The 127,044-nt window shown below is 39.5% G+C and overlaps 4 protein-coding genes across 4 annotated transcripts; 1 reads left to right on the top strand and 3 right to left on the bottom strand.

Annotated features, from left to right (window-relative positions):
- Window positions 1-903: 903 nt before the first annotated feature.
- On the bottom strand, window positions 904-8,438 carry LOC108680581 (late secretory pathway protein AVL9 homolog). Its single transcript, XM_018169458.1, has 7 exons — window positions 8,364-8,438; window positions 6,351-6,554; window positions 5,528-5,620; window positions 4,977-5,097; window positions 2,067-2,167; window positions 1,338-1,538; window positions 904-1,077 (listed from the first exon to the last, which is right to left on the bottom strand). The coding sequence occupies exons 1-7, from the start codon at window positions 8,436-8,438 to the stop codon at window positions 904-906; spliced, it is 969 nt and encodes a 322-aa protein (XP_018024947.1).
- A 1,291-nt stretch (window positions 8,439-9,729) lies between these two features.
- LOC108680575 lies at window positions 9,730-24,538 on the bottom strand. Its single transcript, XM_018169446.1, has 7 exons — window positions 24,454-24,538; window positions 22,470-22,677; window positions 21,828-21,943; window positions 20,976-21,187; window positions 20,086-20,218; window positions 19,346-19,540; window positions 9,730-18,794 (listed from the first exon to the last, which is right to left on the bottom strand). The coding sequence occupies exons 1-7, from the start codon at window positions 24,536-24,538 to the stop codon at window positions 13,894-13,896; spliced, it is 5,850 nt and encodes a 1,949-aa protein (XP_018024935.1). The 3' UTR covers window positions 9,730-13,893.
- An 11,548-nt stretch (window positions 24,539-36,086) lies between these two features.
- On the bottom strand, window positions 36,087-71,056 carry LOC108680565 (nuclear receptor corepressor 1). Its single transcript, XM_047883293.1, has 12 exons — window positions 70,607-71,056; window positions 56,129-56,152; window positions 43,768-44,002; window positions 42,782-42,837; window positions 42,089-42,311; window positions 41,186-41,470; window positions 40,629-40,697; window positions 39,800-39,979; window positions 39,005-39,190; window positions 37,894-38,729; window positions 37,030-37,110; window positions 36,087-36,279 (listed from the first exon to the last, which is right to left on the bottom strand). The coding sequence occupies exons 1-12, from the start codon at window positions 70,726-70,728 to the stop codon at window positions 36,087-36,089; spliced, it is 2,490 nt and encodes an 829-aa protein (XP_047739249.1). The 5' UTR covers window positions 70,729-71,056.
- Window positions 71,057-109,846: 38,790 nt separating this feature from the next.
- On the top strand, window positions 109,847-112,426 carry LOC125178766. Its single transcript, XM_047883292.1, has 2 exons — window positions 109,847-110,577; window positions 111,264-112,426. The coding sequence occupies exons 1-2, from the start codon at window positions 110,002-110,004 to the stop codon at window positions 111,774-111,776; spliced, it is 1,089 nt and encodes a 362-aa protein (XP_047739248.1). The 5' UTR covers window positions 109,847-110,001; the 3' UTR covers window positions 111,777-112,426.
- The last annotated feature ends 14,618 nt before the right edge of the window (window positions 112,427-127,044 follow it).

The following is a 127,044-nucleotide window of genomic DNA, read 5'->3' as shown; positions in this document are numbered from 1 at the left end:
GGTGTATCATTGATACGCGCATGATACGCTCCTGTACATTGATACGCGCATGATACGCTGATGTATCATTGATACACGCATGATACGCTCCTGTACATTGATATGCGCATGATACGCTGATGTATCATTGATACGCGCATGATACGCTGGTGTATCATTGATACGCGCATGATACGCTCCTGTACATTGATACGCGCATGATACGCTGATGTATCATTGATACGCGCATGATACGCTCCTGTACATTGATACGCGCATGATACGCTGGTGTATCATTGATACGCGCATGATACGCTTGGGCACAATAGGTGAATACATCCCTAACAAAATTTAGAGTCGCCCCAGCTTCTGGTAATCCACATCAGAAGCTGACGCGTCTGTAAATTTTCACTCTTACAATAGACACACACATCTCACTCTTACAATAGATACTGACGTTATAAAAAAACTTGGTATGGTATGGTTACAGAATTTTGGTTATTGAATATTATTTATTGTGTTGTGAGTGAAATTTATTATTTTATCATGAATTTCACCATGCTTAACTTAGTGTGGGTCATGATATTCTACACGTATTGTGTAATGAACATCATTATCAACTCTACGAAATATTTTTACGCAGCAAGATAGCAGGCCGAAGAACATGAGTGTTCTACCATCATAAAACATGGCCTTTAAAGTGTGTCACGATATTTCTGGTTACTACACACTTATGAAATATTCATGGGATACGAGCCCATGACTTATTATGGTCCAGATATTCATGGGCGTGGTATTGGTGCAGTATGAGCGCGGCATGATCAGTATGGCGTAGTTTGGGCGCGGCATGGACGCAGTATAGGCGCAGTATGGGCGTAGTATAGGCGCGGTATGGGCGCGATATGGGTGTGGTATTTGAGTGGTTTAGGCGTGGTATAGGCGCATTATAGGCGTGATATGGGCGTAGTATGGGTGCGGTATGGGCATATAACAGGACCCACCATCAGCAATGTCAGGCTGCAGGGGGCTGAGGAACGAGGCGCGGGAGGTGACGGAGGTGAGGCTGGAGTTGCTGCTCCTCAGCTCGCTGATGCTGTCCTGTGTGCAGATATCGTCTCAATACAGTAAATAAATTAAATAATCACCGCGAAAATGATTTAAATAATATAGCATAATCGCTTCAATAGTTTCCATAGCTAGAGGTGATAACAAATATTTATTTAAAGTTCGTAATTTCCAATCCTCGTAAGTTTCAGGCTGCAACGAGTGTTAAAGGGAGTCACCACAAACATGTTATGGGCGTTAGTGGATAACCTGGAGAATGTTGGGGGATAACCTGGAGGTGTTGGGAGGCTCACCTGAAGGGTGTTGGTGGGGGTATCAGCGCCGGTAGTGACACGGGTGGACGCCATGGCGCTGCTGGAGTCGAGCGACTGGTTGTCTAGGGACGGCAGCTGGTCCACGTCCCTGAGGGATGACAGGCGCCCTTTACCCTGACCGGAGGGCGCGCTGGTGTCCTCCTCGCTCGTGTAAATCTTCAGTGTGGAGCCGTCGCCGAACTGCGAGTTTTTGGCTGTTCTCAAGAAACATTAATAAGACGTGGAGGGAACTCTCGAGAAACGTTGATAAGAAATGGAGTGAACTCTCGAGAAACACTGATAAGAAGTAGAGTGAACTCTCTAAAAACGTTGATAAGAAATGGAGTGAAATCTCGAGAAACGTTGATAAGAAGTGGAGGGAACTCTCGAGGAACGTTGATAAGAAATGGAGGGAACTCTCGAGAAACGTTGATAAGAAGTGGAGGGAACTCTCGAGAAACGTTGATAAGAAATGGAGGGAACTCTCGAGAAACGTTGATAAGAAGTGGAGGGAACTCTCGAGAAATGTTGATAAGAAGTGGAGGGAACTCTCGAGAAACGTTGATAAGAAGTGGAGGGAACTCTCGAGAAACGTTGATAAGAAATGGAGTGAACTCTCGAGAAACACTGATAAGAAGTGGAGTGAACTCTCGAGAAACGTTGATAAGAAATGGAGTGAACTCTCGANAGGGCGAGTAGGGAAGCGATGGTCTTAACAACAGGGCTGACTGGGCTGTGGTAGACCAGCACGCTGCGCTCCAGCAGCACCAGCTTGAACAGCACCAGCAGGTTGCGACCAAACAGCCGCACGCAGTCGCTCACGCTCACACCTGTCACAGCAACCAGTGAGCTTTGTGATGCTCAGTGAGCACAACAACAAGATACTGCTTTGTGGTGCTCAGTGAGCACGGCAACGATATATTGCTCTATGCTGCTCAGTGAGCACGGCAACCAGTCAGCTTTGTGATGCTCAGTGAGCACGACAACAAGATATTGCTCTATGCTGCTCAATGAGCATGGCAACGAGGTATTGCTCTATGCTGCTCAGTGAGCACAGTAACGAGATATTGCCGTGTGCTGCTCAGTGAGCAGGGAGTATTTGAGTGGCAGTGTGTTAGTGAGCTGTGAGAATGTGTTACTTGGTGAACATTAAGAGCGTGTTACAGACTGGTCCAAGTGCCACTGTCTTACGACACCCATAAAAAATGTGGCGCTCCAGCGCGGCTAGGTGTTATACCCAAAAAATATACCAAGGATACAAAGGCAGGTTATGACGTAGATCAGTGTGCCATGTGGCCAGCAGCTTGAGCAGTATATAAATACATACCTAAACGGGAGGGTAAGCGCCAAATGTTACTCGCGTCACAACTGCAGTTAAATTCAATCACTTCAACTGGCAAATAACAGTCAATTCATGTTGACCCTTGCCTGATTGAATAGGAAATACCGTACTGTGCCAACATTCGGGAATGATTATAAAATTGTAAATTATGCATTCGGACAATGGTTAAACTTTTTTTCTGTCAGGGTGATTCTGTCAGGGTGAAAAATTTACATGTCTAAGCTGTATTGTGCATGCCAATTTCAATGAACACATAACAATTCAGAAGCATAAGAGCTAAGCAGACCAACAGTATGTAAAGAAATAACAACAACAAGCTGTAAAACAAATTAATTAATTTTACATTAATTAATTAATGTATTAGCATTCATTTCCTAAGTCACCGTTACTGGGAGACACAATATTCTCTGCCAATTGTTCCAACAACAGCAAGAAAAATAGTAGGAAGCAAGAAAGTCTCATCATATTCTACATTAATGAATTGAATCAAATCTTAGCAAATGGGCATTAAATAAAAGAGAATTAATGAGCATAGCAATGTTACATTCATAACGTTTTGTTCCAAATCTTGAAAAACGCACATCATTTTACAAATTGGTGTAATGACAAGCACCAAACTTGAATATGAAGGTAAAGAATTCAACGAACTTGCATATGACCAAGGAAATAAATATGATGCAGTACGCAGAATAAATGAAACATTGTATTGCATTCATCCATGCAACAAATAGCAGCTCTACAAAGCCCATGATAACCAAGTAAAAATTTTAATATATGGAAATAAATCTGTAAATTAAACTTGGAGTGAATCTGTACAACATATAAAGTCAATATAAATCCTCAATTACGGTAGAGAAAATATAAAAAACTTTGATCCTTTTCTTCTAAATATATTTGTCAATAATAGTCAATTTGCATAGGCCCTCTAGACTCCCTGGAAAGCAGAATACCAGATGCAACATCGATGGTCAGGGCATAATGAACATCTTATTTGAAGGGAATATTGAAATACATAAACCTGGTATTATTTCTACACCAAACAGGAACAATTAACATAAATTTTAGAACAAGCAGCGCAATTACATAATAAATTGCCTTCAAGAATGTAATGGAGAGCCACTCAAACACAGTGTTTTGTGAACAGCAACTCTTACTCTAAATCCTGTAACTGATAATATTTCCATTTTCACCTCATTCTTGTTAGACAACTTCAAAATTTTAAATTTTTTACAATACGTAGACACTGAAGATAATTTTGAACTAACATATTTACTTCTCCCATCTACTTTGTTTTCATCACTTAATAGATGCTGAGGCTTGGTTTCATTGGAGTTAAAGATGGAGATCTACTCAGAGTCGAATTCATGGTTAAACTGCAGAAATGAATGAAGCTGGATTGAAGCATTCTGTCAGATACAGCAAAAGGACTACGGTATATATGTAACTAACGTATATACCTACTACAATACTAGCAATTCAGATCATCGTTTATTTATAAAAGCAATGAAATTATGGCTGGGAATATCAAAATCTCAATTAATGCGGTTACTCAAACCAAACAGAAGGGAAAGCTACTTCGAAAATACTACTAAGTGATATTTTCATAAGATTTAAACTTGTATAATAGCTTAGATAACAACAACGAGATCAAATTATAAACTAAAGCAGAAGCATTTACCAGGCAAGCATTAATCTTACCATATTTTTCTTCAAGATCCACTGAGGAAGAAAGGAGACAGCAAACACAACATTACACAAGCCCCAAGTGTAACATGGCCCTTTTATAGCCTCAATCAATGGAAAAACATTCAAGCCTTGTGAGTAAGTTAAGATCTGAAAATTATAACTAGGCTGTTAATAAAAAAAATGCACCAAAGCAGTTTTTAGATAGTGGAAATACCGTATCATAGGCTTACAGAAGGGGAATCTAACAGCAACAGACAATTGTCTAACACGCTAAACCTTGACACAGTAACACCACTGACGAAGATAGCAAACTTCATTAATGAAAGCTAAAAATAAAGACTTTCATTTTCACAATGTTACAAAGTAAAACATTCTGATAATTCACATGAAACAAGTAAATAGCGCACTACACATGATTCTAGTTTATCAAACATGAAAGCAATCACATTTACAGTAGTAAACACATTACAGTTGAGTTTAGAAAAATGGTTATGACTTATGAGAGAATTTACACAACTTTTGACTAACATGACCATACAAATATATAGTTAATATGATGAATGTGAAACAAATAAGCCTGCCTCCATAAACTGGACTATCATTATGCTCACCATGATGAAGTTTATCCCGCCAGTTGGCTGTGTTGAGGTCATGATAGAGGCCCGCCAAATCTCGCACATCTGCAAAGTCTGCTCCTTTGAAATACACTCGAGTGGTCACCTGTAAACGTTCCTGTAGGGCCCAAAACAAACTCAAGTTATCTCTTTAAAAGTTTTGATATACCATCAACCAGGGTACTAAGGGACAGTTGTCCCACATTTTGTAGAAATGTTGTAGCAGCAAAACTAATCACAATATTGCAAAACTAACAGTAGTGGCGTAAATTTAAACATTTTTACTATATATGTAGCATAAAGCAAGTTAAGAAATCATACATTTACTACCCCTAAAAAATCCCTAAAAAATGTGAAATGTGAGGTTTGAGAAAAGTACCTCTGCTAAGGTCTGTAGCAAAAAAATATTTGCCTCGTTAAAAAATTTTACTTACTATGGTATATGCAGCTCACTAAGAATTTCAAAAAGCTATATTTGGTACAAAATTGGAAATAATTGTTCATGTTTTATGCTGCTAGGAAATATTTTAAGGAGTAGAAACACCCACCTGGATGTAGCCATAGATGGGCAGTGTACAAAGAACACACACTGACTTCTGAACAGAATTTCGAGTAATGTCTGCAGTTTTGTTGGTAACTTTCTGGAAAATGAATTGCAAATGTTACTAGTCATATTAAGTAAGAAAAATATTACCAACATTAAGTTCTATAAAGACCTAACACTCACAGAATGTATTCATATAGGCCAAAATTATATGAAACAAAGTGAAAAACTAAAAATTTCCTTCAAATAATAGCTGTTGAAACAATTGAAATAGTCTGCAACTATACAGTACATTTGGAAGAATAACATACAAGAAAAAAAAGCAAAAAAAAATTCATGATCCAGTATGATTCTGCCTGTAAAGCTATAATTTTACCACCAGCAATCAAAATTTCATGTAAATATTCATTCAATCCTTCATACTACCATACAATTTTTTTCAGCTTCAGCAATTTCCCATTCATATTAAATTACAGGGCAATTATTCTAAGTTATATTTTAAACAACAGATAGTTAACCATTAATCTACTGGCTCCAGAAACACTAAATACCAGACATTTAGAAATAAATTGCAAAATTGCAGCAGTTTCTAGATGCACAATTTGTTAATGTGATCAAATTTGATAATCATGGTGATAGAGGCACTTTAATTTTATCATCACATGAAATCCTTATATCAATGCTTAATTTATTTAGAATGTATACCAACTTAACTCCATTTTCAACACCCAAACCTCTAACAAAGCAAACCTCAAGCACAGCTTGTAGTACAAGCAAGGACTACTACACATGTAGTAGTCCTTGAGTACAAGATACACTAAACACACCTCAGCATCAATTTGCCTGTAGCACGAAACTCCAAAAACTGTTCGGTTGGGATCTGTGAGGTGCGGCAAGTGGAAGAAAACTGTGTCAGCCTCATGGTTGTGAGCGCCATCAGGTAAGCAGAGAGATGGTAGATGCCTCCACTGCACCGGCAGATCACCACTAGAGCTGTCGTTGTTGCACAGAGGAGGATAGCAATACTCAACCTGTGAAAACACAATGTTAATGAACAATTAACATGTTAGATTTTAGCACAGAGTAAATAGAACCTGGCTGGTAAACAGACTAAACAGAAATTACAACACAAATGATATCACTGTGCATGATTGAATGTTAGTTATATTATTATGTAAATCTTACCTAGAATTCTAGATTGTACTACATTGTAGAATATGGGTAGTTGAATTTGTCTAATATTAGCCATATGTTATGATCATAATGTTGGCTAATATTAGTCATATTCCCTAAAATTGCGGGTATACATCATCTACACATGAAAAGGAGGACTTCGAATACGGTTTCATTTGTAATTGATGAGTATATTCTGCTGCTCCAACATTTTAAAATTAAGTTCTATTTCAAGTTTCATTGTCATTTTTAGTGCATTTTCTCATTTATAAAAAAAATGCACTATTGTGCTCTTCATGTCCGTCTGTCTGTCTATCTGTCCGTCCGTCCGTGACCTCAAGTCTTTGTCGAAGAGAAAATGCGCTCTCTGTCACTCACTGCAGTGAGTACAGAGTTACATTTTTTATGTCATTGATATCATTTTGGAACCAACATTTAAGTAACTAAGGAATTTCCCAGTTCAAACCTCAACTGATTTATATATATCAATTTAAAAACTCCACATATTTCTAGAGGGAGTTGCAATGCAATGAGACCATGGGCATGGGGTTGGACTATTGGGCTTAGACCATTGTAACTTGCAACAAGGGGGCCATGGGCCAAGCTGCCAAGGGCAAGGGGCCTTGCATTTGCAATGTGTTTAGACTGCCGCACGGCACATGGCGGCAAACTACCATAAGGACTTCTCATCCTACATCCTAGAATTCCACTATGCAGTCTACCTATGCTATACTATAGGACTTGGTAATAAACCTGAGGAAGAGCAAAAAAATTTTCTCCTTTCCCACTAGGTAGTATATGAGTATGGTGGCACCTAGTATGGAATATATCTACTTGGCGAGCCGCGACTGAATTTTTCGAGCNAGTAGTGTTCAATATTCGTTAGTGTTCTAATTCAAAGCCGTGTTGTATCCCAATACAGCTCACACAGCAAACGGAATTCGAACACGTGGATGTCGGCAATACGTATCAGTTAAATTTGAAGCGCTGACGCAATACGACTCACCACGTGTCGGCACTGTCGGATGTTGCCACACAAAGTGATGGAATATAGGGATTTGGTAGGTTTCCATTCTAAAGGCTTTTTAATAAATATGGCAACATTTTGTGACATTTCATCGTTGCTGACACGTAGTGAAGTGTTTTGAGAGTCATGTGAAGGCAACAGAACTTACGTAACGCATACGTTTTTTTTTTATAGTTTTTCATTTCTCGATGTTTCCTTAATGTGTCGGAATATACCGCGTTTACCCTATATGATATTAGAGCCGCGATATTTCAGACAAAAATAGGACTTTTCCAGACTAGGGTAGCACTATGCAGGTTAGCAGCCTAGCAGGTAGAGCCTAATTTTCCATAATAATAATGGGAGTAGGCTATGTCCCTTGCCCTAGCTAATTTTGTAAAATCAAGAAAAAAACAGCACATTTTCTCAAAATATGATTTTAGCTAGGCTAATTCAAACTTTTCCATGTAAAAATCATTAACACCCACAATTTTGTTTTTAATTCTGCCTACCTTTATTCCAAATTAGACAATGTAGGTAAACCCAAAATATTATCAATTACAGATAAGATAAGACAAATGTTGATTTTTTGTGCATTTCTTGTTTTCTATAGCTACATAAAAATTATACTAAATTAACCAAAATTCGAGCAAATACGTACTTGCATTCCACGTTTATGATGGAAACCAACAACAATAACATGAAGAGCAATAGGGTCCTTTTCGTTTTCTTCCATGGTTATGCGAAGTTTTCCACTTAATCGACTTGAAGAAAGGTACTAGGATGCGAATAGTAATGGATATCAATCACACAAGCATTTCGACACACCGTGTTTAATAAACTTTGACATTCAACAGAGTGAATAGACTGTTTACTTGGCACATATGTGTTCACCCCCACCCCTAGCTTTTGGTACATCCAAAATCACTTGTAACGGGCAAGTGAACTTCAAGTGTGCTCATGAACAAAGATTGTCAATTGATGAATTTGGTTATTTGAATGTTAACAAATAGTTTTGAATTAATTTTTATCAGCAACCGTATTGTGACTTCAACCATTTTTTGTCATCTTAACTTCATGTGCTTCAGTTCAATAAATTGTCTAGCGTCGAGGAGCTGAAACATTTATAAATTAATATATTATTTTTCTCCAACATTAAATCAAGTAGTCTATACACATCAACATAAAATTTCGATAGAACAAAATATGCTGCTTATAATATTCTGACGATGATAATGATGATGACTGCTTGCAGACGAGTAAATGCCTCACTCAGCTTACATGTCACGCATTGGTGTGAGGTGTCCTCTGTTCACACTTGTGAGGTATTCATGTTTCATGGGATTTGGGTGTCGTTCACTTGGGTTGGTATATATCTTCACCGATACGTCAGTCGAACAACGATAGAGTGGTAACTGGTAAGTTATTAAGGTCATGAACTCATGATCACCCAGTACTACTGTTTTTCAAGGTAACTCTCACAGGGCAGTGTGCGTACTGTAAAAGTCCCTATTGTAATTTCAGTGATTTGCAGAATCTCCCTAATCAGATGGCGCCAAACAATGTAGCGAACGTATTGTAGAAAAAAGGGCGATTGTTACCCCAGCACTACCACATGCGATGCTGTGCTAGTACAAAAGAAGCTGAACGAGACCTGGCATAATTCTAATAGAATAGAATAGAAGTGTCGGCATTGAAGAAATAGGCCCATGGCCTGTTGCCGATTCTTGAAATTTTCGTGACTTGATTCACAAGGGATCCTGCCTTTGGAACCCGATCTTTCCATAGCTGACGATTGATTGAGATAGCTGCAGGACTTATTGCCTGGTCTGTGCATGTAACTGATGTAAGTTTATGCGAGACACCAGGAGTTGTCAGCCATTTCCGATCTCGGCTCCAGTTCGAACCCAATCCTTGTTCAAGGGATGAATAACTAACGGTGAAACGCTTTTATGATTTCACAAATGTTCTTATGTATAAAACAAGTTCGGCGGTTCCAAAAGTATAAAAGTTAAGAAAACACAACATAATTTTTCAGTATATTTACACGACCAAAAAAAAGCTTCTGCGGAGAAACTATTTAGCCCTTGAGGAGATCCTGAAAGTAAGAGACGTTGAAGGCAGCCCAGTTCTATACAAAACAAACCCTTCGCACCAGTTGGGATCCAATCCAACATAAATAAAATCAAACAACTTCCCTTAGCTAAATAAACATCGAGACATACCACCCTCCAATTCTTCCCACTTCCGGAGATTCGAAGATAGCGCGAATAGAAATAACGAAACGATAGTATATCATAAAACGCAAATGCTTGTTAAGATCATTTTTGAAAAGCATTATGATTATTGATAAGTAATTTGACTAAACGATTAATGACGGAAATATATGCTAAGAATTCGAGTAAGCATCAGAACAGTCATCAAAAAAATCTTTCGTCGCACAGGGCTTTGAAAGGAATCTTCAAGATACAAGTGACCAAATGCCAATAATATTTCTTCGACAAAAGCATTATTAGAACAGTAAAATCATGCTGAAGGCAAACAGAATAAAGTTATACATTTATGACGGAACTCCTTGAGAGACAACGAGATCAAACAGCGACAAAATTTCCCAGATCATTTAGCAGGCCGAAAGCAGAAATCCTGGCAATCACTGAACAGTGACATCAAAACGGGGTGACCAACAAATTGCGGGCGTTCGATTTTCTTTTGCCTAAAGTCTCAAGTTCACGAATTATGCTTATTGGTTGAAGATTTTCAGGTATGTTAAGTCAGTGAGTAATTTCCCAATAATTATTCATATACATTATATACACACTTACACATGACATAACAATACGCATCACAGTGAGTCGAGAGCGGCTCTGGCTCGATGCGAGCCGCGACAGCGCTCTTCATGTCTCTGTGTTCAGTCTTGATAGGAGAATAAATAGTGCAAGGAATTAACTTCAATGTTAACGTCGTGATGGCCAGATTTTTTACTTTTTTAAACAAGAATTATTTCAGTGCGGGATGGACTGAAAGCCGCTCGATTTCTGCAAAGAGACTACACGAATCTTGAACTAACGAATCTTAGACGCAGAGGTCAGCCTTCAACGCTTGATTTCACGATGAAACGTCAACTGGTAGATAATCAGATAACAGATCAGCCTCGAAATCACTTCGCAAATACGATCTGTAACGTGACGAAATAATGAATTACCCTGTAGAGAACATCTCCAAGTTACGTCAAGTTCAAGCAAAGCATGTCAGCACCCAAGTGTGGAATGCTTTGTTCAAGTGAGGTCTGATTCAGCAGCTTCGATCATTCGCTGTTAGTAGGTGGCAACTGAATGGATAAGGCTTTAATAATTTATGTCTTGCAGGTAAATGTTTCTGTTAAGTAAACACTTCTTTTAGAAATAAAATCAATCAAAAGAAATGAAACAGTGTGTCAAAATGTATAAGGCATTCCAAGAACTTGACGGCGAAAGCGTTAAAATTAAAAAAATATAATTTTGTCGTAGAAGAACAATCCGCTATAGATCAATGGAAAAAACGATGTGGTAGAAAATCCGTCCATAGGGAAGTCAAGGGTCACAGAGACTACATTACACTAAATTTCAAGAAATATTTAAATAGAGGTAAATATCTCCAAAGAGATCTCCAATACGACCGAAAACATCGGCTACAACACATTTTCTAAAAAAATATACCGAGGTCAAATTCATCAAACCAAACGCTACCGCATCAGCGCAAGACAAAAAAACCTGAGGAAGTGGGCCTTTACATTGGCCCTTACTGGTAAGTTTAAATCATCCTTAATACTAATACCTATTTTAAATGCTAGCCTAGAGAAAAATTAACATCACAGATAACATCTATCACGATGGCAGCAGTGGCAGCGTAACACACATGACCAATCCATTCGGACACAAGAGGGCCGCGAACACGTCCAAATGTTGCAGCGTCAGTAGCCCGGGGGCATGACAGTTGCACCCTGGGTCTATGTGGGTAGTAAACCTGGATCACGTATGTAGTAACCTAGGCTCACATCGGCAGTAACGCTGGATACCATCCACGGTAACCCTAGGTCACATATATAGAAACCTTGAGCCACATCCTTAGTAACCAAGAGTCACATTTAATAGTGACGCGGTGGGGTAACGGATAAGAGCGATTACACTTCAATCGAAATTGACGTTTCGGTCAAATGAGCCTTAACAAGAGTAACCAGGACGTCAAAAAACATATCGAGGGAATAAACTTTCACCGAAAGTAAGCACAGTCAGCGGTATGAAAACCGATTAAAACCGACGCTACCGATGTAAAATTGCAGATTGCGCTGAAACTTTTGTGAAATAAACCAAGTCACAAATCATACGGCAGAGTAATCACAAAGACACAAGACCCTTGCCACGCCAAATATACATGAGTATTAATTCTGCTTCAACCTAAGAAAAAAGACCAATCCATGACTAGGAGTTCGTACAATTTCAGCATCAAAGCTATTGCACTCCACACGAGGTACAGAAAGTAATGGTCAATAGCTAACAACGGACCAACGGCAGTTCCCAGGTACGGAAAATGCCGCATGTAAGAAGAAAAATTGTTTCAAGAGGCAAAACTTAAAAGAATTGCGAGTCTCTGAAGAGTGAAAATTCAGATGAAGCGAATCTTGAGAAGAATTGAAGCATTCATAGACGACTGTGCGCACGTTGTCCTGACGATGGCAAAAGCTGGTCTGAGGGGCTATAGATTTCTGCAGCACAACACTCGACAAGTTGTCGGGTGAGCGGATGAACCAAAGAAGGTGTAGGTTGGGAAATAGAAGAAACTAAATAATCCAGTGTTTATGATAGGACTTAAACTAACAGTGAGGATAGGGAGCCAAAAGGAAAGGGAAGTGCCACGCGCGCTCAGCTGAGCAGACTTAAATATGTAGCAACAAGAGAGCGTCTCGCAGAGGAGCGCATCCAACACAACAACACATGAACAAACAACAATTTTATGTGCAATTAACACGCACGCACATCATGGCTTTCAGGAGTGACGACGTTCATAAAGATGTTGACACAGCAACATCTCAGGATGATGACATTGATGATGAAATGAGGGGGATGATCTTCGAAACCGTCACTAGATGACGATCACTGTACAGGCGAGACTGAATAATATTCATCATAATATCAATACATAATATTAACACTGCCGATAGCTTCAAGAGATGAATAAGACGGTGATATTGACGACGATACACAGCAACAAACACACAGCTAACCGAACGGTAAATTGAGCAAAACGGGCGGCGCGGCAGCCTTATGAGCGCCACGCTATATCGTACCTACAGAGCTACTTCAACCCTGACATCACATTGCACTTGCCTAAAGCCAAGTCCTACACGCGACTTAAGCTAAACAATAAGAATAATTGAGTCCCAATAATGATTATGGGCGAACGCTTCACTACACCGACGAAGCATTGCAAGCGTTTCTCATGCAGCGGGCAAGCGCGCATGCGCGTGGTAAGCTCATCACACGTACCATATTTCTACACGATCCAGCGAGACGGTCTTTTGTCAGAGATATAAATTATAACAATAGAAGCATCACTGTTGACCTTTCAATAAGTATAAAGTCTCTGCACTGCTGTTAACTTCGCTTCATTGAGATTAAAGGACTACTGAGTTCAAAGAGCTTCTACAATTTCCTGGACCATCGCACATTTAGCACATCATTTCAGGCGTGTGATAGCAAGTCTCTTCGTGTACAGGTTCGACGGTAGGTATAAGAAATGAGACTCGCAGTTAGATATAGAGAGCGCTCCATTGAGGTGCTTCCCAAGAAACACGTAATTCCTTGGACAAGGCCAATAGTAACACATTTCTCGACTAAGTAGGTCAACAGTTGGCTATTTAAATATATATTCCATGAAATTACGACAAATCCGATAAGTGACATGATGGTGTTATTTTCACAATTTAATTAGAAGAAACTTCTTTACCCAGATATTTCAATATAATATCTTAATAATAGCTTTTCACGAAATGAATGCGTCGACAATTTTGTGGTAATTTAACTAAACAGAACCGTTCAAAAATTTAAGAGAAATATATTCAATGTTAGGTTAGTGGTGCAGTGGAAGTAGCTGATATTTCGTCACTTCCACCTACAGATGCGAGTCAAAAGAAATTATTTATACAGAAAATGTGCTCAGTCATCGTCGCTGACAGGTTCAACGTTAGGCTCGTAATTGGAAGCAGGGCGTTGAGCGGACGACACTGTGGTGGACCAAGACGACACCACGGCTGAGGTACTATGACTGCTGCTGCTGGTCGTGTGGTTCATCAGAGACACGGGCGGGTTACTACTGCTGCTTGTGGTGGTACTGTTGCTGTTATTATTGGTGGTCCCAGAATTGGTACCGTGGCTGCCAACGAGACCTGATGTTGGGGCAGCTGAGGAGTGTCTGTGACGGTAGTGCTGCTGCTGCTGCTGCTGCTGCTGCTGATGTTGTTGATACTGATAGGCAAGGCTGGCGGCATTTGCAACCGAGTTCGCAACTGAAGAAATTATGGACACTTGAGGATGTCGGTCACTGGCCCCGTCGTGACCGTCGTGCTGGTGATTACCACCGTCAACGTTGGGCTGACGAGGGGTCTCGTCGATAACCATTTCCCCAGACTGCGGGGAGTCCGCCACCTCTTCCCCATTGTTCCTAACGGGACGTGAACGGGAAGGCGGTCGCATGCTTTCCATACCAGAGTCTAGTCTCTTCTTTTTGTCCTCCATTCCGTCGTAATGTGGGTGCATGGTTTGGCCCAGATTACTTGAGCTTGTTGCAGGGTCAAGACGTTTTTTTTTATCCTCAATTGAATCATAATGAGGGTGCATAGGGTGCGTCGAGCTCGGCGTGCCTGCACGCGAGCTGTGCGAGGAGGAGTTGGTAGGATGCGCGTCCTCAACACTGTTGCATCTTCTCTCACTACCCTGCGCTTGTGGTTGAGGTCGATCTCGCTCCTTGTCAGAGTTGCGCATAACTTCAGCAATTTTCACCCTGACATACTCGAAGGGAAACATGTTCATTTGCTTCGAGTCTTTTGCGTCATCTTCTTGTGGCCCTGAAGGACTATGCTGAACTGCACTAGAAGGAGACGAAGTGCTCATTGTGTAGCCAGATGAAGGAGGCGTTCGGGACTTGATCTGCTGCTGAGAAGACACAGATACTTGCGGAGGAGGACCATGCAGTTGCTTTTGCAGCTGCAACTGTTGACTCTGGTGAGATATTTGAAGATGTTGCGAATGCGGTGGTGGTGGTGGCTGAATCTGCTGCGGAGGTGGAGCAGCCGCGGAACGCTGCATTTGCTGTTGTTGTGAACCTTGATTTGGTTGCTGATGCTGCATAACAGAGTTACCTTGAGACTGTTGGAACTGAGATTGGGCTTGTTGGAACTGATGCGGCTGGTGAGGTGACGAGGTGGGAGGCTGTTGGGGAGACTGCAGAGGAGAGGAAACTGAGCCTTGCTGCTGCAGATGCTGAGGGGGACGCCCACTGCGTTGTTGGTCACGAGACGACTGAGCGATGCGGATAATTTGACGCTCGTCCACAGACAGGTGCATGGACTGTGAGTTACTTTGAGACACCTGCTGCGGTTGTTGTTGTTGCTGTTGCTGCTGTTGATGTTGTTGTTGCTGCTGTTGATGTTGCTGCTGCTGTTGATGATGGTGTTGCTGCTGTTGCTGAAGCTGATGCATGCTTTGAGATGGATGATGCGAAGAGCCAGCAGTTGAATTGTGTAACGACGCCGAAGAAACTGACGGAGATATTGATGAGTGGTAGGACTGTGGTGGCACATTGTGGTGCGACACCGGCGGCTGTTGATGATAATGTGGTGATGGCTGCGATACTGCAGTCACGTGAGGAGAGGCCATGGCTCGATGAGGTGACCGAGAGTCTATCCGATCTTTGTCGCCCGGGTGTAGGGAAGCAGAGGAGTTCGCATGAGCTCCAGAGTTTTGTGCGTGGTGTGACGGTGCCGACTGGTGACACCGGCCTTTCCACTGGTCGAAAGTTTGTGGATGTACAACTTGAGGAGATCGACCTTCGCTTCTTGGGATGTCCATCGATGATCTGATGTAAGTTCCAGCTGACTGCTCAGGCCCCTTCTTGGAATCATGCACACGGAGCTCGCGATTAATAACAAAGTCAACGTGCGCTTGAATAGACTTTGGATGAACGTTAGAAGCCATTTGTTGTTGCGATGGCTGCTGGTGATGTTGATGGAGACCTACAGAAGAATCCTTGTGGTGAGGAGGAGGGTGCTGGCCCATATTACCCCGAGGCTCAGGCCCATCATCGACCGTAACGATTTCTTTCTCGCCGCTGCCGTGGTGGTGGAGCAAAGACGGCGATGACATCTGCTGACCAAGAAGCATCCGCTTATCTCCACTTGATGCTGTGACAACACGCGGGACTGATCCTGGGTTTACATTAGATATTGCACTCTCATCCAGAGGCTTATTGATCGTGCAGTGGATAACTCTATTGATAAGGCAGCTTGCTGTAACTATTCCTTCCTTCTTTTCATTGTGGCCCACCATCGACTGCTTCTGCTGCATTTCCATGTCCTCTTCTTTACTCTTGTACGGAGGCATGGCATTACTTGAAGCCCTTTCGTCCCTCATATCCATTTTATCGTTCATGTGAACGGGATAATGCTTAGGGTCTATCTTCTGTGCGTGTGAAGGGAGCGGTGGTTGCTGGTAGGGGACATTGCGCTTTGGATCGTGCAAATTCTGTGCGTTCAAAACGCTAACATTACTGCCTGGCGCATGAGCATGGGGTATACGCATGTCACGGCGAATTTCAACTCCAGCAGTATTACGGTTTTTAGCAGCGAGGTCAGGACGATTTTGAAGCACTTCGTGCTGATGGCGAGGAGAAAAACGCTCGTTTTCAATCAGGGCATTGCGTGGTGACGCACTTTTCGGAGGACCGAAATGACCAGGTTTATTCTGCGGAGGCATAGGCTGCCGACTGATAACAGATCGTATACGATTTTGAGGGTTGCAGTTAGACATGTTCATCATTTCATGTGGAGAAGCATGGTTTGTTTCAGACGTAGGAGGGGTCGGAGGAGCGTCTCTCACAGACGGTGATGGGGAAGGTCGACTGCCATCGGCCGAAGTAAAGTAATAGCCTTGAGAATGAGGTGGACCATGGTAACCAACGGAGTACTGGAGATTAGATCGAGACTCCGCAGATGATCGCGGTAAGTTTCCATGCGTATCATTGGAATGGATCTCGACTACTTGATGTTCAGATCGAGGATCCACAGAACGATGTTCCAAACTGGAAGGATCAATAGCTCTGCGATCAATCTGCCTGAGATCCGTACGATGATCCAAGTGTCTGAGATCAACAGAACGATGGTCTACAGAAGCTCGATGCTCTAACATACGCGAGTCCATGGATCGTGGATCAACGACTCGTTGGTTCCCTAAACCTTGATTTAAATTCCTTCGATCCATTTGTGATCCATTATTAAGGTTCCTATGTTCTCTAGGATCAGCTTGAGGGCTAGGGCCCCGTGGAGTGGATCGCGGAGAGCCTCTAACGTCTTTTTCAGTGGACACACCACGACGACCAACCATTTGCTGGGACGTGTTGTAGTCTGTTTCAACGATGATTTGTCGACTATCAAGTTGACTACCACCGTAAGAAGCGGCACGATTATAATATGAACTTGGATAGCTTGCGTTACTTGATGGGATAGGCTGTCTATGGCCCACACGATAAACTTCTCGCTCGTAATTAGCAGCTGGGTTAGGCCGGGGTATGATTTCAACTCCAGGTCTCGACTCGTAGGGAAGACCATCTTTCATTTGAGGGCCCGTGCGCTTGATCTCATGATGCACCGGTGTCCCCTGAGTGATCGAACCTTCACGAGCGGTAATAGGTTTTGAAGGCATTTCGTAGCGCGATGGCTGGCTAGTGGGATTGACCAGAATCTGGGCCTGATTTACAGGAGTACCATGCGTGATGGAACCGTGCATACCAACAGTTTTATCAGACTTCAATGGAATTCTAGACACGGTAGCAGGAGCATGTTGCTGTTGAGGTAAAGGCAGGGGTTGCTGATGGTGCACGATGCGATTTGAGTTGCTTGAGAGTGTCATCTGGCCCTGACTTATTCCAGGCTTGGCTGATTTTGCAATAGTTAGCTGTCGCGGAGGATTTTTATAGATGTGATGGGGTGGTGTAACACTAGACACAGAACTCATCATGGAAGACGGATGAGCGAGACCACGTGAGTCGGTGTTGTAAGGAGACGGGGGTTTACTCCTGCCGTCATTGACAAGGAACTGGTCGTAAATGGCAGGGGGCTTGTTGTAGCCCAGACTGCTGGAATGTGCTCTAGGAGGCTGATTGTGATCTTTACTCGTAATTATTATTTCAGCTCCGCCGTGAGGTAGAGTAACCGTAGCGTGACCGCTTTCACGCTGTACAATAGATACAGGATTGTTGTGAAGAGCGTGCATGTAGGACTGGCTGTGGGTGGAGCCAAGTGACGAAGCAGGAGCTGAAGGAACTGAAGGAGCAGGGGGACTTCTGTCTCTTTTCTTTACAGATAAATCAAGTCCTCCTTCAGGCTCTAAAGGTATATTACTAGGTCGCGAAACACCTGAATGCGGGTCAGATATAATAGAAGGTGGATTAGAGCTTGCCCATGCGGGAGCGGCCCAATTGCTATAATTTGCAGGATGACCGTGGCCGGGAGCATCGGGAAGTTTTTCGTGAGCCACACGACCGTAGTGGTGCGCCTGGGGCTGGCCATGAGATGGATGTGCTGGCGGGGCTCCTGATATCGCTTGTTGTTCATACAAAGTCCTCTCGATGGTCTTGTGGATGAAGTCTCGTACGCTCGTACCCGACATGATCTGCGGCTGAGAGCCATCAACGTGGTACATGATAGGGGACGTTCGCTGGGGCTTGTGGGGAAGGCTCTCTCCAGGGTGAGGGATGTGCTGTACCTCCGGGGAGTCACGGCCGTTGATACCCCGGCACTCCCCAGACACGACATCCTCTTTGGCAATATCCAAGTCATTGCGACCTGCACACGAAAGTCTTATAAACGCGTGCATTCATTTAATATCAGATTTATACGTTTTTCACCACAGGAAAAATAAAATTGCAAGAAATTCCCTAAGTAAATAGTATGGAAGCTAATTCGCACTCGTTAGTGAGCAAAAAATACAAGGCTTGGAAGCAAACAATGCAATTTTGCATTGCAATTTTTTGCATGGCTAAATAACCTCCCATTCAGAAAATTATATCACTTTCAACAATGGCATCAAATACAAAGTTTAAACCGAGACGAAAAGATCATTGCACAAAATTTGGTTGGCAAATAAAGTGAAATAAATACAAGGAAATATGAGCATCAGTAATGAAATCATGACTCGCAACGAACCAGCGATGGGTGACGAGGCAGAGGCAATTTGAATAATACAAGGAAATTTGAATAATAATAATAATTAATAATAATAAGGAAATTTGAAGACGAGTGAAGAGGCAGACGCAGTGTCTTTGGTTGGCCAATTAAGTGAAATAAATACAAGGAACTACGAGAATCAATACTGAAATCAATGACTAGCAACGAACCAGCGACAGGTGACGAGGCAGAGGCGGTGTCAGAGGTGCTGTCGCGATGTTGTGTGGTGCGAGGAGGAGGCAAGCTCGTGTCATCACAGCTGTCAGTGGAGGAGCCTGTGCTTCCGCTGCTGCTGTATCCTGCTCCCTTACCGCCGCATACTCCTGCAGATGTTGTGACACCGCCTTCCCCGCTCAATGTTTTGCCTGCGACATCCAATGATAAATTAACAAAAATTTATCATCATCAAATTTATCATTAAATTCATCGACGGATTAATTACCTTGATAAGCGCAGCCATCCTCAAAGAATTGTAAGAATTGTACTAAGATAATAGTTGCGGGCTGCGCAGAAAAATACGTTAACAATTTAAGCAAAATCAATCGAGTCATGACAATAAACAACTGAAAGTAAATCCAAACAGTGCTTGAATGAGAGTCAAAGCTTTGCAGAGCAATAAAAATGTTAACTTAGCTAGTAGGAAACTAATTTACACTAATCTGTAAAGTTAATCAGTTTTTACAGACAAGGCAAGGTTCGAAACAGATACGACTTGTATCAAGTCCATGACAGTGCTCTCCGGTCACAGCCAGACGTCTCTATTTCTTTACTTTGGACGGATTTGTTCAAAATCGCAAAAATTTCTTTTACCATAAGCATGTATGGATCACAGATTATCCGGGTATAATTTAGAACGAAGCCTGAAATGTTCTAGAGAAATGGGACTAGACAATTATTTACTAATGGTTACCTCTGCTGCGTCTGTACTGAGTCATGGCTTCGTCAAGCTTGTACTTGGTCTTGAGGTTCGTGTAGAAGCTCTTGCACTGGTCGCTCGTCTTGCCAGGTACGTGAGAGCTCACGCGACTCCAGTGACGCCCAAACTGAACAGAAAATAAAACTTTATTGTCAACGTGAAACTACAACGCAACATTTGCAACAATAAATGAAACTACAGCGTAACATGTTCAACGGGACGTGAAAACACAGTGCAATATTTTCAATGGAACGTGAAACTACAGCGTAACATATTCAACGGGACGTGAAACCACAACGCAACATATTCAACGGGACGTGAAACTACAGCGTAACATTTTCAACAGGACGTGAAACTACAACGCAACATATTCAACAGGACGTGAAACTACAGCATAACATTTTCAACGGGACGTGAAAACACAGCGTAACATATTCAACGGAACAGACTACAAGGCTCATGAAAGTCTTCAAGATAATAACTGAGATACCTAGGCCTAAAATGTTTAAGATAATAACAGTTCAATCCTTAGGCCTACCTATAATTTCTACTTGCATTTTAACCGAAAATTGAACGTTATTCACGCAAATACTAACATGAAAATTGGTCCCAATCCAAGTTGTAGAGTTGGTTTATCAGAGCATGTAAATATGGCAATTTCACACTATATGGCTCGGTTATTTCTGATAATTTGGCTACTGAATGAGTCATTGCAGCATCATGATCACTTTGCTGCAGTGACTAGCACTGTCAACCTATAAAGCACTGAGTAGTTAATACCTCATTTCTACACTAACGCCTCCATTTAATACTTTATTTCTACACTAACGCCTTCATTCAACACCTTTTCTACACTAACGCCCTCATTCACGACAAGCACCCACCTGAGTAATGGCGTTCCTGAGCGCGTGTATTTCGTGCTGCGCCCACAGCGACGTGTCGACGGGAGGGTCGGCGGCCGCTGCCGCCCCCGTGGGACCGAGCAGCTGCAGCAACTTCTGTAGGCAACCGCTGCAGCAGCGCGACGCGTCAGCCGGCAGCTCTGTGGGTACTTGCTGGTTAGCTTTACGCACACGACGATACTTTTGGATGGCGACTAGCCAAAAAATGCTTGGAAATTGGGAAAGAAATAACAAACTTGATGGAGAAAACACCATCCCAGCATATCAGTGGTGTCGATTCGAGCATAAATTGCGGATGAACTTCGAAATCTATTCTTACAGAAATACGCGAGCAGTGTCGTATCAAAAGCGAGTAAACATAAAATATAAATTAGCGCGGAAATTTTCATAATAAAAGTGTCAATATTTTTCGATGACGAAGCGATTGAGTTGATTAACATCAAAGTGATATAAACGAGCGATACAAATTCCTAAGGAACGTGTTGAACTTACAATTTAGAAATAAAGTAAATAAAAAGATGTAAGCTGCGAGCACACTATCTTACAAGCTCCCAACACTGTGTGAATCATTGAAATTTCAAATACTAGACGAGGCCATGTCGGGATGAAATTTGAATACCATCAACTTTTATTGGCTCAAGCTTACGTGATAAATTGCACACAAATCTCTCTTGCGTTTTCCGTAATTGTGTTGTCAACACGACTTATATTATCAGTCAGCTTATATCGCAACTTCACAAGGAATTTAAAAGCAGAGAAAACGCTTGGCGTTTTCTCCAGAAATTTGCTTGGCATTTTCAATGCTTTTAATTTCCTTGGTCGGCAAGAACTTACGCATGTCGCGGACGATGGGTTCAGTCACGTCGCGGGGCAGGAGATGCCATCGTGGAGGCAGCGCCCGTAGCTTGCGCACCTTCCACTTGGGTGTCGTGCATGTGGGCACCGGGCATCTGGGGAACGATAGTTCTTACAAGCTCTGCATAGTTGCCGGTAACTCGTTAGTATATTTCATTTAACATTATTAAAGTGAAGTTTGAACCATTCTTGAAGAATCAGTAATTGAAGTAACTACGAATAGAATGTTATCTAATCTCATCATCAATATAATTCTCATTTAAAGGCCCATAATATGTATGCTGTGCGTTCCAATCACCTAATAATAGTTAATATAATTGTAAATTATTATAATGGAATATCATGTCCGCTATAGAAAACGTTTTTTCACACGACTACAAAACTCACTGCTTCGTGTGTCTCTTCACCTAATTATTAATATAATTGTAAATTATTATAATTGAATATCATGTCCGCTATGAAAAACATTTTTTCACATGACTACAAAACTCACTGTGGCGTGTGTCTCTTTGCCTAATAGTAATTAATATACTTGTAAATTATAATCGAATTATAAATTATTATAATGAAATATCATGTCCGCAATAGAAAAATATTTTTTCACGTCACCACAAAACTCACTGTGGCGTGTGTCTGTGGTTGCGCGTCGCACTGAAAGCGCGAGGGCCACACCTCAGTGTGCAGGAGTGGCACACTCGGCGGTGGGGAGAGTGGGGTGAGGGTGGAGGAAGGTGGCCCACCCCATACTGGTGGTAGCGGGCTGGTAGCACTCGTCGTGACCCACTGTAGTTAGGTACTACCACGCTGCACACGCAGCACTTGTGGCTACCTGTTCGGGTGAGGTATTTATTTATTTATTTATTTATTCACACAGGAGCACACGTTACAATGAAATATAAAAGAGACGTGAAATAAAATAGCAAGGCTTTCAGGTGAATGCCCATATAAGCTAAAAAAGCTTCGCAGGCAACACAATAGGTACAAAACTCAATTCGAATGATAACAAGACGACGATGAGAACAAACAAGTAACAAATTTCTAAAATAATAAAAACCATTGACAAAAGCCTAAAAAACCATTAGGTTACATAGCACGCATGTCTCAGCAGGCGTAAGCAAATAAGATAACGGCTTCGCGATCATTCGATATTGGACAAAAAACATAACTAATCAGTAATTTATACAAACGTGCGAGCTTTATGACTTAGTCAACTAACTAGCCCGAGTATAGGGCAGAGGGATAACATGTTGCACAACGCGCGTCGGTTACTTGGGTTCGAGGGAAAGACTGATTTTGTAACCTAGGGACTTGTGAAGACAAATTGTTTTGGTTCACAAGTTTTTGACATAAGTTGAAGATGTCACAATTGTTAGCTTGTCTATTTAAAGCACATAGTTGTTATATTATCATATAAAGATATATACCCTCGAAAATTTACGTTAATATATTAAAAAAGGAGCGTCTATTTCTAAAACGATTTACTATACCAAATCAATTATACCATAAAAAAATAACGGAGAACCAATTATAGAATCCGTGCTGAAATAGTCTATATAGGGAATCATCTTCTTTAATGTAAATTGCGCTGAAGTGCATCAGATTGAGTTGAATACAGAGAAAATTGCAGCGAAGTCTGTGTATGCTCCTGCACAAACTGAACACCCTAGCACCGAAGCACAGCGGCGTTCGTTTGTAAAATTTGCGTGGGTCACGTACTCACGTTGACTACAGAGCCACGATTTTGCCAAAATTTGGCGCCGAATGTAGATTATGCTGATTTCAGGGGTTGCACTGCATAATTTAATTCGAGTATATATGCTATCTAGTTGCAGTATTTGTTGTCCTCACGCAAGTGGTGTGAGTGAAGACAGACGCAATAAAAATTCTCACATGTACGAAAATGGCTAGAAAAAATAACGTAATCCTAAATGCAGTTAAAGTTCAAATAGAATCGACACGGTTCTCGGATAAACACCCATACCGATATACATGCAGCAAGGTCTTTGGTCTTAACCTCTAAAACCGATACAGGTAAGAAAAAAGGGAATCTGCAGGTAAGAAAAAAGGGAATCTGAAAACAAAAATAAAGATAGTTGAACGGAAAGGAAGCAGGAAAAATGAAATATGGATGAGAAAGAAATAAAATCTGTGAACAGAAAGAGACGAAGGAAGATGTAAGTAAGATGGTAATAAAGGTAAGATGTCGTAAGAAAACTAGAGGAAAACCAGTAGTTGGGAAAGGAAGTAAGGTGAGGGGAGGGGGCGTATAAGGCCCTCATATCGCCAGCTCCCCGAGTCAACAGAGGGCTGGGAGAGGACGATGTTTGTCGAAGCATTTGCAGATGACTGCTGAGACCGCGAGCGGCAACACCGGCGGCGCGACTCGACAGCGTCAGCCAGCCAGGCTCGCCGCCCCTATACTTTCAAAATGCGCTAAGTGAACGTAAGTACTTGCGCTCTATTTTCTTGTCTATGAAAGTATAGGCCCAGGGCCTATACTTTCAAAAAAAGTTGAGAGATCGTATGTTCATCAGCCAATCATAGACGGCCTTTCAGGCAAAATCCACCAATCATAGACAAGAAAATAGAGCGTAAGTACTTATACGTTCACTTAGTGAATTTTGAAAGTCAGGCTCGCCGCCCCTAAAGCCGAGTGCAGACTCGATGGTAACTTCCACGCTACCATACATGCTAAGTACTGATACACGAATACTTCATACACGTCAAGCATTATGATCTACGAGACATGCTGGAGGTAATCCAAGTCACAACAATGATCTTGAGTACAGCGTTGGACAACAGCTCACTCGTGTGCTTTATCACATAGAGAAGTAGGTAGAGAATTTATTCTTTGATGCGGATACTTCACTCTAAGGTGACAACTTAACGCACACCGAAGTTGACTTAGTCAACTAACTAGCCCGAGTATAAGGCAGAGGGATAACATGTTGCACAACGCGCGTCGGTTACTTGAGATCGAGGCAAAGCCTGATTTTGGGAACTAGGGCCTTTTAAAGACGAATTGTTTTGGTTCGCACGTTTTCAACATAAGATGAAGATGTCACAATTATTAGCTGGTCTATTTAGAGCACATAATGGTTACGTTATCATATAAAATATATATACCTTCGGAAATTGACGTTAAACCGTTCCAAAAGGAGCATCTACTTCTGAAACGGTTGACTTCCAAATCAATTATACCGTAAAAAAAATAACGGAAAACCAATTATAGAAAGCGTCGGGACTCATTTTCTTTAATGTAAATTGCGCTAAAGTGAATCAAATTGTGTTAAATACAGAAAAAAATTGCAGGGAAGTCAGTGTATGCTCCTGCACAAACTGAATGAAGCAACAGCCTGGCACAGAAGCACAGCGACGTTCGTTTATAAAATTTGCGTGGGTCACGTTGACTACTGAGCCACAATTTTGTCAAAATTGGGCGCTGACTCCAGATTATGCCAATTTCAGGTGTTGCACTGCATAATATAATTTGGGTATTTAGGCTATCTAGCTGCAGTATTTGTTATAATCGCACATGTAGTGTGAGTGAAGACATGCGCGATAAAAATTCTCACACATCCGAAAATGCCTAGAAACAATAATGTAATCGTAAATGCAAGTTCGAGTAGAATCGACACGGATCTCTGATAAAACACTCATACCTATATATATGCAGCAAGAACGTCTTTGGTCTTAACCTCTAAAACAGATACAGGTAAGAAAAAAGAGAATCTAAAAACAAAAATAAAGATAGTTGAACGGAAAGGAAGCAGGAAAAATGAAATATGGATGAGAAAGAAATAAAATCTATGTAGAGAAAGAGACGAATGAAGATGTAAGATGGCAATGTAGGTAAGATGTCGTAAGAAAACTAGAGGATAACCAGTAGGTGGGAAAGGAAGTAAGGCGAGGGGAGGGAGCGTATAAGGCCCTCATATCGCCCGCTCCCCAAGTCAACAGAGGGCTGGGAGAGGACGATGTTTGTCGAAGCATTTGCAGATGACTGCTGAGACCGCGAGCGGCAACACCGGCGGCGCGACTCGACAGCGTCAGCCCGCCAGGCTCGCCGCCCCTATACAGCCGTCTGCCGACTCGATGGTAACTTCCACGCATACCATGCATCACGAGTACGTTGCTAAGTACTGATACACGAGTACTGCATACATGGACAGGTGAGCATTATGATCAATGAGATTTGCTGGAGATCACAACAATGATCTTGGGTACAGCGTTGGATAACAGCTCACTCGTATGCTGTATCACATGGAGAAGTAGAGGATTTATTCTTTGATGCGGATACTTCACTCTAAGGTGACAACTTAACGCACACCGAAGTCGGTAAAGTTTACAGGCTACTATTGGAAACCATGGCATGAGGCATTTGCTTGCATTTTGAGTGATACAATAAACACAACTGCGCTATTCGCACCACGTAATAAATTCGAATATGCGCATGATGATCAGCATCGCATAAGAACTTTGCTCTACTGTTCAAGAACCTACAATAACAGAGATGTCGTGAAAGCTTCACACCGGCGCGTATACGGGGTAGAGGTGACGTACACGAGCCACGGGTTACGGTGGGCAATGGCGGGCGAGAAGGGGAGAGACAGGGAGATAAGTTTGCCTTCTCATTGGTGAGATTAATTCGTTAAATATGCATACGATGCGTCGGTAGGAGGGCCCCTGCAGCGCCTCCCTCGGCACCTCCCCTCAGCTGTGTCAAGAAGTGACTTCATTCAAGAGTCCCAGCGTTACAGTGTCTAACGCTGGGTTGTAACTCGGCGTCACAGTCTTAGTGTTGAGATAACACGGGCTTATATTGTCTGTTTGTCGGTTGTAACACGGCGTTAAATTGTCTTACTGTGGTTTGTATTGCGGCGTTAAACAATATCTTAAAATATTTTATCATTAAGTCAAGCCCGCTTGTGGTGCTATATCCTAGCAAGATATTGAAATTCGCGAAAATTTCAAACCGACGGTCGAGAAGAAACTCGTTCTCATCATGAACTTTTTTCTAAGCCGAGACAGAAGCTCTTACCATGATGACATTGTTGAAAACTAATTTTTTTATATGAACGGAGTCACACAATACAATAAAAAGTTCAAGCGTCAATTTCTGTCGGGAGATTATAAATACTGTAAATGCGTACATGAATATAGGTGCCAGAGTACGCAATGCCGATCCAGTTTAGATACGAGGCAGAAACGTGAAGATGTAAACTTAAGGAAAAGAGGCACGAATGAATAACGAAATGAATTTGAATCGCCAGAGAGGTACCTCATAGAATTTCAGAAATTATGAGAATTCTATTAATTATTATCGATAAACAATAATTCATAAAATTTATTCTCATATTATTGGTAATTTTTGAAATAAAATATTTTTGCCAAAAACTTTACACAAGAAATTCGGTAATGTTAAAACCTCAAGCCCCAAGATCCATGAATACAGGGACACTTCTATAGGAAAATTGGAGAACTTCACTAATTGTGTCTGCCAAAGTCAATAAGAAGCGTCAACTCACTTAATCGAACCCAACTAACTTGAACAACCCCACAAAGCCAGAATCCTGTTAGCAGGCGGCAAAATGTTCTAATGAAATACGAAAGGTTTAATTGAAGGTCTGAATGGCTTTGTCATAACTATAACTTTATGATTTCGCTGTCTAGAAACGCGCCATGGAGATATCATTTTCAAAGCGATCACATTAATACCCAACAAGCCGTTTTCGGTGGTGCTTCAAGACAACATCTTTCAATTTACAGAAATATTTAGGGTAATTTTAATGATTCGAGAACTAAAATATCATTTAAAAAACTGATCCTGTTAATCTTCATTATGAAGTTGAAGCAGAGTTTGCATGATCCCACCCTTCGATGAGGAAGGGTGCCATGGACACGCGAGGGAGGGGAGTGAAGCAGAAGCAGAATAAGCTAATATTTGCAGTTCGTTAGCCTGCGGCCGCTCACTCTCATATTCACTAATTAAGAGGGAGATGATGAGTGAGGAGTGGCAGCTTAATCACTCGTACTAGCAGTTTCTTGAATACTATGCTAAATACGATGTTGCGGTGCTTGTTCCTCACATCGTATTCCTAATCGTTCTCTTGCACTTAGAGATGCATAGTGGAGATATCTAACATAGACTTTTCCCAGCATCTTTTCTTTTCGGCTGGAGATTTGAGTGGATGATATTAGTTTTTATGATTAACTCAATGCAACCGAGTCGATGGGATTCGTATGAAAATCTGGCTTTCTAAATTTTATAAGCTACGCGACTCTACTGACGCCTAATATTCTGAATTCATCGTCAGTTGATAGGAATTAGAAAAGTTGAAGGGATCTCGCCAAAATTTTCTATAACTCAATAATTGGAACGTAGGCGAAACCTTGCTATTCAACTGATAATTACAGAAAACCGGGCTAAAAAAAAGAACAGCAGTAGCTACTTTAAATGCGAATTGAACCTAATAAAATAGGCTCACAGGTGAGGCGCAAGACGCTTCCGAATGACATATAAAAAATATAACTCAGTATACTCACTGCAGTGAGTGACAGAGAGCGCATTTTCTCGTCGACGAAAACGTGAAGTCACGGACGGACAGACAGACGGACAGACGGACGGACATGGCGAGCACAATAGTGCATTTTATTCATAAATGAAGAAATGCGCTAAAAACGATTGCATTGCAGAATTTCATGGAAAACGAGAAGCTCAAGAGGAGCTTCTGATGCGCACTGATTCCGCGGCACAGATTCAGGCAGCTAATTGATTACAATGGGCAAAGGGGGGAGAGGGGCCTAGGGGGGCCGTGGACCACAAGGATGGGGGGAGGGAGTACAGCAGGAGGCAGCCGGAAAAAGAATGGCGAGGTAATTCGAGTGATGGAGTCAAGCATTTTAAATCAAACACAATTATACAAGAGAGCTTGCGAGTTGTAAGGAGCATTGCGCCTGCGGTCCCGGCCAGCGAACATGTCTAGAGCAAATACGCGCGTGAGTAACGAGACATGCAGTGAACAATGACTTACAGTAACTAAGTATATTCAGTTACACTTAGTTACGTTTATACATAATTAATCAGAAGCTATAAAAATGTTACCATTTAGAGTAAGTAATTAGTGCAAATACACGCGTGCGTAACGAGACGTGCAGTGAACAATGAATTACAGCTAGTGACTAAGTATTTTCAGTTACTTTTAGTTAGGTTTATGCATAATTAATCAGAAGCGATAAAAATGTTGCCATATCGAGTGAAAGCTCTTGATCGGTCTTTGAATTAATCGAATGGCAACGTCGGATATGTGCCAGAATTAAAACTTATAACGTTTATAGATACTCAACAAAACCATGGCGACTGAACGAGAACATAAATTAGAAAACAGCTAATAACTAAATAGATGTTATTAAAATCTGAGATTTCCCAAATGAATCTAGGTGTCGACTGTCGACATCATACATGGTCCCTAATTCCAGGTAGAATATCTCTTTATTGGATTTTTCATTTTATCTTAATTTTTTTCATTGACTTTAAGCACTTACGAACATGGGTGTACTACAACTAATCCCGGTTAGAACAATGTCATACAATAAAATAGTATCCCGAATGAAGCAGTACAATCACCAATACTTCAATAATTTTGGTAGACAAGAACCAATTACATTATGTCGAGATTGTTTCGGAAACAGCCTATATAAGACGAGCTCAGCATTGAGGTATCTAAGTCAACTCCATTAAGACGATTAAGTCCGACCAACCACGGGTCTTTCTTTTGGAAAAAGAGAGCTCGTACAATTTGATAACATAAGTCAATCTCGTACTTTTTATTTCGTTCTGAAATGTTTCAATAAATATAGTTGGACTTGAAATGTTAAAATTCAACTAATGTGCATACCATTTTTCATAGTGTGGACGCTTTAGTTATAAAATATTAACAAGATTAAATGCACCCTTACAGCAAAACTTTATGCAAGCAAAAATTTAGCGCTATTTATCAAAACTCGTCGGAAGCTTTTATTATGTTACAACAATGGAAACTGTATCGATTAAAAGCTAAGAAAATGGCGCGCGTTGAAGCTGCTCGAAGTTTTCATGGAGTTAGCATTAGAGAGCCGTTAAGTACCTACTCAGTTATCATAACAAATCAGTTACGGAAAAAAATCAGTAAATCTCTTCGATGCAAGCCCCGGAAAAGTGCGCCTAATCGAGTGGCTCATTAATGGATTTTTGCAGTTATCATAACTAATCAGCGACGGAAAAAAATCATTAAATCTCTTCGAAGCAAGCCCCGGAAAAGTGCGCCTAAGCGAGTGGCTCGATCATTAAAGGATTTTTGCAGTTATCATAACAAATCAGTTACGGAAAAAACATTAAATCTCTTCGAAGCAAGCCCCGGAAAAGTGCGCCTAAGCGAGTGGCTCATTAATGTATTTTTGCAGGTCCCCGGAGCAAGCCCTTCACCCTGGCCGGGGGGCATGTAAACAGCAGCACTGCATGCAGAGCGTCGCGTCGAGAGCAGCAGCAGAAGGAGGAGCTACACGCGGCTATATATAAGGCACAAGCAGCTATGATCGCATCGCACATCACCACGGAGGCTCGAGCTATAAGGTTATGTACTGTTTTTATGGTTTTGCAAATAATCACAGTGTTGGGAGTAATTATTACTGCTTACTGTGTGCGAAAACGAACGTTAACGCAACATCGCAAGAAGCTTATTAAGTTTGAGTAAATTCACAGAACGTAAGAGATTTGAATAAAACAAGCCTGCAATTAACTCAAAAAAAATAGCTGTGACATCACAAAGTATGCCTTTCTTCACAAAATTCTGCTAAAATAATTCATGAAATTTAGCGCAATCAAAATGAGCTTCCATAGTTTGCTCCACTGACATCAGAAGTGCTCAGTCTCTCAATACCGCAGTCATCAGGGACCACAATCGAAGTCCAGCGAACTCAGGTACGACTTCTCGTGACTTTTTTAACATGAATTATAAGGATGAGCGTCAGTTAACTGAAAAAGCGTGTTAATATACTTCAATTGTTGACTTTCAGTTCTGTTGCTGCAATCCTCGTAAGAATTGACAAACTTTATTTGAATGGCCAGTTCGAAATCTTACTCTTAATAAGGCTTTTAATCTCGTTTAGATGTCGAACATTTAGATAAGTGTCCCATATAGAATATGGTTGTCAAAGCTCCAAATCTACGACAAATCTAATTAATCAAGACGAAAAGTCAAAGACGAAGAACCAGACCACAATAAATACCATACGATTTCGAGCCGAGTACTCGGATACTGACGCATCAAGGATACGCTTCATCACATCGTCAGAGAACCTGCGTTCTTCAGGAGTGTGGGCGGTGTGGCAAGGGCAGCAATATAGTGAACAAGCAGCAGCGTGATGGACGTGAATGCAAGTGAAGCCTCGATAACAGCGAACATTTGTTCCACTGGCAGTTGCGATGATCACGAAGAACAGTTTAGTGCCGGGATCAAAAGCAACGGCTTCGCGGCGATGTTGCAGTGCCTCTTCAAGGATCAACTGCCACCGGACACCCAGCACGCTGCTGCTTTGCAGGTTTGGTTTTTTGAGCTATTCTTATATCATACAACTGAGCTAATTTTTTAGTAAATCTTGTTTGTTAATTGAGGATTTTTTGGAGGATGCTAATGCTCACACGCGATGAATCTCTAATTCGTTATATAACCGGAAATTATAGAATATAAATTATAGGATTTAAATTTCATAGATACAAATTTCGTTATAATTATTTACCAATTAAACGTTGATTTCTTACACGATTAATTGCTAATCACGCAACGCTACCTCTCGAGACTGACCACGACACTCACACAGGACAAAACCTCAGAAGTCAAAAGCTTGTTAAAGAAGTAAAAGAAAATATATTAACAATTAAACCAAGTTTCAGTAATAGACATTCTTGACCGACAGATGATGCTGGCAGCCAAGGTTTTCGGCTTACCGAGCGTGCTGAGTAAAGCAACGGGCTATAATACATCCAACGGGAAATCAAACCGAACAACTGGACACACTTCACTAAAACAACCTTCAGAGGAGCATCAAGAAACTAATTGCAATCTAGTCTCCAAAAGCAGGTCAGTCGTTGAAAATGTCGACATAGATATGCCAACAGACGAAATTAAAGCGGTAAATGAAGTACCTGATGAAACTCGGGTTACAATTCATGACGAGTTCAACAAAGATGACCGTCTAGTAAACGAAGATGAACCAGACAGAGGAATATGGAACGCAGCATTTCGCAAGTGTAACACTGTGAAGGATGAAGAGTTTGCAGATGTTCAAGAGGTTATCATGTATGAAGAGAATCGTATCCTTTTGCCACGTGAAACTGAAGCATCACGCACATTGCCAAGCTATCCAACAAAAAAATTTGTACCGCTTGCACGCAGCACAAGCAACGGTGATATTTCTAACAGAGACGAAATCATACACGGGTTGGATGGAACAAATACCTCCAGCGAAAACCAATTTTCGGCGGATCCGCAAGCTGACGGAGAAATTGCGTCTTTTTTACAGAGCGAATCTCTGCGAAAAAGCGATGATATCAACTCAATAAAACAAAACGATGACAAATGGAGATGTCTATCGCATGTAACAGGCACAACAACCGCGGAAAATGTCGAGGTGACGTTGGACCCACGGCCGACCGTGATTCTAAGACCTACTCCCACGAGGGTCGTGTTGAGGGGCGCGTGCGTGGCAGGGCAGCCACAGCAGCACGATGACCTCCTAAGACGCGGCTTCTACCAAAAACCTTTGCTCAGAGAAGGAAACATGACGGCATCCACTGTGCCCGGAGCGACGCTACTGTCACAAGTGCCGGTGCACCAGCATCACCCATACTACTATGCGCCCCACAAATACCCAGCACTGCATCAAGGTAAGAGCAGCGTCATAATCAACAACACATCTGGAATTAAACATGTAATACGATTAAAATAAACTTTGACGTCACCTTTTTCCTTCAGTTGAGTGCCGCAGCCCACATTTCGATGTAAACGCGCAAACAATGAAAGATAAATGTTACGTTACATTTGACCCCTCAGTTGAGTGCCAGCACATTTCGATATAAATGCGCAAATCGTGTTTTCATGTTGGCAGCATCGTTTGTGAAGCTGCATCACCACCTGCACTACCACCACCACCACAGCAGCAGCCACAGCTCCCACCAACAGTCCTCTACAACCCAGTACGAGGGGCAGCAACCCCGGCAGGGAAACACGGCCGGTAAAAGACGAAAGTCAGGAGGCGGTGACGCGGCAAGCCTGCAGGTGCTCGGTCTCGACATCGCTGCGTGTGACGGTCCCGTCTTTTTCGAGCGGGTACTCAACAAAGCTTTCGCAGGCAATGTGAGTAATTAAAATCTATGCTAATTAACAGATCTTGTAAATATAATCTGGGGCCATACTTTCGAAAAAAGTTAAAGGATTCGTAAGTTCATCAGCCAATCATTGACAGCCTTTCAAGCAAAATCCACCAATCATAGACAAGAAATTAGAGCGTAAGTACTTACGTTCACTTAGAGAATTTTGAAAGTATGGCCCCAGTTCGTTATGAAAACTTCCCATGGCAATTAAAAATCTAAGTTCCTAACGAACCAAACGATCGCATTTCGTATCTTTCAAACGCATTTAGAATCTTAAAATGGTTGATATAATAGTGACAAGTTATAATTGGAGTGCAATCGAGTGATACGCGGCGCAGAGTATGGACGAGGTAGACTCTGACGCGGAGATCATCGTGGATGATCTGGACCCATGGGACGAGACGGCGCTAGGGTCACAAGGTCGGGCGGAGAGGAAGACGGGCGCATGCATGAAGCGGTCTCATGGCCAGCAGCAAGTGGCGGTCACTACCTACCACTGCGTCTACTGCAACCATACCTTCAAGAGCCACTACTGCTACCAGGTCAGACTACGTGAATTTCCTTTTAAAAACATGAGTTAAGCATTATGTCTGCAATGTTCGTCAGAACTCAATTAAAATGATTATTCGCCAATAGTAATAAAATATTGCTGTAAAGAATCTAAATTTTACGATAGTGCAATGAGTGCTACGGAAGACTCCTCACTTTCACCCTCATATTTGCACCTAATTGAATAATTAATTGTTTTGACTTGAATCGCAAATCAACTAGAAATTTAAAAGCAAAGAAAATTCCACGAAAGTTCGTCATATCCATATAGAAAACGTTTCGGAGTCCAGCTAAATCGTCAGTGCAAACATTCAGCAATCTTCAAACTGACGATTTGGCTGGACTCCGAAACGTTTTCTGTATAGATATGACGAACTTTTGTGTCATTTCCTTTGCTTTTAAATTTCTAGTCTAATTGAATACTATTCAACCCATGATCCCGACACAGAAGCACATGAGGCGACACATCAACCCCATCACAGTGGAGGTGCAGCCCCGAACCGTGAATGCAGGATTAGAGGCCAAAGGCGGCCCCATCTCCAGGGCCGCGATGTCAACTGAGCAGCAGCAGCGCGCTCAAACATTATCCCCGCACCGACAAATCCATGGCATGGATGAACAAAAGTTACACCACGACAATCACACAGGACCAAACCTCGGAAGTCAAGAGCTTATTAAAGAAGTAGAAGAAAATAAGTTAACAACTAAACCAAATGTCGCAGTTAATGAAGCAAAAGACGCTGAAAATATATGCAACGCCACTGAAATTGATGCCCCGGCATCTAAAATACAATCGAGGGATGTTGATCTGAAGTTGATAGAATGTGAAGACGTAGTTGGACGGACGGATTGTCGCAGGCTTCAAACAGAAGACTGTTCCACAAGACCACAAAGCACAGGTTACATGACCGACGGCTCAACGAGATCGGCGCTGGATCTTAACGTACAATATTTTCCGTGCAAGACTTGCGGCTCAAAGTTCCCTAGTTATTACTTCGTACACAAGCACAGAAAACTTTGTCATGGCGAACAAAGTAGTGAAGTAAACGAGGGGATCAATTCTACAGCAACTGCAGTAGATTCGTCTGACAATAATTGACAAAGTAGCCGTAATAAAAATATTGAGATAATGCAGTTGGAAGTCTGCGGTAATGAATAACTTCGCATCGTGATCGATTCATCACGCTCAGTGGAACTTAGGAATATTAATTCTAAAATTCATTTTTAAAAGTCAAGCTCGGAATTTTAACTTCGGCGGGTTAAAATGCTCGAGAATGTTGAATAAACTAAGCGGCAGAAAATAAGACGGCGAAATATTTTCAATAAACAATCTATAAAAGAGATTCTTGGAAGAGCTTTGGCGTTTCAATACCCTTCACGCGTGAAGTTTGCGCGGCAGAAACCAAGTCGGTTAAATGATCTGAGGTTGAAGTAGAAGGTAATCCCTAAGAATATATACATGATGCTTATACGAGACTCGAAGAAGTGCCAAAATTTAATCATTCGAGCGAGTCAACATCATATCAATAAAAACAAAAAAAAAATCCAGGATAAAACTGATGAGTTTGATTTGTCTAATGAAGAGGTGATAATTACAGAAGGAAATGTCAAGAGATTTTTGAAGTAGGTAAAGCAACGTTTTTGGTGTGTTTGAAAACCTCAAGCAGAGTCCTGCAAAATATCTAGTCCATTTCGAGAATGAATTTGTTTGAAATGAACACGAGTTTCATTTCAGTTTCGCAGAAACTCGCACTCGTCAGGTTAACAGCAGACATTCAAACATTAAATTAAACGGGTGCATGTCAAGAGCATCTACTATCAAATTGCTAAATAACAGAAATACAAAGAAGTGAATAAATCTCCTAGGACATACTGACCTTTCACTGCTTAAATGTCTGGTTGTAGGTATCATTTCATTGCGCAATACCAGCTGCCGACGGTAGTAAAATAAATGGCGGCAACAACTAAGCAATAAAATGTTTTCCCGTAAATTACGATATGTCATTACTTACATAAAAATGTTACGCAGTCCGCTGAACAAACACGACGTTAAATCAAATGTGCAAGACGGTAAAGGAAGTAACACCGAAACAGTTATATCCTCGAAACAGTGAAAACCAACCACGCAGGGAACACACTACGTATTATAACCTATTTATTTCAACGTATCAACTAAAAAGCGTTCAGAACTAATGCAGTGCTGGAAACACTGGCCGCACTCGCGACAGAAATGACCGTCAGAAGCGCCTATAAATCAAGACGATGAATACATTGAGATGTTATTTATTAGCAAGCAATGCATACTCACCGCCCGCCTCTGAGAGATCTTCTTCGTCACTGGAGTCGGCAACGGAAGTGGAGTTAGTATTGTTGTTGTTGTTGTTGTTGGTGTTATTGTTGTTGTTGGTGGAGGCCTTGGTGAGCAGCTGGTGGCTCGACGTGTCGGTGGCCGCTGACTCGGAGCCTTCAGTTCTGTAAGTCAAAATGTTACAGTTATTTAACCAGAGACCATTCCCGGTCGGCAGCCGAATAATAACAATTTCAAGATATGCAACATTCTTAGGTACTTTGTTATTTATAAATAAATATTCTAAAAAAATCAATATTTTATACATAGTATAAATATTTTCTACCAATCGTTAAGAGTTTATCGCAAAAGGAGCAAATCAACGCAAATCAAGAGGCATAGTAAAATATATGTACGACATTCTGTCATTGAGATTTAATTATTTAATCAAGTCAACATCAAGACCAAATGCTGATGCAGCAGTCTTCTTAGTGCTAATCAACTTCACTTCCAGCACACAGCGACATACAAGTTTCTAATTGCTCACCAAACTTACATGCCCTCAAAAACTAACGACAAGATGGGTGATCATAAGATATGGTTAATATAAATTAAAGATATTAAGCCTCATGGAAATACAAGGAAGAATGTTAGTGTAATAGCTACGATATATCAGCCAACCTGGACTGCTTGAGTTCAGTTGTGGGGGCTAACGACAAGATGGGTGATCATACGATATGGTTAATATAAATTAAAGATCTTGAATCTTGTGGAAATACAAGGAAGAATGTTAGTGTAATAGTGTAATAATTGGCCAACCTTGACTCCTTGATTTCAGTTGTAGGGGCCTCAGCGCTGGAGCTGAGGAGCGAGGACGTCTTGCTGTCAAAGTCGCCGTTCTGCTGGGGAGAAGACGCGGCCACCGCGGGAGTGACGCTTTGTTGTTGTTGGTGGAGGTCTTGGTGAGCAGCTGGTGGCTCGACGTGTCGGTGGCCGCTGACTCAGAGCCTTCAGTTCTGTAAGTCAAAATGTTAAAGTTATTTAACCTGAGACCATTCCCGGTCGGCTGCCGAATAATAAAGATTTCATAATATGCAAGATTCTTGGATACTTTTCTATTTTTAAAATAAATAATCTAAAATATAAAATCAATATTATATCGATTAAATATTTTTTATTACATTTTCTAGTTCATTGCAAAAAGAACAAATCAACGCAAAACAAGAGGCACTTAAAAATTTGTGTACGATATTGTCAATGCGATTCAATCATTTAATCTAGTTAACATCAGGACCAAAAGCGGATGCAGCAGCAGTCTTCTTAGTGTTAATCAACTCAATTTCCAGCATACATCGACCTACAATTTTCAAATTGCTCACCAAACTTACACGCCCTCAAAAATTAACAAGATGGGCAATCATACGATATGGTTAATAGAAATTAAAGATATTAAATGTAATGAAAATGCAAGGAAGAATGTTAGAGTAATAGCGACGATATAGTAGCCAACCTTAACTCCTTGATTTCAGTTGTGGGGGCTAACGACAAGATGGGTGATCATACTATATGGTTAATATAAATTAAAGATATTAAGCCTCATGGAAATACAAAGAAGAATGTTAGTGTAGTAGTGTAATAATTGGCCAACCTTGACTCCTTGAGTTCAGTTGTAGGGTGCCTCAGCGCTGGAGCTCAGGAGCGGTACCAGGTAATCATACGATATGGTTAATATAAATTTAAGATATTAACTATAATGGAAATGCAAGGAAGAATGTTATAACGACGATATAGTAGCCAACCTTGACTCCTTGATTTCAGTTGTGGGGGCCTCAGCGCTGGAGCTGAGGAGCGAGGACGTCTTGCTGTCAAAGTCGCCGTTCTGCTGGGGAGAAGACGCGGCCACCGCTGGGGTGACGCTCGAGGACGGGGGTACATCAGACGCTGGTAGGGACACAGCGTTAGGGGAGTTGGTGGAGTCACAATGGGATGACGTGGATAAACTGGAATCGCCAGAGGATAAAGCTCCTGTATTGGCCTGTGTGGTGGGAGTGGCAGAAGAAACAGCCATCCTAACGTCCCCGGTTGTAGGTGCAGGAGATGAGCTGTTCAGAGTCCGAGAAGAAACAGAGGAAGAAGAAACTGGTGGAGGAGGCGGGGAATTGGGCGCTGAACATGCCTCAGGTCTTCCACTCTGTTGCTGTTCCTTCTGTAACGCAGCCACAGAACCTCGCGTGGTCACGCCTGTAGAATTGAGCCCCACGACCTCCAACACGCCCGTCTGTGATGGAGCAGCCGCCGATCCCTTGGTTGCTCGAGGTTTTCTTATTCTTCTCTTGACTTGAGCTTTGTAGTTCTCTTTCTTTTTAGTACTATAATAGTAGTAGATACAATTAGCTACGGTCTTTTTCTCGAGATATGAAGCAATGAGCACAAAGTTCTTAGGATGCTGCAGGTATTTCTCACGAAAAATATCCTTCTCCTGCTCAGACCAGGTGTTGCAGTTCTTGTGCTCCTTGTACCCCGCCACGGGGTCAGCGATCAAGCCGTTCCTGCACTCGAAGCGATAGTTGCGGCGCACCGCGTCCAGCAGAATGGGAGGGATCACGGCGTACGACCGCATCTTCTTCTCCTCGTTCTGCGAATAATATTTAATTTAATTATTTTATATTTGCATTATATATATATTAATTTAATATTGACAATCAGTCATAACTCAATATTACAGAATCTCTACCTATAAAGAGAATTATTAATTTAAAATCAACTTGGACAACATGCGTGTTTTGAGCAGGTATAGGTGCGAATCTCACTAGCATAACTTGCATGTCATGTTTCCAAGAAGGTACCGTAACTTTAACAATACGTACTAATCAAGACACAAACCATGTGAAGTTAACAACATTTATGTACCTCTTGCTCCTGAAGGCCGTCCATGATCTCCTCCATCTCAGCATCACTTTTAACCCTCGCTCCCACCCTCGTGAAGCGCTCTCGGTCTTCCCTCTGCTTGCGCAGCTCATTGAACACTTTCTCGAACAGCTCTCTGTTGCGACTCATCTTCTCGCGGTGCTTCTTGCTGTTCTCCTCTTTCTCCACCTGGCATAAGAGTGGTAAATTGTACTCATCTCGCAACCAATGTTGCCTTATAGATAAGCAAGTAGTACATAGAATAGATAAGCATATAGTACATTGTATAGCTTTTCTCGGTGCTTCTTGCTGTTCTCCTCTTTCTCCACCTGGCATCAGGGAGATAAATGGTAATCGTTTCGCTAACAATGTTACCTTATAGATAAGAAAATAGTAGATAGTATAGATATTAGATAAGCAATAATACATGGTCGAGCAGTTTCTCGACCTGGCATCAGAGTTGTGAATTGCACTCATCTCGCAACCAATGTTGCCTTATAGATAAGCAATAGTACTTAGTATAGATAATCCCCATAGTCGAGCAATTCCTGGTTAAAGTACTCGCGCTATTTCTTCCTTGGCCCAGTATGAAAACTAAACTTCATGGCTTGACGTCAATTTTAAAATCCAATTAACTAGCTTACCAGAAAATTTATACAAAAGAAAAATAATACAACTAATTTAGAGGGCATAAACGCTCATTTTTTAAGGGCAAATATTGACCAGCAAAATCCCGTGAAATTGAAGAAATAAATAGTAATAATTTGCAATGTTACCTGATTGGTTATGTTATGTTACCTTTTTGAGCCATTCAGTGCGCAGTTTGCTGTAAGTGGCGGTGATTTTCTCTATTCTGGTTCGCCTCTCTAGCGCCTCCTTCTTCACGTGCTGGATGATCTTGGCTTTAAGGCCACCGTTGTAAAATATTCTCTTGTTGCTCTCGTAATTACGGGTGTCGGAGGGCTGGTGGTACAGCGGCTGTACGTACGAATAATTCATTTTAATGTCATGACAGCCAATGCTAAATGTCGAGTACAGAAACAAAATGTTAGGGATTAAATAATACTCAACTACGCTGTCAAGATAACATAATCATTAGAACAAAATAAATACAATTTAGTAACATAAATATACAATTGTAGACAATGAATGAATTGAACAATTTCACGATTCTAAAAGTATGTGGCGTTAGTCAGAGAATACAAAGTCCAACGATTAGAGATATTTAAACCGAGTCGAAAAAATGGATATATGTAGTTAATAACAGGATATTTGCTACAATGACGTTAATAGGAGGATATTTGCTACAATGACAACAAGTCCAAATAAATTAGAACATAAATATCTCGATAACCAACAAAACCTAAACATAAGTTGAAGATACATGCGTAAATGCGTCCAGGGGCCGGAAGTTTCAGACGCATCTACATCACTCTTATGACTTTCTAACTCCACATTCACTGACTCGCTGTTCTAAAACTTAAAATCAATGAACACACAATCTTACTAGATAAATCCTGCGGTAGGTATACTCTAAATAAATGAGGAATTGCCGAAAGCGAAAACAAGGAGAAATAATCAGAGCGGGGAGACAGGAAATTAAACTCGGCGACTGTAGCGCACTCACCAAAAACGATGGACCGTCCATGGGGCAGTTGATTTTAGCCATCTCCTTGTGCGCCTCTTCCGCTTTTTTCTGCACAAGCAAAATGAATCTTAATTTACGTTCATAAACAGACAAGATGTCAAGCTTAGGAAAGCGAGCGATTCCTGTTAGTAGGAAAAGATCAAAAACTGCGTACATGACACACATTGTCATGGTTAACGAATCTCCCTGACAACAACGCATTCAACAGAATTGGCAGAGGACTACTTTTTCCAACACGATAATCCCCATACCTCAAAAACTACGAAATTCATCTCGCCCCGAAACCAACGTTAAATTTTGACCAATTCGAAGCGTCAGTACTCGCTACTAACAGGAGACTATTACCAAAAGATGTTTTTTATTCAACAGTACTTTATTGATGTCATAAATTGTAACGCACATTATCGGCGGTACTGGTAGACAAAGGCGCCATGCATAACAACGTACTTTATTGGCGGTAATGGTAGCATTTCGATTTAATAGCGTACGTAATAGCAACGGCTATAGCGGTTATAGCAACGGTTATAGCAACGTACTTTATTGGCGGCATAAATGATCTGCGGGAGGCTGTGGTTCTTAGCCTTGCCATCATCATCACCAGCAGCGCCGTCCTGGTCGCCTTCACTCTTGTGTATGGACGCGGCCTCGAGCTCCTCCGCCTTCTTCTCCATCATCTTGATGGACGCTTCGAACTTCTCGATCTCGCGGTCCACGCTCTCGATCTGCTTCAGGATTTGGTTCTTGATTGAATCGGGAGAGTCGTCGCGAATTTCTGTCGGCGTCGGAGAGATTGCCTCCACTTGGGGGTAGTAAGAGGATTCCTGGAAACGATTTAGGGATTAGACAAATATTGACAACATTTGTCAGCACTGAACGAGCTAAAAAATTTAGTAGTGGCGGTACAACATAATATTTACACAAACGAAAGCAAGCAGTCACTTCCCGTGGCACGGTAATATAAATGAAGGTAAAAACGGTGTTATATGAATAAACTGCGATCACGTATATTTTTAGTGTACATAATCAGTTTTTCTTCAATAAAGCTTGCTGAAATTTCAGCAAAAAAAGTAAGATGATGCTTCAATCAGAACTTCAAGGCATTCGAATTGCTGTCAAAGACTGCACTGAAAATTTTCTAACTCAACCGACGGATATAGGTACCGTAACTGAGAATGTATTAAGTGACATCACTTAATTATTCAATAACCGCTGCAACGAGACAAGTAAGTCTCGCACCACAACGCGCAACTAAGAACAGCCCATAGAGTTTGTCGAGCGCAATATAAAAGCAAGACGAGCTGCTGAATACGACCCATCACTCACCCTGGTGGGGTGCACGTCGGTGTTCACGTGCAGGCTGGTCATGCCACCCATCACTCACCCTGGTGGGGTGCACGTCGGTGTTCACGTGTAGGCTGGTCATGCCACCCATCACTCACCCTGGTGGGGTGCACGTCGGTGTTCACGTGTAGGCTGGTCATGCGAGCGTCCTGCTTCATGACGGGCGGCTGCGAGAGTTTGATTCTCTTGCTGTTGTCCACGTTGGTGGCGACTGCAATGCTCCCGCCACCGCCACCACCACAACCCGTGGAGACAGACACTCCACCACCACCAGGTATGATCTGCACCAATTCACCACCTCCGGGGCGGTTCGCGTACGCCCTGTACAAAATACAATATGAATTAGTATAATCAAATTACAAAACCAAGTTTAGTATCAGAATAGTTTAGTCACCGTATGTATTTTCTTGATACACATAACCAAACAAGAGAATGCGTGGTTTGTATGACAGCGTTAATATCTACAAATAATCACAAATCTCAAGAAGCGTAAAATATATAAAACCGTAAAATATTATATAAATACCAACTCCATGCAGTAGGTAATTGCAGTTGGCTATGCAAAATATTTTGATTGCAAAAATGGCGTTCAATATCAAATAATTCGCTACCATCTTCCTTGACACCTCAAAAAGAGATAACCATAGACAAAAAACTACTCGAGTTCCACCCAGTTCCATGGAGCTCATCAAATATTTACAGTAATCAATCTAGAAAAAGACTACGAAGTTTGTAATTTATATTCAACAGAAATATCTTGGTCATCACTCAATTAAAATCAAAGGACTAACCCGTATGGACCCATGATACTCGGTCTTCTCTGGTTGGTGATGAGCAGCGGTCGGTCCTGCAATAAGAAATTAACATAAGTAACAAAATAACCTCTTGTAACACTCTTCTCAAACACCTAGCTCTGGTACTGGTCCGGGAATAATAAAATTACCGTTTAATTTAATACAATTTATATGGGCGATCTTCATAATGCACCAGAAAACAGAAGACAGACAAAGAAAACGACACGGTATCTGAGAAAGACCACGAGCTCCATAGGCTGCCATAGTTTGTCGAGTCAGCATATATTAATAAAAATTCAACCCCCGTAAATGCAATGAAACATGATTCACAAAATACAGGCTACTTGTTGTAGGTTGCAGTTTATTGGCGTCATTTAACGGAAATATTATGAAAATTTTATTAATTTAGAGTTTTTAAAGATAAATATTCATACGAGACCTGATGCATAAATTTAAACATATGATGGTAAAAGCTTTAAAATTACGCAAAATATCTCAATTTTGGCCTTCTTTTAATGAAATTGCTCGCACCCACAGCTTCGTCATCGACTTTAATACCATTTGCGTCGTTGCAAATTATGTTACGTATGTCATAACATGATAGCGTTATGTTATGTTGTAGTATGATAGCGTGATGTTATCTTATGGTATGATAGCGTTATGTTATGGCATGATAGTCTTATGTTGTAACATGATAGCGCTACGTTGTAACAAGACAGCGTTATGTTATTATGGCATGCTAGCGTTACCTATGTTATGTTATAACATGATAGCGCTGTTATGTTGTAATATGATAGCGTTATATTGTAAGATGATAACGCTATGTTGCTATAACATGATAGCATTAGTTTCAATGGATTGTCTCCTGGCCAGGTGCAGTAGTGCTGGGGTCAGTGAGCCGAAGACTACATAGGTCATTGGGATCAGATTCATGTGTCTGTAAATACATCTAGTATACATATACTAAAATACTATGATCTCACCATGTGTCTGTAAGGCTCGGGACGATAAGACAGCAGAGTTTGGTACCGCGCGTCGCCAGCTGTAGGCAGCGGGGCTTGAGGCGGGTATGCTGCAGGGTAGCTTCCAACAGATGGTGTGGCCCCTGTGGGGGGTTGGGGAGCAGGGGCCGGTACACCCCCTCCTCCCCCTGCCACGTTGCTGCGCCCCATAGGAGGGGATATCGTCGCTGGCTTGTATTGCGCTGCGTCCAGCAACCTGTACATGGGCAACATCAATATTACTTACACATACTGTAAACTACTCATACTTATCCTATAACATCTTATTAATCCTATAACATATTCTTGATTACATATTCCATAACATCTTATTAACTGCATATCTAAAACATCCTGTTGCATACACATTCATTAACACATGCGTATCTGACGATCCAATGCAAACAACCTCCGGACATTATCGGCCAGGTATTGTCCGTAGAATAAAACAAGACCAATAACCATCGCAATCGCTTCCATGGTAATGAGATAGAGATAGCCAAGTAAAAACAAATAAATCAGTTCAACGATTCAAATTATATTTCCTTAGCAAACTCAAGTACACCGAAAGAATCATACTAATTTATGTAGCAGTAGAGAATTTACAAACTCATTGTCAATGAGAAAACCATAGAAAAATCGAGAGATAAAAAAAAACAAATGAATTAAATTTTGTTTTGGAATTTGTTGCAAGATGAACATAAAGATCACTTTTTTGAACAGCTAAAGTAAAAAAGTAAGAGTAAGTTATCACATAGTTAAAGTAAAGTCAGAAATAGACACTGACTCAAAGTTATCCTTCTATTGCAGCATTGAGAATTACTCACAGAACAACATATTAAACTCTCAATAAACACAGAATTTATTTCTATTGAAATAATATGCACGCACTCTAGAGCATAGAGAGCTTCACTTCTCTTTCTACCCTCCTAACAACACTGGTTCAATGGAAATAATCAGATTACAGCGCACGTGGTTCACTAATTGACAGTCAACGCACACAACGGCAATACGTACCGACGCCTTCACCTTAACATCAGCGTCAGCGTTAGCAATGAAGCAAGCATTTCCGGTTTTCTCTGAGTTGCAAAACTTATAGTAATAGGAAGTGAGCGCGGCTCTCAAAGCTGGCGTGCGTATTCCGTAGACTTCAGTTATACCTATTTATACTCGCGCCAACCTACGCAGTGGGTGCAAAAAGTATCCGACACAAAGGAAAAACTTTATTTAATTCAAGCTTATCCAAAAAATAACGTAAACAAACACTATTCTATTGTAAATTTGCATGAGAAATACAAATGTGATGCGAAAACAACAATATCTTTAAATGTTGACTTGATAATTGTAATTTTCTTAGTTTAAGGTTATAATAAAAATAAGTTTTTCCTTGTGTGGGATACTGTTTGCACCCACTGTATATACTGTATGTACTTCAGAGCCGTTAAAATTATACGAAACCATCCCGATATCAACGCAACAACAATGTGCTGGAACGAGCAGCTCAGAGTAAATGTCCAAGGATATTATGTATAAATGTGTAGAGTGAGTAACGGAGGCAAGGGCAGATTGCGTGAGTGCTGTACTGAGATAACAAAGAACTCATGTACCCGGACCTAGTGCATTTGTCATAAGGCCAAAGTTATTAATGTAAAAGATGTTATATAGTAGTAATAGTACCAAGTTCAAAGAATACTGAATACTTTAATACCAGTTGAACATCGAAGGAACGGCCTCAGATACTTTAAGGAAATAAGGAAACGGTTGCATATTAGCACAACATGTAAAGTTGAACAGATCTACTACGAAGTACAAATAATATCGGTGCGCTTTATCCTGACAAAGTAAATTACTGGTATTCAAGAAATAACAATATATAATCAGAATATCCGAATTCATAAATAAATGAGAAGGAGGGACTTTTTCATTTGGATGCAGTGGTTTCTTTTCGAAGTAGATTGGCTTGAACAGGAAAGATCATTTTCCGAGAGAGCATGGCATATTCTCCTCAATAAAGTATTTAAAGATAAGTGATACGCTAAAAGCGGTAAATCTTTCGGATAGTAGTGAAATATGATCGCTGCGACATTTCATTAAAAATACGAGCGCAACTTGACAAATTTATCTTGCGATGAAGTATAGGTGAAGTAATGAAATAAACGATATGATCAATAACAATATTCCATCCAATTCGGCCGGAAATTGAACAAATTTTTGAAAGAAAATAAGGTTTAGAGCATCACATAATAACCAAAAGAAATGATGCCGAAGAATTTTTTTAATAAGGTTTATAGAGCATCACATAACAACCAAAAGAAATGATCATGAATTTAAACAATCAGAAGACCGACTGTACTCACACGGCCTTATAGCCAATCCTCACTATAGGCCGTATTGACGATGAGCTATTTGGGTCTAACTACTACTACTACTTGGATCTACTTGTAGACTAGTGCGGTATGTACTACTTGGGTCTACTTATAGACTAGTGCGGTATGTACCACTTGGGTATACTTGTAGATACGTTTAGCACTTTCGCTGTCTCAAGAATTTGCATGGAAGATCTCGATGCATCCAAGAAAATTATGCTCGCATAAAAAGCTGTGAACTTCATTATTCGTACACGTGTACAATTATAAAACCGAATGGATCCATGTGTAAAGTTATAAACAATATAAGTGTTTTCCCGACGTGTCTTTTCGATAGAGCCAGTCATTGTTAATATTTTGCTTAAAATACTTGCGCATTTATCAATTTTATTGTGAATTTCTAAGGAATATAAAATGAAAACATTCAAGTATGCAAAAAGCAGGGGAGATATATTAGATAAAGAACATCTTTATCCTCCTGAAGCTGGCTTCAGAAAAAAACTTACGAGGTCGCAAGTCCACAATAAACGAAGCACATTTTTAACATAACATAGCTGGTCAAGGCCAGCTTTGGCATGCCAATATACGATCAGTTCATACTTGTGATGGAAATGTTAACAAAAATCCTCTTTCAGCAGCCATATTCTAAAAAATAGGTAATCACCTCTCAGATATTCATCGATTCCTTTTTTCTGATAATCCTGGCTCTTAATATCAACTTACTGATTATTAGCAAAGACCTTTGTGAGGCTCTGGTGAGAGAATCGCCTCGCTCTTGACCAGCGTTTGCAGCGACCGTCACATAAGAAGGCAATCCACACCACGCACTTCGACAAGTCAGGTCGTCAAAGGTCAAGTTCGGTCAAAGAACTCTAGTCCACTCAAATAATGCTATACGATACGAATTCACTGTTACGTTTTTTATCGTTCGTTCATCAGGTCACATGAATTCATATGCATTTCCCAGCGATGATTTTGAATACATTTGAACACAAGCAATTGAAGCAATCATTTATGTTAATTTATTAAAATTTAAGCTGTTATTAGATCTTATGGAAGTGCTCCAAGGCAATCCCGTGAACGTGTTGAGATAAACTTGCTACCAACAGTTTCGTAGAACGGGAAAACTGAAGATTACAGAAATCAGGTCATATCCGGTCGAGGCGAAGAGACGATAAGCACTATAGTGTACGATGTACCGACAAGAATGAGAGAGCAGCAGCGTACTGAACATACACACAAGCGACCGAGAAACACTGAAGCATAGAAATGAACTAACGGTATCGCGTGATTCTTGCGTGCGGCTGCAGAGATAACGTGACGAATAGCTTTGACGGCAAGTGATACGAGAAAGCAATCAAGCTTTGAAGTACACTGTCGAGAATATGTCTAGTGTATCAAGGCAGTGATACTGCTTGATGGCTCAATTATGGCAGGGTATATCTGCATACGCGATGCAATGTTTTCTTCAAAGATAGAAAGCGGAAGGAAGATTCCGTACAGTCAAAATGCTATGAACCCTCATCTATGTAGAGCAAATACGCTGCCGCAAACATATGTAAAACAGTTTACTTGTGATCCTAAAAGGACCAATCGGACAGAGAAAGTTTACACTGGATCTTATTCCCGTTGAGCATATAACTGTTTCCGATAATACTCGTCATATAATTCTAAATATTCAAGGACAAATATTCGGATGAAGTATAACACGGAGAACCACCATACACACGCAAGCGGATCAATTCAAGCGTGCTCATACAAAACGCACAACCACAGAAAAGCCACGAACGTCGCATGACGGAACAGAGGCGACGAAGCGTAACGACCCAGCCCCGCGACGTCGCATTTACAGTACAGTCTACAGGATGCGGTAGGTGCGGCGCGCTCACCACTTCCCTCCCTTGTTACCTGAATATTCCCACCGACGGCACCAGTGACCTTGCCGTGCTGCAAAACATGAATAAAACACACGCAGATGCTGCTGCTTGTGGTGGCGTCATGCTACGGAGACTCTCGCGTAACTTCCTCAAGTCTGATCCGCGCATTTCAAAATTGAAACCAGTACAAACAATTTTTTTTCATTTCGAAGAATATTAGACACATGAAGAAATGCAAGCAACAGGTAAAAAAAACACTCCAACGTTGTAGAAAGTTGCCAGAACTGTAAATGCATTCCCTGAATGTGATGAACTATACATGACAACAACAATGAAAGTAGTCGAAATTTGCAATAAACCAAACTCCGGTTCAAAAAGTTTCATGCCTTTTTCCTGGTGAATCATCCAACTATTCACAAAGAAACCACAAAATCCAGGAAAAATTGTGCACTGCTGCGGTCGTGCGACTGGTTGAAAGGCTCATGCCTGGGGGCACAGCACACTGCAGTGCGCAGCTGCGACACTTTCACTGAACAGCTGCCAAGTCCATGCAGGTGGTAAGAGAGAAGCTCTGATGAACTATGCATCACAGGACATCATGACTCAGCCCTACTGCACCAGTCCCCCGCATTACAGTTCTTTGAACCAGAGCAATCAATTCTTTTGGGATGACGATAAAAATGAACATGGCATTCCATCTGACAATATCTGACACAATGGAAGAGCTTCATTGAAAGTTATTGCTGATGTAATAAACAAAAATACTTCACTGAAACTTAAAATACTGCAATAGCACGTGCATACATGTGTCACATACGACGCTTTGAAGGAGCGATTTGCGAGAATTGCCACTGTGTTGTACAAAAATTATTGCTGCATGATCGAAAGCAAATTCTGAGAATTGTAAGCTAAAATGCAGAATTGCTTCACACTAGCGGCGTAAATTCTAAATAATAAACAACTGAGAAGCAAAGAAGTAATAATAATGGATCAACTGTTGCTGACGACATCCGAGTGACCATTGCAGTCGCTCTCGACAGCAACCGTACGACGCATTTATTGACAAACTGAAGACAAGGAGCTTAAATTATGAAGTGCACCGATGCGCAATATATTCAACTGACAAATTATAAGCGCAGCAAAAGTGAAAGGCAATGCCAAGACTAGATGGAGAAAGAGAGAGCAACAGCGTAGAACGCACGTGGGCAGCCATAGAAACCGAATAAGTTAGTAACCAAGCCAAATTAAACAACTACACCCGACCATAACTTTAAAGAGCTCACCGCATACGGCTCCTGAAACCGAAAACAACATACCAGCATCGAATTGCAATAAATATGATAGAACTTCCCTGATACGTCTTAATTTCCGAAATAGATTAGGATCACACCGGAAAATTCTATGGCGTGGTACAGAGATTCTAGTGTGTTCAACTGATAAGCTAAAATCAATAGTCCTGATAGCCTCTAGCTGAACGATGCATGAAACAGACTTGCGTAATTTACCTCAGTAAATATGCGATAAAATACCTAACAAATATTCGTTTGGTTTGTGATGCTGCATGCATATTAATGAATAGTACGGAGCAGAAGCGTTCAAATGGACTGAAGACTGTAGCTGAGCTACGACGCAAGAGGCAGTTGAGTGCAAACAGTACACCACTGCACCGCAACTACGAGCGACGAACACGGCTGTCCTAAATACTAAAGACAGTTGGCTCTTGACAGTTACTGGCTCTTGACTGTTACTCGAGTTACTCGATGCTTCTGTATATACGATACGTTACACCTTTTATACACGATGTTTCTAAGCAAGCCAACACGCAGAAAGCAGGATTACTTTAGAAAGAATTATATATGCCGAGTTTAAAGGGTAAATGTTTGGCAGAACGCACAGCACCACTTAGCATGAAAATTTGAGCCGAAAATTACATTGAGGTTCCGATCCTATAGCCAAACCGGTTAAGTGGCTTGAATACAACGATCGGTAATGTAATAAATGCATTTCATCTTTACGATCCTACAGAAACCTCCTCCAAACAATGATAATGCTGATTCCCTAGGCTGATGCATATTTTATTCTAGAACTATGTTCTAGAACTACGACAATTTACACAACATAGGCAATGGTAAACAAATTATTTCACTAAACGCTATTGATCACATATCGTACGTACAGAATAAATTGGTATACTTCGTAAAAAGCACTAGGAATTGAGAGCAAAAAAAGAGAGCACTATGGATTAAGAACAAAAAAATCACATAGGATTGAGAGCAGAAAAAAAGCACTAAGAATTGAGAGCAAAAAAAACCTATAGGAATTGAGAGCAAGAAAAAAAGCACCAGGAATTTCAGAGTCAAGCTCAAGTAAATTTCCTATTCTGACGGGTGGGTAACGCTACTTGATAAACCAGTTCAGGTGACTTTTAAACATCAAAATTAGCTCCTATATTCCAATATCTAGAACAAGGTTTCTTCCCAACATTGCGGATCGAACATCGCCGATAACCAACTTCTCGGATTTTTTCTTCAGAATTCGAACTAAACATTTTTGTCAATACCACGGATTTTTGTAGGGACGTTTGTAATTTTCATGGTAAAATCCCCATTCGACGTAATTACCAAAAAAAACATTAAAATATATTGGTGAAACTTATGAAACTAAAAGAATTTCATAGATCAAAAATAACCATTTACAAAAATACCATATAATTTTACTCCAAGCCAAAAATGGTGAAATGAATATTATCGTAAAATCTAATTGTACAATAATATTTAACAGACGATATAGTTTAACACCATTCTTAATCGGCATAATTAATACGAATATAGGAATTACTTTGAGCGATCGTTTTTTAGATAGCTACATTATAGATATTGAATGACCTAGAGCAAGCGTCAACAGTAAGATGTTTTTTTTTTGGCATCACACTCATTACGTCACACGATTGCCTGAATGGTGAATATCAGTAATCTTGAGCATGCGAACTTTGATCAAGTTATACTGCGGGAGTTACATTGACATTAAAGTGTAGGAAGGTTTGATAACCACGATTTAAAAAATCTGCTGATACTTGTGTGTGCATGATGAATAAACAAAAATCAGCGTCATTACTATGCGGATATTCAAGTATTGTGCTGGGTCTTGCAACATAACAGCGACGATATTAGAGGTACCTACCCGAGTAGTATTCAAACAAAAAAAAAACAAAAAATGCGCTAAAAAGCCTCTTTTCTTAGGTTTATTTAGAATGTCGCAATAGCACTGGCATGCATAGATCACAAATCAAATACAAACTGTCATAATGAGACAGGCAAATATAACTATGATCGGAATGTGGTCATTCAGACTCGTGCAACAACAACCTTCAGGTTGATGTCACAGCTAAACACAGAGTCGCAATATTGATCGCCTTCCAAGACAGAGCAGAGACAGCTGGGACAACGAAGACCACCGCTGCCTCACCTCGGCAGCTGTACAGTGTACCCATCTCAAGGTCGAAAGGTTATGAAAGGGAAATTTTGGGAAATTTCCCAAATACTAAACAAGAAATAATTGGAGAGCTGTGATTTGCGCTAAGGAAACTTGAGCAATATCCGGTAAAAAGCAGTCACAAAAGAGCGGCACTAACCGTACGAGTGAGAGGCAGGCAGAAACTGAACACATGCTTCATCATTTTCAGATTTCTTTAATGTGCGTAAAAATAAATTAAATCCTGATGTATATCAAGAACAAGAATTTGACTGCCTCAATTGTTAAAACATATTGAAACAATTTAATTGATTGACGCTTATAATAAGCTTTTGACGTATTTGAAGGAAACTAGCAAATAAGTTTAGGGAGCACAAGGGTAATTGAAACGTTTATACATTACACAAATAGAAAATCCCATCGGACACTGAAGAAAATAAGCCTTTCTTTAAACGCCCGTTACCACTTCAACCACTACCAGCATAAAAAATTGTTTTCTTTAAAAAACACAAGTGGTTTTTTAAAAGGCGATAATCTTTCTATGAATGTTCTAGTTCAAGCAGACTATGAGATAATTAATTCGATTCACTCTTATGGAAGACTTGCGCTCGGACAAGTACTAAACCTCTTGAATGAACATTACCCACCGCAAAAAAAAACTTGGGACTGATATCTGCTATTGCGACACCAAACCATTGCAAATGACGAGACCAATAGTCACATCAATGGATGACCAGGTTAAATAAGTCAGTCAAATAACAAGAGAAGAGGACGAAACGAGAAAGAACAAAACAAACTGAAAGAAAAATGAACAAAGACGAGCAGCGGCGCACGTTCTACCTCCGTATTGATCGTGAAGGGCAAGCTGTCATGCCAGGACCGGGAGCCACGGCCAAGCAATCCAATGAAGCTGACAGCATCTATGGCAGCTGACGTCAAATAACTTTCAGCAGGGCTGTCAGCAAGAGCACCATCACGTCAGCAACACCAAATCGCTTGATGTCTACAAGACAACACTATATACGAAACTTGGTCCATAGTTGTGTCTGTAGAGTTAACCTGTCACTAAAAGGTATTCAACCTAATCGAATGCAACTATAAGCCCAACCAGAAACAACACCTTCATTTAAACGGCAATGAATACATTTGATATACCCGCAACACATTACCAGCAAGATATCAAGCAATACAACTATTTTCAAGGCAGCAACCAAGGCAGTTTGAGGTGCGTCCATCACAGGTATAGTTGCGCAACACAGGGATGAGCTTCATCAGCTCATGAATCATGGTTCATCTCCGCAGCGGATTGTGTAGTCAGGTGTATGCATGACGCGGCATCACTCAAGAACTCACTAAATATTTACAGCGTGTAATGACTCATACTTTGATACTAGCTCATTTGAATGCTTCCGACATGGAACAAAAAAAAAATAAATTGCGATTTTCCGTTCTGAAGTATCACAGTACAGAAAACCCTCCAACTAGAGCAGGATTCCACAAAAAATACCAATTAACTCACGCGTTGAGAATCATGTAATGAAGTCAAGCAAGAGGATATTGAGGTACCAGTTCATTTGCAGTGTGGCGCAGGATGGAACGACATAGCAAGGTTTGATCATCAGATAAATTGTGAATATGATCTCATAGAATCCGTTTTAATTGAGAAGAACTTAGAGTTCCCCTTCTCCGTACCGCCGGTCGTGAACTGACAGCTCAGTAATTTACGACGTCTGTTTCCTATCATATCTTCCACAACCAGGGCATTTGAGCAGTCAGTATACGGGATTTTCACTCCACATGAGAGTATGCTCGTATATAACTAGTTTTTGGTGGCAAATTATCTATATCTACAAAATGGAAGTTTATTCAGATAAAGATTCAACACAGATCAATAGAGAAAGAACAGCACTACTTCTTTAAGTCTCACAAATTTAGGCAAGTCGCATGTAAAATGAACAGCGTAGAACAACATTTACCGCCATCGTAACTAATGTCATACAAAGTTTACATATTTTTGGTTGCTGTATAAAAGTTGTAAATAAATAGCTGAATAAGCAAGACATTTTTCAGACTGATATTTCATTTGAAAAAAGGAGTTATAATGAGTCAACTTGTGATAGAATTTCATAGGGCACCAGTCAAGCCTGCCTGATAGCGGTTCTGAACCTGGACCCTAAAGCTGAGCATCTCTTGCATGTGCCAAACCCGGCAGCTCCTACCCTTCTCTAGTCCTTGGACTGGAGCCCGCACACACATGGAAACAGGACCATGTTGTCGTGTATCTCAAATAGAGGCTTGGTTATATCAAACTTCACTTAAAAATAGCACTATACAGAGGAAATAAGTAAGTCCGAATAATGCTCGCCGATGCGTAAGAACAAACTTAGCCAACCTAAGAGGAAAATTAGACAGAAATTCTGAAAACATATGTGCCTCGCACAGATGAAAACAAAATGGAAAATAAACTTCTACCTCTGATCATTTTTTCCCGCCCCACCACAGACAAAATTAGGAAAAGATGGCATTGTTCACGGTGCAGATAGAAATACGTAGTACGCTACTTAGGTCAAAGAGTTCGTCAACGCCAATCACGTTGCTCCAACAGACGAACGACCTTTGTAGGTACTCAAACCCAGTATCGTGTCTCGACGAGTTCTCAAGATATCAAAATTTTTGATTTAGCAAAATAATTGCGTATAATATTTCTGAGTAAACAAAATTCGACAGTGCAATGTCATCTAACGTCGTTTAAATGACCAAATCGCATCGTATAACTGGTAGGTGTAAGCTCTTATGGCTTCTCTCAAACTCAGTCAAGGCATCGAACAGTCGCTCCACCAGCACATGAGAATCGAGGCAATCTCGCACTCGCTGACCTGCAAGGCAAGGTTGCGGGGAGCTTCGTTTCTTCGCAGTTTGAATTCAGTGCCAATAATGAATGGTTCACGACCCTGCAGCGTGCTTCGTATACTATATACCGTACACCCAATATGATTTTCCGATTAATCTTGTTTACACGACAGAAAATTGCCCAACAAAATCGTGTGATGTGTGAGCAAGAACTGGCTGAACGTTAGGCTGAATTACTTGAGATGGAGCCCCAAAAAATGGTTAAGGTGCAAATGATTGAAAAAAAACACGCCAGAATCAAATAAAATTCTTCCTGTTGCATATAAAATCAAACTTGGATAATTCGATATCTAATTATCTATTTCCTCCGTTGTCAAGGCACATATGGCTATCGTCGCATTAAATAAACGCAATTCGAGACTAAGATCCCGAACGAATTGTTTAGGTGACACTCCTAGACATTTAATTTCATCCTTTTGTGCTTTTCTGGCATAAAAAATATAAACCCCCGGGAATGTGAAACGAAATAATTTCTCCATTGAATTGTCACGGCACAATAGATTAATGAAGGCATTATCCATGGCAGTCCACAAGGAGGAGCGGCCAACAAAGGGAACAAAGAAACAACAGCGATGCCCCATAGCCTGGCGTGGCGGGCGAAAATACTGCGCCACACCACCACCAGCACCGCACAGTGCCAATACTATGCGACTAACTTTAGACGTGCTCACTCTCCCACGGTCTTGGCACTCCTCTATGGCACCAACCAACTCTGGGTATTTCTAGAACTCATTATTCCATCCAGTAGGATTTATATAAGCCGGCATCCCATGCATCATCAATGTCGTGACATTAAAATTTTTAGTTTAGTCTACTTAGTATACTGAACAGAATATTTTTATTACGCAAATGAAAGCACATCACGAATGTGCTTCAAGCACCCAATGGCTGTTTTAAAAAGAACGTACAAGTTAAAATGACACATTGCCAATTGGCCATTGTCACACGCAGCTCAGCAGACTATTGACTTGGATACAAGAGTACTAAGAGCTATAACAAAAAATAACTCATAGTTTGAAATGGAAGAAACGAGAATAGTGAGTGGAGTAAACTAATAAAACCAAGGCTTATCCTAACATAGAACGAGCCCTTAAAAAGGAGGAGTAATTGCGACGTATACAGCAGCGACCAGCAACTAGCTGTACTACATAAGCTGAATTCAGGACTAAGCCGAAGCAACAGAAGCGCTCAGAAGAGAGCTCGAAAGGGCTTGGCATGCGATGCATGAACATTCAACTGCTGTGCTATTCTTGGGAATGACGGCAGAGGTTAGGTTATTGTTTACCTCCTCAAAATTACGGCCAGCACATTGTTATTCTTATATAATATTCTAAGAAAACAGAACTATTATTATTAATTACTACTGAACTTTAAGACCACGAGCTCCTGACTAAATGACGCTGCAAAACTGTCACGTCCTAGCATAATTAGTCAATATGTCAGTCGAATGCAATGAAAATCTCACACAAAGAAGGAAGATCGCAAATACGTCCGACATGAATAAGAATCAACTGATAGCCAGTCAAATTATCATGCCACGAATGACAGGGCAAGTGTCAAAACAAAGGAATTGAGGCCGACATTGCAGTTGTTCAACAACCGAATGTTAGGACAACGAAGACAGAAGTAAAATACTAGGACAGGGTAAGACAGGATAAAAAATGCTGGTCAAACGTGATATCTTATTGCTCAATGTCTCCCAGCAGTAAGTTTACTCACCGTTTGTCGTGCTCCAGGTATTTCCTGCAACAAAAGAAACAAGTCAGTAAAATGAAGAGTTTATACTAGAGCTAAAACGCGAGACTCCAGTAACCAAACATAGACCACTCAAATATTAGCTCCTAACTAGCCAATAAATTTAGTTTCTTGGCAAAATATAGAAGCAAAAAGCATCCCAGTGTACATAACTAAACCAAACAAATGAGCCCTGATATCATTTACTACGACATGAAATGCAATAAAGTCCAACATGCTAGAAGAAATATCGACATCCCTGTCTCCTATCGCATTCAGGTACAGTATTTGTTCATAAAATCTTCGTTTTTTTTTCAGATAAATCAACGTAACCCTTGAAATAAATGAGCAATGAGTAATAAAATGTCGCTAAATTTCGCTCAATATTTTTTTTACGCACTATGACGTTAGCACTTTGCACAGTATGTTCATGGGACATTATTGCCAAAACGGTTCATTATTCATACATGAAGGAGACAGACAAACTATCGTGATAAAAATTGCTCTAAAATGTTTAAGAAGACCGCAGGTATGTTTTTGATGTAAATATCATAAGACGACAGACAACACGTGCAAGTGAACTATGAAGCGTTGCTATTTTCGACGAGCTTTGTTATTGCTGAAGCCTGGCGCGGCAAACACTGAGCACCAAGACCACACAAAGGCCTCTCAAAGGCAGGGCACGAGCGCACGTTAGGTGCTTCATGGAGGCAGTGAGGCGAGGAATGCCTGAACTTTGTTCCATTTAATAATAGAATTCATTAAATAATAAAATTCGTTAACAGTTAATAGCTTCTATCCCTCCCATTGCGTAACCAAGCACCAGGCCCTTCCGTCACGTGCATTTCCGATACATTTTTTTTCTTGTTGGATTTTAATATAAATCCTGTTTACTATCTCTATCTTTCAACGTCTTTTCTCCAAGCTTACAAGACCTGGTTTTCTCGTTGCGTTTCGTTCTTCCTCTTACAAAACTATTCTCTAGCACCTGAACCTTTCCAGTCACAGAAACCTCTTTCTTTGCGTCTCCCGCACCATATCCTTTACTGTTTGTCGTTGTTCGCCACACCCCTCTTCCCTTCCCCCAAGACCATCCACCCCATAGCAACCGGGACATTACACCCGACGCCTTACCAACTCCCTTTCCTGTTCCCCCTCCCTCCCCCCCCTAAACCGACCGCAGCTGAGGCTTCCATTGCTGATGTGCCACATCCGCAACCGCGAACAAAAAGTAAGCAAATGCATGGCACACTTGGAAGAAGTTTGGCAATGAGCGAGCAAAGGACACGGGCTGGCACTATACATGCATCGCTGCAAGACACGCACACCTCAAGCTGCTGGCCACTAATCGATACTCAACTTTAGTCTCTTTATAAACTTATTGCTAGTTCGCTCGAACTGTTACAGTCCAAACAATCAGTAAATCATTCGTAATAAATTGTAAATAATTTCGAATAAATGTGAGACAGTAACCTTAAATTAGTTTATATGAATGTTCTGTATCAGATATTTGGTACCGTATCACATTATTTTGCGAGTCAACTATACACGCGATATTTTTAATCCTTTTATATAAGCCTATGCAACCGAATTCAGGGAATTTAATTTCTTAAGATTGAATTGATTATATTTAAATCAGCAACTTCATATTTCATTTACCAATAATGCAACACGGTGCGCTCTTTATTTATTCAATAATGCGTAAAGGGCCAACAACACCCGCGAAACTAATTAGTCACCCACTCATTAGTATTTACATCAAAAAGTTAGCACAACAACCGAACAAAGCACGTTCGAAATCAAAATTAGAGTAGCACATTGCAGTTTCTATTTTGGTTTAAAGTGCGCGCATAGAGGCGCTAGTGTCATAAGAGGAACTGTCATGTGTCACATGACCTGGCGGTTCGTATGAACCGAGGACGACTTAGCCCAAATTAAATAAATATAATGCAAAGCCTCTTTAACACTTTCCGATATATAGGTAGATATAATATTCCATTAAGAGTATTAATTAAATGTTATATATACCTATATCTTAGAAAGTGTCCTTTGTTCACATTCCAGCACAGCAAAATTTGAGACAGACGATCATTATAGCGACTTGATACAAACAAATGTGGCAGTGCGGACATGAATGAATAGCACATTTGCAGTTAGGCGCGTGCTTATAAATAGCGGCATAAAAGAAAGACGTTTTAACGTCGGCAGCTTCCAAAGTTCAATACGAATCTGTGGCCTGATAGTATACGGGATTTTCACTCTACACGAGAGTATGCTCGAATATAACTAGTTTTTGGTGAAAAATATCTTTAAACTGAAGGATGATTCAGATGTGCATTCAATACCAATCAATAGAGAATAAATAGTACTCCATCCTTATGTCTCACAAATTTAGGTAAGTCGCATGTAAAATTAACATCGGTGTGTAACATTTTCTTCTTTCATATCTGATGCTAGACAAAGTTTACATCAATTTTGTTTCTGAATAGAAATTGCAAAAAATAGCTGAATAATCATGAAAATTTTCAGATTTATATTTTATTTACGAATTACGAACAGAATTATAAAGAGTAAACGTAGTGATAGAATCCCATAGGACACCAGCCTAGCCCGCCTGAGGGCTCCTGTTCTCAACCTGAACCTTTAAAGTACCTATTTGCACGGGAACCACAACAGGGAAAATCTTGCTTTAAAATGTTTTACAGACACACGCCATAACACGGCCGCTCTAATGGATCTGAAAGCGTGCTCGAGCATGACTTCTTTCGCAACGCAGGCTTACGTAAATACAACAAACGAGTTGTGCTGCTATGTGTAGAAACTAAGGTAAAACATGCAACGGGTTTATATACAAACAAGCTTTACTAGGAAGCACTGTATTCGAGAGAGTTGGACGTTTCTAAGCAAAACAGGCGTGAATACCTTTATATTTAAAACCCTCAAACAAACACATACTACACTTACTGTCGCCAGATATTACGTTAATGTAACGCACGGCGAGTAGGAAATAAAGCCAAGGCAGGGTTTCATTGCTGAAATTAAAGTGCGGCTAAAGGTCACCACAGTGTTGGTTAGGACAATGAAGGGCGGAAGCAGCCGCCGAGCCGCCGACAACGTGTTACGCTCAACATGATGGAAGTGGTACAGCAACACGACTCATCACCATGACACGCACAACCTGCTTGTCGTGACGCACCGTCATCACTCTCACCCTTCGCTTACTCGTCACGCTATCTCTTGGCTTCACTCCTAAAAGTTAACGCCGTTTATAACGTGATCGTAAATACCAAGATGGTCGGTAGTTCCCCGGTTCCGTTTTGGATGATATTACTTCAGTAAACCGACTCCGACTTCTGACCAGTAATTGTTTCCGGGAACATTGTTCCCAGTGGTGTAGTCAGAAGAAAATACAACGAAAAAATTCATGTACGGAAATTCAAACAGGAAATCCTAACCAAAATTTAAGGCAGCAGCAAAAAAGGCCAAATGGTAAAAATCGCTATTTCCAGAGATCTTTTCATGCTGAAAAAAAAATTAACGCTCATATACACCGGAGCATAAAACACCGGGAAATAGACCAAAGTCTTAACAGCGCTGCCACTGAATAAATGTCTTATAATCTCATCTTCATTCTTAAAACAGAACAGAGCAAGCACTGAATAAATGATTTATAATCTCATCTTCATTCCTAAAACAAAACAGAGCACGGAACAGGACGTTCGAGAATCCGAGAAGCCACGACACACAACGCGTCTGTTGCCCAGAAGCAGCGCGACGTGGGCGAGATGCGGGTGTTGTTTTCACGTGGCATCAGTGCGACGACCTCGTGTATGTACACAGCAGAGGTACATCGCATGTCTACGCAGTAAAAAAGTGAGATCAAAATTAACGGCATTTTTCTCTTCAATAGAGCTTTTTACTTGATATCTGGAGATGTCACTAAAAGAGTGAAGCAAAACTTCTGGAGATGACACTAAAATAATGAAGCACTTTCTGGAATTTTACATATTCTTAATTAAGTTTGTAAGTAAGTAGTTAAGACACAGCAGATAGAACTGTCTGCAGGTGTTAAGTTGTGACTCCTCATTTGTTCGACGAACTAAAAAACAAACAAACAAATAAGAACTAGAGGCAAAAAATCGAAGCAACACACACAAGCTAAAATATGTGACATTTCTTGCGGTGTAAACAGAGTGCGCTTACTGCGCTACCATGAACTTCAGTGAACGCTAGCCCGCTTCCACGAACCACCAACACGAAGTACCGAGCCAAAATCGATGAGCTTTTATCGTTGATACAGAGGCCATAGCACGCGCCATGGCTCACTATACCATCAATACGCACAATGGAACGGTACGCAAATCAAACGCAAAGGCAAAAACTTTTAACGTGGCCATCCATCTCTTTCATTGCATAGACTTGGGTTCTTTGACATGCACACGACAAAAAAAAGGCTGCGATTCTATACTGAAAGGTTCGTTTAATCTATACTAAATATATTTTCCAATTCACAATATTAGATGTTAACATAAGCAACAAATAGAATGCGTCTGAACTTTGGGTATTTTATACCGCCAGACCATTCATATCAGGCTCTTCAAAATACTCTCACTCAGGCAATTGTCAATCTGCCAAATCTGCAGGGCCGATGAAATCGATTCCTTCAAGTAAATTATTCCTAAATTTATACAAATGGTTTAGTGATTACGATTCACTGCTTAACCGTTACACGATAATTTTTTGACAAATATAGCGGGATATTTGATAAATACTCGCAACCCGGGAGATAGCAAATATGATGCCGGATATGTTGGTGGCACAAAGATCTCGTAGATGAGCGCCGGATCATTCATAACTTCTATTAATTCAACTGCCGGTGCATTAATCAAGTGACCGCGTACGTGTTTAGCATTACATTGACTCCGGCTTGGTCTGTAGACTAGACGTGAGTGAGCGCGCCTCCACACATGACGCCAGTCAAGGATAGGCAGAAGCCGAGGCGAGGCGTGCATGTAATCACAAGCGGGCCATTCTCGATATGGGACCGACCGGCCGACCAGCCAGACCCAGACCCTTCATGAAGACCCCAATACCCAGACCCTTCATGAAGATCCAACTATACCCAGACCCTTCATGAAGACCCAACCATACCCAGACCCTTCATGAAGACCCTTCTATCCCTGCCGTGCCTTCCTCACCACCATGAATGGGTACCGTAGTCTCAAAGGTCCAGCAGGGTGCACTCTATAGAATATAGAACCACGCTCGAGCTTTCTATTATCTCTACACCAGCGCGATGGCTCGGATATTTTTTGCAGTATTCAGGTAGCGAGTAACCTGCAACTATCGATTTTAATGTCGCTGAGAATTTATTTCTCATTCTAATAAATCTGAAATAGACGAAAAACTATTTTTTGCAAAATTGATCGAGCAATTGTTAAGCAAGTGAATTTTGATCGAGATTTTTCATAAAGCTAACATAAATTCGAATAAAAGTTGACGAGAGCAATAGCACGTTTGATGAACAAGCTATCAAACAAACTCGCTGTAGTCACGGCAAAAAATAAAATCCAAAGCAAAAAACACTGAAATTAATAAGGTTTTGAAAATTCTGCAGCAAAAGTTTGACCTTACAGGACTCGAAAAATAGAGTGGCAAACAACAATCTTTTCGTCAATGTTTTCCAACTGCTGCACAAGAATTCTGCGCGGACCGGCGATTTTCCTGGAATTATTTCCTTGGTATTCAATTTACTCGGCGAAGTTTGCATCAATATCACGCAACTTATGTTAACAATTTCTAAAATTCCGTAAAAAGAGAATCTTGTTATAAGCCAGATGAAAAATAACTTAAGAATTTCGATTGTGATCAACCATAACTTGGACCTAACCTAAACTAACGCGTCCATCCAGGCTGGCAAGGGAGCCACATTGAATATATGAGAATATCCCATAGTAATAATCATGTATAGAGATCTTAAAGAAATTCATCACGTATTTGATCACAGTAATACTTGATTTCTTTAATTAGCTACACGAGCCTACAGTTGTCTCGATGTAGTTTCCGTTTCATATGAACACCCTATAGAAGTAAAGGAGCTACGATTGGAATTGACGTGCCCTTTAAAATACTCGTACAGGAATATCCCAATGCGATATCAGTAAGTTGAAGAAAAAAGTTAATAAAAAATACAGATGCAGGAATATTCCAATGCGGCATCAGTAAATCGAAGAAAAAAAATAATAAAAAGTACAGATGCAGGAATATGCCAGTGGGCATCACTAAATTGAAGAAAAATTTTAATATAAAGTACAGATACAGAAATATTCCAATGCGACATTAGTAATTCCATGAAAACAAGAAATTGCCCTGTCAGTGCAGGTTTCAGCGTGTGACGCTAGGCCGGATAAGGCCGTCGGCCGGCCTAGCCCACGTACGGAAGGAAGGGCGGCGGTGACATCAGCGATCGTCGGTGTCGTAAACATCCGCCCCGCGCCGCTGCACCGCCATAACTTTACCTGCATCCAGTGCGCATACGGCTACGCCTAAACCTTCCTTATTTGCACCTCGAAGCCTTCGCTCATGGCGCCTGCTACGTCACCATATCGCAAAGCCAATAGAGTAGGTCGAGCCTGGCCGTTAGAGTTTAATAACCTATTACGGGTTTAAAAAGAGTACAAGCATTTCAAAGTAACAACGTTGAGTCCATACGCAGAATCGTTTATGAATGACTAATTTTATACATGATACATTTCAGTGGATCAGCCGCAAATGTTGAATTCATGCAGAATTTTATCTACATTAAATTTATTTTATACATGATACATTTCAGTGGATCAGCCGCAAATGTAGAATTCATGCAGAATTTTATCTACATTAAATTAACGAAACTTGTTTTACACATGCAATATTGCAATATAATTAACAATGCAAGAGGGAATGTTTCGTACTCCAACCTTTGCACTCTTGAATTATTTTTGTACAAACACGACGTGAAGATGAAGAAATCACACTTGAAACAAGCAGTAGTTGGAATGAAAACATAAGAATATTTCCATCTAAAAAACACAGGCTGGTGTGAGTTGCAAAACGTTTATACATGTGATCAATGTTCAGATGTAGGACCAGCACGATCTGGTATCAACAATCAGACATAAAACAACAACGTAAGCATGATACGAGAGTGACGGTCCACAAAACAAGCTCGTGCCAGACTGTCAACACAAATGTCGAGAACAAAATACCTACAAAGCGGAATGATATTTGCGTGTTTAATAATATCAGACAATTCACTTTTAATTGAATTCATACTAATTCGATCTTTTCAAAGAGACTCTATCCATAAACAATATATTTTGTAAAAGATGTCAGATATATAACTAAACTGCAAGCCAATGAATCTTGAGGAAAATTTCTATCTTTGGGTACAAGCTTGCCGTAAAACTCGTCGGCTGCAAGGTTGAAGAGTTTTACTAAGAGCTATGCTGTAAACTATAGGTACATGTTTTACTAAGTTTACAGCATAGCTCATAGCTAAGTTTACAGCATAAGTTAAATAAACTATAGAGTTTTACTAAGAGCTATGCTGTAAACTATACACTATACAGTACATAGCTCATAGCTAAGTTTACAGCATAAGTTAAATAAACTATAGAGTTTTACTAAGAGCTATGCTGTAAACTATACATGTTTTACTAAGTTTACAGCATAGCTCATAGCTAAGTTTACAGCATAAGTTAAATAAACTATAGAGTTTTACTAAGAGCTTTGCTGTAAACTATACATGTTTTACTAAGTTTACAGCATAGCTCATATAGCTAAGTTTACAGCATATGTTAAATAAACTATAGAGTTTTACTATGAGCCATGCTGTAAACTATACATGTGACGACGAATTACCATATTCCAGGGACAGGCGTGGCCGGGAATTATGCCAAATCTGCCCCCTAGCCAGGCATTCAGGTAAAAATAATGACATAAAAAGGCAGGGGCGAAGGCAAGGGGCTGCTCCCAATGGTCAGGGCGGTAAAGGTTAGGGTAACCCAGGTAAAAATAGGCAGCATCTTTCTGGGGCATAGGAGAAGCTAAGAGAAGTACCGGTAGTATACATAGTAATGACAGAGTGCAAAGAATGACTTCATCATTGATTATAAAATCTAAAGGTGAGAATTCTTAAGGTGAGAATCACGCTACAAATGTGAAAATTTGTAGCGCGATTTTGTTAATTTTACATAAATAATTATCTTCCAAAATCACATCACCTGCTGGAGAGGGAGGAAAAAAACTATACAATTACTGGGAGGCAAAAGAATTAATGAGCAGCTTGTTTTTGAAGGCCGCCTCGGGAACGTTTCAGCCTTGGGCGACCCAAACAAAGGACGAACCTCAGGACTTTTATCTGAATCTCAAACGACCCATAATGGCAAACGAAAAAGCTCATGGAGCACATGTTAATATTTCCAACTTTCGTATGAATCATGTCAACAAAAACAGAGTAGTCAGCATCAGAAAAATTGCCCAACCAAAAGCAGTAAAATATAACTGTCGAGTTACGGTAAACTAGCGTACGAGGATCCAGTGAAATGGTAGATTCATCGGTCCCATTGAGTGATTACGATGACGGCACATTAAAAAATATTCTCGCGTCAATTTCCTTAATAAAGGTTCATTCGATCTTCACATCCACGTTATAGGAAGGTTATAATTCATCACCCGATTGCTGAGTAGGGTTATGTATACTAGATACCGCAATCATTTATTTGATAAGCAGGTCCGCTACATAACTGGCAGTCACGAGGTAAAGGACGCCCCGAAACTTGTACACGTAATGAGTTAGTGCTGGCCTTGGTGACGCATAAACATCCGTTATGAAGAGTATAGCCTTGAACTTTAACCCCTAAGTCCGAAGTCAAAATATGAGAAATGTAATATATTTTACAAAAAATCATACAGTAAGGAATTTGGTGGAAACAACTACTGCAACCTCGGAATAAACTTAAAACCCCCAATATGACAGCAATAACAAATTAACAACCATCTTAGCAACAACAGTGTAAGTAGTTTCAACCTGAACTGAAGCAACAGAAATAACTACGATATAAATCTGCAATTAATACAGAAGAGCCACAAAGCGATTATCTACAATTCTCACAACAACTGCCACAGCAGCAGCAAGAGCCACCACAGCAGCAAGAGCCAGCACAGCAGCCACAGCAAGAGCCAGCACAGCAGCCACAGCAAGAACCAGCACAGCAGCAAGAGCCACAGCAACAACCACAGCAGCCACAGCAAGAGCCACAGCAACCACATGCAGCCGCAAGAACCACAGCAGCAAGAGCCAGCACAGCAGCAAGAGCCACAACAGCAGCCTCAGCAACAACCACAGCAGCCACAGCAGCAAGAGCCACAGCAACAACCACAGCAGCCACAGCAAGAGCCACAGCAACAACCGCAGCAACCACATGCAGCAGCAAAACCACAGCAAGAGCCACCACAGCAGCAAAAGCCACAGCAAAAGCCAGCACAGCAGCCACAGCAGCAAGGGCCTCCACAGCAGCAGCACAGCAGCAGTGCAGCGCGCAGCACCGCGAGTCGCTGTACATCAAAATGGCGGCCGGCGATGCAGGTCTCGCAGTGCACGGTACGAGCGGCGCACCCGCAGCGATCGCTAGCCTTCGCCGCGATGTCTGCTACAGTAATTATTTACCAACAGAAATGACAGTTTCTAACCATTTTAACACCATTAACAATAATAGAGTAATTATTTACCACCAGAAATGAGAGTTTCCAACCACTTTAGGATCATTAACAATAATGATTGAAAACTCAGAGTCGGTATAGAGATAACTCTTAAGTTATGGCTTACACAATTCAAGTCACACGCATATGAACATCACAAGAGATTTATTTAAATGTTTTAAATAATAAGAAACATATATTATGAACGCACACGTAGTCATAACAATAATCTCTCAACCCGTAAATATAGCAGAGTTGCTCGAATGGCTTGAATCAAGTTACGGTACGTGCGACCACAGCGATGTAACGCTCAGGAGCGATTACTCATGAACAATATTCAAAACGTCATCAAATTTACTATTAAAATATATACTAGTAAATTCATATTTAAATGTAAATATATTATAATTTACAATTGAATTTTGTAGCCCAGAAACATTCATGACGCTAGATGAAACTAAAAAAAAACTATATTTTCCCCAATTTTGACGACAGTTGATGAATAAGTAAAAAAAGTTCACAAAACTGTTTTTCATCTATGAGAGCCATTCATGGTTAGAAAAAGCCATATATTACCTTAGACGACATCAATTATACGTACGACATTGCTAGAATATTATCAATTATTGCATAATTCACTGTGTGAAGAGTGGCTATAATGACGATATAGAGTGGCTAGTGACGATATAGAGAGTGGCTAGAGACGTTGTAGAGAGTGGCTAGTGACGATATAGTGGCTAGAGACGATGTAGAGAGTGGCTAGTGACGATGTAGAGAGTGGCTAGTGAGGATGTAGAGAGTGGCTAGTGACGATATAGAGTGGCTAGTGATGATGTAGCGAGTGGCTAGTGACGATGTAGAGAATGGCTAGAGAAGATGTAGAGAGTGGCTAGTGACGATGTAGAGAGTGGCTAGTGACGATGTAGAGAGTGGCTAGTGACGATGTAGAGAGTGGCTAGTGATGATGTAGAGAATGGCTAGAGAAGATGTAGTGAGTGGCTAGTGACGATGTAGAGAGTGGCTAATGACGATGTAGAGAGTGGCTAGTGACGATGTAGAAAGTGGCTAATGACGATGTAGAGAGTGGCTAATGACTATGTAGAGAATGGCTAGTGACGATGAAGAGAGTGGCTAGTGACGATGTAGAGAGTGGCTAGCAACGATATAGAGTGGCTAAAGACGATGTGAAGAGTGGCTAATGACGATGTAGAGAGTGGCTAGTGACGATGTGGAGAGTGTCTAGTAACGATATATAGAGTGGCTAATGACGATGTAGAGAGTGACTAATGACGATGTAGAGTGACTAGAGACGATGTAGAGAGTGGCTAGAGACGATGTAGAGAGTGGCTAGTAACGATATAGATGTGGAAAATGTCGAGTAACGACCTAAAAATTATACATAGACGTAGTGATGAATAGATATCTAGTGGCCATGTGGAAAGCATGGAAGGGTGACGTGACAATTCTAGAGTGACGACGTAAAATACCGGAGAATAAGGATTATTTAATGACATGCACCGCCCTTACGGTGAAAATTATTCTGGATTTCAGAACAAAACCGAGCATGAGAGAAGTTGAAATATTGAGGTGCAATTAAACTGAGGTTCAATTGCACTGATGGAATTAAGGTGCAATGTTAGGCAGAACTTATGGCATGCTGGGCTACTAGGCTAGCATAAAAATTTCAATTCCATTTAAACCTGGTGAACGCTCGGACGTTTACAGAAACTCTCACGTTAAATATTCAGGTTACAACTTACCATCATTTGACGTGTCATCACTGAGTACAATAAACACTACACTCAAGTAAAAATACTACACTGCACAGTACACTACGTAAACATAAATCAAACTCACATCCTTAGGTAATAACTGAATGCTTCAGGATTCAGATATGGGAAAAACATTTCCATTTGCGGTAAGTGACGAACAGCTGAGTAGAAATGTTTATAGTTCTTCAAAAGCGACGTGCTTGTGCTTTATTCAGATGCTTGTATAGAATAGTTCTCTGACAATGCAATCAATGATACAAACTAACAAGTAGACCAAATGTAATTCAATGCCTGTATACAATAGTTCGATAACAAAGCAATCAATGATACAAACTAACAAGTACCTATACCAAATGTAATTCAGACTCAGAACTTCACTTTGAGTTATGCGATCTATACTCGTGGTCACGAGCGCGCAAGCTCTTACTAGAAGGTAGATATCAGGAAGACTAAATGCTGTTAGGACTAAATTCGAGCGTTACGCTTCCAGAGTGATAATTCGTAACACCCATGGACAGGCAAGAAACCATGACTAATAGAATAGGGATAAGGACAGACCACACCCTGGCCAGAGATACATTTTCAAAAAACGTTTGTGTGTACGAAATGTGCAGTACAGTACACGCGTGCGCCGGTCATTGTGAATCTTGGAGGGTTTATGCCGTAGATTTTATAACAATTCTTGCTCGTCAAAGTATGTGGCAAAATACATTTATTTCTTTAGAGATATTTAAAGGAGAATCTAAGTCATGCCATTACTCGAGGTGTAATGATATACAGAACTATAATATAAAGCAAAGTACATAGCAAGACTCGTATGGTTTACATACGATACGATACCGGTATACGGTATAAGATAGGACTCATATGGTTTACAGACGTAGGACAACAACCATAGCCACGAAGACCGACCCAGCATCTCCCTAGCTGCACTAATCCATTATATTCTGTACAAAGATCTGGAAATTGAAGAATTCTCCTTTGCAGGATGGCTGTATGATTTTTTTTCTCATGAGATGTTTGACATTCATTTATTTAACATTACTGACTTGCATTTTCTAGATAATTTGGCTAACAATATTGGTAAGAAACTTGAAAATATGCACGGTGAAGCAAATTATTGGTCGACTAACAATCTCTACCAAGCTACTGAAATTTTCTTTTAAGCCAAAATTATCACTGGTCCTCAAATTTATATGGATGAAGTGCAACAGTGAAAACGAGGCATTTTTTGCATATATTTTATGCTTAACTATAGTTAGAACTTTACCCTATCATACCCTTAATTTATTGTAGAACTAAAGCTCATCAAAGCTGGGTTTGAAAAATAAATGAACAAATTACCTGCATAATCATCAACCAAATACAATTTAGAGGAGACCAGAAGCTCATCCATTAATGAAAATTCTAGCATTCACTCAGAGCCCAAGATTCATTCATTATATATATTTTTACTTAATTTTTATTACCAGGGTGTATATTTATATACCATAGCATTTTTAATGCCTGCCCATACCCACAGTCACAGATGAGAAACTGAATGCAAATGAAACTTCATTAAGTTCAAAAATATACAAATTTTGCATGTCACATTTGTGGTTGTAAGATTATCAGTGTAATGAATGGTCTAGAGATCATATATTGCTAGTTATACGCCTTATAATTATAATCACTAGTATATATGCCTTAGAAAAATATTAGCACATTAATCCTCTTTGTAATAATTAATGAATTTATAATAATTTAATAATGATTGCAATGCTTTAACACTGCTGGCTTGTTAACTTGTTTTTATCCATTCAAATATGCATAAAATTTTTAATAAAAATCATGAGGAAAAGCTTATCATGATTTTCAAATTTGTAAAAAAACTGAATTATTTCCTTTCAAAAATGAAGAACTTGTAGACAATCTCTTTAGATATATTGATTTCACTGTGAATGTTTCATTTCATTTCTGATGATTTAATTAAAAGTTGTAAGAAGCAAGCTCTTGGTGATGTATAATAATTCAATAAGCAAGGTTTCATGTCAAAGATTGAGATGCAATTAGCATTCAAATCTTTATTAAAATGCATACAAATTGCTTTCACACAGGATTTTATTTCATTAACAATTTTATGCTGGACCAGGAAAAGCAAATTTTAATTTTGAATCTTGAAAATTATATTTTAAAAGGAGTTCTAAACTAGTAAAAAACAGCTTAGACATCACACAAACATGCCTAACTGACCACACACTTCTTCTACTTCAGTTAAAGTCCTCAATTAATACAAAACCATAATAATTGTCACCAAACCCCACACCCCCATCCACCACAGCGTTTCCAGCGCGAATTTCCTCCTGCTATTTTCATGTCTAGTTGACATTTTTTCCAGAGTTCTGAGAACTGTGAAATGCAAGAAGAAAAAGAATATACCTCGCAGATGCACGCATCAAAAAAAGTAAGTAAACGTTATTTTGTAATCAATTAAAGTTTGCTCTTTTGCCCAACGAAGTAAACAATTCCGGAAATTTAGATATGCCAACCCTTTTATGGATTGAAAATTTCGAGTCTAAAAAACAGAGGGCTGACATTTATATAATTTTTCTCTTTATTATTATTAAATGACCAAGTGATCGAATATTTTGACGGTGAACTCGCCCTCGCAGACGCAGAGGACTGAGAGGTAGCTAGTCGTATTCTAACAAATTATCGTTCATTTGAATTAGATTCACATTTTAAACAGAAACGGTAACTGGGATGAACTTAAAACATCGTTAGTTTTACAATAAAACATAACAATAATCACTGCATTGAGTCCAGCCTAAAATTGTCCGAAACGTTTTCGTATTAATCGCGCTTGGAAAGTTGAAGATTTGATGTAAATAATAAAATCACATAAATAATTTTCATCCAATAACAACCTGATATTTTTACTAATTTATCGAAAAGAATATATGATGATAATTACCTTGAGGGAGGCTGATGTGCGACTTGAGGCACGGAATGAGATCCCGGTGGTGGCTGACGAGTTCCCGCGTATAGGACGGAGGCATGAGGCCCTGTCAGTCCTACTAATTTTACTTGATCCATGGCAAAGCCAGCTATGTAGTTGGTGGAAAACAGTTATGCAGCACTTTCTTGTGCCACATTTGGGCGTTTTCCAAGCCCTTCAATGTGTCAACAGTAAAACACTTCACCACAAACAAAATCAGACCTCGCCGTTCGTCAGCACTCGGTAACACTTCACTGAAATCAAATGGAAATCATAACCATGCACTTTGAAACTTCACCACACCAATACATATATGTATATATAATCACCCTATCTCATTAATTTGACGGTAAACAACTATTTGTAAGAAGAAACCCTATTTTACAAGAATTTAGCCTTGCACCAGGGCTCGCGCGACTGCTATCAGTAGAACTGCTATAAGTATAGTGGCAGGGTGAGTCCACGGACGGGGGAAGGAGCTTCTCAATGCGCTTGTGCCAAGTGTACGCAGCGTATCTTGAATAAGCCATTAACTTACAACACACAGGTAATTTAACACAGTTTAAAACAATATTACCGTTTAAACTAAACCAACAATTAAGCACGATATATTTTATCGACTGGTTTATGAGTTTTGCACATGTTTTTTTTCGCGATGAGCAACGCCGCATACTCCGTTGACTGGCACTAAGCAATAATTCAAAAAGTATGACCGAGGCACCTGCGTGTTCATTTAGTGAATCGGACCCTAGCCTGATTAGATAAAGATTGCAACGGATCATAGGCACCAGAATTAAATTATAATAATTATTAAACTTCATTTTTCACTAGCGGTAAAATTATACTCGAAATTTCATTAAAAAATTTCGTTAGTGGTCGCACGTTCACACCGAAAGTGACAGCTAAGAAGAAACCTGTTATAACATGAATAAAAATATACGAATATCTGTCAAATTACGATTTTTGTGTCAAATCGTCTTCGTGCGTAATTTTGTGTCGTCACTGACGGTCCCGTCACTCGTGAGCAACAAGTCGGCCTGAATTATTTTCCACAATAAATATGCCAGAGAATGCGGCATAATGACCCATGAAGCGGGATTCAAGCAGTTCATAAATTCCGTATTGATTTGCAGGCAAGGCTTTCGGTGTAAATACCGTTGCTGTTATGAGCGAAGTGAGCTGATGCGTTCCGTAACAAAGTTTAATGCTTGGGTCCAACTTGATGGATTAATCGATCAGCAAAACATGTGTCTAACATGTCACGATATAATCACCATTTGAAGGCTTGTCTTAGATCACGCAAAATACTAAATCTTTACTCGTGTCTTCAATGCAGTAGGACATTGTATAAATTTAACAGATTAATGGGAATTCCTCATTCTGTTTAGCTAACTTTTTTACATTAATATTGTTGAATCCACGATATTTTATATAAATATTGCATATCAAGATCACTTGAGCTACACGAAGCGATGTCGTGTACAAAAAAAAACGTTTCTGATAAGCTTCGTTTTGACCGCCCGCAGCTATTTGTTTCTTTCCCAAACGCAATTTTTTCAGCTGTTGTTTTATCGCACGTGCGTCAATTATTATTAGGTCAGAATTGTGAAGAATGTTGCTTGAATTTTTTTCATATGAGAAAAGTCGTAAGTTCATTTGTATAAATGGGTGGAAATTCGTCGGTAACAGAGAAGTCGTGCTGAAGCAGCATAAATTAGACGAGTTGTAGCAATACACTGGAGCTTCGTGTCTGATTACAGAGTCTTCGTAAAGCAATTGGAATGGAATTCTAGTGTAAATTTTGAAAGAATTAACGTTGAATATCGAATGAATAATGTGGATTTGAATATAGGATGTACAAATTATAAATCTATACCTCATTCACTCACAAAAGAGAAGCGTTGGCAGTTTTTATTGTCTTATTTTTGCGTTGGTGCTTAGCATGCCACGCTTCTTGATGCGTGGCATGACGCACCACGCACCTATCATGCGTGGCATGATGCATCACGCACTTATCATGCGTGGCATGATGCATCACGCACTTATCATGCGTGGCATGATGCATCACGCACCTATCATGCGTGGCATGATGCACCACGCACCTATCATGCGTGGCATCACGCACCACGCACCTATCATGCGTGGCATGACGCACCACGCACCTATTATAACCTAACCCAATATCGCAGTTCATCATGCTGCGTTCCTCATGGGTACTTATGTTATGATCCATATAATGGCGGTGCGAAAACTGGGTTATCAGAAAATAACTAACTGTTATTTCCTATTATAGAATAAATAAAATAATTAACTTTGTAGAATTTCCAATAATAACGTAGTATCTGCCCCATCACCCAATAGTTTGATGAAAGCTGATAACATTCAAAGTTGATACAAATGAGAAAAAAATATACGGCGAACGTAACTTGCGACCAACTTTTAAACTTTTACTAATCCCGCCCATGCAGGGACTAGGCGTGGTTTGAACACACCCACTGGCTAAAATGAATTTCACTTTATAGGTGAATGTGTAAACGTTTGTATTGCCTCAGATTGGTTTACCTAAGCTACGACTCATATATGTGATACCATTCGGAACTTTCTCTAGATGATACATGTTTCTCATCGATTAGATGACACCGCACCAGCCTTATCAGCTGCACAAACATGTGGAATGTTTCATAATTCTCGACTTTGTCATCATGACAATGTCGGGTTCCTTTGATAATAAATAATCTAGTCATCACCGCAGACGATGTTGTTTCTAAAGATACCCTCACGTTTGGACAAGGTCGAAGGGACTAAGTTTCAACGTGGCCTGGGACTGCTACGTCCGAAACACATACTATTAATTGATACTAAGGAAACCTGCCGAGTCATCAAACGATAATTGCACTTTACTTCTGTGGCCTGAGGAGCCATGTTCTTGTGACCCGATTCAGGACCTCCGCTTGAAACAAATCCTATTCTTGACACGTCATCCTAGCGTCGTCATTGGGCATGACGATGACGAACTGTGAGGAGAACGTCCAGGTACGAGCCTTGTGGGACGAATGGAGAATAAATAGAAGCCGGTACCAACGCTGGGATACAGGGAGATATTTACATCTCGGAAATGTGAAGGATTATGAAAAAAATAAAAGTTACCGGGTATGAACAATTGGACGAATAAATAAAACAGCAGGTTCTTAGGACTGTGAGAATGAAAACGAAGTCCCAAGAAAATGAAAACTAAAAATGGTAGGGAAAGAAATTTTAGATCGACGGGGGCCTGATAGATTTCGGGATACTTAAATCTTAAAATCAGGATGAGTGAAGGAAAAAATGTAATGTAATCATAACAAGTATCGGGATTGGAAGTAATGTATCGGGATTGGAATCTGCAGTAATGGAACAAGTAATGTATCGGGATTGGAATCTGCAACTATATTATCGACCCGCCGGCTAGCGGATTATGGAAATGGGTGTACAGTTGCAACGCTTGCGGAAATTCAATTTCATTGCAGATTTTTCAAAGTCACATCATAAGCGAACAGTCTTTTAATATTAATGTTAGTTCTTTAATGATTCTCGGCCCATAGCATGAGTGCGGCTTCAGCATTTAAAGGTTGATGAGCGGGCCCGAATTAGGCCAGCGCTCTAAGTACAATTCCTTCAAATATTTTCATTAAAAGTTAAAACGCAGTACGACTGTACATCTTTTACGTTGTATGGAGGCTCTGAAAAATCACATATTACATTTAACAATTTGCCAACGAACGTTGATGTTTAGACGACAACAGAGAATTTTAAGGAGCATGCTCAGAGTTTTGTGCCTCAAGAGGAGTTCTTCCGTGTTTTTATGACACTATGGCACGCGAAAAGCACTGGATAAAAGGCCCAGTTCGTCCACACTAGGAATGAAGCGCGAATTCATTAATAATATAGTCTTACGCAAGATTTTATAGCATTGTATTTTGGGATATATTGGAAATTCCCTCGTGTGAGAGGCATGTTAACCGAGAGATGGGATAGCTTGATATTCTGGGAACGACATCTGCTGCGCGTCAACCCTTATTTGGAGGACACCAGCGGGAACGTTACAAGATCTGAGTAGCTGAGGCGACATGTCGAGCGGTTTTACCTGAAGGCATTTACCATGCGACCTCTGCACCAACTGAACATTTCTTCGCGAGTGTCCAAACGCACACGCAGTCGTGTTCTTTTTAGGGCACCCGGATTTTTTATACCATATGGACGAAGATACTTTCAACAAAATGAATTACACTGAATAGTACTTGCACAGCTGCAACTCAGACCGTGCACCACATCTTTAGCACCGAAATTGTAGGTAAAAATGTACAAGTAATTGTTCCTTAGCGATCTCATCCCCGCAGTCTCAGCTAAGATATAGAAACTACTGCATTTTTCAAAATTCGGTTCAATAATAGCTAGTATACCGACTTTTCTCTTAGCTTTTCAAGTTCACTTCAAAACCTCAATAGGATTATAGTTTTTACCGACCGGTTCGCGACAAAGCGGAGAGTTTGGAGAATCTCAGATGCCTGAGTTCAGGATTTTACCACACTCGACATTGCTCTCATTTTTGAATTATGAAAACTCGGCTAGCGAAATCTTTACTTCATGTCTCATTTCTTTTCTGTATTGTCACGTTGTCTCCTGTCCCTTACATCGATTCGGCCATTCCCGATGACTACATTTTGATTTTTACTCTCGGCATGACCCCACCGTCTCATATTTTCTTTTCCTTCCTAAGGATCCGCAAGCCCTGTTGCCCCTTCTTTTATTATCCTTCCTATAAGGACACGCAAAGCCCCTTTCCTTTATTATCCTTCCTTCTCTTATCCTAAATCCTGACGACCACGTAGCGCACTTTCTCTCCGGTCGGTCGGAGCGGTCAACGGTGCACGCCAAGTTTGGCCCGACGCTACACCGCCCTGGGGCCAGCGGGCCTGGTCCCTTCTAGGAACACTTGGCGCATATACTCAAGCCGGGCCCTCTTTCGCCTGCCCTGGTCTGGCTATACCGTTAGTGTTTTAAAGAAGCTGCAATAACAATTCGAGTTTACCGCTGTCTGCAGATCGATTGCCTGAAGTATTCGCTCCCGAACTACTTTTCTCCAATTACTTTCGCATAGACCGCTTTTTCGTTGCGCTATGTTATCTCGATGCGAATTTCGTAGCACTCTTTTACCGTCTTACGTATTTACTTTCATTATAATTGAGGGCGCCAAAATTTCAACCGATAAATATGATAATCACACTTAAGCCGATTTCCTAATATTGAATTTCCTCATAAATTAAAAGGTTTCAAAATTTTTCAGTACGGTATTGAAGACTTGGATAGTATCATCCAACAATCAAAATAGCCACATAAGTTTTGATCCAACTATAAAACTTGAAGCTATATCTTTATGACAATTCAATAACTGGAACATGTAATTATTTTTAATGGCAGAGGCAATGAACGCCATTCAACAGTCGTATTTCTTCTGTCTTAGCGAGAACTGGAACTCGACCGTCCGGTTCTACATCTACATAGTCATCGCGATGTGGCCCGTCAAGTTGATGACCCAGACACCCAGAGAAATGAGCGGGTCTCTGTCTAAATAGCGATATACTCTTTGCTGTGGTGCGGTTCATAAAGACCCAGAGTTCAATCAGGCCAAATGTGTCCACTCGTTATCGTGATATGTATTAAAAAGTTTGTCACTATTTAGATAACATTACACAACTCTCACTGAGTGTCAGGAAGTGAAAATTTCACGACAATATGGCGTGCAACCATGAGATCGAAGAACGCAAAAAAATTTATGAAAGTAATGTTAATATTGAGAGACTATACGATACCATTAATAAAAAATTGTGATTAAAAATTGTAAAATACTCGAACTAAAATTTATAAGCATAAAAGCTGCATTATTTTCGCTCGTAATGCAACAGAAGATAAATCTTGCATTCTTTAAAACGTATTATATCCTTACTCCTCGTCCCACATTCTCAGCTCGTCTGATTTCATGGTTATATCTACAACCTAGCAAGCTGCACATATATGGTCAGGGTCGAATTCTTCATGCCAAAGACGTACAGAGACCAACATTCTCATACCAAACGAAGTTTGGTATGAGAATCAATCGAACTCTTATACGGTGCTGCAATGTAGGGTGCATGACATGCATCGCTAGGCATACATACCATTTATTATGCATACACGCACACGCACGTCATGCATGCGTGATCCTACGAACGGCTAAGGCTATTGACACTTAACTCTGCGTTTCTTTATGACTTGCCAAATCTTTACTCTGGACCCCAGGTTTCCCTTGGTCCGTTGTCACAAGGGACGGCGGCCATCGGTTGACTTTTGTGTGCAGATGACTAGGAGAAATCCTCAAGCATCCTTGTGTGATGGACGAGGACTGCAAATATCTGCATTTGGCATCCTGTTCGTTATATATTTGCTCATGGGATCGTTGAACCGAGCTTCGAAATTTCGATGACAAGCGAAGTTCAAGCTAACTTCATGCCACACCCTACGAAGGATCTCTTCGTTCATTAATCTCAAAGATATGGACCTTTTGTCTTCGGTTGCATTAACAGTCATATCAATATTATTCGGTATATATAATAATAATAACCGTCTATAGAGCAAGGTTTAGGGCTTGTATAATGTCCGCTACACGACCGGTGTATAATGCTATAGGTGAAATCCAGCCAGCAAACAATCCTAATGATGCTTTCGTTATTTAGCAAAAACCTCGTTAATAGAATCCTTGTGATGTTAAGGAGGAATCCGCATCGCTATAAGAAGATCCTAAGCGGAATTCGCATTAATATATTTTCTAAAAAAATAATCGTAATCAGGGAACATATTGCAGCGGAACCTATTAATTATATATGTTTTGCCCATGTCTCGTCACAGGAGTTATACTATCAGTGATCGTTGGTAGTGTAAGCGTGATGTGGTGAATGACGCGGCAGAATCTGTTAATACTCTTAAGATGACGCATCACAGCAGCAGGAGGAGTCCCGGTAGGTTGTGAAATCGTAAAGTTATGCCAACTGTTTGTAACTTCAATAAATACTTTAAATTTAATATGTTTGTTATAAATTATATTTGGACTATTTTTTAGATGCAGTGACATTGCACGGCGATGCGCAAGGTTCATCCGTTACGTCGTCGACGTTGACTTTTGTCCACCCTATAATGGCGTTACCGTTGACGTTAGCTTAGTTCAAGGGATGACCGACACTGACGTTGAAGTTAGCACGACGTCGATGGACAGATAACGTCGCTGTTGCCGCCAGCACAACGTCAAGCGACGTACGACGTATGCGTTGACGTTGGCTTGTGTCAAGAGACGTGCGACGTATGCGTTGACGTTGGCTTGTGTCAAGAGACGTGCGACGTATGCGTTGACGTTAGCTGATGTCAAGAGACGTGCGACGTATGCGTTGACGTTAGCTGATGTCAAGAGACGTGCGACGTATGCGTTGACGTTAGCTGATTTCAAGAGACGTACGACGTATGCGTTGACGTTAGCTGATTTCAAGAGACGTGCGACGTATGCGTTGACGTTAGCTGATGTCAAGCGACGTACGGCGTATGCGTTGACGTTAGCTTATGTCAAGAGACGTACGTGGAAGGAAGGTGCGGGCGAGAGAAGAGGCAAGATTTCTCGCAGGCGTCGGGGGATGACTTGCTGATTATCGTCAGCATGACTTGCATAATTCCTAGGGTGACTCAGCAATGTTATGCATTAACAAAAATGAATATTCATTGAATGTTATTTATAGTAACTAAGATTCCTCGAACATTCATGCAAAGTTATATTAATATAGAAGAGAAAGTTCGGGTGAAGGCGACATCGAAAGTTCAAGACTTATGTGACATCCATAAGAAAAAGGCCTCGCAGTTTTAACAAGCAAAAACATAAGTTATTGCTTTAATTTGTATATTAATTACATTGTTATTTACATAACCAATTAACTTTATCGCAGTAAAATTATATGGCGCTAACTTGTGATAAACTGTAAATTCATAAGATCAACATTACTGACTAAAACATTATTTAACCTAACACATCTTTTACTCAGTCTCAGAACTACTTATGGTCATTGAAAGTTATACAAGCCCGAAAATTTTACCCCAGAAAAAGGGATAGTTTATTCAGTAAACGGAGCCTGCTACGTAGATTGTTACATACTGTGTGTTATTGTTATGTTATGTGCATTATTATTGGAGATCTGGCACAAGTTTCACAATAGCAAATATGGCGTCATAAGTACATCATTACGTACGAATAAGTATCATCGTACATCATTATCATAATGACATTTCCTCATCATTATAGTGAGGTACAGAACCCAGTATGTCAGTTGCAGGCTCGGTATTTATTTTCCTAGGAGAAGGAAATTCGACAGGTGCACATATTATTGGCGACGACATAACTGACAAAACTTGTATGAATTTCAACAGGGCTGCGCAATTACAAGCAATTATAGAATGTAAAGACGATATACTTACAAGACTATAGAATGTAAAGACGATATAATTACAAGACTATATAGAATGTAAATATTAATGTTCTACTTCACTGGTTACGACATGCATCGACGTATATACCAGATATGAGCTCAGGTTTGCAGCTGCGGCAGCTTCTCAGAAGCAATCATGAAAAAAGCACGGAACATTTCTAAGGAATGCGAACTGCAGTAAAGTGCAGCTCAGATTCCTTGGCATGCATATGTGTCAGATACAGCTGGACCCACAGCTGTACATGTGCCAGCTTCAGCTGGACCCACCCATGGTTCTACTAGTTCAACCATGGACCCACCGTTGTACATGTGCCAGCTACAGCTGTATGGCAGAGGTCAACGTACGTGTGTTGCAGCTGCATGCCCTGTACTTAAATCGCCTCGCCAACGGCCGAGAAGAGCGAACAAAAACTTTGCTGCGGCGACACGCGCGCCGTTCGCTCGCTTCGTACCCTCGTGCTGCATTGCACGTTGCACGTACAATTGTACGTTGTACGTATTGCTCATATATGCAACATGTATTACATCGTTAGTATACGTATATCCCTCCTGGCATGTGATGTTGAAATAACGTTGATGAAAAAACGTTTCGACGGAATCAATTCATAGTGAATGTTTTTCGCAACGTCATTTGAATATTCCCAGCTGCATGGTATCACAATATGTTCATAGCTGGCTTGCTAGAAGAATTGCATTCATATTTTTAAATAATGATGTTTTCCACTATAGTGGGCCTGTAGAATAAGGCGTAACCGCGATCTAAACTTCAGGTTGACCTTTCAACTGCCGCGCCTATAAAGAATTATTCGTTCAATTATTTTTTTTATTAGTATTAAATTTTTGCTTGCATTTATCTGTTCAGGTTAAAAGGTTAAATCTTGACGTCATAAACTGTCTCCGACGAATGGTGAGGGGGCACTTGTACACATGTGCTCACAGCAGTACATTATATTGGAGTAATGGTGCATTTTTTCCATTTGAAATTACTGTATGATTCTTGCGTGATTCATTTGATTCAACTGAGAGAATTTTATAAAAAATTGTAGTCAAACGTGAAACGCTATCATATGTATAATGCTCAATAATAGAGGAAAAAATACTCTGTATAGCGAAGAATATCTTCATTCATTCCAAATACAATGCAGCAACCGTGAAAGAGCAGCCAAATTCATCGTCGAACATATATGCTCTCGACCGTGACGTGTCAGCGTCATGACATTAAATGATCATGAAAAGTTCATGAAATGTACCCACCAGCAAATGTCAGGATTATGACGTGTTATACGTACCGTAACATGTCAGGTTCATGACATGTAACGCTCATGAAATGTAAAGATCATAAAATGTCGCGGCATATCGTGGACATCTCTCGAGGCAGTCTATATAGCGACGAAAGTTCAACTTTTATACATGAACAATTCTGTGTGAGAATTCTGAAGTCACAAAGAATTTAATACTCGTTAGAATTATAGTCCCCAGCACTTGGTAAGTTATTCGTGATTAAATACCTCGCTATATTACGCATAAATCTTTACAAAAATGTTATGATTTATTCGTTGTCCATTCAGGTCAGATCGCGCTTCCGGCCAGACCTGCGGATATACGAATGTGATGACGTTAGGTAATTTATCCTTGGACGAAGGGTTGAAAGTTGTGAAGTTTTGTTTTAAATAAACTTTTTCTTAGAAAGAAGAAGTTTTATTCATGGGAACCAACTTACTATAAATTAAAAAATAAAATAAGCTTCTCTCATGTCGAAAAAGTACAAGAAATTTACATAGATGAGGAAGGATTTTGCCTACACTTTTCCTTATATCGCTGGGGCTTCTTCAGCTCAAAAGCGATCTGCACTCACCGCTTCAGGGACACTCATAGCTTACTCATAGTACACTCAGAAAGATTGGTGTGTCATGTTCTTCAAATAATGACACACTTTCAACTCGTAGCATGCACTGATTACGACGTTTTGGCCGGGTCAATTAAACTACATATGTCAGAGTAAAGCATACATGGCAAAAAGTGCCCCACTATATTTGGACAGTCTAGCTCGATTCTCTGATTGTTGCAAATAATTCCCAAATGAAATGGATTTTACACAAATTTAAGTTCCAACTTTTTGGTCGGAATTTATAAGAAGAATTTATATTAAGGAAAGAATTGTGTTTTCAAACCGTTTTTCCACGCATCGGCGCATTATCGAACAGCGGCGGACAAAAGAGGCTCAAGCGAGATCGCGATAGCGCGCGTTCTCTCATACTATAAGTCAAGTATTTCCCTAATTTCATTATGACTTATAGAATTATTATTGTAAATATTTAATTTTATTATTCACTTATAGTATTACTTATTATTACGGACATACCTTATAGTATCTCCGTAATAATTCAACAACAAATGATGAATAATATGTCGGTCGTAATTAAAAAAATATAACTCAGTACTCACTGCAGTGAGTGACAGAGCGCATTTTCTCGTCGACGAAAACATGAAGTCACGGACGGACAGACAGACGGACATAGCGCGCACAATAGTGTATTTTTTTCATAAACGAGAAATGCGCTAAAAAGAAAAGGTAACACGTATTCCTTTAGAAATCTGCAGGTCAAATTCAAATGAGACATGTATAGTTTGTTTGCATGTCAATTCAATCGATGTGGCCCAGACGCAGATGTGCCGAAAGGTTATCTGAAATATTCTAGATTCTATCGCCTTCACGTGTCGACCTGGTGCCGTGATATAACTAAAAAAATTCTCGATTAATGCAACATTTGATGAACTATTGAATGTAAATATTCATTCAGACGGAATATTTTATGAGGCACTGAAGTGTCATTTTCAGCAGCTAGGATTTAAAGTGACCGAGGTCATCTCATTACAACAATAGCTATTTCTGCGATATTCCATCAATTTTATATTTACTTAAAAATGGAAAAAATTATATTATACATATGAATTATATATTATGTTAAATTATAATAGAATATTACTGGAAATATCGACCACTTTCAGCATTCACGATGAATTAGATTTATGATAAACAAGGTATCTTGAACTTCCCTTTCGTAAATAAAACGGAAGAAATGCTTTCAAAGTTAAAAAATAAACTGTTGGTGAACCTAAGTTTCTTAATGTTGATTGTTGAAGCACAATAACAATACCTAGGTCTAGCCTCTGATGCGCAGGTAATCTATTCATCAGAATATCAACTATTTTATCTATTCATCTGTATATCAACTATTTTATCTATTCATCAGAAAATCAACTATTTTATCTATTCATCTAAATATCAACTATTTTCTCTATTCATCAGAAAATCAACTATTTTATCTATTCATCTGAAGATCAACTATTTTATCTATTCATCAGATATTCAACTATTTTATCTATTCATCTGAATATCAACTATTTTAGGTCGAGCGAACTCCTGCGAAGGTAGAAATCAAACGTCAGCAAGCAGACGTGCTACCAGAGCTCGGTGTGCTGACACAGACAATAAACAATCGTACGGGAAAATAAACTTTGAAACAAAACAAATATATTGAAGAAGAAAAGCTATTGATCAACGGAGTTATCGCAAGCGTCAGTCGAGACAGCAAACAGACGACCTTAGCATTGCTGGGAGTTACGTGCTCGTATCTGGTCACGTGTAGCTGTACTGATACAGGGAGTTACTGCTCGTATCTGGTCACGTGCAGCTGTACTGATACAGGGAGTTACGTGCTCGTATCTGGTCACGTGTAGCTGTACTGATACAGGGAGTTACGTGCTCGTATCTGGTCACGTGTAATATCAACTATTTTATCTATTCATCAGAAAATCAACTATTTTATCTATTCATCAGAAGATTAACTATTTTATCTATTCATCTGAATATCAACTATTTTATTTATTCATTTAAATATCAACTATTTTATCTATTCATCTGAATTTCAACTATTTTATCTATTCATCCGAATATCAACTATTTTATCTATTCATCAGAAAATCAACTATTTTAGGTCGAGCGAACTCCTTCAACTATTTTATTTATTCATTTAAATATCAACTATTTTATTTATTCATCTGAATTTCAACTATTTTATCTATTCATCCGAATATCAACTATTTTATTTATTCATTTAAATATCAACTATTTTATTTATTCATCTGAATTTCAACCTATTCATCCGAATATCAACTATTTTATCTATTCATCAGAAAATCAACTATTTTAGGTCGAGCGAACTCCTGCGAAGGTCGAAATGAAACGTCAGCACGCAGACGTGCTACCAGAGCTCGGTATGCTGACACTGACAATAAACAATCGCACGGGAAAATAAACTTTGAAATAAAACAAATATATTGAAGAAGAAAAGCTATTGATTAACGAAGTTATCGGGAAAAAAAGTTAAAGTTAAAAAGTTATCGCAAACATCAGTGGAGACAGCAAACAGACGACTTTATAGCATCACTTGGAGTTACGTGCTCGTATCTGGTCACGTGTATCTGTACTGATACAGGGAGTTACGTGCTCGTATCTGGTCACGTGTAGCTGTACTGATACAGGGAGTTACGTGCTCTTATCTGGTCACGTGTAAGTTATACGCACGTTTACATGCGTATAACAGCTCACGTCGCTGTGCGCACGAACAGTTCAAATGACGTCACGCGCGGTTTTTCAGCGATATTATATCTTAAAAGCAGCGACTCAGCGACAATAATTAGAAGAAATAAAATTTCTCATAAAAAACTTTCAGGGAGATGCACACGATAAACTTTTTCAACACCAACCACTTTTAGCTTTGAAACGTAAACACCTATAAGTGAATATATGAGTATTTTCTATTCAACGGCTTATCTTTCGTTGATGATAAAATATCATGAGTGTGACCATGCAGTTTATCCAGTATATCAACCATGTTCCATGTATAAGACTGGGAGTATAGCAAGCAATATAGCAACCATGTATAAGACGAGCATTATAAGGTACAGTGGGTGCAAAAAGTATTTGACACATAGAAATTTTTTTATTATTATGAGCCTTAATTTTAACAAAGTTGCAGTATCAAGTCAAAATTTAATGATATTTTTGTTTTGATATGATATTTGTATTTCAAATGTAAATTCATATTAGAATTGTGTTTGCTTACGTTATTTTGTTGTATAAGCTTTAATTAAATAAAATTTTTCCTTCGTGCCGGATACTTTTTGTTTTATATAAGCGATTAAACTCTTATACTGATGAGTGAAAAAAGGAAGAGTATCTATAGCACATAAATAAATGAGTGGGATTTGTCCAAAAATCGATGCACTTCTTGCGCTTATGTGGGTCATGCCTATATTGGCCTGGCAAATGGGCATATCAGTTCTACGTGCGTTAAAGTGTTGCACTATTTGGTCAATATATCACATGTAATTTTCTGAGTGACACAGGTAAAGCAAAGTAAGGCACTTATAATAAAAACAAACTCTGATCTGCCCAAATCAAATAAAAAAGAAAAATCTTCGCTCAAGCTTTATATAGAAATGAAAAGTCTAATCTTACAGCTCCTAATTATAATCAAGGCAAATCCAAGCATTAATCCCTCATTAATAAAGCGATTAATTAAACAAATTTATTCCTGTTGATCGAGGGCTAAAAAATGATGGAAACTGTTAATTTCAGTTTCATAATTTTTTTTTCATAATTTACAGTACAAATTCCTAGCACTAAAGAAGCTTCTTTAAGTTCTTTTATAAAGACACCTTGAGCTTTTCTCATTATCTTTACCCTGGAGCTATCGACTAGCTTAGCATCATCGTAAATGATTTACGATGATGCGAGGATTCATGTTATTAGTAATGTGAGTCAGTGGATCAACATCACTCTGCAGGTCTTGTTATATACGAGCTATATATCAATGCAGGTTTCATTGAAGACCAGAAAGTATTTATTATTGACAATTTTCTTGTTGTTTTTCTCAATGTGGTGAATTAGGTATTTGATAGGAATTGAAAATTCAAATATTAGCTTTATAAGGGACATTTTATTATAATTTTACAACGTTTCGAATGCAACTTCATTCATTATCAAGTAGGGGAAGAGTTTTGCAATACTTGAATTTTAAAATAACGTTAGTACAAGCCTAGAGCATTATGAATACAGATTGATAATCAATTATTGAATTACGAGAACAGTTTACACGCTCTGGTTTTAGTAATATGTGGCATCTGGTTTTGTTAATAAATTGTCGTAATACTTCAGTTGGAGGTTGGTTCAATGTTTGGTTTTGACGTGCTCGATAGTTTGAAATTTCAATGTCGATTGTTTTATTCGCATAACCTTTGTTTACTGGAATTTGATGTCAAATCTGGCGTTCAATTATGTGGGAGGCCTTTAAAAAAAAATTCTCAAGTCACTGGCGAATGAACTCCAAATCTGCGAGCAAATTTTAGTAAACCAAGGGTTATGCGAACATAACTATCGAGCACGTCAAAACTGAAAGGCCAATGTGACAATGAAATACTCTCTGTTCTTCTTTGCTGTGCCAAATAAAACAAAAAAATATGTATGTATATATATATAGCATATAACCAACACATATACCTATATAATCATGTATATGATGTATAGCCACGCAAGACGTTTACAGTTAATACAGCAGCACACTATCTTAGAGGCTGTTAATTAAAGCGCCTTGTAAATGGCCTTTGACGGTATGAACTGTTCAGTGTGGAGGCTAAATTCATCTAAGTGTTGAATAATATCCTTGAGCGTAATACCTTGCTGAAGGTTAAATTAATTTGTTGCTAAGTAGTTGTGAGTAGCTGCAGCATATGAATTTTATTTTGGATACAGCAAGCAAGCTCAGCGTTGGCTGGGATCGACAATCTCTGTTATTTTAGAATCCTGTTATCCAGAATATCTTCATTATGAATACAGAATCCCGTCATCTCAAATGCCGTCAGTAATAATAGAAATAATCATATTTTTGAAATAATATAAGAAACATTTTGTGTACATGATAGGGAATTTGTTTTCATATATTGGGTTAGAAACTAAATTTCTATTTTCGGTCCATAACTTTGATTTTGACATCGTAAGTATCATGAATATATACCAGAATAATTGTGGTGATCGAACAAATTATCACGCCCACAAACACAAACTGTGACAACTATTTATATGGTTTTACATCCTATTATTATAACATATATAGCCTCAAAAATGTTAGGACGCGTTAGGATAGACGCGTTTTCAGGAAATTCTAGAGTTAACGTATATCATACACGTAACGTGTTAAGGTTACCGTATAACATTCACTTAACCGTATAATGTACATGTAACATGTTAAGGTTAACGTATAACCACGTGCTTCAACTCAGCGTAAGCTTATTCAAACATACGTTATACACGTCACAGCAGGATGTTATGTTATAATTACGTTATGATATCATTAGGTTATGTTTTAATGATGTATTATCATTTGTTATGTTATCATTATATTATGTTGTCATTATGTTACGTTATCCTTATGTTATATTGTAATTATGTTATAATTACGTTATGTTATCATTGTGTTATGTTATCATCAACACTCCACCAGAGCGACGTTATCTCGAGATAACAGACGAGATAGCGCGGGTCATGAGTCTGTTATCATTGCTGATACGCCACGGTCATGGCACTATCATCCAGGTATAGGAGTGCCGGATGATATATTTTATATTAGCTCTCGATGTTATATGTATATGCTATACGCGGGGCGTATAGACAATAAAAAAATAATGTAAAACATTGTCGAAATTGTGACAAATTTGCCTATTCATGGTGCAGTGCATGGCTGTCATTGTATTCATGGTGCAGTGCATGGCTGTCATTGTATTCATGGTGCAGTGCATGGCTGTCATTGTATTCATGGTACAGTGCATGGCTGTCATTGTATTCATGGTGCAGCGCATGGCTGTCATTGTATTCATGGTCTGTCTCTTATACACATCTAGATGTGTATAAGAGACAGCATGAAAAGTTCATGAAATGTNGACCTGAATTCACATGCGTTATTCTTCATTGCTGACTTGTTAGATGTGTATAAGAGACAGTGTCTATGCTGTGCAACATGTCCATGCTGTGCAACAAGCTGTGCTCACGTCTTGTGCGTCCTAAAGGTAATAGGATCCCTCGTAGGATGCATATTTTTATCTTCATCGCATTAAGTTCCTTGAAGTTATCATTTTACTGAGTTTTTATAACACTTATTTTTTAGAGTGTTGCCAGATGTCTGATGCTTCTCACGTTTGCGTGCGCCTTTGTCTAAAATATTCATAGTTTTTTGTTATCAATAATATAAAGGTTTTTGTTATCGATTAAAAAACCTGCTACTGCAGGTCTACTTAGTGATAAGTCCTGATAATAACCTGCTCCTCTTACGTTTTTAATTCGGAGAATTTATATATCGCAGTTATATATTTATTAGTCTTACATATATGTATATAATTACTCTTATATACCAGGATTTCGACTAATTTTTATTCAAATTAATTTTTTTTGTCCAAAGACGATATGATGATTGTGAGTTATAAGATATCAGCTGCAGCTGCACTGCAGGTGCTCATGGCCTGTACAGACACGAGATTATTCATGAGCATCAGATGCATCAGGTGCAGCCTTTGTTGCACCTGATGCAGACATGGATAAAGTGAGTCATGTTCATGCACGTGAGGGTACAAAGTGAGTCATGTTCATGCACGTGAGAGTATAAAGTGAGTCATGTTCATGCACGTGAGGGTATAAAGTGAGTCATGTTCATGCACGTGAGGGTATAAAGTGAGTCATGTTCATGCACGTGAGGGTATAAAGTGAGTCATGTTCATGCACGTGTCTGATGCCTAAGAAGCAAAATAAAATAAATAGAAAACACGTCGCCATAATAATAATAATTATTATTATTATAAATAATAATAATTATATTATAATAATAATAAAACACGTCGCACATTATAGTCCCAAATGTGTTGCCAACGTGATGGAGATTGCTATTTATTTATATTTTTTGCAATTCCTTTATTTTGCAATTCATATACTTATTTTATTTTCATTCATTTATTTTGCAATCCATTCATTTATTTTTAATTTAATTCATTTATTTGCAATTCATATTTACGTATTTCGCAATTCATTTATTATTTTATTTTCATTTATTTATTTTGCAATCGATCAATTTATTTGGTAATTCATGTATTTATTTGCAATTAATTTATTTCGTTTGTAATTCATTTATTTATTTTGTTAATCATTTATCTATTTTGTAATTCAATAATTTATTTTGCAATCCATTTTTTCATTTTGTTACTCATTTACTTATTTTGTACTTCATTTATTTATATATTGATTCATTGCAATTTTTAGCGACGAACTTTTGAACTGAAAGGAAGCTGACAGCAGTACAAGTACAGCAGTATCAACACACAGATCCCTGTATTCACAATGCTATTGCTACCTGACTTCTAAGTCAACCCTCATTTACAATGCTATTCCTACTAAGGCTGCTAGTCTGTCCGGCAGGTATTCCGATTGTCTGTCAGCAGGTAGTTGGGCAGTCAACCAGACAACCCGTCAGCCAAGCAGCCGGTCAACCATTTCGTCAGCCAAACAGTAAGTCGACCAGCCAGTCAACCAGCAAGTAGTCAACCAGCCAGTCAATCAGCCAGTCAACCAGCCAGTCAGCCAGCCAGTCAACCAGCCAGTCAGCCAGCCAGTCAATCAGCTAGTCAACCAGCCAGTCAACCAACTAGTCAACCAGCCAGTCAACCAGTTGGTTAAGCCTTCAGCCAATCAGCCAGATGTCTTCTCAACAAGTCATTACTTTGGAAAGTCTGTCAGCCAACCAGTCAACGAAGCTGCAAATCAGCCAGTCAGCCAGCCAGTTCTTCAGCTGGTCAGCCAAACTGCCTGCCAACCATTCAGTCAGCCAATCAGACAGAGCTTCAGCTTGCCAGCCAATTTGCCAACCATTCAGTCAGCCAATCAGCCAGTTCATCAGCCTGTCAGCCAATTTTCCAACCAGCCAGTGAGTCAGCCATTAAAAGCTGTTAGTCGACGGCCTCAAGATTTTATAAGTAAAAAGAGCCGTCGTAAGAAAACAATAAAAAGAGCAACCCTGATAAGGCCGTAGAAGAAGAAGGGATGGAGAACGGAGTGGCAGGGGCGGGGCCGAGAGTGGGGGAGTGGGAGAGGGAGAGAAGGGAAGGGTTGAGGGAGGCGGAGGAGGGATCGCTCCCCCACTCTCCTATAACGACGCACCATATAAGACGCGCCTCAACGTCCCGTACAAGACTCTTCACTTTACTAAGCCTTTAAGATGCAAATAAATAGTTTAACTAAGTGTTAGTTTATTTTTTTGTTTTAATTTGAGGTATTTGAAGTTATTTGGAGAGAGTAAATATAGTTTAGCAGCTTATGGATTAGAAATAAAGGGACACAATGGTTCGGTATAGCAAGTCTAAAGCCAGGCGGAGGTGCAGCGCCAGTACAGGCCCGCCTCCAATTATGGTTCGACTCCCCCTTCCTCAACCCCTGCCTTGTCTCCCCCTCCCCCGCATCCCCTTCACATGTGCTCCCTCACCGCCACTCTCCCCCTTCCCTGTCACCCACACCTCACCCCCTGCCTCTCCCTCATCTTCTTGCCCCTACATCTCGCCCCAGCTTGCGTCATCATCCCAACCCTACTGGGCCATCCCTTGCCTCTCACTCCCCTTCTCCCCCATCCCCCCTCTCTTTCTCTTCCAGACTCTCTCTTTTCGCCGTTATCCTCAATTCTTGTTCTTTCTTGTTCACACTGTGTTTCACCCAAAGAGTTCTCACTTCTCTCCCAGCTGTTGTTTCTTTCTCCCAGCCATGTTTGTTCTCCTTGCCTATGACATGCCTAAGATAAGAACATCTCCTGGCACTGATAATGTTTTTTAACCGCGCCCGTATATATATTATAGTATTAAATTGTTGTTGTTTGGTTGCTGCGCGTTGCTTCACTGCACGAATAGATCCCGTCATATCGCTAGCTTCACTCCACGAATAGAGTCCGTCATATCGCTAGCTTCACTCCACGAATAGAGTCCGTCATATCGCTAGCTTCACTCCACGAATAGAGTCCGTCATAACGCTAGCTTCACTCCACGAATAGAGTCCGTCATATCGCTAGCTTCATTCCACGAAGAGAAACCGTTATTCGTGTTCGTAGGCTCCCATAAATAGTCTGGCCACTGCGCATTTGAACCCTGCTTGCGTGGGCACCCGCGACGCCTGAGAATGCGGCAGAACTTGATCCTGAGCGCGCGACCTGAGGTAAAGGTTCTTGAGGTAAAGGTTCTTCGAGGAAGAACTAACCGGTGCTGGTCCAGGTAAAAATTTTTCTAGCCTAAGAAGTGACGAATTAATTCAACTCGGAGATCAGTTTCATCAGGTAGCAGCGTGCATGAGGAATAAATTAAAAAATTTAAGAAGTGACGGTAAGAAAATTTTTTTCTTGAAAAATTTAAGAACGACAAGTAAAGCCTAATAAGTGACGAAATAATTCAACTCGGATATGAGTTTCATCAGGTAGCACCGTGCATGACGATTAAATTAAAAAATTTAAGAAGTGACAGTAAGAAAATTTTTTTCTTAAAAAATTTAAGAAAGACAGGTAAAGCCTAATAAGTGACGAAATAATTCAACTCGGGTATAAGTTTCATCAGGTAGCACCGTGCATGACGATTAAATTAAACTTGGGATATGCCTTCTAAATTTCAGTTTTTGGACCCGAAGTTTCAAGCTTTATTTTGGACAATAGAGATAAGAAATTTTTTATAACGATTTCTACAGACAATCGTGCGTTTCGCAAGTTTCGATCGGCAACTGTTGGAAAGTTTGATTTGTGGGCAATGAAAATGTGTGATCACTAATGTGTCTTGAAACTTGTTCATCATCATCTTTTTTTCTTCGTCATACGTCGCCATATAGAATTGATTGAAACTGAAATGCAATATCCTTGCGTATTACAAATTGTAATAATGCTGGTAAGTATAATTCATGACGGTTTTAGGTTCAATTGAGAGTTTAAACGAACTTTGACTAGCAGTGTGACCTTAAATTTGGTTCTACCAAATGAGGTACTACGATTATCGTACGATTAACTCATGTTTATCAATACCCTAACTGTTCTCAAAGTAATTCGTACCAAATGGCCGGTAACGGCAGTTACTGACTAAAGGAATCAAGGAATTTCTGGAATAAAGGAATTACTTCTGAATGTTTCAGCCCAGCTTAACCTTAAATGCTGCAGTTAGCAAGTCACGCAGCGATTGCTTGACATTCAACGGTAATAAAAAATGCCGTAGGCCAGTCGTCTCACTACGAGAAATAAGTGAGTACTTGTCCAAATATCGATGCACTTTTATCTCTCGTGTGGGTCATCCTGAACCAGTTTGGTCCAAAAACAAGGCATATCAGTGCTATGTCTGCTCCTTGTTCGTGTTTGGAGTAAGAAAGTCTGTCAATAAATGGACATCATAAGTCATTTATTTTCTCAAGTGCAGCTGCTGCTGGGTACGGTCCTGGGTCATATACGTGGTCCCAGAATTACCGCAATTTAAATGTATAACACTAATATTATTTAGTTACTGTGATGACACGTACGGACCTTTCATTTCACAATTTTACCGCTTACCTCTATAACTTTTTTGTTGCTGGCTCACGTCTTTGGCACACTATTCCAAGAAATTATTACCATCGATAAAATATTTGGTATTTAATTTTAATTATTTTTCATGAAAGAAACCAATCGCAAAATTGATTTTCCAAAAATACGACTAAGTTACTGCATGTAGGCAGTGAATTATATAGGATCTTTGTGAAGACAGTTTCGGCTATCGCTGTGGCAACGTTCGCGTCCAGGCGGCTTTGAGACAGTTTTCTTTCTGAGTGTTACCAGTGGACATACATAAGTTTGATCTCGAGAGCTGGAGACAAACAGAAAAAGCCCGTAACATTTGTACCCAACGTACAATTGTTACCGTGTTTTTAGGCCAGTTCACAGGGAGCAGGTTTTTACCTACGTCTGCTAACCCGAGGGTGCGAGAGATCGGACCGATATCAAAAAATAATTCTAAATAATCCTCAACTAGGCCTAAGGCTGTGACAGAATATGCGAGACTCTAAATCTATCCAATTGAATAAGAATAAAAATAACGATGTAATAAATATTTCTTCAATAAATAAAGTAAATTTATCAGTGCGTCGTATGAAACGGTAGAAAAAATTCACTGGAATAGGTTAAAAGAAATTCTTAGGTTCTAAGTTAATCAGCAGGAACCTCTTTTTAGGAAACATTCGCGTTTAAGAGCAAGCAAGTGAGTGTAAAGAAAATATCAATGTAACCGTCCAAACAATTTCTATACACTGGGAACCGGAAGCCACTTATTTGGAGTGCAACAATAAGCAATACTCGCGTAAATTTCCTTATAAGCGGAGTTCTTGGAATAACGTCAGACGTTCGTTCCAATCGAACGCACTCTAAACGTTTTACACTCGCACGCATTCGTAAATGTACGACACAGCGCCTGTCTGCAAGTCTGTCGCTGTCTGTACCTTATTTTCCGTTTATTTCAGTCTTTTTCCGTCGGTCTTCCCATCTGTTCATCATCTGTTCTGTTTATCGTTCTGTTGCTATTGGTTTCGTCAGCCGTTCTTCTCATCTGTTCGTCACTGCAATGTTAATCGTTCTGTTGTTGTTGGTTTCGTAAGTCCGGTCTTCACATCTGTTGATCAACTGCAATGTTTTCAATTCTGTTGCTGTTGGTTTCGTCAGTCGGTCTTCTCTTCTGTTCATCATCTGTTCAGTTTATCGTTCTGTTGCTGTTGGTTTCATCAGTCCATTGGCCTGTGTTCCAAAGTCCGTTTGCAAGTCATCACACCACCCGCTTACCTTACCACCTCATCTACGTAAACATTGACGCCATTCCGCCGGTCAGTTCAGTCACCTGACTGTCAGGTTTTGTCTCCGAGCGTCTTACTGTCAGCGCACTTTTCTGTCTGCTATATCATGTCAATCAGCCAGAGATGCTGGAGTAACAGACAGAAGACGGTATTGACAGACCGGCATGTCGACAATCTCTCATCTGTCTGTTTGTCTGTCAGTCAGACAGACGGTAAGTTTGCTGATGTGGCGTCAGACTGTCTGTTGTCTGTGACAACTTATTTCAGTCTCTCTGTTGGTGTCGTCGTTCATTAAGACTTTTTTCAGTCTCTCTGTTTGTGTTATAATTTTCATCTGTTATTTATCCTACCGAATCCATCACATACTTCAATATTTTCACCAATTTCATCTATATCAGTTTGGCAATTTTTGTCTTGATCTTATGATATCGCTTCTCAAGATTCCCTCATGTTTCATTACCTTAGTTTTCAATTTCAGTTCTCTTCAGACCGCGGTTATTTCATTACTTCAGCTTTTGTCTCGTTATACAGCGGCTGTTTCCTACTTTTTGTTTTATGTTACTGCCGCGGGGTCTCTACCTTTTCTGGAAATTGGCCGTGGTTTCCTTATTATAGTTTGAGTCTCATGGACCGGTTTTCCTGCTCTTAATAGTAGATCTTCTGTGCCAAGTTTGAACCATTTAAATTTAGCGTGGGATTAGAAAATACTTAACTCTTCGGTCTATGGTTGACGATTTTGACCAAAAATTTACCCTTGTCAATTTTTTCCTTATCTCTTCTGACATTTGAAAGAGAGGGGAATCTAAATTTTTTTTAACGTCGTGATGCACGTATGTTTTCTAAAGTCATACGAGAGTTTCGTATAAGCTGAGTTTTATTCTACCCTCAATTCACTGCAAGTTTCCCTCTGTTTTACTTCAAAATTAAGCAGTCCGGCTGTTCAGCAGGAGCTTGAAGTTGTAGTTTCAGGCAGTTTAATTAATTTATGAGACTTTAAAGTTTCTGAAGATAAGAAGATGCTTTGCAATTAAGGAAAAATATGAAATAGTGGACAAAAGTCGAAGACTTTATGAATTGCAGCTGCTTCTATCCTAACAGCAGTGTCTTGATCGAAAATAAAGCAACGGGAGCAGGCGGTGTCTATTGGAGACTCAGATCAAACACCTGTTTCATCATTCTGCAGATGTGCTTCATTATCACGCACACCTGCTTCATGAACCTGCTGACCTGCTTCATTATCCTGCACACCTGCTTCATGAACCTGCTGACCTAGCTGCTTCATTATCTCGCGCAACTGCTTCATGAACCTGCATACCTGCTTCATTATCCTGCACACCTGCTTCATCATCTCGCGCAACTGCTTCATGAACCTGCACACTTGCTTCATAAAACTGCACACCTGCTTCATTATCCTTCACACCTGCTTCATCAACCTGCTGACACCGCTAGTCAGCTGTCCAATAAACCTACTACTTGGCGAAGTATACACGATCTTCTTGAAACCATTCACGAAAGTCTTGTCTTTAAAAGTTCATTTGAGAAAAGTTACTATGAAGTGAAGCGTTTCAAACTTTTTTATTTCCTCTACGACGATCCTGACGTGAGGTCGCCATCGCATGCCCAAGACTCGGGCATCAAAACTGAGGACATCGTCTTAGACGTCAAATCTGAAATTACAAAAAAATCAAAATAAATTTGAATTAAAATTTCAATCATATTGACCGAAAACAATATGACGTATTAGCCGAACTGCCGGCCCTGAAATGAGCGAGAACAATATGACGTGTCAGCCGAACTGTCAGCCCTGAAAAGAGCAAGAACAATATGACGTGTCAGCCGAACTGTCAGCCCTGAAAAGAGTGAGAACAATATGACGTGTCAGCCGAACTGTCAGCCATGAAAAGAGCAAGAACAGACCAATCCGATATATTAGATGGAAAAGTCAGGTCACGCCTTCCAACTCTTCCGACAGTTCGTCATGCGAATGTATAACACGTCGCAGATATAAAACATCATAATGATAAATCTGATTACTTTGCTTTAATACATTCTAGCCCAGCTCCCGGACCTGAACTTTCTAATTGGCTTGTTCTCTTATAAAAATAAAATTTTAAGTGAGAAGAAAAACAACGAATTCAAAATATCTGTCCAGCATACGATACAAAACGTTGTGGAGCAGAGATAAACCCACAATTTGGCATGAAGTGAAGCAATTAATTTTTGCGTAGTAATTTGATTTTTGTGAAGCAATTTTTTGTGTTCCTCAAGTACAAAAAATCGCTTCATGCACAAAAAAGTAAAAAATCTCAAGCGAAGAAGAAAGCCTGAGTTTTGCGTACCGATTTATTGGACATTTTCTTCAGGCCCTTCGATTAACATGTTCTCCTCATACCTCTTTATACTCACCATGTAACTGAGTGCAAACACTCACACTTACTCATATGAGTGAGTGTGACCACTCACACGTGTTGCGTGTACATGGTAGCCTCACGACAACACGCACACGACGACCTCGCTCTCTCTCACATGCACGCATTCGTATTGATCTGCCCACGGAGGTGACAGCGGCCGCTCTCTTCTGCTGAACTTCCGTGGCTCTTTGGTGTCAACGAACGCTGCATGACTCATCGCTGTGCCCATCGTGACTCACTTCCAGCAACACGCGTGACTCACTTCCAGCAACATGCGTGACTCACTTCCAGCAACACGCGTGACTCACTTCCAGCAACACGCGTGACTCACTTCCAGCAACACGCGTGACTCACTTCCAGCNACATATAGCAGCGCTATAACAACATATAGCAGCGCTATAACAACATATAGCAGCGCTATAACAACATATAGCAGCGCTATAACAACATATAGCAGCGCTATAACAACATATAGCAGCGCTATAACAACATATAGCAGCGCTATAACAACATATAGCAGCGCTATAACAACATATAGCAGCGCTATAACAACATATAGCAGCGCTATAACAACATATAGCAGCGCTATAACAACATATAGCAGCGCTATAACAACATATAGCAGCGCTATAACAACATATAGCAGCGCTATAACAACATATAGCAGCGCTATAACAACATATAGCAGCGCTATAACAACATATAGCAGCGCTATAACAACATATAGCAGCGCTATAACAACATATAGCAGCGCTATAACAACATATAGCAGCGCTATAACAACATATAGCAGCGCTATAACATATAGCAGCGCTATAACATATAGCAGCGCTATAACATATAGCAGCGCTATATATGCAGCTGTTTTAAAGCTGTAAGGTTTCTCAGGGCGCCAGCGTCTCTGGTTGCCATGGCAACGTCAGCCTCAGCTTCCGCCTGCTCTCGAAGATCACGCACACGACGGCGCCCACACATGTGCATGTACGTGGCCACGTGCACGTGTGTGACCATGTGCACGTGTGTGGCCATGTGCACGTGAGTTTTCGTGCAACAAAGTAAACACGTATGATACCGTATTCGTGTAAATTGTACTTTTTATATACGCCAACACACGCGTATGTTTCGTGAGCAGAGTGAGCCAGTGAGGCACGTGGCGTGAGTATTTTTCTGCACTCTATACTCTAATATTTCAGGGCACGGAGTTTTAAGATAAATAAGAGCCCGGTGATTGTACATAATCTCTAACATAAATATGGTGACGACTGCAGTATTTGAAACAATTCAATTATGAAAACTCGAAGAACGAAAACTCGCATTTTTATTTTAACTCGCGATTAGTGAAAACTACCGAAAAATTCACGTTTATTAAATTTTTCTTTTGAAAATGTAAAAGCGTTTGCAATGTGTGCTGCGTTAGAAAAAATTCGTGTCGGGAATAAAGAGGCCTTGAAATGCGCCATGCGTCCAGAAGAGTTTGCGAATCTTGTTCAAGAACATTTTGAATGATGGGGCTATTGACGGCAACCGACAAATGTGCAAGAGATTTTATTTTCGTTGTGCGATATTGTGATCGATATTCCTGGAGAGAACTTCAGCGCCGTTGCTGAGTAAACGTAGATTTGATCGTTCTTTATTTTGGTCAATGTTTGTTAAGAGGATTTACTGTAGCAGTAAATAGAACGTGCAAACAGGAAACACACAAATTCTCCTTCAACTCTCATCGTCATCATCACATTTAATTCTTATCTATATTAATCACAATCAATTAGGAAATTAAAATGCTTATAGTAACTTTAAAATCCACATTTTTTAAGTTAGGTTAGGAATTAAACTTGCGACAAGCTTCCATGCGAGAGGGATCGAGGTTTTATGAAGTTCAAAACATGAAAATTAGAAACTAATGCCCAGCTAATTAAGTTTTAATTAGATGCGTAGTTTCCCCATACACTAATTACTTGTAAATCTCAGCTCAGAATATGGGATTTGTGATCTTTTCTTGCCTAATCCCTCAGTAAGCGTATAATATAAGCAATTTATATTATATATCTTGGCTTTTTCATGAAGTCAAAAATAAATCTATTTATAAAATGAGCCTGGACTTCAGTAGACGAATATGTAAATAACAATTTTGCTGCAGTCTAACGTTTTTTGTTACTACATTTTGACTTCAGTATCGATCGTCGCGGAACTCACGCTTCTTTGTGTCTTACTTTATTTTGAAACATATCATAATTAACGTGGAAATAATGAAATCAAATTGTATTAGTACAACTAAAATGTATCTCATGTAGTAGTACTTGCGTCTGTCGAACCTCCGGTTCGTGTATAATGATCATTGAAATGATATTTGGAATGACATATAAACAATGCATGCATTCTTCATTTCCTTATGCCATAGAAATTTCCGACATGATTGACATGATATTCGTGCGAGTAATTCTTTCTGTTTATGCCAGCACGCCTACGTGAACATCATCATTAGATTATTTATCTGTTGATGATCTCCCGTTTAATCTGAAACTGTATATTAAAGGTAAATTAGATGGTCACAATGGAATAGTCTAATTCCTACAAAAATGATGGAACCGCGTTAATTTCTACAGTTAATAACATGAAATAAAGTCGAACTATTTACAGAGACAAACATTTTATGGAGGGAATATATAATAGTAAGTTTTTCACTCAATCTCGACGTTCATAAAAGTGTCATGGGAAGTGAACATGAGAAGAGTTTTGTTACCACGGCGTGCAATTAAAAAAGATATGGCGGTCACATACGTGCACTCTCATGGGAAAATTAAGTTTAAAAATAATGATATCAATAGAATTCATGAGAAAAACTTCTCATGGATTTTATTGTGTGTTTTTTTCGAAAAGTCTGGCACAATTTTTCGGTTTAAAATTGTTTTTTATTGACGGCTAGCTACTTGATGCCTTGAAAACAGAGAATTTATTATTTTTTAGGTCCCAAAATCATGCCATACATTGCTATCCACTTCATATATATATACATATTTATATTACACTTATGTTTCATGTCCTCATTTCATTACTAAATTTACTAGTGTTATATTCTCCCTTGACAAACTATTAACACGCTTTTGATGTATCAAGTTCACATTTCATAACTGGAAACAGCAGCAATTTTCATACAGCAGTTATACAGCAAATGCATTGTACACTCGCGCTTTGTATTACAGTTTTCCTTGTATTGCAGTTTGGATTTAATAACCAAATGAATTAACATTTCTCGCGTGCCATAATTTATAATAACTCGCCATAATTCATAATAACTCACCATAATTCATAATAACTCACCATAATTCAGAATAACTCACCATAATTCAAAATAACTCGCCATAATTCATAATAACTCGACCTAATTCATAATAACTCGCCATAATTCATCATAACTCGCCATAATTCATATTACCTACCCATAATTCATATTAACTCGCCATAATTCATAATAACTCGCCATAATTCATAATAACTCGCCATAATTCATAATAGCTCGACATAATTCATAATAACTTGACATAATTCATTATAACTCGCCATAATTCATAATAACTCGCCATAATTCATAACAACTCGCCATAATTCATAATAACTCGCCATAATTCTTAATAACTCGCCATAATTCAGAATAACTCGACATAATCAATAATAACTCGCCATAATTCATAATAACTCGCCATCATTCATAATAACTCGCTATAATTCATAATAACTCGACATAATTCATAACAACTCGCCATAATTCATAATAACTCGCCATTATTCATAATAACTCGCCATAATTCATAATAACTCGACATAATTCATAATAACTCGCCATACTTCATAAAAACTCGCCATAATTCATAATAACTCGCGATAATTCATAATAACTCGCCATAATTAATAACAAATCGCCATAATTCATAATAACTCGCCATAATTCATGATAACTCTCCATAATTCATGACAACTCGCCATAATTCATAATAACTCGCCATAATTCATAATAACTCGTCATAATTCATAATAACTCGCCATAATTCATAACAAATCGCCATAATTCATAATAACTCGCCATAATTAATAACAACTCGACATAATCCAAAATAACTCGTCATAATTCATGACAACTCGCCATAATTCATAATAACTCGCCATAATTCATAATAACTCGTCATAATTCATAATAACTCGCCATAATTCATAACAAATCGCCATAATTCATAATAACTCGTGTCTCTTATACACATCTAGATGTGTATAAGAGACAGGCCCTGAAAAGAGCGAGAACAATATGACGTGTCAGCCGAACTGTCAGCCCTGAAAAGAGCGAGAACAATATGACGTGTCAGCCGAACTGTCAGCCCTGAAAAGAGCAAGAACAATATGACGTGTCAGCCGAACTATCAGCCCTGAAAAGAGCGAGAACAATATGACGTGTCAGCCGAACTATCAGCCCTGAAAAGAGCGAGAACAATATGACGTGTCAGCCGAACTGTCAGCCCTGAAAAGAGCAAGAACAATATGACGTGTCAGCCGAACTATCAGCCCTGAAAAGAGCGAGAACAATATGACGTGTCAGCCGAACTATCAGCCCTGAAAAGAGCGAGAACAATATGACGTGTCAGCCGAACTATCAGCCCTGAAAAGAGCAAGAACAATATGACGTGTCAGCCGAACTATCAGCCCTGAAAAGAGTGGGAACAATATGACCTGTCTCTTATACACATCTAGATGTGTATAAGAGACAGGATCATGTCTGGTCTGCAGCTGGGATCACGTCTGGTTTGCAGATGGTCTGCCGTCTTCTGTTTCAATGTGCGGTTTGCGGTTAAATTTTTTACGGCAGAAAATACAAAAAAAAAAAAATTATAAGAAGTTTGCTACCTTATTCATTTTACATTTTCGGGAGTTTCGATCCACCGTAGTGGGATGGTGTAAATCATAAAAAAATATAGCTACCGCAGTAATTCAGCAGTAAAGCTCCGTTTAACTTTTTCAATGTTTTTTCATTGACTTGATCGTCATGCAAGAATTTTTTAGAAAAATAGACTAGAAAACCGATTCAGTACATAAACGATCTCACACAAAGCGATCGCTATTTTTGACGATATTTATTGTTAAAAATATAGAATCGTTGAGGCGATACATTAAAGTTTATACGATCTATTATAGGTTCAGAAATAAATATTTAAGTCTTCAATGTTAAAGTTTTTGGCCATGTGGCATGTGGGTGAGAAGCTTGCCATGTGGCATGTGGGTGACATGAATAATTATCCGTAATTTGTTCTTCTGAATTAAATTCTTTGCATGATTTTAATGCATTAATTTTCCTGCAAGATATTTGCAGGAAAACAAAGAGATTCTACACAACTTCAGATACTTCAGCAGACGCTGTGTGTGCTAGCTCTGCGCCACACAGCCACATAGCTAGTCAGCTACATAGCTACACAGCCACACAACACAAGCGACAGAATTAGTCCTAACTAATCCCCGACTTCCACATCGACAACAATAATATATTTATTTAGACAGAGCAATATTACCGTAAAATTTAATTAAACGGAGAAATATTATTGCCAAATATTGTGTGTACTTTATTATTGAATGCAATAAATTCATGTAAGACAAGAGAGAGAACAAAGACATGAGAGAGAAGAAAGACAAGAGAGAGAAGAAAGACATGAGAAAGAAGAAAGACATGAGAGAGAACAAAGACATGAGAGAGAACAAAGACATGAGAGACAGGAAAGACAAGAGAGAGAAGAAAAACATGAGAGAGAAGAAAAACATGAGAAATAAGAAAGACAAGAGAGAGAAGAAAAACATGACAGAGAAGAAAGACAAGAGAGAGAGAGGAAAGACAAGAGAGAGAAGAAAAACATGAGAAAGAAGAAAGACAAGAGAGAAAAGAAAAACATGAGAAAGAAGAAAGACAAGAGAGAGAAGAAAAACATGAGAAATAAGAAAGACAAGAGAGAGAAGAAAAACATGAGAGAGAAGAAAGCATGAGAGAGAAGAAAAACATGACAGAGAAGAAAGACATGCGAGAGAGAAGAAAAACATGAGAGAGAAGAAAGACAAGAGAGAGAACAAAGACATGAGAGAGAAGAAAGACAAGAGAGAGAGAGGAAAGACAAGACAGAGAAGAAAAACGTGAGAAATAAGAAAGACAAAAGAGAGAAGAAAGACAAACCTATACCAAGTTATATTATGTTATGTTGTTGTATATTGTTATGTAGTTATATATTGTTAATATGTTGTTACATGTCATATATTGTTATATACTTCATCGGAATGTTATAGTATGGCCGACCAGGCCACAGCGTCCAACATTTTCACCTCGGTTCATCAACGATGAAGGATTAAAACAAAATAACTTGTAGACCAGTCCGCCCCCCCCCCCTCCTCTTTGTCGCTCAAATTTCGTGGGTTTCCGTTCTTACGAAACCACACAAGCCCCCTACCCCCTCTAGGGGTCTCAGATTACCTAATCCCACCACCCAACCCATCAGCACCTCTACCACCCAACCCATCAGCACCTCTACCACCCAACCCATCAGCACCTCTACATTCTGAACAGTCGCCTGCACAGTCACGCCTGTACAGTCGCCTGTACAGTCTCCTACACAGTCGCCTGCACAGTCGCCTACACAGTCACGCCTGTACAGTCGCCTGTACAGTCACGCCTGTACAGTCGCCTGTACAGTCTCCTACACAGTCGCCTGTACAGTCGCCTGCACAGTCTCCTACACAGTCACGCCTGCACAGTCGCCTACACAGTCACGCCTGTACAGTCGCCTGTACAGTCTCCTACACAGTCGCCTGTACAGTCGCCTGCACAGTCGCCTACACAGTCGCCTGCACAGTCGCCTGCACAGTCGCCTGTACAGTCGCCTGCACAGTCGCCTGCACAGTCGCCTGCACAGTCGCCTGCACAGTCGTCTGCACAGTCGCCTGCATGCACAGGAATGCATTTCTGCGTCGCCAAGGAAGTATATTTTGGCGAATTTATTTCCGGTGGCCGGCGAGGTTAGCGCGCTCCGCCGCTCCTGCATCGGCCCGACGAGTGATGGTCGTCGCCGGACTGGTCTTCGGTCCGGTGAGATGTCGCCCGGCCGGTCTTCTGTCCGGCGGGATGTCGCTCTCCCCGGTCTTCGGGCCTGTATGCCTATGCCGAGGCCGGTCTTCGATCCAGATAAGTCGTCACCCTGGCCAGTCTTCGGTCAGGTGACTATAGTCCCCGGGCAGGTCTTCGGTCCGTTGAGGCGTCGTCTGGCCGGTCTTCGGTCCAGCAGGAAATAATGCGCTGCGTTTGAAAGGCTTCTCCTATACCGAACACTTTTTATCCTGCTTATAATCTGCCTGAGTTCTATAGAGAATATTCAGACAAGCATTATTCATCGTACGTCTTTGATGTTCTCCAGGCTGATTCTTATACTGTACTGTGCTGAGCAGGGAATGAATTGAACTGCTACTGTTATAGTGTTAATTATTTGACGTCATATCCCTACGTCATATTTATCCTATTTTGACGAAGCAGCGCCAGCCATTCGCAGAAAAAAAAATCTGACTTTTATTTCGTGTCCAGGACGCCAGTTGTCGTATATTAATCTTTTTGTATGCAGATTTAATTGTGTAATCTGTACCATATCGCGTATACAAGGTATAACCATACGTGCACTGTATCTTAGCATTATTGCAATAAATGTTGGTTGTTTTTTCGCAATGAGTTGTCTGTTGAACCATCATTATAGTATAGTTAAAGGCTGAAATTTAATAAAATTAGTTAAGTTTAAATTCCGAATTAATAAAAGCCTTCAAAAAGGCAATTTATGTGCTTAGTCTTGACAATTGTTCCCCAAAACGAAGTTATATTCATGATATGAAACCATCATGAGACGAGGTTGATCATCCAAAACTATAATGAGACGAGTTATATCAAAGTGCAAATCTAAATCGCAAAAACATTTTAAGACATTGAAGCAATTATTTTATAAATAATTTAATTATTAATCATTTTTAATTATTTTAATTTATTAAATTATATATATTATATTATTGATACTTTTTTTAATAATTTTGCCAACAAATTTGCCAACCTCGAAGTGTCTTCATAAGGAAAAACTGCTATTCGCATCTTGTTGGAACTGCACAAAAAATTTGTGCAGAATTTGCACCAGAGTTCGCTTGTCACACGACGAGTCGGGATCCTGCTCAGAGGGCGGATTATTAGCCACACGAATACTAGTTTTTATCGCCTTACAAACGCTCGCACTTATTTTAGAAACTCCAACTAATGGACCAGAAAAACCGGTTCACTTCTACTGAACCAGCGCTGCTGGTGCGGCGATTTTTAAACTATAATAAAAAAAGCGGCCTATGGCCGTAGCTTTAGGGCGGGCATACCGGAGCGCAAGAGATCGATTCAGACTTTAATTTTGCTCGAATATAATTTAGTTTTTGTTATCAACTGTTTTAAGCATAAGTTTATTGTGTTCACGAATTGTTCAATTAATTTATTTTGAATTGCAACTGAGAATTTGTTGATCGTATAGCGTTATGAACCTGGCACTGAGTTCTACAGTCACAACTTTTATAGGAGCTTCTCGGCCTGATATGATTTTTTCTCCGTTGCAAATGTGCGGTCAGGCCTTGAGACATTTAAGTTAAAATTAAAAGGCACCTTTTAATTAAAATAGGAATTACAATGCACTTTAGAGGTAATAGGAATTCATCAAGATGTATGCAGTTGTATGCAATTCCCTGTTGTATCCATTGCAGGAGCTCGAACCCCTGACTCTCTCTCTTTAACAGAGGGAATTAATTTTCCCCTATATGGTAATTATCTGATGGTTGAGCCCCGAGAACCGAGCCGCTCTGAGGGGTTCTTTAAACCCCACACTGGGATAGTCTTAACCCTTTTGTACAGGCCACACCTGGTGAGATTCTCAGCTATATATTTACGTGTCTCGAGGTCGTTTGTTCAGAATAAATCATATGCTGGCGAAAAAATATAATCTAATTTGCTATTTAAATTTGCCTGCCCATTCCCATTACATGAAAGATCTCGTTTTTTTCATGATCTGAGAGATATTTTCGTATTTTTTCGATCTCGAGTTTGTATGGGTTCAATGCGTGGGCTCATCGTGCCCAGCAGTGCAGCTTGACCTCAGGGTCGCCTGTGGGTGTGTAGCTAACATTCTAATTCCTTATAAGTGATGTCAATAAAAATAAAGGTCACAGGGTCTATATCATAGCTAAAAAATTTGCCTATTTTATCTCTCACATTGCTTTGTTTGAGTATTAATAAGTATTTGAATATTAGTTTTTCGCTTGAGTATTTAATAAGAAGACTATGCATGACAGCACAGCCTGCCAATCCTCATTTAGACTATCGTGTCTTCTTCTGATATTACACTATTTATGGAACAGAATTAATATTCACATTACAGAAAGTATATACTAAATATATTTTTTCTGAATATTAATTCTTAAGCGCGGATATTTCTTAATTTTACGGCCAGAGAGGAAACTTTCATGTCAATACATGGAGCTGCTGATGGCGGCGCCGGTGACATTTGGCTCTCGATGACAGGAAAAAATTCTCTGTAGTCGACGTAAGATAAAGTATACATATACACTCGGGTGTACGTACTCAGGAAATGTATAAAAGTGTACGTTTCAGTCTCCTGCAGGATACAAGGATTAAATAGGGTTGTGTAATTTTGGTTTGTGTTTGTATACAGAATAGAGATGATGACGTCACAAGTAACCTGCGTGGTTATATGTAGCTTAATTTTTAACCTGCACGGAAAATGTAACCTGTGTGCCGACGTCAAATAATAAACGTTCCTTTATTATTATTCATAAGTCAATGAGAACTTCTCAGCTCTTGGTTACACTTTAATAAGAACTTTTTATTCATAGCATCGTCGGTTATGGAAAGATCGGGTTCCAAAGGCCGGATCCCTTGTGAATCAAGTCACGAAAAGTTCAAGAATCGGCAACAGGCCATGGGCCTATTTCTTCAGTGCCGACACTTCTATTCTATTCTATTCTATATCAAGAACTGAACGTCGAAGGGTGAAGGATTCGTACGTCAACTTCGTAGAGCAGGTATACTGGGATCAGGGGATATAGGGCCAATAGGACCAATGGGACCAATAGGTGGAAGAGTGCATTACTCAAATATGAAGCCACTGACGCATCTATCCCTCAATAACTCATGTATATTTCATAGAAACTCATTCGTTTACTAATGATTTCATACACCCACAAAATCTTACGTAACTCCTTTAAACTCATCCACCCTGCATCCAACCCCCGTCTACCCCACATAAACTCATGTCTTTGGTGCGTCCTTGTGCGCCGTCTTGACGCGGCGCGTCTTTGTGCGCCGTCTTGACGCGGCGCGTCTTTGTGCGCCGTCTTGACGCGGCGCGTCTTTGTGCGTCGTCTTGACGCGGCGCGTCTTTGTGCGTCGTCTTGACGCGGCGCGTCTTTGTGCGCCGTCTTGACGCGGCGCGTCTTTGTGCGTCGTCTTGACGCGGCGCGTCTTTGTGCGTCGTCTTGACGCGGCGCGTCTTTGTGCGTCGTCTTGACGCGGCGCATTTCCTGCGTCGTTGCGCCACTTGCCCGCCGTGCTCGGGCAGAGACGCAGATGTGATAACAACATCGTAAAGTACATTTGGTCGTATACGATGTAACGTTGAATATAACGTATACGTTATCAATCGAGTGAATTTTTATAGTAATCCGTTAAATGATGGTTCATAGTAAAAAATATTCGTCATCAGTCGAACGGCTGCTATATTCAGATAGTAAAAGATGTACAAGTTATCACATTTGAATAAATCACATTACATTAAAATAAAATCACATCACATTCAAATAACGAACGCGATGTGCATGTTTCACCCCAAGGCTGCGTACGCATTTTCTGACGCAAGATGTTAGTGTAGTTAGGGTAATTTGCGAGCAGGAATTACCCCGGAAAACAGATTTGTAAATTTGCATTAATTATTCATAATCAAATGCATTTATGTTTACAAAATTTGGATTAATTAAAGAACTGAGACTCAGTTTGGGAAGTGAAAGAATCTTGTTATTGCTTTGTATGGTGGACAGTAAAAAATTATTGTGAAGGAGAATTGAAATTTAAAAAGTTAAATTTGAATCGATGGGTGAAAACAAATGCGAATGGTAATAGAGGTCTTCAAGTTTTCACCTTTTAATCTTATTTAATTGATGTCAGCAGTGATACAGATAGGATAGATTTATTGATTATCGATGCTTGTAATGATGCAGTTTTCTTTAAAAAAAGCTCCACTGATAGAAGTTATTAACATAACACTTCCTGAGTAGCTGGCATGCTGGGATAAATTCATTAAAGTTAAAAACGAATTTAATCGCAGTTCACTGGAGATTCAGGTTATGTTGAAAAATAAACTCTTCGTTGTTACGTATTCTTTAATGGGTTGATACAAATGTTGAAGAGAGCTGTGGCTTCACAACCTCCGATAATATGACAATTTCATCTATTGCAAGATTTCATTTGTTCAAATCATCATTTCAATTATTACTTTCAGTTGCCAAGAAAGATATCATAAATGAATTATCTGTAAGATTCTTCGCAATGCTGACGCTGCTGCTGATACACAAGCTATCAAGAGAAATATCATTAGAAAATATGAGACTATCAGCAAAAAAATAGTCAAACAAATCATCGCCAGATAGAAATAGCTTCACTTATTCACTTATGAAAAAGAAAAAAATTACAGGGAAAAGATTGTCGCAATGAATCTTGCAGAGCTTCATGTATGTTAGTGTATGAGAGTGATAAGACTGAATGAAAATATAGAACATAAATCAAGTTACCTCGAATGTGGTGGAACGTAACTTTTAACTCTTTCTGTCTTGAATATTTTTTTGAGGCCCTGTTTTTGTGGGAGGTGATTGGTGAGCGACGAGCGAATTCCGTCCTTAGAGACCAGGGAAGCCATGGAGATGTGGCACGGCGCATGTGCCACGTCAACCAACACAGGAATCCTTATTATGAACTAACTAATATATGATATAATTTTTCTTTGTCACAAACAGGAAGAAAAACTTGATAGTATGATATTAATAATAGTTTAAACATATTGAAATAGTTATCATGGACGTAGAGCATTAAGGGAGGTGCAGCTGCAAGGGCGAATGTGCCACATTACGTCCTCTGTGTCAGCGCGCATTGAGCAATAATGAGAGAGCAACGTTGCCACGTTTCTGTGTGCCACGTCTCTATGTTGCAATGTGCCAAGTCTCCCAGCTTCGCTTGGTGCGCTGCGTGCCAAGTCTTGCGGCTTCCCCCTGGTTCAGAATGTGCCAAGCGTCGCTGCTTCTCTCTGTGCAGCGTTGCCAAGTCGCCACCGACCAGACCGTGGGGCATGAGATGTGGCACAAAAAGACGCACTTAACATCACTGCCCCTCCCCCACACCATCAATATCAAAAGGCCACGCTGGGTTATTTCTACATCTAATTAAGGTCTGAATGTCGAATTCTATTGAGTTATCCTCCTCATCTTCCTCATCGAAGAAAGCACACCAAAGGAAAGAGATCATTAAAAAACATCAGGTTATCAACAAAGGATTATCGGACTGCATGTCAGCTGCTGAATATGCATCAACATTGAGTCTAAATTATTGAACTGGCCGAACTTTATACATAGCTGAGGAAATTATGTAACTTCCTAACGGCATCGTGGCTCAAAAGACGCAGCCGCTGGCAGGGCTGACGTGTCATGAGCGTCTTAGTACATCAAGACGTCCCTAATTTATCTCATGTATTAGACGCTTATCTAATGTTAGACGTTAATTTGATGTGCGTAATTCTCTCCTATTATACGCGTTCATCTCAAGTTGAGCGTCAATTTTAAGTTATATTAATGTATATGTTGTTATATTTATTATATTAATGTACATTGAACGTTAACCTCGTTTCATAGACGTTGATCTCATGTTGAACGTAAATTTTGAATGGAATGATAATAATAGTTTCAAGACATTTATTTCACGTTGAAATTTTATGTTGGATGTTGACCTCGTATCGCTGAAGTTTATTTTATCTAAAAGCTCATTCCATGCTAGATATTTATCGCATGTTAGACGTTTATTGGGAAAGTTTATTTGCAATAAAACTTTTATCACAGTTTGAAAGTAAATTATGTGTATTGAATGTTTGTTCTGTAAATCATGTGTCGGGTATTAATTAGATGAAAATCATTTATCGGATGAAGGGGATTTATTAGACGCCAATTTTCTATAATGGATGTTTGCTTCCTGTTATTGATGTTTATCATAAAAATTGGAATTTATACTATACGTTGCACTTCACATCACTTCAGGGGTCGGGAGCAGTGCACTTCACATCACTTTACATCAGATCTTATTTGCAGATAATGCTACATCGGCATACAATGCTGCAGCATGCGCGCTCCCGACGCATTATAAGCGCATTTATTTATTATTTCAGTGACGACATCACAGCTCAGGTTCCGTGGTTGTTGTTCAACACAATTGACATTAAATATTAATATTACTGCAGCAACTATATTGCCATCTAAACATCAGTTAGATTATTTAGTGATGTACTTGGAAGTAGGTTGCGCGTCACTTGTTAGTTAACAACCTGACTATTCTTCTCTGCAACGTTCGAGTTATACAAGTGGCAAGTGGGACATGTATAGTTTGCTGTGTATTAATTCATGTATAGTTGGCTGTGTATTAATTATACATCGTGATGCATAAACATGGGATGCTGGGACTGACATCTCTTTCATAAGTTGTGTAACATGTTAATAAGAATGAGATAAGTGCTGAATAACTAGATATGAATATGAATATAAGTGGTACTGAGTTCAACATAGTTCATTTCAGACTCAGTCGTGAAGATTGCGAGTGTTGAATTTCTTCGAGTTTTGTATGATGAAATGTCAACGATGATTTCAGGGAAGCTTTGATACGAATAATTCCTAACGTGGGCAGTTCATTAACCTAACTTATTTGTGAAGAGAATTGTTCTTGAGTGAAGGTAAGTTCCAAATTTTCAGTAGACATTTTTTATTTAATTAACATGTAATTATTTCTTAAGGACGTGTGCTCGTGGCGCTCATTTTTAATGTTTGATCACTAATTTAATCATAAGATATATTTTCTTTTTAATGAATGTTGAATACTTGCTGTTGGCTCTCTGGTCGCGTTGTCAATTTTGCAGCATAACTGTACTCACATATATTCAATGTTTAGATCTTTCAACGAATCTATTTAGGCAGTCCTGAGCCATTTACAACTAGCAGATCATGCGATCTGAAGAGTAAATGAGCAAAAATTCGACAGACGGGTTCTATCTACACGAGATATTAGCTTGTTGAACACGTGGCCTGTGGCGACTAACATGATTGGTGGCCGCCACACACAACTTCTATTGGCAGCCAGTAACGGCTGACATGGCTGAGTTAGTGACCGGTGAGCCGCCACAAGCTGGTCACATGGCAACTGGCGGCCACTATTGGACGGCTCCCGAGCGCAGTTGCCGCCAGTACGGTCATACCAGCCGAGGTGCGTGGTGTAGAGCTGTTGTTTTTGTGGATGTAACATTTGATTTTAGCGGTGCTGTTGTGTCGGGAATAGACATGTCTTACTCGAATGAAGCCAATATCAAGAAAAACATTAAGTGGGGACCAAATAATATTAGAGTATTTTTAGAAATATTCCAAAACTATGAACTACTTTGGAATATACGTCACGAACATTACTCCAACAAAGCAAAACGTGAAAGTTGTATGTTAAAGCTGAGAGACGACCTCCTATGGCAGGGTTTACTGGTGCCAGACATTGCATTTTTGAGGGCAAGAATAAAGGCTATTAAAGCAACGTACAGGTGTGAAGTTCTTAAGATAATCTCGTCTAAAGCAGACGGAGCTGCTCCTGATGATGTCTACACGCCGAGGCTCCCTTGGTTCAAAACTGCCGACCAGTTCTTGAACAGCGTTGTGGTAATTCCGGAGTCGCAGCCAAAATCGGTGAGTCAAAGCGTTACGAAGGTTTTATTTACACCAGCCAAGCAATGCTTACCCATGGCTGAACTATACTAGTTCAACCATGATACCTACCAGCGTTACCAAACGTTTAAACTCTAAATAAACGTGCGGGAAAAAATAAAGGCTTTTCAAACTGCCTGATCGAGCGAAACGTGAATAATTTGTCTCAGACATGCGACGAATATCTAGTCTGATGTCATGCTATCAAGACTTTTTACTAGGATTACTAAAGTAATTGTCCTAGTCTGGAGACAATAATTTATCAACTCAACGACGGCTGTTCTCTCAAGAACTGTTCTGAGCAATGGACGAATTATTTTCGTTCGCGAACAGGATTCGAAAACCCTATTTGGTAATGGCTTAGGTTTGCACCAGCCTATTTCTTGAGGAAGGTAAAAAATTCACTTTATGTTGCAAATTGCGCAACATAAATGAACCTTCAATTGGTTTCAGTCAACGACAAAAATATTATGCAGAAATCAACTTGTGGCTTTGCAGACTCGCTCAATTTACAAGCGAACGTTTAATTGTTGTATTTTTCTTTGATTCGCCGCAATAACTTAGAAAATTTTCTTCGATTTAAAATCTATTCTGTATTTGTGTAAAACGAGAAGTATGATTTTAACATTTGAAAATAATTATTAAATTTCTCGTTTTCATTGTTTCAGGAATCTCGCACTGACGAAGAAAAAGAAAAAGAAGAAGTTGTAATAAAACAGGAAGTAAATGATATCTCCAATGAAAGTGGTGAAGAACAAGATACTCAATACTCGGATGATGTTAACATTGGAGTCTTTGTTAGTACAGTCACAGCAACAGATACGTCGGAGCCTGAGAAACCAATTGCATCGCCAATTGCGAAGAAAAGACGCATTTCAAAATATTCCAGAGTTGAAAGTGCAATTGAGAAGTTACAAAAAATTGTTTCGGAAAGACCGTCGTCTTCAAAAAAAGTATTGGACGAGTACGATCTTTTCGGTCAACATGTTGCTGGCCAACTGAGAACGCTACCTGCTAGGAGCGCAGCAGTTCTACAAGAAACATTCCAGAGTCTCATTACTACAGAAAAACTAAAACACCTGCCGCCCGATCCATCTGTTGCGTGTACCTCAGCCTCCTCTGATGTACAGAGATTTTCATCAGATGACCAAGAAGTGAAGAGTGAAACAAGATTTGTTTAACGCTGAGTGAAATAAATCTAACAGGACCATTAATGTTGGATGAGAATATTTTTATACGTGCAAAGGTGCAGACATCCGTCAAGGGCTTACATAGCAAGTAAAATTGTTTTTCGCTGGGTCTATCAATCCACGAAATCTGTGTGTCTCCGGCGGAACGTTTGTATATATTTCTCCCGGAATGCTTATATTAATAAAATCATTATTTCTCCCACGTTAATTTTGATTACAGAGGCTTTAGTTTAGCTCTTGAATTGTATTCTTCCCAAATGACACGAGAGATGAATTAACACGGTTTCTCTGTACAAAGTTACCATGAGTGAAACACCTGCTAAAAGTTCATCTCTCGATGATGTTCTCATTATCGAGCATAAATACAATTTAAGTTATATCGACCTACGACGCTGGCTATCAGAATCAGACATAGTTCCAAAGATGTGAGTTAAAAAGACGTATTAGCTCATGATTAAGTTACTAATGTGGTTATCATATCATTATTTTAATCTGATGTTATCATAATCATTCATGTTCCGATCCAGAGGTCATCGATCGCTGGTTTCAATGACCGAATGTTATTGATGTTCTAATTAAGTGGCAAATGTTAATGTTAATAATAGTTTGGAATGTATGGATAAAATACACAATAATTAAATTTTTGTTGTCTACTTAACCTACGTCTGGTCCCTATAAACGTTCGCTGATGCCAAAGCCTTATCCTGGTAAGATTTTAGACGCCCAGTACGACATAAATATTATTGAGTAAAAAATCTATCGCAACGTGACTTGAGTCTCGAACACTCGTTTTTACTGTGTGACTAATTCTAATTCTTCATTGTCAAGGGTTCCTTCGTATTCTATAGAGGATTATTGGTATTATATTATCTCTCACTTTTTTCACGTGATTAACATGCATCAACAAAGGAATAATAATTCTTAATTGTACGATGGGCATGAATAAATTAGCGGCTACAAGGTCTATTTCGACTAGTTGTTATCGAGTTTTGAATTATTTTCATGGCTAAGTCCTGTATTCGTTTTTAGTTCATCCAATAATATTAACCGCGTGTTTGGTTCATCCAATAATACCAACGGCACTAAAAGTATAAAAGTTTGCACGGCTGCACAAAAAAAGACGGAAAACTTGCCTGGAAATGAACGGCCATTCCACCAAAAAAAAAAAAAAAAAATCGCCCACGTTCAACAAAAATTTAAAATTTAGAGCGCTTGGCAAAGGATCATAAAAGTGTTAATGCAGAAAAACGAAGGCGAAGAAATTATAGCAGATTTGTATTAAAGTGAAGTGATTTTTAAGGCCAGGTAATTATATGGTATATTAAGGTAACTATATGGCTAGGGCAGAAAATAGATATTCAAGCGATTTCAAAAGAGATAAAGTACATGAAGTTACTTAGAACTAAATTTCCTGAATTTTTTCTATGAAATTGATATTAATTTCCATACAAACTCGTTCGACGCTATTTACTCTTACAGAAGTCCTTCACACTCCAGCGCTATAAATAGAAAAGAGTTGAATATAAATAAGGGATCACCATCACACCGGGAGCCCAGACGAGCAGGATAAGCCAAAGTCACGTGAAACAATAGACAAAGTCAACTGAAGGCAAGGGAAATAAAAGCAAAACTGGTAGGAAAGATGCTGGAATTTACATAGGATATGATGACGGAAAGTCCAATCATAATTGGCCAAAAGTTTTGTTCTTTTGTAGAAATTGATCATGTTTGTACAAGTTTTTTCATCAAAATTTCATTTTCAGTGAAAAAAATGATACAGAAAGCAGGTATTTGAAACTGCAGTCTTAATGAAGTAAAAATCTGACCTGTTTTAATAAGCTGGATTGCTAGGTCAAATAGTGATAGTTTTTCCACTCCAAGGCTTGAATTGATATATATTAAAATGACAATGAACAGATAAAAGACTACATATTATGCCTATCATAATTAAATAATTTTTGCAAATTTCTTAGTAATCTTGAGCCTCACACAACGCTGCGTTGCAATGCGGACGCAGTTGCCTTAAGCATAATATCAGCATGTGAACATTCAGGTAAAGAATATTCAGTCAATGAACATTCAATCAAGAAATATTAAGTTCAATAATAATGAACAACTTACATGAGAAAAATATCTGATGAAAAATTGGAGATTCAGGATAGACTTGAATGGTTGACATGGAGTTCTTTCAAAATCACTATAGTTTCTTATAGACTATATATATATAGAGATTTTGGTGCGTGTTGATGTCAGTATTCGATTCTACAAGAAGCTAATACAGTAAGTTTACTTATCAACTTCAGCCCAAACCGTAGAAATCGAATACGTTAAATAAGGCCAGATTCATACGCTGCCTTCGTCTCTAAATCGTAGAAAAAACTCCGCTTTAACATCATGAAGTCCTACTGCTTTTAATAAAAATAAAGATTAACTGAAATTGATGTGTATGATTAGCTTCTTAAATACCAAAGTTATATGAATAGAAAGATGTATGGCAGTATACCCAGTTTGTTCTAAATATCACTTTACAGTTCACTGAATATTTACTAAAGATCCATTGACGTGTACTGAATGAGAAGGCTTGGAAATTTTGCTTTAGTGTCATGTCATTATTGCTTGTCATTATTCATGTCACTATATATAGCATGTTAACATGCGTAATTTTCGAAGCTGTGACGCTACGTTATTTCCTTTAGAAGATAGGGATGTGAAATGTTTTTTTTTCTGCAATGTTAGGTAGCCTGAATACTTGCGTTCGAAAATAGTCCTGCGAAATAATTGCTTCTTGATGATATTGAAGCAAAATCATTTCTGTTGCTTGCGCCAAGATTATTTATTTCTCAAGACAAAAAGACAAATTCAATTCTGGTGCGGAAAATTATAATTTGACTATTTATTACAACACTTCAAATATTATAATATACAAATTTTATAATCGAAATTTAACACACTTCTACTTATCCTATCGATCTTAAATTTTGCACACTTGCGTAAAGTTGGAGACAATGCATGAATCAAATGACAAAATAAATTATTTTAAAAATAATTTTTTTTTAATATTAAAAAAATTGAAAAAATAATTTTGTCACCTACAAATCTTATAACTGATATTTGACACACTTTTACCTGTCCAATTGATCTGAAATTTTTCACACTTGTGTGAAGTCGGAGGCAATGCTTGAATCAATTGAAGGAATAAATAAATAAGAGAAAAAAAATTTGTATATATGAAAAAAATTGAAAAATTAATTTTTTTTAATATTCGAAAAATAAAATGAGAAATTCATTGTATATCTTTAACATTGGAGATACTGGATTCTTCAGAAGTGTTGTCTTTAAAGTAATTTTTAAACGGATATTATAAGATTTAATACTATTACATTACGTCAACTCGAAAATAAATAAATTGATTTTGTTCTTAAATCAGTTAAAACTTTTCAAGCAACGTTCATCACGAAAATGACAGCTTATGCCAAACAAGCAAAAAATTTTTCCTTCGCAGTTTTAGACGGAATGTAAACGTGTTCATTTTGGTCTTCCACGATTCCTTTAATCAATCGAAAGTCATCAGACAAGAAGCCTGATTATGGAGCGTAAAATGACTCGAAGAAAGGTGAGGCGGAAGTAGTTCAGTAGCACCGAGAATTCTCCCGCCGCGAAGGTTGAGGAACAGGTTCATTTCTTTTTTGAATTCGTTTTCTTTGTTATTCGTCGTTAGTGAAGTATGGTGGGTCACGCTACGAACGAGTCATGCTGCTGCAGCTGGCCGCTGCCACCTGGATGAGACGCGACAAGATCAAAGTTTATTCTGTGCTTTGTGTTGGACACGTTGCCAGATCTCCAGGGAACCGCTCGTAAAATGTGACGAAATTCCGTGTGAATAAAAACGTGCCGCAATGTGCCACATGCTCCCTTCAAAGCTAGCACGCCAATTGCGCATGTGCCACATCTCCAAAGCGGTGCGAGTCAAATCATTTCCACGAAGTTCAAATATTGTGCCAAGTTTCTAGTGCGGAGTGCCACCTTTCATATCTGTGTGACAAATAACTCAGTATTTCTCCACGAAGACGCTTTAAATTTAGTTGATAATGTCCAGTATGATTAAATTTGCATTGAAATACTTTGTAACGTTAAAATTATTGATTTTAAATCTCTTTTTTTATTGTCATTAGTGAGAAGAAGGAGTAATGTTGGGTTGATGTGGCACTCGCGCAAGCAGAACAACCCTCTTGCCTCCATCTAAAGGTTGGTGGAGGGGGGGAGGGGGAACAACTCACCAGGAGGGGAGGGGGAGGCAAAACCTATGGGAGGTAAGAAGGGGGTGACGTAAAGAGCGGCATGGATGTGATGGGGGCAAGACGAGGAGCGAAAGGGGATATAGGGTGGGAGAGGGGGAGGCATAGTTAGAGGTGAAGGGCTATGTGGCCATTTGTTTGTGGAGAGAAAACACTTGAACAGAACAAGTGCCTGGGGGCGTTAAGTCGGCTGCAGTTGTTGTGCTGCTGCGACACCGGAGAAACTAGCAACAGAGTGGCAAATTAGCGAGCCTTATACATCCATGCTACCTCCTAACAGCGTCTTGCTTATATACATCCGTGCTACCTCCTAACAGCGTCTTGCTTATATACATCCGTGCTACCTCCTAACAGCGTCTTGCTTATATACATCCATGCTACCTGCTAACAGCTGCTTGCTTATATACATCCATGCCACCTGCTAACAGCTGCTTGCTTATATACATCCATGCCACCTGCTAACAGCTGCTTGCTTATATACATCCGTGCCACCTGAACCAGTTACCTGACTATATACATCTAAGCCATCTGCAAACAGCTGCTTGGCTATCCACATCCATACATCCATGCCATTTGTAACCTGTCGTTTGATTATACACATCCATGCCACATCTCGTTACTGATCACAAGCGATTCACAAACTTCGATAATCAAAATCCCGTTCTAAATCCTGGCTCTTCCATCTCTCCCCTTTACATCCTAACTCTCCTCTATGCACTCCCTTCGCAGTGGATCAATAAATAGAACAAAGGGGAGAGGGGTATGAGGGTGAGGAGGAGAGGGGTATGAGGAAGAGGGGAAATAAGGGTGTACGGGAAATAAGGGCCCTGCGGTCACGCTGCCAGGAAATTACGTTCCAGAAATATGGCAATTGAACGACGTCAAGAAATTGTTGTTCAGTTTTTTTGCCTTTTTGAAAGGGGCTGGTACCCTCGTATCTACCAACGTAAGTAGATGAAAGGGGCTAGTGTCCTCGTATCTACCAACATAAGTAGATGGAAGGGGCTAGTGCCCTCGTTTCTACCAACATAAGTAGATGTAAAAATAAAATAATTTGAACGCGAAATTCGTTCTTCTTTCTTATCTTCCGTCCTGCAATTCATTGTTTATAAGTCCTCAATGGTTTCGAAATTCCCTCATTGTCTTCAGCTTTGTTTTGGTTCTAAAGTGGAAAGGAAAAGCACAAATTCTGTGCTTGCTTTTTACAGCTTCTTCCATTTATGTTTTCTGCTCATAATGATAGATGTTTATGAATCGATGTTTTGTTTTAATTAAATTTGGATTACGCAGCAGGATTTTGAATATATTTTTTAAAGATATTTCAGAATATACTCGAGCTTGCAGTTTCAAAATATTGCAGCTTGCAATGCCAGCAGCGGTGAGTGTGATGAAAATTGCACCAGGCTCACAGTATCACAACATAGAGGATGTGGTGAAATTAGCTGGAAGACTATCATAAGCTTGCACCCAACGAAAGAGAAGACTATGTTTTCAAACAAGTTTTTATGTATTCAGATATTTTCTTCAGTGAAACACTTTTTGGTTTCTATAAACTCTAACTTATATAACTAATATTTAACTTATATAAATAATTATTAACTTTTTATATTATTTGAGAATTTTCCTGTTAAATTTTATGAGAAGCCTCATAAAATTTTTCATCAGTCTCAAAAGGCATTGTTGAATCCATTGCAATTTCGTAAAGTTTCGACGTTACTTTATTGCTGAGGTCCGACGAACCAACGTATGAATATGTATACGGCTAAAAATAGCTGTTTTTATTTCCCATAGCTATGGATTCATAATGTGCTTGCAAACCCCGTTTAATGTGAGACTATATATGGTGGTGATGGTAAATAAGGTTCTTCAAGTAACCTTGCCATGGGAACGAATTTCGTACACGAAATGAGAAGAAGAGCAGATCAAACAGGCTAATCTATTTTAGAATAGAATAGAATAGAAGTGTGGACACTGAAGAAATAGGCCCATGGCCTGTTGCAGATTCTTGTACTTTTCGTGACTTGATTCACAAGGGATCCGGCCTTTGGAACCCGATCTTTCCATAACTGACGATTGATTGAGATAGCTGCTGGACTTATTGCCTGGTCCGTAATTTGCTAGGCATTTTAAGACTGAACATATGCTGCCGCTTGTGTCCCGTTGGATTGCTGGCGAAACATAGTAAGTTTGAGAAAACGTTCATTTAGCCATGGCACTTACCTCAGCTTTCGCATAGCAACGAGAATAATGAAAAATGAAAACATAACAAAAATGTTTTGATTTTATTTTTTACGCTCCTCACTTTTAGGCTATGGCCAGGGACAAATGTTTTGAGTTTGTGGACCAACCGCTGTCCATCTTTCTACCTTATGTAGTTCTCGTCTTAAAAAAATAACAATGAGGATTTATTTATGGAATCGTACATTTTTCTCTCCTGTTTCAGGAACACGGCAATAATTATTCACTCATATGTGGGCAACCAAAAGTGTTTCAAGTTCGTAATATACACACTTTCAAGGACACAAACTTTTTTGTGTAGGTCGCCACAAAAAGCCCTCGCCCAGGGACACGGCGGCTCCCGGGCGCCGTTTACAAGTTCGGCTGCGATCGCTTCAAGGTCGGGCGCAGGAAGCGCCGCCAACAATTCCACGGGACGTCCCTGCCGCGGCTCTGTTTTGAGAAAGACAATGTAGTATAGCGAACGCCCATCATGATCATTTTAAGTTAGACCAAAAAGTTGTAAACATTTCAGTCACTCCATAAACTATTTCTTGACAGCCAAAATTCTCATTCACACGGAGACTGCGCTACAAAGGCATCGCATTGGTTTAGTTCATTAAACAATATATTATATTCACGTAGCTCCTGCAAGTTACGAGCAATTTAATACAGAATATGTATCGATAAATCATTAAACGTTAGTCCCAGCGAAATGAGTAAAGAGTAATAAAATAATGAGAGTGATAACATTGCATGTATATGCGAAATTATCTCCCTGCTGGAAACCGGAAATCACACTTTTTCGCTAGAGGTATAATGAGAGTGTCAGTGATTCATAACAAATTTCAGTTGCACTAAAGCAAAGTTTAGTAATTAAAACGTCAGAATAACATCATAATTCCCACGGATATCCTAGTAGAACGAACTGAGACCGATCATGTGATTTAACTATTCACGAACACCATCATTCATAGAATTACCATAAGTTATCTTAGTTGAAATAGCGTTAAGACAGCAGAAAACCAATTATCAGTAACTGCGTTGCATCAAGATCTTGACGTTTTCCAGGGGAAAACGTGTCAAAAAATAACGTCGGTACTAACTAGGACGACCTCATCCTTAATTAGGATGATGTTTGTTTTGCAACCGTATCACACTTACTGAACACATACTAAAAATCGATGCAAACTGTTAGCTATAACTATGTTATTTTGACTGATCTCTAGATGAGGAACCGGCGCCATCAGACACTAAGTAATTTGGAGGCACGGATTAAATTAATTTCTTAAAATAAAATTCAATAATGTTAAACATTACTAAAAATAAATGAAAATTACACTGCGGCATTCGGTGCCCAGCTCGTATTTCGTCGCTAATTTATTCTGTCCACTTCTACACCTGGCGATATCGTATTAAATCCCTGTTTGAAATGAAGATTTTGATTTTTTGATGTCTTATCTAGCGACGTACTGAAAACCAGACTAATCAAATATAAAGGATCACAAAGCACCAACGCAAACTTCACTGAGGAATATGCGACACTGCATGAGTGAATATTGTAAGTTAGTCGGCGCCTGCAACAAAATAATCATGCAAATTAATTGTAATAAATTGAATCGTATGGACAACATTCCTACGAGTTTTCACAAACATTATTTACTCTACATGTAATCATTGAAACTTTTTCATTCCTAATAATTACAGGCTCAATCATAGTGTACTTGGTACCGCACCGCACCGCACCTTGGTCTTACACCGCATGATTTGGTTTCATTGATAACTCGAACTCAATAGTAATAGCATTTCACTAGAATTTGGCGTCGAAGGACTCGATGTTATTTCGTTGCCGGAAGTTAGTTCATACATCACAACTCCCATTTAATGGGAGACTATGATGGTGATGGTAGCTCCCATTTAATGGGAGACTATGATGGCGACTGTAGCTCCCATTTTTTGGGAGACTATGATGGTGATGGTAAACAAGATTCTTCAAATAACTTTGCCAACAGCACGGTAATATTTCAGGTTTGGTACTTGATCTTACAGTCGTCTGCCCAAACTCAAACTTATGACAGTTATCGTACACCACCTATGGTCCCCTGGGCAAGTATTAATGCGGTCCCATCTCCCTCTCCCTCAGCCCCATCTCCCTTTACACTGAGACTTCCCTCTTTCTCTCACACTTTCCATTGGTGCATTCAGAGAAATCAGAGAAACATTCTCCAAATAACGATGCACTTTTCTATCGCATGGTTCATCCCAAGCCAGTTTGGCCCGGCAAAACAGCGCATGATTGATAAGTGCTGAAAGTGAGACAGTATTTGCATTTTGCACACTGCGAATATATTCAGTCTTTTGAGTTTGACTCCTACATGCGGTTTTCGCGTCACGTTGAGGATATTGGATCAGGGAATTAATAGTAGAGCGAGTCCCGTACTTGTGCATGTTAGTGCTAATTAGTTTTGGGAACTATTTTTGAATCGACTACTTATCGTTTCCTCTCACTTACTACACTTTTAACGATAGTGTGACAACAATCGGTCAAAACTAGGAATTTAAAATATATACCCCAAAGTACATATTTTATACATTATATATATACCGCAATGTAATCTGTTAATTATGAACGAGTTTTCTGCTTGTTTACTAGTTTTGATCGGATTGCTTTAAGTTTGTCTCTTACGCAGTCAATCAAATTCTTTACATTTACACACCTTCGCTGACGGTTAAAGTGGGCAGCTTGAAGATAGAACCCCGGAATCAGACGATATAGTTTTTACTGTCTCATATATTGCCCAGCATATTTTTTTGTAAGGGATTTTTCATCGATATCTCGGTAATATATGGTTTGCTTTTTAGTTTCTTCTGATTATAAATGGAAGCTCAATTTAATATCGGATGATTTTCAGTATAAAATTCACAGAATTCACCTTAACACCTTGTCTTTCGACAGAAAATTAAAGTACGGGCTTTTAGGTAAGAATATCGATGGGAACGGTTTATTGGTTGTTAAACAGAGGTTTGAATGGCAATCTTTTCCTAATTATAATTTGTTTTCTTAAAGTTCGTTTCTGTAGTGAATTTACAAGTGTAATCCTCTATTTGTGCGTTAGGCAGCCCTGGCGCGCATCAGGGGCCATACTTTCAAAACTCGCTAAGTGAACGTAAGTACTTATACGCTCTATTTTCTTATCTATGATTGGTGGGTTTTGCTTGAAAGGCCGTCAATGATTGGCTGATGAACTTACGATCTCTTAACTTTTTTTTAAAGTATGGGCCCTGGTAGGTCAGGTCGTAGATACGATCTTGATCATGCACGCAGGAACTTCAGGCCGTCTTGGCAGGTGCGCTTCTCTGATCGAGGAGTGTGTGATTGATCGAGCAATCAAGAATCAAGTCAGTCAGAGACCTGTAACCTGATGATCAAAAGATCGTCGGATTTCAGGATTAGGTCTTACTAGATCCACCACAGGTCTTTTTACTTACAGCCACTATTCCAATATTTGCGAGGGCCGAGTGGGTAGATTTTATATAATTTGGGAAGCTATTATTCTCATGGCTCCAGTGATGTATAACAATATTTTATTTCTCCTCCACCTCCTGAAATTACGAAATCAATCCATTCCACGCCGCATTCGATGGATCTTTTTCGCCACGTAGCTTAGCTCGACATCAATACAACGCAGTAAGCAATAAAAAAAATGTTTCTCAAAAAAGTTATTAATCAGTGAAGTGAATGATCTTTTGAAATTCCTTCAAAATATCCTATTATCAGCTTCAGCGAGCCAGCTGTGAAAATGTTGACTATCGCGTATTTCATTTTTTTCTGCGTCCATTTAGTGGCTTTTTGAGCTCTGTGGAGACGCATACCAGAATTACATCATAATCCCCCGGATATCCGAGTAGAACAAATTGCGACCGATCATGTGATATAACTAACTATTCACGAACACCATCATTCATAAAATTACTCCATCATAATACATAAAATTAAAATACATAAATAAAAAAAATGTTTCTCAAAAAGTTATTAATCAGTGAAGTGAATGATCTTTTTAAATTCAAAATATCCTTTCATGAGCTTCAGCGAGCCAGCTGTGAAAATGTTGACTATCGCGTATTTCATTTTTTTCTGCGTCCATTTAGTGGCTTTTTGAGCTCTGTGGAGACGCATCCACGTAGCTCCTCAACTTAATAGAATTTAGTTGTACATACGGTGTATGACGGTGTACAATTTAGTTGTAGCCCACCGTCCTACATAGCTGCAGCCACACCAGTTGGGCGCTCATATGTAAATGCACCATAGGTATCACAGATATGACGTCGCGTTGGCTACACAGGGCTGCCTTATTTAGATAAAATTTAGTATTAGTTCATGATATAAGCCATTGATAAATCTAACCCAACAAGCCTTGACTCCTTTACTCCGACGGCGATCATGCCGTAACTTAAATAAGGCAAATCGTATTTAAATACGTCATCGATGTCGAAAGTCGCCTCTGCGATTGAAGATCAGAGTCCAGACGTCTATCGATCGAGATTCGAGATCTTGTGTATACTTCAAAATTGAAAATCGGGGTATACAGCAATACGGCAGCCTTAGTTAAAACTATGTTCGAGACTACAACTTTGCCGGTGTTCTGGATCAAAGTTATGGGGGAGTACCCTGAGATTGCCACCACAGCAATAAAATCCCGATTGCCATTTCCTTCGTCCTATCTGTGTGAAGTGGGGTTTTCTGCAGAGACAGCAGTTGCGAGTTCGAGACCGCAACATGCTGTGGATTTTCTGTGATGTTAAGAATCGGCGACAGGCCTACGGCCTAATAAACGCTGAAACCGATATTATTACTATATTATTATAAACAAACTTGACATCAGCACGACGCTTCGGATGTCACTATCTCCTATTGTCCCCAGATGGAACCATCTCGTTGCAAGAAAACAAGCTCAGGGTTCTCATTGATTTGGCATTCAGTTAAAATATTAAATCATGTCTTTAATTATTTCACTACTAAGTTAATATATCCTTAAAACTTTCAAAGTTATAGAATAATTTTAATTGCCAGTTCAATCTTGACTATCAAGCCCTATTTATTTAGTAGTATATAGTATACTATAAAGACCTGTAACCAATTTGAAATATTGGGCAACCGGCAATGAGCAGAACTATAGGTAAGCAGAAGTTTCCTAAGATTGCAGGCAGAAATGATTGCTTTGCATGTAGGCAGATGTAATTTGCATAAATTGCAGAGGAAATCTGATTTTTCACTAAAGAAATTGGGAAAAGGCCGAAGTAACGGCTGAAATTGGACATATATTCACAGGTGTTTTACCCATTTTACGGGTGGCTTCTGCCCAATTTTTTACTTTGGAGTTTGGACATGTAAGTAAGTAGTCTGTTTGAGACCTGCCTAACATGTGGCAATTTAATACTGTGATTTAAATTGATTACCTCACAGATAAAATTGATTTGCAATAAAATTCGCCAAAGCGCTGATCGAATTGTACCAAAATCTAGTTACAACTTACTAGGGTTCCATGATGTGAATGGCAAACAGCGTGAATTTTTTCATGATTGGTTTTAACTTTCAAGACTTGTGGGCCGGCGTCCGAAGCACCTCCCACTCCCAGCCTGTTCCCTGTCAGAGAAACAGCTTGAAAATAATCGCCGTTACAAGGATACCAGCAGCAAACAGAGCGATCACAGGTACAGATATGAGACAAAGTTCAATGTGTCCGTTGCGGCGTTGTTTAACGAAAAAAAATCAAGAACAACTATTTCCACATAAACCATGTTCTAATAATACATAATGTTACTGCAGCGGGTAAGAGGGGCAGAAGTGGAACACCGCAATTTGCACTTTAATTATCTGCAATAAAGTTATAAATATTAATATAAATGCTCATTTATATGTTCATTGGCGAATTTAACGTATTGACATATAACTCACGAACGAAGGTGAAATTGAAAAAAACATTCCCGCGCCTGACATCACCGTAAGAACCTAATGAATGCGTTTACCGAGTTTCATCGAGCTGCGTTCAGTAGTTTGGGAGATATTACTTGATCATTGAATCCGGCATCGAGTCCGGGCGTAAAATTGTCACGCACGTCGATGTCTTGCAAATACAGGTAAACTTGTTAGGCAATTCAGAAGCAGTTTTCTTTTCAGAATAATTGTTTACGCTAAGAAACGGAGAGGAAAATATCCATGGACATTTTGATGAAATGCGAATATAATGACGACGCACAAAACCAATAAAACTTTCTGAGATGCATATTTCAGAGACGGTTCAGATATTTGTAAAGTCATTCCTCTTGATAAATGTTGGATTAATGGAATGCATTGATAAATAAATGACGCAATCGAGGAAACTATTCCAGAATTATGATTGGGACAGTTGCGCAGGCGAGTTCGGCGCAGTGTCGATCCAGTGAACAGCTCTGAAGTATAACAGCTCTCAACCTGCTATACAGACGTACAGACTGTTTATTGTTTTTGATTACAAAACTATTCCCTACGAGAAATTCGTTTTGTTAATATCCGAGGTACGATGAATCCTTGGCTTTGGTTTGAGATACTTTGGTGCTGGTGCGAGTTCAATTTTCAGAAGCTGGGCACTAAGAAATGTTCACGCAAGTAAAGTCATATTATATTAGTTCATTATAAATTCAGTATTTAGTCTATGTATCACAGCATATCGACATGTTCAGCGGCGCGGCTGCTGGAATTCACTCTTAATGATGGAACTTACTAGACCCAATAATGTATACAGCTTATTATTATTCTAGTTTCCTACTAACCTGCGACGAACACAGGCACAGGTACAAAAAATGAATGGCACATCACCATTTTAATTTAACCTCCAATACCATTTACGGAGAGAATTATGGACCCCAAAATAAAACTACTGAACATGTCAACTTTCATTTGCTTCTGATAAAACAATTCTATCCCTAACTAATTTATTATTGCATTTACGGTGTTCAACGGCACAGTCATCGGCTAGATTCAGTATCATAACCCCTCTGAACGAAGCCATTATGAATCATTTTATATATTATTACTCTAGTGGCAGTAATTTTGTGTAAAAATTTGGCACCTGATGAGTTGGTCATGTTTTTACATAAGTGAGTGAGTTGTCATTATAACATAATTGCCAACACGAGTACAGATGCCTTTGAAGCCAGCAGGCAAAGTTTGGCAGCACGTGAAGGTTGAAAAGAATATTGATGGTTCAAGTGTGAGCTATGTATAAAAATTTACCTCATTGCATAACTTTCTATAATCGATAATTCAGAAGTGCGCGACCGACATTAATTGACTCATAATTTCCAAAGGCTTCCTCTACAGCGTATATGGAAATCATAGTCGTTAGCGTTTCCCCAACTATCAAGTCAAAAATATTCACTTAGTAATTTAAATTCCATGTCTGTTGCTGAATATCACAAATGTCCACCTTCTGCAAATAAAATGATCATATTTTTCCTCTTCAAATTTTATGTTCAATGGTGAAAACATTTTAGCATGAATTTTAATGTCAAGGTCGAAAATTCAATGAAAATCTTGCACAGAAGCAATTCAAAAATATATAACAACTGCACCCTCGTTTCCCAAGTTTTTTATTGATATGCCTTATGTCCGCCGCTTATACCTTACGTTTTGTATAAGATTTCTAAGAAAATTTCATTTTTGTTTATATTAAGTTGGGCATTTGGCCGGTTGTATAAATGAACAAAAATTTATAACCATTCATCAAAGAAAACCAACTCGTAGATCACGGCTGACACAACTACAAGGAAATGTGATCGGCAGTTTTGTGGTTACTTAAGCTATTGGCTGAATAGTTAACTTACAGTAGACAATATATGGACAAAACTTAGAAACATGATCTCGAATGCAGTATCCGAACGACTATATTTATAACAAATGAACAAACATCGTGGGTAATTCATGTTGTCTGTAATTTACCGATTGTAATGTAATTGTAATTTACCAAATTTATGTTGTCTGTAATTTACCGAAGAAACGCAAATTGATCACTGGGATTCTCGATATGAAATCCTCAAATGAGCGTTTTATTCATTTTACGTGGTGAGTTTTGCAAATTTGACGCATATGCTTGGATTTGCTCATGCTAATTTGTATGTTCAACACCACAACTACGTGCAAGTTTAATTGGCAAATTTTTAGTTACTGCGTATACTTGCTTTTTAATGTTTTTCAACATTATCATATACAAAAAGTCATCATATACAATATTCTACTGAAATAAGCTACATGTAGTATATGAGCAGCAAATGTGCATATATGCGTAAACTTGTGAGGCAAGTCACCTAAAGGTAGGCGTGAACGTCGTTATTCAAGAATAAATCAGTTGGTGATACAAACATTTTCTGTTAACAGGATTTTCAACTCGGTGTTCAGTAGCTACGGGTCGGGTTTGAGTCATGATTACGAAGATTCGTAGATCAGTTGGATATTACTTTCTTATAATATTTTTGATCCCAGGTACTGCTGTTAAAGCGGTTGGGTAAGAATGAAATATAATGCTGTAGTAGATGTGAAAATCTCGCATTTCTGTTGCCTGGTTACCGAGTTTTCACAGGCAGACGCGCCTCAGTACCTCAGAATACGCCGTTCAAATTGCTGACACTTAAATTCACTCCATGACTATTTCAATGGCTCACAACTTGCGACGTACACGCTTTCTCGCGCCCAAAACTAAAAAATTAGAGTC

The sequence above is a fragment of the Hyalella azteca genome, unplaced genomic scaffold, assembly GCF_000764305.2.
Source record: "Hyalella azteca isolate HAZT.00-mixed unplaced genomic scaffold, Hazt_2.0.2 contig12546, whole genome shotgun sequence".
In the NCBI taxonomy this organism is placed as follows: Eukaryota; Metazoa; Arthropoda; class Malacostraca; order Amphipoda; family Hyalellidae; genus Hyalella; species Hyalella azteca.
This window is presented reverse-complemented; position numbering and strand designations above follow the sequence as displayed.

Coding starts and splice junctions, on each gene's coding strand:
- LOC125178766 (XM_047883292.1), top strand. CDS start 110,002: ATGGCTGAGTTAGTGACCGGTGAGCCGCCACAAGCTGGTCACATGGCA. Junction 110,578..111,263: donor CGGAGTCGCAGCCAAAATCG/GTGAGTCAAAGC, acceptor TCATTGTTTCAG/GAATCTCGCACTGACGAAGA.
- LOC108680565 (XM_047883293.1), bottom strand. CDS start 70,728: ATGGATCAAGTAAAATTAGTAGGACTGACAGGGCCTCATGCCTCCGTC. Junction 42,838..43,767: donor CCGAGCCTTACAGACACATG/GTGAGATCATAG, acceptor TTCTTATTGCAG/GACCGACCGCTGCTCATCAC. Junction 40,698..41,185: donor TCATTTATGCCGCCAATAAA/GTACGTTGCTAT, acceptor TTGCTTGTGCAG/AAAAAAGCGGAAGAGGCGCA.
- LOC108680575 (XM_018169446.1), bottom strand. CDS start 24,538: ATGTATGGTAGCGTGGAAGTTACCATCGAGTCTGCACTCGGCTTTAGG. Junction 20,219..20,975: donor TCAGGAACGCCATTACTCAG/GTGGGTGCTTGT, acceptor TTTTCTGTTCAG/TTTGGGCGTCACTGGAGTCG. Junction 18,795..19,345: donor TGCCTCGTCACCTGTCGCTG/GTTCGTTGCTAG, acceptor TTTCGTGTGCAG/GTCGCAATGACTTGGATATT.
- LOC108680581 (XM_018169458.1), bottom strand. CDS start 8,438: ATGGAAGAAAACGAAAAGGACCCTATTGCTCTTCATGTTATTGTTGTT. Junction 5,621..6,350: donor ACAGGCAAATTGATGCTGAG/GTGTGTTTAGTG, acceptor TTCATTTTCCAG/AAAGTTACCAACAAAACTGC. Junction 1,539..2,066: donor TGCTGGTCTACCACAGCCCA/GTCAGCCCTGTT, acceptor AAAAACTCGCAG/TTCGGCGACGGCTCCACACT.